The 140,250-nt window shown below is 49.8% G+C and overlaps 5 protein-coding genes, 1 long non-coding RNA gene, 1 other non-coding gene and 1 pseudogene across 13 annotated transcripts; 5 read left to right on the forward strand and 3 right to left on the reverse strand.

Annotated features, from left to right (window-relative positions):
- Nucleotides 1-16,922: 16,922 nt before the first annotated feature.
- LOC113880777 (vomeronasal type-1 receptor 90) lies at nt 16,923-18,758 on the reverse strand. The gene has a single exon (XM_027523339.1). The coding sequence runs from the start codon at nt 17,885-17,887 to the stop codon at nt 16,973-16,975; it is 915 nt and encodes a 304-aa protein (XP_027379140.1). The 5' UTR covers nt 17,888-18,758; the 3' UTR covers nt 16,923-16,972.
- Nucleotides 18,759-28,974: 10,216 nt separating this feature from the next.
- On the forward strand, nt 28,975-31,933 carry LOC113880969 (annotated as a pseudogene).
- Nucleotides 31,934-41,401: 9,468 nt separating this feature from the next.
- On the forward strand, nt 41,402-42,393 carry LOC113880555. The gene is made up of 2 exons (XR_003507767.1): nt 41,402-41,698; nt 42,064-42,393. It is a non-coding gene; the product is annotated as an uncharacterized LOC113880555 (long non-coding RNA).
- A 3,168-nt stretch (nt 42,394-45,561) lies between these two features.
- Nucleotides 45,562-52,219, reverse strand: CHCHD4 (coiled-coil-helix-coiled-coil-helix domain containing 4). Of its 2 annotated transcripts, none has more exons than XM_027522801.1 (3): nt 52,034-52,219; nt 47,305-47,403; nt 45,562-46,626 (listed from the first exon to the last, which is right to left on the reverse strand). In XM_027522801.1, exons 1-3 carry the CDS (start codon nt 52,053-52,055, stop codon nt 46,331-46,333), a joined length of 417 nt encoding a protein of 138 aa, XP_027378602.1. In that variant the 5' UTR covers nt 52,056-52,219; the 3' UTR covers nt 45,562-46,330. The 2 variants fall into 2 exon arrangements, with proteins under 2 accessions (XP_027378602.1, XP_027378603.1); XM_027522802.1 differs by lacking the exon at nt 52,034-52,219 and adding an exon at nt 51,146-51,625.
- A 131-nt stretch (nt 52,220-52,350) lies between these two features.
- Nucleotides 52,351-73,175, forward strand: TMEM43 (transmembrane protein 43). Of its 2 annotated transcripts, none has more exons than XM_027522799.1 (12): nt 52,351-52,580; nt 63,435-63,584; nt 64,494-64,628; nt 65,171-65,265; nt 65,631-65,680; nt 65,900-65,969; nt 66,656-66,726; nt 67,764-67,885; nt 68,169-68,243; nt 68,670-68,771; nt 69,353-69,470; nt 71,308-73,170. In XM_027522799.1, the coding sequence occupies exons 1-12, from the start codon at nt 52,569-52,571 to the stop codon at nt 71,508-71,510; spliced, it is 1,203 nt and encodes a 400-aa protein (XP_027378600.1). In that variant the 5' UTR covers nt 52,351-52,568; the 3' UTR covers nt 71,511-73,170. The 2 variants fall into 2 exon arrangements, with proteins under 2 accessions (XP_027378600.1, XP_027378601.1); XM_027522800.1 differs by lacking the exon at nt 52,351-52,580 and adding an exon at nt 54,865-55,019 and having other exon boundaries at nt 71,308-73,175.
- Nucleotides 73,176-74,493: 1,318 nt separating this feature from the next.
- On the reverse strand, nt 74,494-97,547 carry XPC (XPC complex subunit, DNA damage recognition and repair factor). 5 transcript variants are annotated; one of them, XM_027522795.1, is made up of 16 exons: nt 97,407-97,545; nt 91,201-91,384; nt 88,966-89,084; nt 86,073-86,196; nt 85,096-85,180; nt 84,142-84,299; nt 83,756-83,876; nt 81,995-82,084; nt 80,333-81,211; nt 79,638-79,798; nt 78,448-78,529; nt 77,492-77,626; nt 77,240-77,409; nt 76,673-76,766; nt 76,258-76,347; nt 74,494-75,237 (listed from the first exon to the last, which is right to left on the reverse strand). In XM_027522795.1, the coding sequence occupies exons 1-16, from the start codon at nt 97,492-97,494 to the stop codon at nt 75,031-75,033; spliced, it is 2,787 nt and encodes a 928-aa protein (XP_027378596.1). In that variant the 5' UTR covers nt 97,495-97,545; the 3' UTR covers nt 74,494-75,030. The 5 variants fall into 5 exon arrangements, with proteins under 5 accessions (XP_027378596.1, XP_027378595.1, XP_027378598.1 ...); XM_027522794.1 differs by having other exon boundaries at nt 91,201-91,396; XM_027522797.1 differs by lacking the exon at nt 76,673-76,766 and having other exon boundaries at nt 91,201-91,396; nt 97,407-97,547.
- Nucleotides 87,108-87,226, forward strand: LOC113881064. The gene has a single exon (XR_003507920.1). It is a non-coding gene; the product is annotated as a 5S ribosomal RNA (ribosomal RNA).
- A 155-nt stretch (nt 97,548-97,702) lies between the features above and the next one.
- Nucleotides 97,703-106,515, forward strand: LSM3 (LSM3 homolog, U6 small nuclear RNA and mRNA degradation associated). The gene is made up of 4 exons (XM_027522803.1): nt 97,703-97,808; nt 98,985-99,095; nt 101,872-101,967; nt 106,117-106,515. Exons 1-4 carry the CDS (start codon nt 97,788-97,790, stop codon nt 106,195-106,197), a joined length of 309 nt encoding a protein of 102 aa, XP_027378604.1. The 5' UTR covers nt 97,703-97,787; the 3' UTR covers nt 106,198-106,515.
- The last annotated feature ends 33,735 nt before the right edge of the window (nt 106,516-140,250 follow it).

Below are 140,250 nucleotides of genomic sequence, written 5' to 3' on the forward strand. Positions count from 1 at the left end.
CTCCAATGTGAAGAATTTCCTGACACATATGTCCCATTAATCAGATCCTCTACTCTGGACACAGTCCAAGCAGTGACAGCTCAGAGTCCCAGGGTTAATGTTCAGAGGTCTTGGGTACTGACTTCTACTGTTTTTTTGTCTTCAGGCCTCCCTTAATTCCCCAACCTTTCAGTATATCCTTTCAAACAATTATTTTCATTTAAATTCCTAAATCCAGTTTCTGCAGCTTGCAATTCAAGTACCCACCTGTTGCCCTGCCTCCCCAGCTTTGAGTTACAGGCTAGGAAAGGTTTGTGGATGAAACTCAGTGGAGGCTATGGGCTATCCTTCCCTCCACCCAACCTTCTGAAGGACACGGAATGGGACTGAGACGTGTGCAGCCTCATTCTTCCAGGTCCTGGGCAGGGGCGCCCAGAGTTCGTGCTTGTAAAGGAACTGGTCCTTTAATGAGGAAACCGGGCGACTTACTGGAAGACACACAGCTCTGGACGGACAGGCAGCGGGCCGGGTCTCCGTGCACGTCTCCGCACTCAGGGCCCGGGCTCTGGGGGCCCCGTCCCCGGCTCTCCCCTGCGTCCACCCTCCGTCTAGCTCACAGAGCGACACGCGCTCCCCGGCTCCTCAGCCCCGCCGCGAGCCCCGGGACCACGGGGCTATCAGCAGCTCCAGTCCGCAGATGCAGAGACCGAGACTCGGCGGGGACGGGTCGGCCCCAAGGTCCTCCGGTTGCGATGTGGGGGCCTGGACGCGAGCCGAGGCCGCGGCGGTCCGAAACCCAGGGGCTGCCCCTCAGCCCGCGTGGCCTCTGCGGGGTGGTGTACGACCGGCTCTCTCAGAGCGGCCCGGCCGCTGACGGGTGGACAGGGGCAGGGGGCTCCTCGGGTGACCGAAGAAGGCGACGAGGCTGCGGGTGGAGACGGCTGTGCGGGACACAAGCCGAAGGGAGGCCAAATAGGGCCGAGCTGGACCCAGCAAGGACCGTAGCGCCCAGCCAGGGAAGCGCGCGAATCGCGATTGTTCCACGGGTCGACAGCGGCAGAGCAGGTGGGCCGAGCGGAGCCGAGCGGGGCTGAGGAGAGCCGAGCGGAGCCGAGCAGGTGGACAGAACCTGTCGGGTAGAGCCGAGCGGAGCCGAGCGGAGCCGAGTGCGGCCGAGCGGGGCTGAGGAGAGCCGAGCGGAGCCGAGCAGGTGGACAGAGCCTGTCGGGTAGAGCCGGGCGGAGACGAGAGGAGCCGAGCGGGGCTGAGGAGAGCCGAGCGGAGCCGAGCAGGTGGACAGAGCCTGTCGGGTAGAGCCGAGCGAGGCCTAGCGGAGCCGAGCGGGGCTGAGGAGAGCCGAGCGGAGCCGAGCAGCTGGCCAGAGCCTGTCGGGTAGAGCCGAGCGGAGCCGAGTGGAGCCGAGTGGGGCCGAGCGGGGCTGAGGAGAGCCGAGCGGAGCCGAGCGGGGCCGAGCGGGGCTGAGGAGAGCCGAGCGGAGCCGAGCAGGCGGACAGAGCCTGTCGGGTAGAGCCGAGCGGAGCCGAGAGGAGCCGAGCGGGACTGAGGAGAGCCGAGTGGAGCCGAGCAGGTGGAGAGAGCCTGTCGGGTAGAGCCGAACGGAGCCGAGAGCAGCCGAGCGGGGCTGAGGAGAGCCGAGCGGAGCCGAGCAGGTGGACAGAGCCTGTCGGGTAGAGCCGAGCGAGGCCGAGAGGAGCCGAACGGGGCTGAGGAGAGCCGAGTGGAGCCGAGCAGGTGGACAGAGCCGGTCGGGTAGAGCCGGTCGGGGCCGAGCGGGGCCGAGCGGAGCTGAGAAGAGCGGAGCGGAGCCGAGCGGGGCCGAGCGGGGCCGAGCTAGTCCCCGGGAGGCGAGCGGGTGACCGCAAGGGTGACTGAGTGGGTCACGCCTAGTGGAGGCGGTGGCGGGACTTGATAGGGGTGAAGCTGCTCTGGAAGTCCTGCGATCCTTCGCGTTTAGACCCCACCTTTTCAGGCTAAACAGGGGAAGCGGGGCGCTTCGTTCGCTAGGCCCCTGAGGTAACGTCAGAGGAGTCTTTTCCTGTGGCGGCTTCGGTTTCCCGGTTTGCACAGCTCGGGCTGTGGATGGCGGAGACCTTGTGCCCTGTCTGCCGGGACTGGGTATCACCTCTCTGGGTTGGGGCCCTCGGGTCCGGTTAACCTGGGAGGGGTCCTGGGGGACAGGTCTCAGGCTGAAATTGCCCGTCAGGTTGTTCGGAGAAGCGCGTCCCCACCTCGTCGTCTGGTGGATGTGTCCCCGGTCCGGGGCGGGGGTGGGACGGACAAACGACCCCAGCCGAGCCTGGGCTGCGCCGGCGTTTGGACCTGATGTGGGAGGCGCTCCCTGGGCTCCGGGCGGTGAAGGAGTCGGGAGTCGGAGGACGGCCTTGGCCCGGGCGGGGGCGACCTCACCCGTGAGATGGGTGGACCCGCCCTCCTGTCGGAATGTTCAGAAAGAGGCTTGGGGGATGCTCGGGGTAAGGACTTCGGCAGTATTATCCTGTGGTCTGTATGTGGTAAGATGTCACCCCTTTTAATTCCTAATAAAAAGTGTTACGTGCCAGGCAGTGTTTAAGCCGGGGTGGGATGGGGGGCATAGACATGAACATATAACCGAGTAATCCCTGCTTGTATTCTGGTAGGAGGCAGCTATTCCTGTGATCTGGCCCCAAAATTCAGGCAGAAGCACAGCTTGGACCAGCTGTCCACGTGTCATCTGATCCCTTCTCACAGTCCGTGCCTGTATTCCTAGGATGGTTTGTTCTAAAACATACATTTGATCGTGTCACTTAGGTGCTAAGAGCCCTTCGGTGCCAATGAGATAAAGGCCTCCCTCAGAGCTGGCCCTGCCTGCCTTTTCAGGCGCATCTCCTTTCCCTCCCCAGATTTTCAGGAACGCTTGGCTACATCCCTCTGCTCTTTGCATTTTTTTCACCCGCTTTCTTGTTTAGAATATTTAGACGTGCTCGGCTCGGTGTTGACACGAGATGGCGCCAAAACTGTGCGCAAGGCTTTTTCTGCTGCTGCTGTTGCTGCTAAGTCGCTTCAGTCGTGTCCGACTCTCTGCGACCCCATAGACGGCAGCCCACCAGGCTCCCCGATCCCTGGGATTCTCCAGGCAAGAACACTGGAATGGGTTGCCATTTCCTTCTCCAATGCATGAAAGTGAAAAGTGAAAGTGAAGTCGCTCAGTCGTGTCCGACTCTTAGCGATCCCATGGACTGCAGCCCACCAGGCTCCTCCATCCATGGGATTCTCCAGGCAAGAGTACTGGAGTGGGGTGCCATTGCCTTCTCCTAAGTCTTTCTCTAGCGCCCACTGAACATGGGAACTGGCTCGGTTGTTGGGCCTTTTAGAAAGCCACTTAAAACTTGTTTTATTAGCAGTTTGTATCTTTTTAGCACACCTCTCAATGAATTTTATGTATCTAATTAATTTTCCAAATATGAACCTAAATGGGCTTCCCAGTTGGTGCTAGTGGTAAAGAACCTGCTTGCTGATGCAGAAGACTTAGGAGATGCGGGTTCGATTCCTGGGTCAGGACGATCCCCTGGAGGAGGAAATGGCAACCCACTCCAGTATTCTTGCTTGGAGAATCCCATGGACAGAGAAGCCTGGAGGGCTACAGTCCATGAGGTCACAAAGAGTCAGACACGAATGAATGGACGTACTGTTCATGCACACCTAGGCTTGAACACATATTAATTTATTCTCTCACAGTTCAGCAAATAAACCTGAAGCTGAAAAACAGGTGTAGTTGAGGTTAGTTCCTCGTGTCCCATGCCTCTTTCCCAGCCTTCCGGATCACCAGTAACCTTCAGCATCCTTCCTTGTGCTGTTCTTCCTTCATGCGTCTGTGTGTCCTCTTGCTTCTTATAAGGAAACCAGTCAGTGGAGTTAGGACCCACCCTGGTCTAGTACAACCTTGTCTTAAATAACTGTATCTTCAAAGACTTCATTTCCAAATAGGACAACCTTTTGAAGTTCTGGGTGAATTTTGAAGGTTGCTGTTTAACCAATTATAAAACTTCTAAATTTGAAGGGGACACCATTCAATCCATTAAACTCTTATGAATGTAGTAAATGTGGGAAATCCTTCAGCTATAGCTCAACTCTTTTCCAGCAGTTGTAAGAACTCCGTTGGGTGCAGACAGTGTAGGAAAGTCTTCAACTCTAAATGATCCTCGTTAGGAATTGGAGAATTCATCCTAGAGAGCACTCATCTATAACTGCAATTAATGGGGAAAAACTTTTCAAAATAACTTCTCTTTTATTCAATAAGAAAAATTCATAGTGTATATAAATCTTCTGAATGTAATCAATATTTAAAAGCTTTCAGATGCCTCATTAACCACAGAAACTGCACACTGGACAGAAATCCCAAGAGTATAATGTCAGCAAAACTTTAGCAGGAAAGTGGAGCCCATTTACCTCAAAGATTTCAAACTTATTAATATATTTTTATGTTTATACTGAGGTAAAATTGGCATATAATGTTATATTACTTTCAGGTGTACAACATAATGATCTGTTATCAGTATGTATTGCAAAATAAGTTTAGGTAACATCCATTACCATACATAGTTACAAATTCTTTGTTTTCTTGTGATAAGGACTTTTAAGATCTACTGTCTTAATGCAAATCAAAACCGCAATGAGGTACCATTTCATGCCAGTCAGAATGGCTGCGATCCAAAAGTCTACAAGCAATAAACGCTGGAGAGGGTGTGGAGAAAAGGGAACCCTCTTACACTGTTGGTGGGAATGCAAACTAGTACAGCCACTATGGAGAACAGTGTGGAGATTTCTTAAAAAACTGGAAATAGAACTGCCATATGACCCAGCAATCCCACTGCTGGGCATACACACCGAGGAAACCAGAATTGAAAGAGACATGTGTACCCCAATGTTCATTGCAGCACTGTTTATAATAGCCAGGACATGGAAGCAACCTAGATGTCCATCAGCAGACGAATGGATAAGAAACCTGTGGTACATATACACAATGGAATATTACATGGCCATTAAAAAGAATACATTTGAATCAATTCTAATGAAGTGGATGAAACTGGAGCCTATTATACAGAGTGAAGTAAACCAGAAAGAAAAACACCAATACAGTATACTAATGCATAATGCTTTATTGACTATGCCAAAGCCTTTGACTGTGTGGATCACAATAAACTGTGGAAAATTCTGAAAGAGATAGGAATACCAGACCACCTGACCTGCCTCTTGAGAAATCTGTATGCAGGTCAGGAAGCAACAGTTAGAACTGGACATGGAACAACAGACTGGTTCCAAATAGGGAAAGGAGTACATCAAGGCTGTATATTGTCACCCTGCTTATTTAACTTATATGCAGAGTATATCATGAGAAACGCTGGACTGGAAGAAACACAAGCTGGGATCAAGATTGCCGGAAGAAATATCAATAACCTCAGATATGCAGATGACACCACCCTTATGGCAGAAAGTGAAGAGGAACTAAAAAGCCTCTTGATGAAAGTGAAAGAGGAGAGTGAAAAAGTTGGCTTAAAGCTCAACATTCAGAAAACGAAGATCATGGCATCTGGTCCCATCACTTTATGGGAAATAGATGGGGAAACAGTGGAAACAGTGTCAGACTTTTTTTGGGGGGGCTCCAAAATCACTGCAGATGGTGATTGCAGCCATGAAATTAAAAGACGCTTACTCCTTGGAAGGAAAGTTATGACCAACCTAGATAGCATATTCAAAAGCAGAGACATTACTTTGCCAACAAAGGTCCGTCTAGTCAAGGCTATGGTTTTTCCAGTGGTCACGTATCGATGTGAGAGTTGGACTGTAAAGAAGGCTGAGCGCCAAAGAATTGATGCTTTTGAACTGTGGTGTTGGAGAAGACTCTTGAGAGTCCCTTGGACTGCAAGGAGATCCAACCAGTCCATTCTGAAGGAGATCAGCCCTGAGATTTCTTTGGGAGGAATGATGCTAAAGCTGAAACTCCAGTACTTTGGCCACCTCATGCGAAGAGTTGACTCATTGGAAAAGACTCTGATGCTGGGAGGGATTGGGAGCAGGAGGAGAAGGGGACAACAGAGGATGAGATGGCTGGATGGCATCACTGACTCGATGGACGTGAGTCTGAGTGAACTCTGGGAGTTGGTGATGGACAGGGAGGCCTGGCGTGCTGCGATTCATGGGGTCGCAAAGAGTCGAACACGACTGAGTGACTGAACTGAACTGAATGCGTGTATATGGAATTTAGAAAGATGGTAACGATAACCCTGTATGCAAGAGAGCAAAAGAGACACAGATGTATAGAACAGTCTTTTGGACTCTGTGGGAAAGGGTGAGGGTGGGATGATTTGGGAGAATGGCACTGAAACATGTATATTATCATATGTGAAATGAGTCGCCAGTCCAGGTTCGATGCATGATATAGGGTGCTCGGGGCTTGTGCACTGGGATGACCCAGAGGGATGGGATGGGGAGACAGGTGGGAGGGGGAGTTCAGGATGGGGAACACATGTACACCCATGGCGGATTTATGTCAATGTATGGCAAAAACCAATACAATATTGTAAAGTAAAATAAATAAAACTGAAAAAAAACAAAAAGAAAAAAAAGACTTACTGTCTTAACAGCAGTCAAATTGCAATATAGCATTATTAACTATAGTCACCATGCTCTACATTATATCCCCAGGACTTATTTGTTTTATAACTGGAAGTTTATGCCCTTTGACCCCCTTCACCCACTTTGTCCCCCAACCCTCACTTCTAGTAATCACGTCTGTTCTCTGTAGAGAGCTGAGGTGTTGGGGGTTTTTTTGTTTCTTTCATTTTTCTTTTTTGGTTCCACATATAAGTGAAACTACACAGCATTTGTACAATCCTTCTCTGACTTATTTTACTTAGCATAACGCCATCAATGTCCATCTATGGCACAAAGACTAGATTTCATTCCTTATTATGACTGGATAATATTTCATTGTATATATTTCATATATATATCACATTTTAAAAATCTATTCATCCATAGATGGATACAGGTTTTTTCCCCATATCTTGGCTATTGTAAATAATGCTGCAGTGGACATGGACGTACAGATATCTTTTAAAATTACTGTTTTTTGTTTTCTTTGAGTGAATACCCAGAAGTGGAATTGCTGGATCATATGGTAGTTCTGTTTTTAATTTTTTGAGGGACCTCCTTACTGTTTTCCATAATGGCTGAATTTTTTTTTACCACTTGAGCCACCTGGGAAGCCACACTACCCTTACTAATGTACGAAATTCATCAGAATGTGTGCAAGCCCCTAAGTTCCTTATCATGCAAGAACTCATGCATGTGAGTACAAAATAGGTGAGATACATTTAAGTGGAAAAACCAGTCTGGGAAAATCATCTGGAAATGAAACCTCTTTGTTCATCACTAAATTTCTGTTGTGTACAAACCTAATTATTTTATTAATTTGGAAAATGTGAAACTCATATAAACATATTCAAAAGTTGGTATTGTTTGATACCAAACTAAAGATAAAAACTTATAAGACCATAAGCCTTCAGGATAAAGTTTATAATTTTTTCCATGTTAAATAATTCGGGTAACAGTGTAAAAATTCCATATATTTGAATGGAATAGGAATATACTAGGATATAACTTCAGTTATATTTTTCAGTTATAACTGGAAGTTATAACTTTCAGTATCTTACTTCACTTTTAAACAACAAATTAAAAAATATGTATTTTTATGAGGGTCATGTACCACATATCAAACTAGAATTGTTACATATTTTAAGAAGTAACATTATTTTATGTATCACTGCTGCTGCTGCTGCTAAGTCGCTTCAGTCGTGTCTGACTCCGTGCGATCCCATAGATGGCAGCCCACCAGGCTCCCCCATCCCTGGGATTCTCTAGGCAAGAGTACTGGAGTGGGGTGCCATTTCCTTCTCCAATGCGTGAAAGTGAAAAGTGAAAGTGAAGTCGCTCAGCCATGTTGGACTCTTAACAGACCCCATGGACTGCAGCCTACCAGGCCCCTCCACCTATGGGATTCTCCAGGCAAGAGTACTGGAGTGGGGTGCCATTGCCAGAATTCTCCGTATGTATCATTAAGACTTTTTAAAAAAAGTTTCCCAATCAAGCTGTGTCAGTTCAATGTTTGTAAGATCCAACATGAATCAGAGATGTTGAGATGTGGGTCATAAGTGAGTTGTAGAGCTGCTCATCTACATGGCAATTCAGTAATATTTCCTTACGTATAGAGAGAAAGAGCATTGAATTTGAACCCTAAACAAAATGAAGTCTGTCTCATTCTACCAAAAATCTGAAATAATGCTGAAATATGAATTGGACTTCTTTCTGTAATTTTGTGCTTTTCATTAAATCCAATTTTGAAGTCTGATCTTCTGATGTAACAAATGTCTAATATTTTCAGCATCTGTGTGGTGAAGGTTTGGCATCCATTGATCCTGTTTATCCCTTAAAATTGGTCACATTATCCTGATTCTTTGTATAGTGAATAACTTTAAATTGTATTTGGACATTTTGAATGTTGTATTATGTTTCAGCCCTGTTCTCTCCCTTTTGAGATCTTTTGCTGTGGAAGGCCGTTAGCCTGGTGTGGTTCAGCCTGTGTGTCTAGATCCGCTTCCGTGTGTTGGACCCACGAGCTCTTCTTGTGGGTGTAAGCTGGGTGTGTTCGGGGTTAGGCTGAGACACCTGCAGGCACACACGTGGAATTAGGACCCCTCTGTAGGTTTTCCCCTCTGGAATTCCCTCCCACACTCTCTGGCCCTCAAAGGCATCTCTTCTGGATCCTCCATCCAGATGGCTACAGTTCCTATTACTACTGCCAGGCCAATTCATGGGTGAAAAAAAAATCCATGAGAGAGAAGAAATAGGAACCTTATTTTTTAAATGTATTTTTAAAGTCTTTAGACCTCTGCTCATGTTTAAATTCCCATACTTGCTTCTTTAATGTTTTTATGCTTATGTTACATACTTGATCGTTACAGGATCTGTATTTTTAGAGATACATAGTTCTTTCCTCTTTAATTTCAACAGATACTTGATTTTTCAGTGTATGAAAAATTTAGGGTTTTTTTTGCTCATATATAGCTCATCTTCCTCTGGAGAATGTTTTATGATTGAATTGTTATTTGCTTCTTTCTTGCTCTGGAGGACTAACAACTAGAGAATATATATTCTTTATCGCATATGTTTGTTAATCTGAAGTCAAAACTAACATGAAGGAAATTCATAATCTCATAATTCTAGAAATTAAATGAAAAAGTAAACTGAAGTGAAAATGCAGTGGAAATGTTTCAATTGTGCTATGGTGAGACCCATTGCTCTTGCTGATTGCACATAAAATCTTTGGACAAAGTATAAAAGACAACTCTGAAGATCTCTGAAAAGTAAACAAAAGTGGGCCAGTTATGGAAGGAGCATTTTGGAGATGGACACTGCATGAGGGTGAGTTTCCCGTTTCTTTTCTCAGAAACCGTGTTGTTTTGACAAAGAGCAAACAGGAGGAGGGGCCTCTGAGAGTCGGAAGGAAATTGTGATTCCTGCTGCAGTAAGGATGAGCCTTGAGGACATTGTGCTGAGTGACATAAGAACAAATACTGAATGATTCCACTTACATGAGGACCTAGAATAGTGAGTGTCATAGAGACAGGAAGCACTGATAGGATGGTGGGTGCCAGGAGTTGGGGAGTGGCTGGGAAGTTGTGTGTAATGGGGACAGAGCTTCAGTTATTCCAAGTGCAGAGAGTTCTTTCGATGGGTGGTGTGTATGCTTGCACAGCCTCTGTACTATACTATACATTTAAACATGGTGAACATGTTACATTTTTTGTTTTCTGTATTTTATCCCAGTTTTTAAAAAGTAAATGCATTGACCCTATGTTTATTTTACCTGACATTAAAGAGAAACTCCTCCTGCTCACTCTCTATGTGGTGTCTGTCTCACTCTGTATTAAGGTGTTCCTATCTTAGGATACAGCTAATATGGACTTCCAAAAATCATTCTCCATCTTTGCATTTATTTGGATGCTTTAGATGATTTTAACATTTTGGGATCTATCATGTTTTATGTTTTTTCTATTTTTCTCCTCTGTTTATTTTTCTCTCGCCTTTGCTTTCTTTTGAATTATTTGAATAATATATGCCTTTAATTTTTATTTTTTTGGGTGCACTGTGTGCATGTGGCATCTTAGTTCCCTGACCAGGAACCAAACCTCTGCCCCCTGCATGGAAAGCACAGAGTGCTAACCACTGGATCGCCAGGGAAGTCCCTATTTGAATAATATTAATATTCTGTTAACAAATGACATTTTGGCAATATGTCTTTGAACATTTTTATTTGCTGTAGCCCAGGGCATTACAATATGCATTTTTAATTTTTCCAGTCAGTTTAGAATTAACATAGTAGCACTTCGTGTAATTTCTCAGACCCTCAGTACCCTATAGGTTTATCACAGCACCATCGCTGTTACATTTATTACATATAATGAAACTCCCACTAGTCCATGTTACACGTTTTGCTTTAAACTGTTCTGTGTATTTGAATGAAAATCTGAGAAGAGATAAAAATAATCTTTCCTAGGCACCCAGCTGTTTACCATTTCTGGGCTCTCCTTTAATTTCTGAGGTACCGTGTTTCCCTTCGGCATTAAGTTGTTCAGCCTTCCTCCAGGAGCCAATTGGTTGGCAAATCCTCTCCAGTTGTACTTTGAGAATTAATTCATTTTACTGTTTTTCCTGAAATATATTGTTTCTGGGTATAAAACAGAGTTTTTGGTCTTCTTTTTTTCCCTTCTGGCTCTTAAAAATATCTTCCACTGTCTTTTGATGTCTGTTATTGCTGAGGAGAAATCTATGGTCATATGAATCATTGTTTCCCAATATGTATCTATGATTTTTATCTTTAGTTTAATCATGATCTGCCCAGGGATGGTTTTCTTTTAATTTTTCCTGTTTGAAGTTTGCTGAAATCCACGTTTGTAATCACATTTGGGTAGTTTTATGACGATCATCTATTTATTTTTTAAAATATAGTAAGTTATTTATTATGTTTACTCTTTACATTTTGGAAGTCTTCCAATATCTTTTCTTTTCTTTTGGTTTTATTGAGATATAATCAACACACAGCACTGTAAAAATTTAAGGTGTACAGCAAATGATTTCAGTTATATACATCATGAAATGATGACCACAGTAAGTTTAGTGAACATCCATCATTTCATACAGTACAAAGTTAAAGAAATGGAAAAAACGTTTCCCTTGTGATGGGAACTCTTCTTACTCTCTTAACAACTTTCCTATGTAACATGCAGCAGCTGCATCTCAGGTACTTCCCTGTCTTATAATTGAAATGTTGTACCTTTTAAGCACCATCACCCCGTTCACACTTCCTCTCCCCCCACTCTCCTCTGGGCACCACAGAGCTCCTCTCCTGTCCATGAGTCTGCTTGTTCAGTCCTGAAGTGCAGTCGGCCCGCAGCACTGTGTTAGTTCCAGACGCGCAGCACAAGGACTTGATATTCCCATACGTTTCAAAAGGATCACCACAGAAATCTCGTTACCATCTGTCAACATTCCAAGATGTCACGTAATTATTGACTATAATCCCTACACTGTGCATTTCATCCCTATGACTCATTTATTTTGTAACTGCAAGCTTGTACCTCTTATTTCCCTCACTATTTCTCTCTTTTCCCCCACCTCTTCCCCTCTGGCAAGCACCTGTTTGTTCCCTGTGTCTATGACTCTGCTTCTGTTTTGTTAGGTTTGTTCATCTGTTTTGTTTTTTAGGTTCCACGTATAACTAAAATCATACAGTATTTGATTTTCTCTGTCTGATTTATTTCACCTATACCCTCTTGGTACAACCATGCCTTGTAAATGGCAAGATTTCCACTGTTGTGTATATATAAACCACATGGACACTTAGGTTACTTCCATATCCATTATAAAAATAACTGCACTGAACATAAAGTGCATATGTCTTTTCTAATTAGTCTTTGTGTCTTCTTTGGATAAATGTCTCAGAGTAGAATTGCTGGGTCCTATGGCAGTTGTCTTTTTAGTTTTTTGAGGAACCTGCATACTGTTTTCCACAGTGGCTACAGCAATTTACGTTCCCACCATGAGGGTTCCCTTTTCTACACATCGTCACCAACACTTGTTTTTTGTGTTTTTCACAATAGCCAGGTGTGAGATGATATCTTATGGTTTTGATCTGCTTTTGTCTGACAATGAGGATGTTGAGCATCTTTCATTGTGCCTGTTGGCCATCTGTACATCTTCTTTGGGAAAATGTCTATTCAGTTCCTCTGCCCACTTTTTAACTGGGTTGTTTATTTTTTGATGTTGAGTTGTATGAGTTCTTTGTATATTTTGGGTATTAACCTCTTATCTGATATGGCACTGGCAAATATTTCATCCTATTCAATAAACGGTCTTTTTGCACAGGGTATTTTTAGTTTGTAGTCCTCTTTGTTTACTTTTGCTTTAGTTTCCCTTAACTGAGGAGAAATGTAATTTTTTTTTTCTGCTAAGGCCAATATCAAAGAGTATACTGCTTGTGTTTTCTTCTAGAAGTTTTGTGATTTCAGGTTTTATATTTAAGTCTATAATCCATTTTGAGTTTACTTTTGTATATGTTGTGAGAAAATGTTCCAGTTTCATTCTTTTACATGTAGCTGTCCAGTTTCCCCAGCACCATTTATTGAAGAGACTGTCTTTTCCCCATTGAGTATTCTTGCCTCCTTGTCCTAGGCTAATTGACTATAGGTATATGGGTTTATTTCTGAGCTCTCTACGATCTGTATGTCTGTTTTTCTACCTGTACCAGGCAGTTTTGATTACTACAGCTTTGTAGTATAGTCTGAAGTCAGGGGGCATGATATCTCCAGCTTTCTTCTTTTCCCCAAGTTTGCTTTGGCTATGTAGGGTCTTTTGTGGTTCAGTATACATTAAAATCCTAAAGGCTTACTTGTTTTAATTCTTCAAAAAATATCATGAGTATTTTGATAAGAATGGTATTAAATCTGTAGATTCTTTTGGGTAGTATGGACATTTTAACAATATTATTCCTTCCAATTTGTTAAGACAGAATATCTCTCCACTTCTTTGTATCATCTTCAGTTTCCTTCATCAGTGTTTTACAGTTGCCAAAGTATATGTGTTTCACCTCCTTAGTTAAGTTTATTCCTAGGTATTTTTTTCTTTTTGATGTAATTTTAAACAGCATTGTTTTCTTGCTTTCTCTTCCTATAGTTCATTATTGTGTATAGAAAAATAACAGATTTCTGTATGTTAATTTGTATCCTGCAACTTTACCAATTCTTTCATTAGTTGTAATAGTTTTTTGATGGAAACTCTAGTGTGTTCTCTAGATAGTATCACGTCATCAGAAAATAGTGGCTTTTTTCTTCTTCCCTTCTAATCTGAGCGCTTTTTATTTCTTGTCTGATTGCTGTGGCTAGGACTTCTAACACTATGTTAAATACAAGTGGCAGGTGTGGGCATCCTTGTCTTGTTTCTAATTTTAGAGAAAAAGATTTCAGCTTTTCACCATTGAGTATGCTGTTAACTATGGGTTTGTCATAACTTTTATTTTATTGACGTTTGTTCCCTCTATATCCAGTTTGATAGAGTTTATTATGAATGGATGTTGAATTTTGTCTACTGATTTTTCTGCATCTATTGAGATGATTGTGTGATTTGTTTTTCCTGTCCTTTTGTTAATATGGTGTCCTACATTGATTGATTTCTGGAATATTGAACCATCCTTACATCCCTGGGGAAAAAAATCCTACTTGATCATGGTGTGTGACTTTTTTTTTAATGTAATGTTGAATTTGGTTTGCTAATATTTTGTTGAGAATTTTTACGTCTATATTTACCAGAAATATTGGTCTATAATTTTCTTTCTTTTTTTTTAATCCCTTTGTCTGCTTTTGGTAACAAGGTAATAATCGTGGCCTCGTAGAATGAATTTGGGAGTGTTCCCTCCTCCCACATACTTTCGAATCATTTGAAAAGAATAGGTAGTAGCTCATTAAAAGTTCAGTGGAAGTTCCCTGTGAAGCATCCTGGTCTCAGACATTGTTAGTTTTTTGATTACTATAATTACTATCTAATATCAATCAGCCTTTTCAGATTGTCTATTTGTCCTGATTCAGTGTTGGGAGATTATCTGTTTCTAGGAATCTGTTTCTTTTTGGTTGTCCAACTTATTGTCATATGACTATTTATAGAGTTCTCTTATGACTCTTTGTGTCTCTGTGATATTAGTTATAACTTTTCCTTTATCATGTATTATTCCATTTATTTGTGTCCTCCCTCTTTTTTTTAAATGAAGGTGTCTAAAAACTTACCAATCCCAAAGAACAGCAATGCCAAAGAATGTTCAGACTACTGCACAATTACATTCATCTCACATACTAGTAAAGTAATGCTCAAAATTTTCCAAGCCAGGCTTCAGTAGAATGTGAACCATGAACTTCCAGATGTTCAAGCTGGTTTTAGAAAAGGCAGAGGAACCAGAGATCAAATTGCCAACATCTATTGGATCATCGAAAAAGCAAGAGAGTTCCAGAAAGACATCTGCTTCTGCTTTATTGATTATGCCAAAGCATTTGTCTGTGTAGATCACAACAAACTGTGGAAAATTCTTAAAGAGATGGTAATACCAGACCACCTTACCTGGCTCCTGAGAAATCTGTATGTAGGTCAAGAAGCAACAGTTAGAACTGGACATGGAACAACAGACTGGCTCCAAATCGGGAAAGGAAAACATCAAGGCTGTATACTGTCACCCTGCTTATTTAACTTATATGCAGAGCACATCATGTGAAATGCTGGGCTGAATGAAGCACAAGCTGGAATCAAGGTTGCCGGGAGAAATACCAATAACCTCAGATACACAGATGACACCACCTTTCTGGCAGAAAGTGAAGAGGAACTAAAGAGCTTCTTGATGAAAATGAAAGAAGAGAGTGAAAAAGCTGCCTTAAAGCTCAACATTCAAAAAACGAAGATCAGGGCATCCGGTCCTATTACTCCATGGCAAATAGATGGAGAGGCAATGGAAACAGTGACAGACTTTATTTTGGGGGGCTTCAAAATCACTGCAGGTGGTGACTGCGACCATGAAATTTAAAGATACTTGCTCCTTGTAAGAAGAGCTATGACCAACCTAAACAGCATATTGAAAAGCAGAGACATTACTTTGCCAACAAAGATTCATCTAGTCAAAGCTATGGTTTTTCCAGTAGTCATATATGGATGTGAGAGTTTGACTAAAAAGAAAGTTGAGCACCGAAGAATTGATGCTGTGGTGTTGGAGAAGACTCTTGAGAATCCCTTGGACAGCAAGGAGATCCAACCAGTCCATCCTAAAGGAAATCAGTCCTGAATATTCATTGGAAGGACTGATGCTGAAGCTGACTCTACAATATTTGGCGACCTGATATGAAGAACTGATTCATTAGAAAAGACCCCAGTGCTGGGAAAGATTGAAGGCAGGAGGAGAAGGGGATGATAGAGGATGAGAGGGTTGGATGGCATCACTGACTCAATGGACTTGAGTTTGAACAAGCTCTGGGAGTTGGTGATGAACAAGGAGGCTTGGTGTGCTGCAGTCCATGGGGTCACAAAGAGTCAGACATGACTGAGTGACTGAACTGAACTGAAAAGCTTACCAATTTTGTTTATCTTTTAAAAAAGAGCTTTTGGTTTCATTGAACTTTTCTCTCCTTTTTTTTTTCTGTCTCTATTTCTGCCTGATCTTTATGACTTCTTTCCTTGTGCTGTCTTTGGTCTTCTTTAACTTTGTTGTTTAACACCTTGTTTGATTTATCTGATATATAGTAAACTGTATGAATTTGAAGCATGCCAATGGATTCTATGGATGTGAGAATTGGACTGTGAAGAAAGCTGAACGCCGAAGAATTGATGTTTTTGAACTGTGGTGTTGGAGAAGACTCTTGAGAGTCCCTTGGACAGCAAGGAGATCCAACCAGTCCATCCTAAAGGAGACCAATCCTGGGTGTTCATTGGAAGGACTGATGCCGAGGCTGAAACTCCAATACTTTGGCCACCTCATACAAAGAGTTGACTCATTGGAAAAGACCCTGATGCTGGGAGGGATTGGGGGCAGGAGGAGAAGGGGACGACAGAGGATGAGACGGCTGGATGGCATCACCGACTCGATGCACATGAGTTTGCGTGAACTTCGGGAGTTGGTGATGGACAGGGCGGCCTGGCGTGCTGCGATTCATGGGGTCGCAAAGAGTTGGACACGACTGAGCGACTGAAATGAACTGAACTGAATGGATTCTTTTCAATGTGTATTAAACATGTAAAACAACTATCACAATCCCCCAAATTTTCTTCACGCCATTTGTAAATCTTACTCTGCTTTTCTTTTTTCCCCTCATGCATTCCCAGACAGTCATTGATATCCTTTCTATCCCTTTACAGTTTGTTACTGGGTAAGAGGTTTAGATCTTAAGACTGGGATTCGAGTGAAACTCATGAATTATCTCAAACAGATATGCTGTTAAATGACCTTCCATGTGTTTGTGAGCTACATGTATCAAAGTGAAGAGACTTAACAGACAAAGCCTAAGCCATATATTTCAGTTAACCCAGAGAGCACAGGCTGCACACTGTGATTAATAATTTTGAAGTCAGTACCTTACATCATCTTTTAAACGGCTCATTCATTGCAGAATGGGCTTCCCAGGTGGCACCAGTGGTAAAGAATCTGCCTTCAGTGCAGTAGATCCATGTTCAATCCCTTGGTTAGGAAGATCCTCTGGCGAAGGAAATGGGTACCACTCTAGTATTCTTGTCTGGAGAATCACATGGACAGAGGAGCCTGGTGGGCTACAGTCCATGGGGTTGTAACAAGTCGGATATGACTTAGCAACTCTCACTTCCGTTGCAGAATAATTACATATTTAATGCCATTTCACCATATGTATTTTAAGACCTTGATTATTCGTTTTTCAGCACTGATTAGCACCAAAGGACTGATGCTAGCATAGCCGTTTCCCACGAGCATCTGGACACACATATGCACAGAGTCAATATCCCACAACTTTCTTGAGAACCAAGAGACAGTTATGTCCAAAAAGTACATGACCACAAAGAAACTCATGAGCAACAGAATGGTCTGAGTGGCCCTTTCTTCTGGGGGTGCTTTTGGAGAAAGCTTGGTGCTCTGAAGATGCTGGGTCTGCCTCTTATGCCTGTACAAGAGAGTCACCATGTATCCACTTGAGAGGGCCATGAGCCCCAACAAGCAGACGTCTTGGAAGGTCCTCAGTACAAAGTGTACGTACCTAAGGAAGTGAATCACGGGGCAAAGTGAGCAGGATTCAGTGACATGTAGAAGATGGGCTGAGGTCACACTGGGGGTGGCGACAGTGGACACTAAGAAGTAACCACTGATGAACATGTTGAAGACCCACAGGAAGAGAGTGCAGTACAGGTTGTGATGGGATGAGTGAGGTTTGAACTTTGCCAGACGGGAGTTTCTGGGGCTGAGGGTGATGGCCCGGAGGACACTCAGCAGGCAGGTGGCGCAAATGGAGAGGCCCCTCATCGAACTGTACAGGTGGACAACCAACTTACATTGGATGTCATCCCAGGTTTTCTGAGACCCAAAGGTGTCTGTAGCCATAAATGCCACGGTTAGTAGCATGACTATGTGGATTAGGGCCAAGTGACCAATGGTCAGGTCAGTGGACTTGGGTCTGTGCTCAAGAAGGAAGTTGTGGGCATGGAAGAGAAGAAGGATGGTGTTGGCCAAGATCCCAATGGCAACTTCGGAGAAAAAGGCATTTCTTATGTCAATGAAACTGGAAAGTCTATTTTTATTCATCTTTGTGGAGGAAAATAAGCATGTAGTGAGTACCTGTGGAGAAACTCAAGGAAAACTCTTTATCTTTAACTCTTTATAATATGACCAATATCAACAACCTCAGCTGGCACTATTGCCACTGTCTGAATAGGTGGCTTGGACTCCCCTGGTGGTCCATTGGCTAAGACTCTGAGCTCCCAAGGCAGGGGGCCCGGGTTCTATCCCTGGTCGGGGAACTAGACCCCACGTGCCACAACTAAGGCCAGGTGCAGCTCCATAAATGAGTGGACACTAAAAAGGAGCAGGTGGGCTGACCCCAGTCTACGCTTCACCACTATTCAGTGCACAAGACTGCTTTACCTATCCCCTGCCCCAACACCATCCCCAGTATTCCTCTAGCCTGACTACTTCCCAGTCTTCACTGGCTTGTGTATGTCATTGCTGGACTTGCATAGTACCTGAGACTTCCTCTATAGTGAGAAATAGTTTGCCTTTCATCTGCAGAAACGTGATGTAAGGCTACATGTGTAAAAAGAGCTCTATCGCTTTTGTTGAATTAGAATGAGGAGAAATGCCTACGGGTGGACCGCAGGTCCTCTTAAACAAAGGGTGTCAACTAGATGGCCACGCACAGAGTTGTTTTATCTCGGTTCTCTCTTTCCTCTAGCTTATTGATTGTCAGACCAAATATACAAAGACTAAATGTTGACAGGCACAGTCCCTGAGAGGCAGCTTGAGATTAAATGTGTGAGTGGACACCGAGTGCAAGTGTGGCTCCAGCAGCCACTTTACGTCTGAGCCTCAACTGTTTATCTCTTGTGTAGAACACGGTAAACACATTACCTCTATGCTAAAGATATTATGAAAATAAACAGATTAAGCGTGCATAATATAACAGAAGAGTGTATGATGCATATAAGTCTCTATAGAATTATAGAATTTAGTATTATCTAGTTCCTCATACATGTGACTTGGGAGAGTTGGTGCAGTTCTCTTAATAATTCCTTAGCCCTGCTCCTGCCTCAGGTGAGAGGGGAATCACTACGAAAACTGGGGACCATTTAAAAAATCTCTGTACATCGTGCCCTGATGGAGTGTTGCTCTTTTCTTGGAATCCTCCAAGGTAACTTCACATCCTACATATATTTCATTATCTAACCTGAAAACACTACTTTATGACTCTGAGTTGTCAGTCATTAGCAGGAACAGATTTCTTTTCTCTCCGCCCCTTGACGTGTGGTACCAGGGTGGTAAATATAACAGCAGTTTAAATAGATTATGGATTGTTTTCTTTGCAGGTTTTAATTAGAAAACTGGTGTTCACCCCACCCTGAAGGAGGTTTCTTTCATAGGGCTTCAGTACAGGACTTCAAGCCGGCAGGTGTCCTTCAAGCAAGCACTGCTATCTCGCTAGTCAGGAGGACCGAGCACACAGTTCATACTCAAGAGTTTGGTGATAGCCTATTGGGATATCTTATCTGTGCGATGCATGTATTTACTTTAAGTCAAGCCTTATAAATATGAGGTACCTAGCATCATAAAATGGCTTTAGACATTTTCACAGATCTGTTATCTGTAAATCAAGAGTATAGGGCTATGATATTTTCACAGGTACTTAGCAAGAAGTTCTATTGCTTAGTTGCTCTGAACATGCTGTGCTGTGCGTAGTTGCTCAGTCATGTCCAGCTCTTTGCGACCCTGTGGATAGTCCACTAGACTCCACTGTCCGTGGGATTCTCCAGGCAAGAATACTGGAGTGGGTTGTCATTCCTTTCTTCAGGGGATCTTCCCGACGCCGGGATCAAACCCAGATATCCCATGTTGCAGACAGATTCTTTACCAGCTGAGCCACCAGGGAAGCCCATGAATACTGGAGTGGGTAGCCTATCGCTTCCCCTGAAGATCTTCCCGACTCAGGAATTGACCTGGAGTCTCCGGCATGGCAGGCAAATTCTTTACCAGCAGAGCTACCAGGGAAGCCCCAAATTATCTCTAGGTTACTTACAATACTTAAAACAATGTAATGCTGTGTAACTAGTTGCCAGCATGTGGCAAATTCAAGTGTTGGTTTTTGGAATTTTCTGGAATTACAAAAAATATTTTCCACCCTGGTTGGTTGACTCTGTGGATATGAAACCCACACATACAGAGAACTGACTGCATTATGAAGATATGTGGCCATTTCTGTGCTAACATAGTGTTTTTATTAGAAAACATCCTGGAGGATTTGAATATTTCATAGACACCAGGAGAAGAGAAGAAAGGACGTGTGCGCTTTTTCATCTGCAACAGGATCATAACAATGCACACTTATTAGGGTGGAGGTAATGTGTAAATAATGTTTAATGTCAGCACTTAGGAATTGGCCTGAGATGTGAAAGAGCATGTATATTGGTTTCTCATTATCTTATAGGTCAGCTTCATCTTTGCTGTTACATTTGTCATCCATAAATCAAGTTAAAATGGTCCAGAGGCATTTATAAGATGCAGTTGATCATGTACCACTCTAGTGGGTTTGGGGCTGCGGGTATATTGGGTATATTCTCCACCTACCTTGAAGCACAACTGTTGCTGGAAAACTGCGAAGAGAACTGCAGGGAACTGTCTAGCACTCTCAGGAAAGCCCAAGCATCAGCCAGATGTCAGTGCGGCGTGCAGAGCACTGGTGACGTGTGTAAACCCCAGAGGGACGAGGAAGACAAACATGGGGAGTATGTGAGTTGATGGATGGCAGCTATTTCCCAGAAAACATGGGCGAGAATTATCTATTGATTTTCCTAAGTGAAAGGATTGTGAAGTCCAATCTCAGGTGCTCATTTGAACCACAGTATTTATAGTGTAAATATGTTTTATCTATAGTGAGAAGAGTAATTATTTTTTCCAATTAAAGGAACAGTAAAACCCCAGAGGCTCTACATGTCACAAATATTAAGTTGTCAAACCTCGAGAATACAGAGTCCTGTGTGAGAGTTGGTTTCCCTAATCAACCAACGGCAAAATAAGAGCAGAAAGGCTTTCTTGCTAAACTGCTTTCACTTTCATTTATCATCACAGTCTTGGTATTTTAGTAACAAGAAGGGAGATTGGTTAACATCTATCTGTTTATTATTATAAATGCATGATAAGATATAGTTTGAAAAGTAAAATGTAGTTCTCACCACGGGAAAAAAAAATTCTGTAAACATTTACAGTGAGCATGTTAACGAGACTGATTGTGGTGGTCATTTTACCACACATACAACTATCAAATCATTATGTTGTGCATCTGAAATTACTGATATGATGTGTGTCAATTATGCCTCAACTGAAAAATCACAAAGAAAGGAAAAAGAAAATGCAAAACCCAAGCACAGAGATAAGGGTTATAATTTTCTTCCTAATGAAATTTGTTCTGGCATATCCATACCAATGGAAATCTTTTAATGAATATGAAATAATATATGGATTAAAGATAAACAAATGGACCCAAATAGTCTTTCTCCTCACAGATTTCTGGGAGATAATATCCTTAGACAAGCATAGGAAATCTCTATCATCATCATCACTTTATTTTCTTAATTTTTAATGTAATTGCAGCCTCATTTTCACTGTTCTGTGATTTGAGGTTTTGTAGCTGCTAAAACGTAGGTTTAAGTGCTGACACCATTAAAATTTGTGGTATTAAAACCAAGACAAAAAAGGTTTTCATGAAAAAATACTGTAGATATTTTATAGTTATGCAAAGTTAAAGTCTCTTTATGAAACAGTTTTTTGAACAAAGAACCTAATTTCCTCATAAGGAATCTAAATTTTTAAAACTATACCAACTACAGAAGACACAATAAATATAATAGTTTTAGTTGCTTTGTGGAGAGAACTAAATTGAGTATATTTAATTAAAAACCAGAGCTAAAATTTACCCTTTCATGATGAGTATACATATGAATTAGTAAAATTTCAGTCTAAAATGAGTAGATAATATAATCATATGTAACTTGAGAACTGATACAATTAATAAATGAAAGTAATTTTATTCAGAGAAATTGAATGGGTACCTAAAATTAATTGACTACTCATTTGAGAATCAAATAATTTTTATGAGTCATGAAATTAAATGATAAGCATATTTAGAATGTTCATATTGCCTTGTAGACAAAGCAGTCCTCTGAGCTATGGTAGATGGCTTAGCTGGATGCCTAATCTGAGGCTACCAAAAAGCCTCACCGTAGACCCCATTTCCTCCTTCCGTGCCCTGTCTAGACCCTACCCACGCACTATTCTGTGTGTGTGGAATAGAGAGGCACTTACCCAGATGGACGTGTGGGGTGACCTGTGCACGTGCGAAGGGCCCGCACAGTTTTAAGGCAAGGATGTCATTACCTCATCTCTCTGCAGGCCTGTAATTTTAGTGTCTGTAGAAATGTGACAAGATCTGGCTGGGGACAACAGAACCATCCTGTCCCCAGTGGAATGTTTTACTTGTCCCTTGACTTTATTTTCTCTTGGAAAATAACAAGCTGGGAAGATTTGAGCTCAAAACTTTTCCACCCATTCCCTTGCCATAGCTGTGTGGAGGGGCGAAAGGTCACAGTACCAAGTGCTCTCATTTTCGTCCTGAGATCACATTAGTGTTATCTCACTCCACACTCTGTCATGTCACTCTCGGGGGTGAAAGATTTCCGGTGCCTCACATGCGTTCACAGCGGCTGTGTGTGTGCTGTCCCCACAACATGTGATGGGCACCCTCTTCCTGGGGTTGGTTCTCAGGACAGCACGTGGTTTCTGGGTGTTATTGTCCTTCTATTCCATGATTCCTATCCTATCAGTTTCAGACTGAGTCGGTTGCTAAGTTGTGTCCAATTCTTGTGATCCCATGGACTGTAGTCCACCAGGGTCCTCTGTCCATGGAATTCTCCAGGCAAGAATATAGACTGGGTAGCTGTTTCCTTCTCCAGGGGATCTTCCCAACCCAGGCATCAAACTTGGGTCTCCTGCACTGCACGCAATTCTTTACCAACTGAGCCACCAGGGAAGCCCAGTTTCAGATTAAATAAGATATTAAAGTATCCCTATGGCCATAGGTGAAGACAGCAGACACCCCTTGGAGCCAATTTCTTTTCATTTTCCACAATTTCCTAAAGTAGCCCCGTAATGTGATATAAAGACTCATCCCCTATATGTTAATGGCCCTTTCTAAGATGGAATACACATTCTGAAAAGATCTGGGAATCTTTTGCATTCTGTGACCAAGGCACTGAGAAGCCCAGCTCCTGATTCTTCTAGGGCAACAAGCAAGAACTATATTGTTATGGCCCAGTGCGGAGCTGTCCGTAGATTCTGGCAGTAGAAGTGCCTCGGAATTCAGTGACATAGTTTGTAAAAGCAAAAATCCCACACAGTTGGATCTTGAGTGATTCTTAGCTTTTCTTTTCCAATTCATTAGAAAGGGAACCAGAAAAAAAGACCAGTTTCTGCCCATTCAAAGCAGTTAAAAAAGAAAATTAAAATGCTCAGGAAAAAAATTACTATATACCTACAGAATGTAGAGTCTGCCTGCAGTGTGCGAGACCCGGGTTCAATCCCTGGGTCGGGAAGATCCCCTGGAGAAGGAAATGGCACCCCACTCCAGTACTCTTGCCTGGAAAATCTCACGGATGGAGGAGCCTGGCAGGCTACAGTCCATGGGGTTGCAAAGAGTTGGGCATGACTGAGCGACTTCACTTTCACTTTACCTAGACTAAATACACACCACTGATATTTGATCAACTGAGTCTTCATAAAAAAGGACCCTAAACCATCTCATGTCTTCCAGTGCTATGGGCTAACCCACACCATGACGTGTGAGGTCCATCACATAGATCTGCACTTGCTGTCTCTGTTCAGAAATGTGGAAGCTTTATCTGTGGTTGCTAATCAGACATACTGAACAACAAGGAGAAACCATGAAAGGGAGTGGGAGTGGTAACCACACATACAAAAGCAGTGACGTTCTCTCCCCCAACCGTGTCAACCAGACACCACCTAGAAGACAGATCAGTCAGCTACGTTTGGCTTTTTCTTGTGCACCGTCAGTAAGGAAGTAATTAAAATCATGAGAAGCCTACTTTTTGCTTCTTTTCCAAAGTTTGAGCAAAAAAAAAAAAAAAGCTTGTCTCACTTTTTGACATTGACCAAGACAATTCCAAAGATCTGATCTAGAAATGAAAAAACTCATTCTCGGTTTTTTCTTTATTATTCTTGCGTTCCAGTGTTGATGTTATTTTAACAGTTTATCATACATGATTTAAAATGTAAAGCCTGCAGAATAATTCAATGAACGCTTATTAACAGCTTTGGTAGTTATGGTCTTTCTGTCATTCGCATCTTCGTCCACTGCACACCAGCCCATCATTCATCACCACTTACGGTTCATTTAGAGGTTTCAATTTATTGTTTAAATGTACAAACCTTACCCATACAATTTTGACAAATGGAGGCACTTGTGAAACCTCCAAGCAGACAATATAGAGTATCTCCACTTTCCCAGAAGACTTGCTCAGGTGCCTGCACAGTCAGCCCCTCCACATCCTACAGGCAACACCATGACCGTTTCATTTTCCCCTTAGGTCACCTCTGACTCCCTAGAACAGAGACATCAGGCAGTGTTTACTCGGAGAGTCTGGCTTCTTTTGTTTGGCATGACAATGCCTGAGGAAGTAGTTCTGTCACTTGGATTGTTGAGCAATATCCTGCTGAAGTGAAATAACAATTCACTTCTTCAAGGACACTTGGATTGTTTCCAACTGTTGTCTACTGTGAAATGCTGCCGTGAATGTACAAGTCTTTTTTTTTTTTCTTTTTGTGGATGTGTTTGCATTTTTTTCTGGGATAAATGCATATTAATATGTGGAATTGCTGAGCAAAAGGGTAGGTTTATGTTTGACTCAATAAGAAACTGCCGCAATCTTCCAGACTCATCGTATCATTTTACATTCCCACCAGCGATGCCTGAGACTCGCTGATTAACATCCTTGCCACATTTTTGGTTTTGGTCTATAATTTCATATATCCTACTGGATGCGTAAAAGAGTATTACTACCTTACCTTGTTTCTGATCTTAGAGGGAAGACCTCTTACCTTTAAGTATGATGTTAACGGTACATGTTTGGTAGCTGCTCTTTATCAGGAAAAGGAAATCCCCTTCTCATATTAGTTTATTGAGTTCTTTTTTTTTATTTTCCATCAAGACTGGGTGTTGGATTTTGTCAAATGTTTTTTCTGCATCTATTGATATAATTATTATATATGATGTTTTCTTTTTCTCAGTTGATATAATGGATTATGATCATTGATTTTTAAGTGTTGACCCACCCTAGGTGGGAATGAATCCACATAGTCCTGCGGTTTATATCTTTTTATGTGTTGGTGGATTTGACTTGCTAATATTTTGTTAAGGATTTTTGCATCTATACCCCTTCTCTATCCTTTGTCCTGTATTTTAGTTCTACAGTGTTATCAATCCCACAATGTATTGTTTCTTTTGCTTTAAACAGTCATTAGGTTTTTTTAAAATTAAGAGAAAAACAAGCATAGCTTTTTGTATTTTTTACATATTTGTCATTTTTATTCTTTATTTCTTCCTGTGGATCCATGTTTCAATCATTTATTTCTTAATTACATCCTCAAGAACCTTCTGTTGTATGTGTTTATATATCATTTATTTGTTTATGCTAGTGATTAGCTCTCTCAACTTTTATATTTCTAAAAAATATTGTTCTCATCTTCAAATATGATTTTCACTAGATATAGGAATCTGTAGGAAAACATTTTCATTGTCTTCTGATTGCACGATTTTTGATATGCTGATGTCTCTGATTTTTGTCTTTTTTCATCCATTTTAAAATGTCTCTCGTTTTGGCTACTTTAAGGTTTTTCTCTTTTATCTTTGTTTTTGAGCAGTTTCACTGTACTGTGCTGAGGTCTTGTTTTTTAATATTCATTATTTGTTTATTTATTTGGCTGCGTCGCGTCTCAGTCACGGCGTTCAGGGTCTTCACTGCATGCTTGTGGGCTCTCTAGTTGTGGCCTCGGAGTCAGTAGTTTTCCCATGTGGGCTTCGTTTTTCCACAGCATGCGGCATCCTGGCTCCCCAGCCAGATATCAAACCCGCGTCCCCTGCATTGCAAGGCAGATTCTTAACCACCGGACACCAGGGAAGTCCCTGAGGTCTTGTTTTCTTTCTGTTTTTCTTAGCATTTTTTCAGATTCTTGGTCTATGTCATATTTGGGAAGACTTTGACCTTTATTTTCTCCCAGTGTTTTCTTCTCATTTTCTTTTCTTTCAGAGACCCTGATAACACATATTAGAGAGTGCTTATTACCCTACTTAGGCTTATTTCATTAAAAAAGGCTTTTCCCTCCCTAAATGAGTTTGGATATCTGTTAATTGTTCTGAAGTTCCTTGAAGCTTTTCTCTGTGGTATCCAATCCTCCCATTTGAAATTCTAGATTGTAGACATTATATATTTATTTCTTACATTTCTATTTAGTTCCTTTTAGGTTTTAATGTCTCTACAGAAACAATCTTTTCATCTGTTATATCTGCTCTAACCTTCAAAGTATTGATAGTAGTTGTGTTAAAGAGTGTGTGTGCGTGCGTGCGTGCGCACTCAAGTTGCTTAGTCGTCTCCAACTCTGCGACCCCATGGACTGTAGCCTGCCAGGCTCCTCTGTCCGCAGAATTTTTCAGGCAAGAATACTGGACTGGGTTGCCATTTCCTACTCCAGGGACTCTTCCCAACCCAAGGATTGAACCCACATCTCTTACATCTCCTGCCTTGGCAGACAAATCTTTTACCACTGCGTCACCTGGGAAGCCCCACTTGTTTTAAAGCACTGTCTCCTAATTCTAATACCTAGAACATGGGTGGGTCTGCTTCCAGAGATTATGTTTTCTTTTGATTACAAGTTACGGGGCCCCATTTTGTCACATGTTTTATAGTTGTTTATATAATTCTGTGTAAACTACATTTGATATTGAAGCATAATTTGATATTGTGTACTTCAGAGAAAATGAAGGCTCTTGGCTGTCTCTGTTAGGAGGAGGCCCAGGTCATTCAGGTTCCTCATACAGTTGAGTTGAGGTGGGCGACACCTCAGCTTTAATTATGTTCAATATGCCTGTCATTACCTCAGCTCTCAACCTCTAGCTCTGCCTCTTTTATTCTATTTTTTCTTTTATTTCCTTTCAGTTCACTTTTAAGATTGACTCACAGCTTGGAACATAAACGAAGATTTTGAAATCACGAACTATATGAGTACTGATACTCAGAATCTGGTAATACATGCTCCACCTGAGAATTGACCTAAGGGTGAGGGTGTCCATCACATACTCTAGGTGGGGGACATGTAGAGCCACTGGAACTCGCTGGAGGGATCAGGTATCTCTCACCCCAGAGAAGGACATTACAGAGTTGAAATGGGATTATTTTAGTTTGATCTTGGCATCCAAATGGGAGAACTAGTATTTTCTACCATGACTGTTACCCTTCTGATCCTTCCACTCAGATGTGGCAAGGGAATTTACAGAAAAGTTTTGAGTACAGATCTTCCCAGATATTTATTTTCCTGGAGAGAATGAATTAAAATTAATAGACAAGTAAAATGTTCCATTGGGGACAGCATGGTTCTTTTGTCCCCAGCTGGATCTTGTCACCTTTCTAGACACTAAAATTACAGGCCTGCAGAGAGATGAGCTAATGACATCCTTGCCTTGAAATTGCTCCAGTCCATCTCACACACACAGATCACCCCACACGCCCATCTGAGCAAGTGCCTCTTTGTTCCACACACTTAGAACCAGTGCTGGATGCGCTTGTAGGCAGGCTGCAGAAAGAGGCAGATTTGGTCGAATAGAGATGTTTTTTCAGATGAGCCCTTCTACTCTAACCATCTCCCAGGTCAGAGGATGGCTTTCTCTTTAATGCAGTGGGGAAATGTTCCTGTCAGCGTAGTTAGTCCTTTAAGTTGGTGACTCATAAAAATAATGGGTCTTTTCATGTGAAATGCTAAATTAATTAATTGCTGATAGGTGTTTTTTCCCCGAATAAAATTACTTTTATTTAGTTGCTATTTCAGTTCTCAAGGAAGAGATTATACTGTTATGTTAGAGTATTACTAATATAATCATATTTTTCTTAAAGGAACAAATTTTTAGCTCTGACTGGGTTTTCATTAAATATGCTCAGTTTCATTTCTCTCATTTTCATAAATCAATTAGAGCTTTTAAAAATAAGTGCCCTCTGGGGTTTGGGTTATTTTTTTAAAAAAAGCAAACAAAAAACTAAGCATTTAGAAGAAAACCAGATTCTTTGTTTGAAACATCACTTTGTAAAGAGAGTTTAACCTCACATTCCTACAAAATATTTACCACTTTTTTCTCATGAAGATCTTTCTTGTCCCAGTTTTACCTTCATAAGTTTCAAATTAATGTAGATAGGACTATGCTCTAGCACTTAGGGAATTTCAAATCAGAGGACAGTGAAAATGAGGCTGGGATTACATGAAAAATAAAGAAAATATAGTGCTGATGGTAGGCATGTCCTCTGCTTGTCTACTGAAGACCTAAGTAGAGTCAACAGTATGTGGTGAGGAGAAAGACTTTGTGTCTACTTCTCTTTTCTTCATAGGTTATTCATTTTAAAAATATCTGTTCCCTTTCATTTCGGATATGCCAGAACCCATTTCATCAGAAGGAAAATTTGGAACAAAAACCATTTTCATCTGCCCTGACCTCTATGCTTGAGTTTTAGATTTTTTTTCCAAACTATGTCTTGTGAATTTATTATGAGAGAAATGGGAATTGATCTTTTTTTGTTACTGAAATACAAAGAAGAGGATGATAAAGTAAAAACTCTGAAGCAAGTAAACCAGACCCATTCTCATCTAGGGCTTTCTGGGTTTGTGATAAAGCACCTGTGGGGTTTTCCTTTGTGTTCGGGATAATGATTACTCTTGTTTTGCCTTTTCACAGAATAGATGTAAAAATATCGATGCTGTAAATACCCAAACAGCCATGGGTAAGCAACCACCCCGAGCTATACTTCACAATCCTTGAAATCTGTAAAAACAGTAGATAATTCTCACCTGTGTGTTTAGGAAACTGCTGCTGTTACACTCGACTGTACCTCAGGTTTCTGTTTTTCGCTCTCCTGAGGTTCATGTTTTCAGATGCTCTGTACCCATCACTGGCATCTGGACGGTGGTGATTGTGCTTCCTTGACTTTTCAGGCTCTTTCTCCATCGCTCTCTTCCCGGTTCTCCAGCTGAAAGGTGCCACAAGGTGGAACGTGTTTTCTAGCACACCCACAGTCCAAACCCACATACACGGCGTATGGTCACTCTCTCCTCCCAGATGCTTTCTGTTCATTCCTGCTTTATGACAGAGGATAGCAACGATGGGAGTGGAGGTCCTGCGTCACACAGCGGTACCAAGACGTGCTCTTTCGTGTGACTAGGGCACACTGCACATTGCTGAGCATAGACCATGCTGTTTATGCCTCATCGCCATCCCAAGCCATTACTCTGCTCGTGTAGAGCGAACAAGATGCTCTCTCCTTTCCTTCACCCTGTCGTCTGTCCACAAGGTCACCACAAGGTCACCACGCCCACGTTTACCTTGGGCTCTGGTGCGGGGTGTCCTCTTTCCACGCACACTCGTCACTTCTCTGACCCCTGGCTCGAGTGAAATGACCTTAACATTCTTCAGCAGTGTGTGGCCCGTTTTGATGGCACTGTGTACCACATGATTATCCATGATTCACATAATCGCACAGTGATACAATGTCTAAAGTGATTGCTTCCTTGACCGGGTGTTTGAAAGGCGCCTCAGCTATGAGCCCTGGTCTGCGCCATCAGTCACAGCAGCTCCTGGCGGTGATTTTCCCAGATGAAGCCGATGCTTCTCACTGACGTGCATCACTCCATGTATGTGTTGTTTTCTTTTCCTTGTTTTATCTTTCGTTTTTGTTTCCTAATTTTCCCACATAGCTTTTCTTTCCTCTTTCTCCGTGTAGCCTCTTAGAATATGACCTGTTTCCGAATTTTCGTTTATGTTATTGTGTGTGTGTGTGTGTGCCTGTGACTTAGGTCATTATGATCAAGCCCCTTTGAGGGCATCTCAGGTGTATAAATGAGATTTTTTGTGCTTGGTACATTAGTGAGCCAGATACCCTCTGAACATCAGTCACTGCTGAGAGCCTTACTTGAGGAGGGTCTCATGGATTATTACCCTACTGACGGGAAAAGTTTCCGCTCTGTCACTGCTCTCCTGAACAGTGATGTGCAGTTCAAGCAGTAAGCGTGATGAAGCATGGATGTGCGAGGACTCACACAGTAGGATTTATTTTAGCTTGTTTTAATGAAATATTCATATTTTCCAGAATATGTTTGCTAATGAAGCACAGAAATAGGCATATATCTTTCTTTTCTAAAAAAATGTTTATTTATTTGTCTGCGCTGGGTCTTAGCTGTGGCACTCGGGATCTTTCTTTATCATGTTCATGTAAAAATAAACAGATAAATGAATATTTGCAGTATGTTTCTCACTAATAGAGTTGTCTGTGAACCCTGAAGTCCGGGTGTAGTTGGATGATTAGAGTCATAATTCCCTTTGTCTCTCCTGGCACTCCATGCCAGCTAATGTAAATGGGTGCTTTTGATTGTGTTAATGTTTGTTACCTTCCTGGATCAATATTTTGGAGAAAGGAGATCAACTTTTCTGCTTCTACTATGGAATTTTCCTATAGAGAAATAAGATTTGCCAGTGGTTTTAATAGTGACTGTTGACTGTGAAAAGTAAAAAGTAAGGTAAAAATGAGCAACTGACGCCTATAAAGCATGACACTTAATTGTAGCGGTGCCGCTAGAGCCCAGCCCAGTAGTGGGGCACATTATCCACCGTGGATGGGCTGCGCAGGGGTGGGCTGGGGGAGAGAAACGGAACGGCATCCAGGTAGGCGCGAAGGCAGACTTGAGTATCAAGCCCATGGATGCGTGGACCCGAACACGGATGCATTTGGATCAGTCCACGTGTTTTCATGATGGTAATAGAGTTGGTTGAAAATGGTGAAGGTAATATTTGTGGTAAAGAGAATTTTTCTTGTTTTTCTCTTCAGATGTTTACTACAAATATATGTCCCCATAGAGATGGATAAAGGTAAACCCTCCAGTTCTTTTGCTGTAAGAAATGCATCCTTCTGCGAGGTTGGTATTGGGATCTCAGCCGACACCATCCTTCTTCTCTTGCACGTCTACACCTTCCTTCTCGAGCACAGACCCGAGCCCGCTGGATCTGACGATTAGTCACTTGGCCCTAATCCACATAGTCATGCTGGTAGCCATGGGGCTCATAGGTACAGACATCTTTGGGTCTCAGAACGCTAGGGATGACATAAAATGTAAATCAGTTTTCTACTCAAACAGGTTGACAAGGGGCCTCTCCATTTGTACCACCTGCCTGCTGAGCGTCTTCCAGGCTATCACCCTCAACCTCAGAAACTCCTGTTTGGCAAAATTCAAACTTGAAGCGTCAAATCACAACCTACATTGCTTTCTCCTCCTCTGGGTCTTTAACATGTCCGTTAGTAGTCGCTATTTAGTCTCAACCATTGCCACTCCCAATGTGACCTCGGGCAGTTTTCTGGTTATCACTGAATCCTGCTCACTTTGGACCTTGAGTTACGTTCTCAGGTACATACATTTCTCCCCAGCGACCTTCTGGGACGTCTCTCTCATAGGGCTCATTGCAGTCTCAAGTGGATGCATGGTGACTCTCTTATACAGGCATAAGAGGCAGTCACAGCACCTTCACAGCACCAAGCTTTCTCCAAAAACATCCCCAGAAGAAGGGGCCACTGAGACCATTCTGTTGCTCATGAGTAAGTCTTTGTCGTCTTGTACTTTCTGGACTGCATGATCACTTCCTTCTCAGGAATGTTGAGGAAGAGTAACCCAGGTCTTCTTTTTGTCCAGATGCTGGTGGGCAATGGCTATGCCACCATCAGTCCTTTTGTGCTAATCCACACTAAAAACAAAGGATCGAGTTCTTAAAATTCATGAAGGGAAGGACAGTAGATGTCTAATTATTCACTGATAGATAGCTTCTCTTAAGTGAGCCAATTCACTAGTTTTGGAATGATTAATGGTGGTGTAGAGGATTTGCTGTCTTGAATAATTTAAATATATGGAGTTATGCTTTTTCTCCTAAATGTATTTACTTGATATTTGTGGCTGACAAGTACCTAGTAGATAATGTAGCTCTACAACTATCTAAGAAGACACGAACTTCTAATCAGTCTCCTGAGACAGAGCTCTTAACACAGTTTCAAACTCTAAAGTGAGATGAAATAGAACAATTACTATCTGGAGATGGACAAAGGGCCAAGAGAAAACAAAAAGAAAACATAACAAAGGGGCTCAAAAAATTTGGGGGTTGATTGTGGTTGTAGATACCGGAATAACCACCAATCTAAAATAAACATGACACCTGTTAAATAAAAAACACTCATAAAAATTCTAGACATGAAATTTTTAGAAATTGAAATTAAAAAATACTGTCCAGTTCTAGACCAGTGGAACCCATTCCTCTTGCTAATTGTGGCTGATATATTTGGACACAATATTTTTTCAAGACTACCTGAGAACTCTGATACAGACACAAATACAAGCTGCTTGTGGAAGAAGTCATGTCTTGGAGACGCAGCCTACCTAGGCGTCAGTTTTCCACTTCTTTTCTCACATGGACTTCTAAAGAGCTCATGAATTGACACGACAATGATAACAGAAATAATATACTTCTGCCCAGAGGAAACAGGCCAAAGGGCCTGGGAGGGCCAGAGACGTGGAGGGAATGCCACAGGAGAGACAACCAGAGAAGGCCTTTCTAATTCTATGTATTCTTCAAGAGATGGGAATAGCATACCACCTTACCTGTCTCCTGACAAATCTGTATGCCAATCAAAAGCAACAGTTAGAACTGGACATGGAACAACAGACTGATTCCAAATCGGGAAAGGAGTACATCAAGGCTGTGTATTGTCACCCTTTTTATTTAGCTTATATGCAGAGTACATCATGCAAAATGCTGCGCTGGATGAAGCACAAGCTGGAATCAAGATTGACATGAGAAATACCAATAACCTCAGATATGCAGATGACACCACCCTTATGGCAAAAAGCGAAGATGAACTAGAGACTTTTGATAAAAATGAAAGAGGAGAGTGAAAAATCTGGCTTAAAACTCAACATTCGAAAGACGAAGATCATGGCATCAGCTCCCATCACTTCATAGCAAATAGATGAGGAAACAATGGAAACAGTGAGAGACTTCATTTTGGGGGGTTCCCAAATCACTGCAGCTGGTGATTGCAGCCATGAAATTAAAAGACAGTTGGTCTTTGAAGAAAAGCTATGACAAACCTAGACAGTGTATTAAAAAGCAGAGACATGACTTTGCTGACAAAGGTCCACCTCGTCAAAGCTATGGTTTTTCCAGTGGTCATGTATGGATGTGAAAGTTGGACCATAAAGAAAGCTGAGCATCGAAGAATTGATGCTTTTGAACTGTGGTGTTGAAGAAGACTCTTGAGAGTCCCTTGGACTGCAAGGAGATCCAACCAGTCCATCCTACAGGAAATCAGTCCTGAATATTCATTGGAAGGACCGATGCGGAAGCTGAAGCTCCAACACTTTGGCCACCTGATGCAAAAAACTGACTCATTAGAAAAGATGCTGATGCTGGGGAAGATTGAAGGCAGGAGAAGAAAGGGACGACAGAGGATGAGATGGTTGGATGGCATCACCAACTCAATATGAGTTTGAGTAAGCTCTGGGAGATGGTGAAGGACAGAGAAGCCTGGCGTGCTGCAGTCCATGGGGTTGCAAAGAGTTGGACACAACTGAGTGACTGAACTGAACTGAACTGAATGCTGTGTACACCCCTCACAAGTCTCGGAACAACTGGATACACACACTGGACAGACCTGAACCAACACAGCTGAGACTGGAATAGACCAAAAAGAAGATGAAGCAGAACTTTCAGTTTTCCTCTAAAAGAAAAGCATAAACATTCCCCAGAGGATTGTAACAGGACTGAAAACATAGTACAATATTCAGAAGTCCAAAATACAGTTCACAATTACTCACCATATAAAGAAATAGGAAAATGTGACCAATATACTAAGGCACCATAAATACGTAGATGCCAAACCCAAGATAGCACAGATATTGAAGTTATAGACTTAAAGAAGCTCTCAGGAGTTATAAGTAAAATAACACAATTTATTCATGCATTCACTTCTTAAAGGACACTGTAATTTGAATATTGGTTCCTGTACACAAAATGCATCGTTTTCTCCTGAGAGACTTCAAATATTTTCTTTGCCTTTAGTTTTAAGCAGTTTGTTGGTTAAGTATTCGTCCTGTATGGGATCCACTGAGCCTTCTAAACTGGCGCTCACTAAAGGCGAGGGTGTGGGTGGGCAAAATGGGTGAAGGGGATCAAAAGACACAAATTTCCAGTTATGAAGCAGAGCATGAGGTGTGATGTAGAGTGCGGTTGCCAGGGTCCTGCCCCGGCTGATCCAGGGTATTCGAAGCGGGGACGGTGTCGGCGACCTATTTATTTAAATATTTTATCAAAGATATAAAGAGTAATAGGATGAGGATAGCTCAGTAGGAAAATTCAGTGGAGAAAAGAGGCTGAGTAGCTTGGTTTACGCGGGAGACCAATAAAACTTCAAGACAAGAAGTTTGCACCACTTACGTAGGCCGCAGGCGTCCTTCCGTTCTCCCGAAGGAGAGGAGACACTGAGGCCTCTCCGGTTGGATCTTAGAAGCCCAGGCATAATTAGTAAGCATGGCGGGTTCCTCGCTCCAGATGGAGACTCAACCAGAGTGAGAGAGAGCGCGACACGGGGAGACCAGTATTTCGAGAAACTGATCCCAATTCTTTATTTTCCATGGTCTACTTTTATACACTGAGATGTTATGCAAAAGTCACGCGGGGTCAGCAGTCCTGACTTTTATCAAAGTCAGGTGCTTCATACAAATGTATACAGAGGTCTTAGGGGTGTTACATCATCTTCTGGCCGGGGGGCCTGCTGACAATTTACGACCCTCTCCTTGTGACAGCGGTCAGTCAACCAGGACACTTATTTCTCCAGGGCTGATTATTCTCAAAACAGACGCCACCCAAATAAAGTTACATTCCTACAGGGTGAGGGTGTAGTGGGTTTTAGTTAAGGAAAGAATTTACTTAGCCTAAGGTCTAACGTGATTAATATCAAAAGTTAATACTTATTTCTTCTATATATTCATTAATGTGTGTAAGGGCAGGGGATGTGGAGACTTAGCAACAAACATTGGCTCAACAAATGAAAAACCCTTCACCAATACAGTTTCTAATCAGCCCATTATACTTATAGTTTTCTAACTTTTCTAAGGAACCTGTTTTTAGAAGGTTTAAAGCATCTCGTGCCTCTCACGGTTGGGAGGCTGTGAGCAATCACATGTGGCCGGACAAGCCTGTCAGGCAGGCTAGAGAACCTTCAGAGGAGTTTGTAGGTTAAAACACTCTTATCATGCCCAGGAATTATTATTAACTGGAGCTCTAGGTTAACTCCTTCTCCGAAAGAGGTGGTGGGGGACAGCCCCCCGTAAAGTCAGAGATGTAGGTGAGAGCACAAAGTAGTAAAGTAGGCAGGCTCTGGTTATGGGGGTAGATGCTCGAGGAGTTCCAGGGGGACTCCTGAGGCTCGATCCCGCCTTTGCGTATGTTGAGCCTCCTTCCTCATGACCTTTGTCACGGGCGGAGTACCTCACTCTGGCCCCCAACATGCGGTGACTGTGGTTAATAATACTGTATTACGTGTTTGATGACAGTTGCTGAGAGTAGATCTTAAAACTTAAAATCACGAGAAAAAAATGTGTAACAATTATGGGTATGGGTGTTAACTTACTGTGGCGATCATTTCACAGTATATGCGTATCTCAAGTCCTTGTGTTGTACACCTGAAACGAACATAATGTTGCATGTATGCGTGCTCAGTCACTCAGTCGTGTCCAGCTCTTTGCGACCCCATGGACTGTAGCCCACCAGACTCCTCTCTCCATGGGATTCTTCAGGCAACAACACAGGAGTGTGTTGCCATGCCCTCCTCCTGGGGATTTTCCTGACCCAGGGATTGAACCTGTGTCTCCTGGACAGGAGACACACTTCACTGCTCCTTCACTGCAGGCATATTCTTAACCACTGAGCCACCAGGGAAGTGCAACCTAATGTTATATGTCAATTATATCTCAATAAAAGATAACATATATTAAATATAGCAGATTTAGGAGAATTCCCGGCTTGGTCACACACAACTTGAGGACCAGCTCTTGCCCAGTGAACACAGGTGACTGTATAGAGCCTTGGTTACCTGCACAAACTCTGCCTTCCTTTTAGTTTCCCTTTGAGGTCTTGCTGGTCCTTTCCAATCATCAAGTCAACCAAATCCATTTTTACAGTTTACACTCTAGTTTTAGTCTAAGTAGTGTCTGTCTGGCTTCCCTGGTGGCTCAGACAGTAAAGCGTCTGCCTCCAATGCAGGAGACCTGGGTTTGATTCCTGGGTCGGGAAGATCCCCTAGAGAAGGAAATGGCAATCCACTCCAGCACTCTTGCCTGGAAAATCCCATGGATGGAGGAGAGGAGCCTGGTAGGCTATAGTCCATGGGGTTGCAAAGAGTCAGACACGACTGAGTGACTTCACTTTCACTTTCAGTGTCTGTCTCTTTGCAGCCCCATGGACTGTATGTAGCTCGCCAGAATCCTCTGTCCATAGGATTTCCCAGGCAACAATACTGGAGTGGGTTGCCATTTCTTCCTCCAGGGGATCTTCCTGACCATGGAATGGAACCCGAGTCTCTGCATTGGCAGGAGGGCTCTTCACCGCTGCACTACCTGGGGAGGTGGACTAGCCACTAGCTTCCCTTACGTTTTTTTGCCAGTGTTAACAGGTAAGTGAAAGTCGCTCAGTCGTGTCCGACTCGTTGTGACCCCATGCACTATACAGTCCATGGACTTCTCCAGGCCAGAATACTGGACTGGGTAGCCTGTCCCTTCTCCAGGAAATCTTCCCAACCCAGGGATCGAACCCAGGTCTCCTGCATTGCAGGCGGATTCCTTACCAGCTGAGCCACCAGGGAAGTAAAGATGCTGTCTTATGCTGCGACTATGCTGGTAGGGAGAGTCTCGGGTGACTGGCATCCAGTGTTGTCATACCCACTGTGGGCTAATTTGGAGTCTCCAGGAGCTGGTGAATTTCTTTCAAAGAACAAAGTTGGCTGATGTAGTTTCTATAATGGTTTTTCTCTTTAATAATGAGAATATATCAGCTAATTACCATAATCAACCTCCTTTATCTTCTGGAAGAAGGTAAAACAATTAAAGCTCTAGCTAAACCCTTAATTGGATCAAGTTAAACCCTTTCAGCCGGAGAAGGCAATGGCACCCTACTCCAGTACTCTTGCCTGGAAAATCCCATGGATGGAGGAGCCTGGTAGGCTGCCGTCCATGGGGTCGCACAGAGTCGGACATGACTGAAGTGACTTAGCAGCAGCAAACCCTTTCAGCAACAATGCTTCATGGAGGCTGTGCCTCCGTGGAATCCGCCTGGAGTCTGGGGCTGGGATTGCTCTGCTGGGTGGTAGCAGCCAGCACTGCTCACTCCCTTTGCAGCTGTCCACGAACCTTGCGATGCCTCAGGGTCTAAAATCACTTACTGGAGAATATTCCATGATTGGCACCTGATAAAAAACCCAGATTCATATGGCCTTGGAAACTGAGAACTATACACAAAAAAGTTTTCATCCACATGTTACTTCTTTATCATTTTCTGAGGATAAAAGACGTCTTTTACTTTGGGGACTCCCTCTTTCCCTGTGACATGACAGGTACTGTCAGACTTTTGATGCAACAGCAAGATTACCGGTCTGTGAAGAGATGAGCTAAAGCCATCTTTCCATATAAGCACACCCGGCAGCCTCAACACAGAGAGATCCAGCTGAGTCTCTCTTGATTTTTCAGATTTGGAAAATCTAAATGGAAGAGGAAGCAGAGGAGGCATCCTGAATTCTGACTTTCACTGAATCAGAACCTGGACATAGGTGTTTATCTCTAAATGCACCACAGAATGTCTTTGAACTTTGATAGCATTAGTATTTAGTGAAGCTTGTCTTAGATGAGTGACTCTTCTTGAATAAAGGCTTACATAAGTAAAACCATCTCAAAAAGCCAGGAATTCCTAGGCTTACATTCATTTCTACGACTTAAAACTTTTCATATCCTGTTTTGGTAATTCACAAGTTCAGAGAGAAACCTGAATATTAAAAATGCTATTAATGTAATCTGATTTTCTGTATAGAATGTATTTCCATGAAACTGACATTGCATTCTCATAAAATGTTTTTGGCTACTCTATATTAGAATGATTTCACCTTCCTTTTCACTGGTTTAGTTGCTAAGTCATGTCCAACTCTTTGGAACCCCTTGGACTGTAGCCCACCAGGCTTTTCTGTCCATGAGATTTTCCAGGCAAGAATACTGGAGTGGGTTGCCATTGCCTTCTCCAGGGGATCTTCCTGACCATGGAATCAAACCTGGGTTTCCAGCACTGCAGGCAGATTCTTTACCGATTGAGTTACTGGGAAAGCCTTTTCACTACCACGTAGATATTTTTTTAAACTTAGGCCAGGTACATATTAAGCTTTTTTTAAACATCCCAGGATGTAAGGAGATGCTAAAATGGCAGATTAAGTTTAAATTTGTGGATAAAATAAAGCGTGGTGTTTTTCATGGCTCAGCATAGGGATATGATCATAGGTAAGTACAGGGGTCCATTTATCTAACTACACTTTATATGTCCTTGGGGAAATTTTTCCTTGATATCTGGGGCTTCCCAGCTGGTGCTAGTGGTAAAAAAATCCTCCTGCCAATGCAGGAGATGCAAGAGACTCAGGTTCGATCCCTGGGTTGGGAAGATTCCCTGGAGAAGAGAAGGGCACTCCACTCCAGTATTCTTGCCTGTAAAACCCCATGGACAGAGGAGCCTGGTGGGCTACAGTTCATGGGGTTGCAAAGAGTCAGACATGACTGGGTGACTGAGCATACATACATACAGCGTCTTCTCTTAGGTGATCTGTTAACTTTAGAGTTATTCTTTACTAACTTATAATCATGGAGGAGAGGATATTGAGTTTAACTCCAGATACTATTTTAAAAGATTTCATTACATTAAATTTATTAAAGCCTCTAGAAATAAGAAATTTCTTTGTTGTAGTCTCACTGAATTTTCTGTAATAAATAAGAAAATTTATCATAGTTTAGACAAGCTTATTTTATCTCTTGCTCAATAATAGTTTATCTTCTAAAGGATTTTTCACTGTTCCTTCCTCCCAAATTTTAAGTGATGATGTTCTCATTGAGAACTTTTATCCCAAAATATTAGTTAAGTAGAATTTTAATCCAGTCATTGAATGATCACAGATTTCAAATTTGGGGTATATAAATCGGCAAATTAAGCATATTTTCCATTAAGTGATTTTGAAGGAGAAGAAAATGACTCAGTAGTCCCAGTTTTAAGTGGGTGGGGAAAGATATATGCCAAGACCCCCAGTGGATGCCTCAAACCATGAATGGTACTATTCCCTACCTATACTATGCTTTTTCCTATACAAACATAACTATGAAGATGTTAAATTTATAAATTAGACATAGTAAGAGAATATCCAATTTGCCAGAGTATCAGTACTCTTGCACTTTGGGGACATTGTTAAGTATTATATAAGGGTAGCTGCTGCTGCTGCTGCTGCTGCTAAGTTGTTTCAGTCGTGTTTGACTCTGTGCGACCCCATAGACGGCAGCCCACCAGGCTCCCCCGTCCCTGGGATTCTTCAGGTAAGAACACTGGAGTGGGTTGCCATTTCCTTCTCCAATGCATGAAAGTGAAAAGTGAAAGTGAAGTCGCTCAGTCGTGTCCAACTCTTCGCGACCCCATGGACTGCAGCCTACCAGGCTCCTCCGTCCATGGGATTTTCCAGGGAAGAGGACTGGAGTGGGGTGCCGTCACCTTCTCTGATCTAAGGGTTACTTGAACACAAACATTGTGATACCGTGGATCTGATAATGGAGACTGCTAGGTAGCCAGCATGGATGTGCTGGGCAAAGGAATGATTCACGTTCTGGGCAGAAGGGAACAGGATGGTGCAAAATTTCATCATGCTATTCAGAACTGTGCACAACTTAAAACTTAAGAATGAGTTTTTTATTTCTGGAATTTTTTAATGTAATATTTTTGGACTGAGATTGACAGTGGTAACTAAAAGCAAAAAGTGAAATTTCAGATAAGGGGGAGTCACCATAATGGTGTCATCATAATGGAGACTCCTCCCTTCTTGGTTCCAAATATCTGACCATATAAATTGACAGAGCGACTTTATAGGGAAATTCAGAAAATCAAATAAAATGGGAGTGTGTCCATTCTACAACTGAGTAGTTCTGTCTCTGGAGAGGCATCTGTGCACAGAGAGGCTGTACAAAGGTGTCCCCACCAGCATGACCTTCAACAGGTCAGAAATAAGTTAGAAACCATCTAAAGCCATCGAGAGAATAAATGCATAAAAGTTTAAGAGATATATTAAGATTTTGATAAGATATACTTACCTTATGTTATAAGAATGCCATCAAAAGTCAGAGTGTTAGTCACTCAGCCATATTCCACTCTTTACGGCCCCACGGGCTGTAGCCCACCAGGCTACTCTGTCCATGGGATTTCCCAGGCCAGAATCCTGGAGCGGGTTGCCATATCCTTCCCAAGGGGATCTTCCCGACCCTGGAATTGAACCCAGGTCTCCTGCACTGCAGGCAGATTCTTTACCAACTGAGCCACCAGAGAAGACCCGAAGAATGCCATATGTTACTCAAAATGACCTAGCAGTACACACACTTTAGAAATAATGTGAATGACAAAAGTTGGCTATAAGACATTGATTGTGTCTAGTGTGTTAGTGTCAAATTTTTTAAAATGTAGTATTGGTGACAGATGTGTTAAAAATACATTGGAAGGTGTACAGCCATGTCACAGCACCACTATTCACAGAAGCCAAAAGGCGGGAGCAGCCCAAATGTCCATGCGACAATGTGGATGGACCTGGAGGACATCATGCCAAGTGAGATAAGCCAGTCACAGAAAGACAAACATTACGTTTGACCCCACTCATGTGAGGTCCCTAGAGGAGTCAAAGTCATAGTCACAGACAGTGGGAGGGGCAAGGAGAGGAGCTGGTGTTTAATGGGGACAGGGTTTCAGTTTGGGAAAATGAAACGGTCCTGGAGATGAATAATGATGTTGGCTACACAATGTGAATGGATTTAATGCCACAGGCTTGAAAAAGGTTAAAATGACAAACTTTATGTTATGTTTATTTTTCCACAGCTTTTTAGGGACTTCCCTGGTGGTCCAGTGGTTAAGAGCTGCTTGCCAATCGATCCCTGGTCTGGGAAGATCCCGCATACCACGGAGCAACTAAGCCCGTGTGTCACAACTACTGAGCCACCTCTCCAGAGCCCCGGCCCTGCAAACCACTGAGCCCACGCGCTGACCTGCCAGAGCCTGTGTGCCTTGAGCCTGTGCTCCGCAACGAGAGAAGCCTCCACGACAAGAAGCCCTCGCGCCACAGCAAAGAGTAGCCCCCGCTTGCCGCAGCTAGAGAAAGCCCATGTGCAGCGATGAAGACCCAGCACAGCCAAAAAAAATTCCAAACATATCATAAAAAGGTAGATTGGAAAGAGAGCCTAAATTATATCTGAAGACGCAGAGGGCAGGAATGGGGACTAAAGGGACGTCAACCCGATCAGTATCTTTTTAAACAACTTTCCCATCAGCCTTGATTTGAAGCTTGGAGTGTTAATTATAGCTGAGCTCAGGCAGCCACCGTGTGGGATGGAGCAATGTGGCCCTGAACCTGCACCAGCATGGTTAAACAGTGTTGCTTAGCCTATGCCTTTCTAACTTTTTCCATGGAAAGTTTCAGACGTGTAGGAAAGTAGAATGATTCAGGTACCAATTCATGGGGGCCCCGGCTCTGTTTTCTTCCTGCCCTGTTTCGATGAACTGAGTGTCCCCTTTCTCTGCTGTTCAGATGAGCAAAGGAGGAAGTCTGTCTGCTTAGCCCCCTGACAGCTGTCTTCCAGCAGCTCTTCACACCCAGCGGATCATGAAAGTTATTGGTGAAACCATCCAGGCACGCATGACTTTTCTTTGGTTCTTCCAGGTCAGTGAGGAACCTTTTATTTTACATGAGGTCTATAGTTTCTAATCATGTGAGACAATACGGGTTACTAAAATATTACTAAGTTAAGATGTGTGCAGTCACATAACTTCCTGAGGACTTAAAATCCAGTGTCCTGCTAAAAAGCCTGGCTGGGGTACTTGCCTATGTCACAAAATAAAACCGACACAAACCACTGGGCAACTGGCACCTCCAAGTGAGCTGGTCTTGAGCTGCCGTTCTCCAGAAACCAGTTGTTGTAAAGCTGGTTTGCTGTTGCTGAGTTCTCTTAGCTTTTGCTTTTCTGTATAAACTTTTGATTTCTCTATCAAATCTGAACAGGAGTTTTATTGGGTAGAGTATTCTTGGTTGTAGGTTTTTCCCTTTCATCACTTTAAATATATTATGCCACTCCCTTCTATTGGATTTCCCTGGTAGCTCAGCGGGAAAGAGGAGAAGGCAATGGCACCCCACTCCAGTCCTCTTGCCTGGAAAATCCCATGGACAGAGGAGCCTGGTGGGCTGCAGTCCATGGGGTCTCGAAGAGTCGGACACGACTGAGTGACTTCACTTTCACTTTTCACTTTCATGCATTGGAGAAAGAAATGGCAACCCACTCCAGTGTTCTTGCCTGGAGAGTCCCAGGGACAGGGGAGCCTGGTGGGCTGCTGTCTATGGGGTTGCACAGAGTCGGACACGACTGAAGCGGCTTAGCAGCAGCAGCAAAAAAGAATCTGCCTGCCAATGCAGGAGATGGGGTTTTGATCCCTGGGCCAGGAAGATCCCCTGGAGAAGGAAATGGCAACCCACTCCAGTATTCTTGCCTGGAGAATCCCATGGACAGAGGAGCCTGGCGGCTACAGTCCATGGGGTCACACAAAATTGGACACAACTGAGCAAGTAAACAACAACACTCCCTTCTATCCTGAGTTTCTGCTGAAAAACCAGTTGTTAACCTGATAAGTATTCTCTTGTATGTTCTTTCTCCTTTGTTGCTTTTAATATTTTTCTCTTTGTCGTTAATTTTTATTAATAGCAATTGATTACTATGTGTCTTGGAGTGTTCCTCCTTAGGTTTATCCTGCCTGGGATTATCTGTACTTCCTGGACTTGGGTGACTATTTCCTTCCCCTAATATTTCCTTTCCCAGTTAGGGAAGTTTCTAGCTATTATCTGTTTTGAGGTTTTTTTTTTGAGTTTTTTCTCAGGTTCTCTCTCTCTTCTTCTTCTGGGACCCCTATAATGTGAACACTGGTACGTTTAATGTTGTCCCAGAGGGCTCTTAAACTGTCATTTCATTTTTTTATTCTGTTCCGTAGCAGTGATTTCCATTATTGTCTTCCAGCTCACTTATCCATTCTGCTGCCTCATTAGTTCTATTGATTCCTGCTCCTGTATTTTTCATTGCAGTTATTGTTCAATTGTTTGTTCTTTAAATCTTCTAGCTCATTGTTAAACATTTCATGTATCTTCTTAGTCTGTGCTTCCATTCTTTTTGTGAGATCTTAGATCATCTTTACTATCATTACTCTGACTTCTCTTTCAGGTAGATTGCCTATCAGCCCTTTTTTAGCCGTTCTCCTGGGGTTTTATCTTGTTCTCACCTGACACCTATTCCTCCGCCGCCTTATCTGCGTTCTCCCTGCAGCAGCAGCAAGACAGTAGCTCCCCTTGCTCGTGTCTGCCCTCTGGTGGGTGAGGCTCGTCAGTGAGGCTTGTGCAGTCCTCCTGGTGGGAGGGACTGGTGCTTGCCCACTGGTGGGTAGAGCAGGGTCTTGACCCCCTGGTGGACAGGGTCACGTCAAGGATCGTTTAGAGGTGGCTGAGGGCTCAGGAAGACTTTAAGCATCTGTCTGCTGCCGGTTGCGGCTGCGATCCCACTCTGTTGGTTGTTTGGCCTGAGGCCACCCAGCACTTGAGCCTAAGGTCTGATGGTTGGGGTTAGGTCTCAGCGCCAAAATCTCCAGGGCAGCTCACACCAGTGAGTACTCCCCAATACCTGTGTCACTAATGTCCTTGTCCCTGCAGTGAGCCACACCACCTCCCACCTCCCAGAAGACCCTCCGGGACCAGCAGGTAGGTCTGGCCCAGGCTCCTACGAAGTCAGTTTTTTCCCCCAGGTCCCAGTGTGCACCAGATTTGTGTGTGCCCTCCAAGAGTGGCATCTGTTACCTCCAGTCCTATGGAGTTCCTGTGATCAAGCCCTGCTGCTGCTGCTAAGTCACTTCAGTCATGTCCGACTCTGTGCGACCCCATAGACTGCAGCCCACCAGGCTCCCCCGTCCCTGGGATCCTCCAGACAAGAACACTGGAGTGGGTTGCCATTTCCTTCTCCAATGCATGAAAGTGAAAAGTGAAAGTGAAGTCACTCAGTCGTGTCCGACCCTCAGCGACCCCATGGACTGCAGCCCATCAGGCTCCTCTGTCCATGGGATTTAGGGCCCTCAAAGCCAAATGTTCTTGGGGCTCCTCCTCCCACTGCCAGACCCCCAGGCTCTCAGAACTCTGACTCCTGTGGGAGAACCTCTGCAATATGTTCTTTGCGTCTGTAGGTCACCTACTCAGTGGGTGTGCTGCTCGATTATGTTGTGAGCGCACCCCTCCCTCGCGTCTCGTAGTGGCTCCGTTTTCTCTGGACATAGACCATCCTTTTTCGTCGAAGGTTGTTCAGCGGTTCTTTGTGATCTTGGTGTTTTCATGAGAGAAGGTGAGGTCAGGTCCGTCTACTGGCCATTTTGTCCTAGCCCCCGGGATCTGCCTTTCTCCTTACTTTTCTGCTTTTAAGTAAATGCTGACCCCTGGCTGGACTGTATCTTCATGCAGCTAGGGACAAGATGGGTCACCTTCCCATGTCCCTAGGACATGGACCGTAGAGGTTCCCTGAATGCATGGAATGCATGGGATCCAAGACATGGTCACAGATCAGTGACGTCTTGGTCAAAATGTTTCCGGTATGTCTGTTAAACGCGCAAGGCTCTGCCTGCAGTTCAAAGAAGTCCCAGGGCTTCTCCAGGTGTCAAGGCTTCCAAACCCGGCCATTCCAGCTTCCGTGCCCTCGCCCGGAGCTGGGCCTGCAGGCTTACTCTCTGGTGTCAGAGGCAGCCTCCTGTGCTGTGTCTCCATGTCCCTTGGGCACTGTGGGCTGTGACTTAGTTCTGACAAATACAACAGAAACGTTGACAGCAATGCCCATGTGACAGCATCTGCTCACAGACAAAATCACCTGAGCTTTGTTTGAGTGTAACACAGAAAACTTGACTCAAACTGATCTACCGGTATCTTCAGAGAATTTCAATTGAGTTTTTCACAATTCCTATTTCCTTGTATCAGAAATATTTTTAATTAGTAAAAACAGAGGACACACTCACAATCAGGTAAAAACCATGTTTTCCTTTTAATTGACACTGTGTCCTCTCTTGCCTCCCACTCTGGTAATGATTAGGTCCCCACCTCTCAGGAGCACTGCATCTGGACAGGCTGAGACAGAACCAGTGTGAACACGGTCCCAGAGCAGAGCTTTGGGAATAATAAGAACATCAAAAATCAGCCTTTCTTTTCACTTACAAAGGGATTCACTCAGAGGGTCCAAAGCTCTGCTTTCTAACTGCAGAAAACCTGGAGCTCAAGGCAAAACTGGAAACCAGAAGGAACCGGAAATGAAGCATAGCGCCTCCTCAAATACTCGAGGTCTGATCAACTCACCTCTGCTTACAAGGAATGGCCCCACCCCAGCATTTGAAGGGAAAACGTTTTGTTTCTATTTCACTTTCCAACTGGGTATAAAATCTACTAAAAGGAACACAAAGAGTCAAAACAAATCAGCTCACTCACAAGAGTCCCTCCCAGACAGAGACTTCTGGTTGCTGAGATGATTCAGCACGTTATTTCCAAGTGGCAAAATTCAGGACAATCTGCGAACTCAAAAGTGGCAGCTACATTCACCGACAGGTTCATGTGAGACACACATACACACAACCCCATCTTTCAGTGTAAATACGGCAAGGGGCCAAGACCCCTGATCAGCACAATAACTTATTTTGTACATTACAGTGCACAGAACAACGGAGGGAAAAGACACTTTCTTGGAGAGGTTCATCTGGGCTCTGAAGGCGGCTGGAGCCCAGGGCCCCGGCCGTCATTAGCTCGACGCCGCCGCCTCTTTGGTTGCGCTGGCCTCGGAGGCAGCTTCCGGTAAGGGGTCTGCTGGCTGCTCCTCCTCCTCCTCCTCCTCCTCCTGGGGGTACAGGTCTGGGTACTTCTGCATGCACTCCTGCATGGCCCGGAACTGGTCCACACAGTCCGACCCCTTGACATCCTCCTTGCTGTAGTGGAAGCAGGAAAAGGCCGCCTTGAACTGTTCCCCGCACGGGCCACTGGCCATCCCCCCAAGGCACGGGCAGTTCCAGTTGATGTCTCCGTTTGGCAGGATCAGTCCTGGGACGGAAGATGGGCAAGGAAGTGAGACAGGTTTCATAAAAAGCAAACCCAAGGCTGGGCCTCACAGGAATAATGGTAAGACAAACTGCTGCCTGGCTGGCACCGGCTGGTGGCCCTGCTTCCCCCTCGGGATGGGGTTTAAACTCCCGGCAGAAACCCACCGAGCGTTCTCGGCTCAGCTGAAGAGAAGTCACCATGGACGACTTTCTCCAGGTGCAGCTCCACTGGATGTGCTAAGCCACCCCTTAGGGCTGTGGCCGTGCCTGTGCTCAGGACTACACAGGGGAAATTGTTTAGTCCAAAGGCTTGAAGGAGGAGTCCTGGCCTCCCCCTTCCACATGGACGGTCAGGACCCCCCACGCCCTCCCTTCAAGCCCCTCCTGTTCCTCAGCTGCTCTCAGCACAGTGCGAGGACTGGAAAAAGCGAGGCTGGATGGTGTCCAAGGGGCGCTGGGCGTGTCAGAGCACTGAGGCTCCTCCATTTTGTCAAAGTGGAAAACTGTTCAAAACTCAGAAGCAACTCCTAGGTTTGGCCTGATGGCCTGGTCAGCGCACAGCCCCTCCCACCTGAGGGAGACGCACTCGTGTCCTGGGAGCAGTGCTGGCCGAGGTGAACACCCAGCTGCGGCCAGGAACATCGGACTACCACCCTCCGACCCCGGCCCCCACGCTCACCATGCTCCTCGTATGGATCATTGGGGTCGTCGGCCACCAGCTCTGCGTTGCTTGGAGTCTCATGGTCTTCTTTGGTCACAAATATGATTCGATCCTTCCCTAGAGTTTGGAGAACAGAGGGAGCCATGTTTCACCAGGAGCTGTGGCTCAGCCTGAACCCAAGCAGCCACGGAAGCCTTGTGTGAAGCTTGTCCCCTCTGAAACCCTGATGCGCTCCCCCGGGGACCCGCTGCCGACCTGGGGGACAGTCCAGCGGCACCAGCACACCGTGAGCCTGTGGCTGGAGTGGGGAGAGGGAGACAGCACGTCTTGGTGCCACTGCGCATCCTCGGTGGAGACGAGACGCCCCAACCCCTCAACTGCAGCTGCTCTCAGCCCCCGAGTCTGATGATGTCTAACAGGCGGTCTTGCCCTGCTCTGAACTCCCATGGCTCCACAGCTTTGTTCATTCCCGTGGCCTGGGAGCACCTCGTCCAGGCCCCGAGGGACCTGCCAGCAGGCGCCCTCAGATGACACTCCGCCCGCCAGGCTCCTCCGGCAGAGGCTTGCGAAGAGCGCCAGGGTGACCGTATGGAGCTCAGAGAGGCGTGCAGGAGAGGGCAGTGCGAAGACAGAGGGAAGGTGCGGGGCGGTACACCATTTCAGAGGCGGGTGACAGCAATGACGGCTGACACTCCACACACACAGGCCCACGGCCCGCTCCAGCACCCCACACTTGACCTCAGAGAAGACGGCTTGTCCCACACGGCCTGAGGCCAGGCAGCCAGGGCACGCTGAAGAACCTAAAGACCTCGGTCATTCCGGCCAGAGTTCAGAACACTCGAAAGCAGTCCACAGAAGTGCTGTGCTAAGCAGAAGACATGAGCTGACACGACTGCTCAGCTCCGCTCTGACAGTTTTGTTTACCAAGATCTCAGCCAGGCCCAGCCCAGTGCGGAGGCTGGTGTTAGGCCCAGAGCCAAGGGGTCCAAGCCTGGGCAGTGACTTATCTTATATCTCCAGCCCCGGTGCTCGATGGCCATGCTGGCTGAACAGACCAGTTGACAGTCAGGGCTCGACACCATCTGCAGGAAGAGCGCGAGCGCGGCCCTGCGCGGGAGAGGTAGGGCCAGTTTGGGAGGCTCTGGCTCCTGGTGCCATCAGCATCCCAGAGGCTCAAGACTGGGGTTCAAATCGGGGCATAAGCACACAACAGCTGTGTGCGCTCAGGCACCTCCCAGCTCAGCCCACTTCTCTCCCTGGTTCGGGCAAGGATCAAGAGACATCGGGAAAACAAGGAGGTGAACTGGGTTTCTACTTGCACCTGGAATTCTGCTCAAAACACAGTAACTCTTTCAGCGGCATCAAATGACAAACATCTCTGTGAAGAGCGAACGGGGCTGGAGATGTCAGTAAGGATTGGAAGTGGGAAAACGGGTAGAGCCGTGCTCTTCCCTGAAAGACTGAAGAAAGGTGCCCGCAGAGTCCCCAGAAGGGGCAGTCCCCAGCCAGAGCCTGGCAGGACTGGGAGTCAGGGCGCCGGAGGCTCTGAAAGCAGGAGCTCAGGGCTGGCTGAGGACAGAGGAAGCACAGAGCGGAGAGACACGCCGACGCCCGGATCCGCAGCTGTACTCTATGCAGTCACACTGACTGCCGTCCTTCTCTCCACCTCCCTCATCCGCCCGGCGGGCTCTGCCTTCAAGTCCATCCAGAAAGACCCGCATCCCTCACCTGTAGGACGCCACCCCCACCCCCGCTCCCTCCATTCAGCGTCTCCTTGCTTCTACCCGAAGACGCTGAGCACACGCCTACCTCGGGGACCTGCCAGGCCGTTCTGTCGTCCAGGAGCGTATTCAGATACCTCACAGCCACCTCTCCCTGACTTCAGACCTCCTGCTCAGATGGCATCTTCCTTCATCTCTCCCCATTGCCCTTAACCCGCCTTCTCTCACCCACAATTACATATCTGTTTACCATCCATCTCCCCGACTGAAATGTCAGCTCTCAGGGGCAAGGATGTATCTGTTCCATTCACTGCAGTACCTCAGAGCCTAGTACAGTGCCCGAGACATAGTGAGTAATCAGTATTTGTTGGAAAAGTGAATGGGGAAATGAACTCTGAATTCAGACATGAAGATCCCAGGCCCAGCTGAGTATGGAGGACAGATGGCTCTCACCATGAAGTAGGTTACAGGGAACAAAATCAAACCTTGTTTGGGTGGTCTCGTTTCCCCTAGAACACATCATCTCTTGCAACATCCAACCTGCCCCCTCCACTGCCTCCACCAGGCCACAAGGCAGACTACCCACCTGTGCCAGCTGCCTCTGCCATGTGATCAGGGCTGGCACATCACAGGTGCTCAGTAACTGTTTGCTGACGGAACAGGAAAGAGCAGCACCAGCATTAGAAAAGGGGGAACAAAGACAGGAGCAGTGTGGCCCTGGGCCAGGGAGCCAGCCTGAGTCCATGCTGCCTAACACCTTGAATGACCAGCTTCGGCCTCTGACCCCAAGGCAGGGGGCGGACCCCTGAAGTCAAGTGCATGGGCAAGTGATTCCCTTGTGTACCGGTTCACTGGGTAATGCTGCGGGGACACGGCCCATCTAATGCTCTCAGCCTGCTGCAACGCAAACAAGCCGAAAGAGGACAAAAATACACCAGGTATTTCAGAGAGTTTAGGATGTGGAAGACGCACAGGCCAAGGAAGACCTCACTGAGGAGGTGGCATCTGCATTGAATCTTAAAGGATGAGGAAGCAGCCGTGAGAAGAGCTGGGGGAGGGATGCACCAGGCAAAGGCAATAGCCAGAGGCCAGCCTGGCTGCACAGTGACTGGTGCGTAGAGACCAGCAGGAGCCAGGTCAGGCCTCAGTCACATAGGCCTTAATCAGGAAGGAGCTGGGATCAGTTCTCTAAGTCCCATGGGAAGCATAAAGAAGCCATGGATAGCAAAACAAGAAGTTCGGCACTGAGGGGACAGTGGCCTGGATAGATAAAAACTAGGCAAGGCCTAAAGTGAGTGCTTTTAATTCTTATCCCCAAAGAAAGAAAGAGATCTTTGATCCAGGAAAAGATATGGGTCTGAACACTTACCTCTGCTTCCCAGATAACATGTGACTCCTAGAAACCCACAAGAATGAGGATTATAGCCTCATTATACTCAAAAGACTAAAAAAAATCTGCTACATAAAGGAGTACATTAGACTCAGGACAATGAAATAAAAAACTAGAGACCTACTCTCTAACAAACTGGTGAGGGCAGAGGACTTCTGCTCATGGCAGAGTTCAATATCAGTCAATGGAAACTACTTCTCAGAGACATCACTGAGCATTATGGCTTTGCGACCCAGGGAAGGAGGGTTCCAGAGGCAGAATGGGGTACTGGGAAATTGTTGCGTGGTCGCTCAGTCGTGTCCAACTCTTTGTTTTGCAACCCCATGGACTGCTGCTCTGTCCATGGCATTTTCCAGGCAAGAACGCTGGAGTGGGTTGCCATTTATTAGAATTCCATGGACTGTATACTCCCTGGGGTCACAAAGAGTCAGATAGGACTGAGCCACTTTCACTTTCCTCTTCCAGGGGATCTTCCCCACCCAGGGATCGAACTCCAGTCTCCCGCATTGGCATCTGAACCACCAGGGAAGGCCACTGGCAAAAAGGCTTAGCATTTTAAATTGAGTTGTGAGCTGAAGCTTGACACGCTTCTCCTAATTGAAACATGACCTTGGGCAGGTCACCTCCATCTCTGGGCTCAGGATTTCCTGAAATAACTGAGGGAGCTGGAGTATTCACTAGAGAATTTCCAGGGAGTTCCACTTCTCTCTGTAACTTCATAGTCTCAGATATCCTCCCTCCCCCTCACCTGACATGGCGAAGGTGCTTCATGAATATCTGCGGAATGAATGAAGACTAACTTCTCATTTTACAAGACTGGACAACTGGGCCTGGAGGGTTTGGGTGTCAGCTCAGGGACAGTTCGTGGTTGCGCGGGGAGACACTCGGACCGCGGCCTGGAGACTTCCTAGGTGAGAGACCGCAAGCGGGGACCAACTTTTGGCAAGCGGGGACCAACTTTTGTTTTTCTCTGCGGGATGTCTTCCCAGCGGAGGGCTCCCTGGAGTCCACTGGGCACCAGACGGGGAAGCTCTGGAATCAGACCGCGGGGCTCCAACCCCAGCTCCGCGAGTAGCCGGCCGCGTGGCTCAAGCAAGTCACCTCTGGGGTCTTGGTTTACTTTGGGTTAAGAGCAGGGCTTGACTTAGTAAAGTCGCTGCGAGACAGGCCACTCAAGGCTCCTGGCGCAGGGCCTGGTCCGTGCCCGCCGGCGGCACTCCCACCGCCAGCGTCGCGCCCACCGAGGGGCGACCTTCCGGGACAGTTAGAGGCGGTGCAAACGGGAACACGTGGTGTGTGGCGAGCGGCGTAGCAACATAATTAGTAATCAGCACATTTCCCGTTACCAGCCTCAGGCAGCGCACTCGTGCCGCCCTAACCCCCGGGCCTAGTTTACGAGTCTCCCCACGTGCTGTTCCCTCCGAGGTCCAGGTTCGAGTCTCTCGGCGACCCGGGACGGCCTTGCTCCTCCGCGGGCCTCGGTTTTCTCATCCGAAAAGTGGGGCTGGCGACCCCGCCGCCAACCCGCACCCTCCTCCCGAGAACTTGTGCCCCGCGCCCTCAGTGGGGGCGCTGCACGGACCGCGTGTCCCCTGCAGGGCCTCGGAGGCCGTCTCCACGCAGCCCGCCCTCCTACCTTCCTGCCGGCAGTAGGCCATGATGCAGCCCGGCGCTCCGACCTCGCGGCGATCGCGGCGGCGGCCTCACGCCGTGACCTCTCCGCGGCGGGGAGGGCGGCTCGGAGGCCCGCACGGGCCCGCCCCCCAGGCCTGCCCGCCGCGCGCCTGCCTCGGCGCTTCCAGTTCGGCGCTCTCAGCCGATAACTACATTTCCCGGCAGGCTGCGCGCCTCGCGGCCACGCCCCAGGCAGTAGGAACTACATTTCCCAGAATAGCTTGCAGTGCGCGGGCTCGTCAGTGAGGAGTCAGTGGGTTGCAACTTTCGCAAAGCACCCGAAAGGACTACGTTTCCCAGGAGGCAGTGCGGCACGGCGAGCGGGAGCCAAAAAAGCCTGGGCTTTCTGGACGGTAGCTCTGTGGCGTGTCCCGGGCTCTGGGCTTGTGCCGCGCTCTGCTGCTCTTCGGCTGGCGAGAGGTCGCGGACTCAGTGCTGCTGGCGTAAACCCTACTCCACGTTGAGCCGAGCGAGGCGGGCGGCGACCGGGCCCCACCATGGCCGCGAACGTGAGTGTCTCCTGGTCCGCCGGCCACACCCAGGCCTCCCGGTCCTCCGGCCCCCTCTTCCCGCGGGCGTGTCGCGGCCCCCTGCCCGGTGGTCCCCTCCGTCCAGCCCGCCGGCCTCACTCTCACGCCCGTGTCCGCGCCTTCCGGCAGCTGTGCCGTCTGTCTTGCTCAGCGCGGGCCGACTCCTTGGGTCCCGCGGTGTTGGGGACCGGGCCTCTGGTCCGTGGCTCCGCCTCGGGGTCCTCTGGCGCGGGGCCCCTCCCCGCAGCCCTTCTCTTCGTTCCCGGTTCCCTCCTGGACCTTCGGGGTTGTCACATGTGCGGACTTGGAGGGCCGGACGGGGCCGCAGAGAGGTGGCCAGTCCACGGGGGCGGTGGGGAAGCCGATCCGCCCGGGTGGAGCTGTCCAGCGACGTGCTGTTACGGGGCGGGCGGTGAGCTCCGTGCCCAGAGGGATATGTAAGACCGGGGCTGTTATGATACAGGAGCGCAGGCCAGGTGGGGAGCAGAGACTTCAGGGCGGCGGGCAGAGGGGGGCATTTCCCTACGGCCGGGCGCTCGTCCTCCTAGCAGGGGTTTAGTTGCAGAGCCCCTCGCTGAATGTGGTGCCCCTGGAAAGGCTGCTGGCCTACTGCCAGCAGCCAGCCTTTCTCAGGAACCTTTCTATTTAAGCCAAACATTCATTCAACAAACCGAGGGGCACCTCCCACCAGGGTGTTGGGCGAAGAAGGAGCTGGTGACTCAGGCTCTGCTCCTCTGTGAAAGTGTCTGGAGCCAGCTCGGAGCCCTGCCAGCCTGGGCACTCCCTCCCTCTTGCTTTGGTTGAGTGTCCTAGCCACTCTCCGCTGCTCTGTTACACCCTTCCAGGCTCCTCCTCTGTCCCTAAGCGTCCTCTCTGCTTCCCACACCCCCTGAGAAGCCAGGGCTTTCGTCACCCACGGCCCCAGTACACCTTGCCTGGTTTAGAGTTGTTTGGGAGGCTGAGAAGCCTTAAGTGGTGCACCTAGAGGTGGTCCCCCAGATGCAGGGTCTGCCGGGGGAGGCCTGGGCTGTGTCAGGAGACAGGTGTGCCCCAGACCACCACCACGATACCTTACAGATGGGGACTTCCCAGCAGGGGGACGCGCTTGCCCAGGGCCCCACAGCCAGCTTGGCGGGTCATGGGAAGGTGTGGCAGGCTTTGGAGTCAGGCCCACCTGGGGAAAGATCCAGATTCTTTCTCAGTAGCTATGTGACCTTAATTTCTTGGGATTTTTGTTTCCTCATGGGCCCAGTTACTGTGAAGTTTAAGGAAGACTCTGCTTTTAGCACAGTGCCTGGTGCACCGTAGGTCCTTAATTACATTAAAAAACAGTTTATCTTCAGTCCTGATGGGCAGAGAATCTTGGATACGTAGGGTCCTGATCTTTGCCAAAGAGTGTAGATGAATTTGGGTATCCTCTGCCACCAAACCTTCGTTGACTCACCCTGTAGTGGGTGCACGTTTACAGGGACTGGGAGGCCCGGTGCCAAAGAAAGATCAGATGGTGGGCTGGGGCAGGAAGGACACAGGGTTCTTAATCACCGTAAACTCCATCGAGTAATGGAGTTACTGTTGACATCTGTGCTTTATAAATGAGTAAACAGGATCAGAGGGGTAGAGCAGCTGACTCTGGGTTGCACAGGAAGTGATTTTCAGGACCTGAAAATCCTGGTAGGTCAGCCCCTATCCCGCCACACACTGCTCATTGCTTCTAAGCCTGGAGTAGGGGAGCGGGCAGGGAGGAAATCTTCCCTGTCCTTGTTTACTGGGAATTTGGCCTAGAATGCGGGCCGAGTGTGTCATGCCAGCCTGAGGATCACCTTCTTTCTTCTCTTGAAGGCCATCTTTGAGCCGCTTATCTTGATGTTGGCTGTTAGGGGTGGCTGAGGGGAGGCCCAGGAGGAAGCCAGGCCTTCCAGGGCCCAAGTTGGGGACTGGCTTCTTTTCCTGTGCTGCGTGCCTACTCGGGCTCCCAGTGTTCAGCTCCTGTTGTGGCCCCAGGCGTGAGGAAGGCAGTCCGGAGTAGAGTGGCAGAGAGTGGCCCCCAGTTGCCCAGACAGGAGTCCTGAGTCCGCCTCTTAGAGGCTGTGTGGTGCGGACTGGTGCTGTAACGGCCGACCCCTGTTTTCCCACCTGTGACGTGCGGTCGTGACGGTGCCCACCTCCTCGGGCTTGTGCAGAACTGGCGTCTGATAGACTGGAGTGCTTGCCATTGCCATCATCATAATGGCTGGTGGTCACCTATCTGCCTGCAGCAAACTGCTCCACTGATGTTTCCAAATGGCCTGGAAAGTCAAGACCATCGGTGATGTTTGTGTTAGAGGAAACTGGGTATAGAAACAGGGGTCGAAGTCGAGGTGCCTTTTCAAAATGAGAGACTTGAATCCATGAATTAATGTTCAATTTGGCTGAGCAGAGGTAAGTTAACAACGGATAAAGCACTTGCTGTCTGTCGTGGTTGCAAAGAATCATTTATTTGATGTCCTTTTCAGTAGACAAAATTTCTGTTATAATCCGTGATCTGTAGGGTTTTCTGGAAGCTGTAAAAAAAAACTTATTACCAACTTTGTTTTTTTAAGTGTCTCAATAAGACCCTGACAATAATGTAATGTGTCCCTTGAGCCACCACAGGGGAAAGTTTCCAAAAATACTGTTTTCCCCATGACCCATTTTCTCGGGTGCACAGAGTTAAAGGAGATACTTGCTGGGGTGACGGCATCTGTGCTCCAGGTGTGAGCCTTGTGTGCTGTTTGTTTTTTAAATCAGGTCTAAACCGGATTTGGGTGGCGGGGTCAAAATTCCCCTTTTCGGGGCCGTGTCTGTCAGTGTCTTGACCCTGTGGAAGGAACGCTTGCGCTGGGTTAGGAGCGTTCCCTGAGAGCCGCGGATGTTCTGGAGGGTGGACAGCATGGGGGTTTAACCCTGCCTCAGCGCGCCAATGCCTTTAGCTTCCATGGCCTTGACCTTAGAACGCCCAGTGTTGTCAGCAGTAAACTGTTTTGGCAGTTGTAGAACGATAACTCTTCCGTTTTTTGTTTTTTTTTTTTATTAGGTTGTCCTGAAGAGGTTAAACACCTCACTGTTTCCATAGCATTCCAGAGTGGGGTGTCACTCCAGAGGCACAGCGACTGTCAATGTGAATATGTGTCACTGGGGTCGTTCGCTAGAGTTAAGGCAGTTCATTCAGCTTGTGCTTTGTTTCCTGTAAATAAAAGCTTTTAATGATGCCCACTGTGGGCGTTACTGCATATCCATCTTGGTAACGTCCCTGCTCCTCCCTTAAGTAGGACCAGCTGTAAATTAAATTAGAGATCAGCATTATCGATACGGGCTTCCTGGGAACAAGAAGGTGATCTAACCGGTTCACAAAATGCAGTCGTGGCTGTTTTCTAACTGTGGCACAGGCAGCAGAGCTGCAGGTCAGGGTTATTCCGTGGAACCCAGGTGGCACCAGGCAGTGACCCTCACGGGAAGCTGGGCAGCTCACCGCGCGGCGCTGCGGGTGGTGAGAGTGTGAAAGAAACTCAGCTGAGTGCGGCCGCGAACCGAGAGGGGAGCGCGTTCCTCGGGGCCTTCCAGGAGAGCTGTGGCCGAAATGGCCCTTGTACAGGAGGGAGTCCCTTGGCTGCCGAGTCTAGTTTGAGAGCCTAAAGCAAGTCATGAAACAGTTTTGTAAAAGCATCAGTTATGTAGAGACGTAACTGTGTATAAATGACAGAAGACTTAAAATCTTGGTTAAAGACCTGATTACAGTACAGTTGTCAAGGAAACTGGCTATTTATGTAGCATACAACATTTTAAGAGAGTAGCCAGAATCATGACTGACACATACCAGAAGATTTCAAATTTTAGGAACTTCCTACAAGTTCTAGAATGTTTATATTAATATATTTATCCACACAATATGACCTAAGAATTTATCATTACTCAGTGTTTCCCATGTAATGTAACATACCAAATGAGCCCAATTAGCTTAATATTTCTCTTTGAGATGTTCAGGGGTTTTCTGAAGCATCCCAGAGTTAGCTGGAGGTCAAAAGAGCTTCATTAAGAATTTGATTTGATAGAACAAATAATTTCACAATTTGTATGGAAATACAAAAAACCTCGAATAGCCAAAGCTATCTTGAGAAAGAAGAAGGGAACTGGAGGAATCAACCTACCTGACTTCAGGCTCTACTACAAAGCCACAGTTATCAAGACAGTATGGTACAGGCACAAAGACAGAAATATTGATCAATGGAACAAAATAGAAAGCCCAGAGATAAATCCACGCACATATGGACACCTTGTCTTTGACAAAGGAGGCAAGAATATACAATGGATTAAAGACAATCTCTTTAACAAGTGGTGCTGGGAAAACTGGTCAACCACTTGTAAAAGAATGAAACTAGAACACTTTCTAACACCATACACAAAAATAAACTCAAAATGGATTAAAGATCTCAACGTAAGACCAGAAACTATAAAACTCCTAGAGGAGAACATAGGCAAAACACTCTCCGACATACATCACAGCAGGATCCTCTATGACCCACCTCCCAGAATATTGGAAATAAAAGCAAAAATAAACAAATGGGACCTAATTAAACTTAAAAGCTTCTGCACAACAAAGGAAACTATTAGCAAGGTGAAAAGGCAGCCTTCAGAATGGGAGAAGATAATAGCAAATGAAGCAACGGACAAACGACTAATCTCAAAAATATACAAGCAACTCCTACAGCTCAACTCCAGAAAAATAAATGACCCAATCAAAAAATGGGCCAAAGAACTAAATAGACATTTCTCCAAGAAGACTTACAGATAGCTAACAGACACATGAAAAGATGCTCAACATCACTCATTATCAGAGAAATGCAAATCAAAACCACTATGAGGTACCATTTCACGCCAGTCAGAATGGCTGCAATCCATAAGTCTACAAGCAATAAATGCTGGAGAGAGTGTGGAGAAAAGGGAACTCTCTTACACTGTTGGTGGGAGTGCAAACTAGTACAGCCACTATGGAGAACAGTGTGGAGATTCCTTAAAAAACTGGAAATAGAACTGCCTTATGACCCAGCAATCCCACTGCTGGGCATACACACTGAGGAAACCAGAAGGGAAAGAGACACGTGTACCCCAATGTTCATCGCAGCACTGTTTATAATAGCCAGGACATGGAAGCAACCTAGATGTCCATCAGCAGATGAATGGATAAGAAAGCTGTGGAACATATACACAATGGAGTATTACTCAGCCATTAAAAAGAATACATTTGAATCAGTTCTAATGAGATGGATGAAACTGGAACCTATTATACAGAGTGAAGTAAGCCAGAAAGAAAAACACCAATACAGTATATTAACGCATATATATGGAATTTAGAAAGATGGTAACAATAACCCTGTGTATGAGACAGCAAAAGAGACACTGATGTATAGATCAGTCTTATGGACTGAGGGAGAGGGTGGGGAGATTTGGGAGAATAGCTTTGAAACATGTATAATATCATGTATGAAACAAGTTGCCAGTCCAGGTTCGATGCATGATACTGGATGCTTGGGGCTGGTGCACTGGGACGACCCAGAGGGAGGGTATGGGGAGGGAGGAGGGTTCAGGATGGGGAACACAGGTATACCTGTGGCGGATTCATTTTGATATTTGGCAAAACTAATACAATATTGTAAAGTTTAAAAAAAAAAATTTGATTTGAGGAAGTTTGTGAAAGATATGAAAAGGTTTTAAATGTTTGACTAAGTAGGATCATAAGTCACTGTGAAACTATTTATTCGCTTCAACCAAAGGGATAATAAAAAGATTTCAAAAGTAAATGACAGAGAGCTACATCAGATAAGTTAGAGGTGAAGAAACTCTCTAATCTTTACCAAAACCAGATCAGTGTTTCAAGAATGCTTTGTCCTCTTCACAGGTAAAAAAGTTGGTTTTCACCATTTTACCTTTATTATTAAAATTCATTCGTTTAATTAAATTTAATCTGATCTTAGTAAGTCCTGGCCATGTACAAAAACTTTTTTCAGGGTTCCGTTTTTAAAATATATGTTACTTTATAGTTCAGTCTTTGAGTGAAGCGCAGATTATATTTATTAATAGTCTCAAACACATTTAGTCTCTGTGTGTGTGTGTGTGTGTTGCTCAGTCATGTCTGACTCTGCTACCCCATGGGCTGTAGCCCGCCAGTCTCCTCTGTCCATGGGATTTTCCAGGCAAGAACACTGGAGTGGGTTGCCATAAAAGTAAGTAATTAAAGACTTATTTAGCAGTTAATCTTCCAGTATTTTCTTATTAAGAAAACAATCTAGACATTCAGTGAATTCCATCATTTGGGCACCCCACTCCAGTACTCTTGCCTGGAAAATCCCATGGACAGAGGAGCCTGGTAGCCTATAGTCCACGGGGTCGTGAAGAGTCAGACATGACTGAGTGACTTCACTTTCATGCATTGGAGAAGGAAATGGCAACCCACTCCAGTGTTCTTGCCTGGAGAATCCCAGGGACGGCGGAGCCTGGTGGGCTGCTGTCTATGGGGTCGCACAGAGTCGGACACGACTGAAGCGACTTAGCAGCAGTAGCAGCAGCAGAACTCTAAAATTTCAAATCCCCCCAAACTGGGAGAAACTGTTTTTACATGTGAAAGTGAAAGTCACTTGGTTGTGTCTGACTCTGCGACCCCATGGACTATACGTTCCATGGGATTCTCCAGGCAGAACACTGGAGTGAGCAGCCTTTCCCTTCTCCAGGGGATCTTCCCAACTCAGGAATCAAACCAGGGTCTCCTGTATTGCAGGTGGATTCTTTACCAACTGAGCTACCAGGGAAGCCCTGTTTTTGGGTACATATATCCTAAAACAAAATTATTCTTAAAAGAATTCACCCCAAAACGTATTCATTATTTATGAAAATATTACCATACCAAGTTAATTTTCTTGTTGACACATTTTATAATCACAATAACATGAGCATGTTAACTTTCAGGAAACCTGGGTACAGCTAAAATATTACACTTAATGATGAGTGTAAATCCATGTCTGTATTAATTAGACCATCAATTTTAACTTGTTTTCTTCCATTAAAGATTAATCCTAGATTATGTGACCCTTTGACAGTTTGGGCTAGTTTAAGTAAAATATTTGATTTGTAAACATTTACTTTTAAATTAATTAAGTAGAACTCTTTTACATTAACGTTGATAGTAACCTCTGAAGTTAGAGATGGATCATACTTGTGTATACAGACGTACATATATCCAGATACACACAGAAATAGCTGTTCTGCTTGAGTTTTACAAAGATCTGTTTTCACACACACATACACACCCCCTTTTTTTCTTTTGAGTCTACTAATTAAGCCAAGTAGACTCTAAAACTGGAAAGAAGAAAAAAGGTCGATCTTCATCCCAGTCCCCGAGAAGAAAAGTGCTAGAGAATGCTCAGACTGTCGGATGGTCGCGCTCACTCCCCACGCTAGTAGGCGTGTGCTCAGAATCCTCTGAGCCAGGCCTCAGCAGGACTTCAATTGAGAACTTCCAGATGTACCAGCTTAGAAAAGGCAGAAGAACCAGAGATCAAATTGCCAACATTCATTGGATCATAGAGAAAGCAAGGGAATTCCAGAAAAACACCGACTTCTGTTTCATTGACTACATTAAAGCCTTTGACTGTGTGGATCATAACAAACTGTGACAAACTCTGGAAAAAAATGGGAATAACAGGCCAGCTTACTCGTCTGTTGAGAAACTTGTACGCAGCTCAAGAAGCAACAGTTAGAACTTTATATGGAACAACTGACTGCTTCAAAATTGAGAAAGGAGTATGACAAGGCTGTTTACTGGTACCATGCCTATTTAACTTAGGCACAGAGTACACCACACAAAATGCCGTGTGGTGTACTGGATGAGGGCTGGATGAGTTACAAGCCGGAATCAAGATTGCCAGGAGAAATATCAACAACCTCAGATACACAGATGATACCACTCTAATGGCAGAAAGCAAAGAGGAACGAAAGAGCCTTTTGATGAGGGTGAAAGAGGAGAGTGAAAAAGCTGGCTTAATACTTTGGCCACCTAATGCGAAGAACTGACTCATTGTAAAAGACCCAGGTGCTGGGAAAGATTGAAGGCAGGAGGAGAAGGGGACGACAGAGGATGAGATGGCTGGATGGCATCACCGACTCAATGGACATGAGTTTGAGTAAACTCCGGGAGTTGGTGATGGGCAGGAAGGCCTGGCGTGCTGCGGTTCACGGGGTCGCAAAGAGTCTGACACGACTGAGCAACTAAACTGACTGAAAGCTCAGTATTAAAGAAACTAAGATCATGGCATCTGTCCCATCACTTCATGGCAAATAGAGGGTAGGAAAGGTGGAAGCCGTGACAGATTTCCTCTTCTTGGGCTCTAAAATCACTGTGGATGGTGACTGCAGCATGAAATTAGAAGACAATTTCTTCTTGGAAGGAAAGCTGTGACAAACCTAGACAGTGTTTTAAAAAGCGAAGACGTCACTTTGCTGACAAAGGTCCATCTAGTCAAAGCTATGGTCTTTCTAGTAGTTATGTACAGATATGAGAGTTGGACCATAAAGAAGGCAGAATGCCGAAGAATTGATGCCTTTGAAATGTGGTGCTGGAGAAAACTCTTTGAGAGTCCCTTGGACTGCAAGGAGATCAAACCAGTCAATCCGAAAGGAAATCAACCCTGAATACTCATTGGAAGGACTGATGTTGAAACGGAAACTCCAGTACTTTGGCCACCTGATGTGAAGAACTGACTCACTGGAAAAGACCCTGATGCTGGGAAAGATTGAAGGCGGGAGGAGAAGGGGGTGATAGAGAATGAGATGTCTAGATGGCATCACCGACTCAATGGAGATGAACTTGGGCAAACTCCAGGAGATGCTGAAGGACAGAGAGGCCTGGCATGCTAAGCCAAGACTGTAGTAGACTCAAGGCAGTGTGGGCTGTGTTCACATTTCAGGAACATGATAAGGATTATAACTTCAGGCTTTCTCCTAGGAATGCTTCTGTTCCCTCAAGGTCTGAATTTGGAACAGATGTTTTACCAAGCCAGCTTTCTCTACGGTGTTGGAACATCTAAGAAGCTCCCTCCTGGCCATTCAAGAGTCATGTGTTTGCAGGCATTGGTTTTGTCATGAAGCCAGCCAGGAGGCCTTTCGGCCTTTGAGGGATGGTTTCCCATTATTACTTTGGCAGCCCAGTTCAGATAGGATCTCGACAACTTTCTGAGGGCCCTGTGATGGAACGTTCCCCTGGGGTGGGCTTGGCTCTCCTGTGTCTCGGCTTCTCCCTCCAACAGTTGAGCGTGCTGCAGGGGCTGGGAGTGCCGGGTGGCCAGCCGCCACGGCGCTGCCCAGCGAGCAGAACTGACTTAGTGGCTGTAGTGGGCCCTGTGGGGCCGCTGCACATCTCAGGGACGGATGCTCAGGCACTTCTGCTGGGTCCTCCGCTGCCTGGGAGCTGCTCCTGGCTGAGGGAGCAAGTGTCCCTTAACTGTGGAGCTGCGCAGGCTCAATCTCTCATTCCACCAGCGGTTTGTTCACACCATATATGCAACAGTCTTTCCAATTTAAGTCAGTCTGTTAAGAAAGACCAGAGAGCCCCGTTCACTCCAAAGCACATCCCAGGTCTCTGCCTAGGAGACAGTCCAGTAACCCTTTTAAGACTCCAAGTCCCAAGAGGAACAGCTTGAGTAAAACTCAGAGTGGGATTTAAAGCGGTGATGTCCAGGTGTCAGGAGAACTCAGGAGAACTCTCGAAAGCACCGAAGGAACACAGAGAAGCTGGTGGTGCCCCAGGGGCCCGTGCTGGTACCAGGCCCCAGTTTGGGGTGGACTCCAAGTGTCCTCTGGTGGATGCGTCTGACAGCCCCCCAACTACGCCAATCAAAAGTGGATGAAAATTTAGTTAATCAAATCAAGAAGAAAAAGGCATTTTATTTGAGCCAAACAGGATTGTAACCCTGGACACAGCCTCCCAGAAGCTCTGAGAACTCTCACCTGCTGGAAGGTGAAGACACAGTTGTGCGCATTGCTGGGACAGGGTCACACACGAAAGGGGTACACTGATGGTTTACACACGGTTCACCAGGGACGCAGAGGCCAGGGAGGTACGCGTACAAAGCGAGCGGTCAGTCACCGTGGCCCCTTGCAGAGCTGCGAAAGAACGCTGCTCTTTTAAGAAGTTTCACTGCAGACGTCAGAAGAAAGGGGAGAAGGTCCTTATGGTTGAGCAGGCGCCCCCGTCTTTGATGCAGATGCAGACTGCGTGTTAGGGAGCGGGGAGACCCACACGGCACAGAGTTTTCTGTTCAGATTTTCATGTCCTGCCCTCAGATAGAAATTACGTGTCACCAGCTTGTAAATAAGTGTTCACAGAAGCATTGCTCATAATCGCTAGGAACCTGAAGTATCCAAGGTATCCATCGACTGGTGAGTAAATTGACAGATGTGGAATTCTACTCAGCCACAAGAAGGAGCGGACTCCTGATGCCATGACACAGGTGGCCCCAAGTGTTAGGCCAAGTCCGGGAATCTGGACAGAAGCAGCTCATGCTGTGTCACGATCCATTCGTACCGCGTTCGGGAAGAGGCAGGACTAAATCGCAGTGATACAGATTCAGATCGCTGTTACCTCTGGGCGGTGGAGAGACAGGGTACTGGCAGGGAGGGGGCACAGGGAGCTTTCAGGCGAGAGACATATTTTGTGTGTTGACGAACACGGCTCTGCACTTGTCAAAACTGAACCCTCAGTCTGTGCATTTGACTGAGTGTAAATGCAGTTTGTTTTTTGAAAACCAGTTTCCTTTTTGTGTTTTTCAGTATTCCAGTACGAGTAACAAGAAAGATCACGTCAGAATCACAAACAAGTCCCAGCCGGGCTTCTTGGAGCGGCTGAGCGAGACCTCGGGTGGAATGTTTGTGGGGCTCATGACCTTCCTGGTCTCCTTCTACTTAATCTTCACCAATGAGGTATGATGTTCGGGGTCCCTCTGTGCAGAGTGAGGGTCCCTGCAGCATCTCAGTGCAGAGGCTGGATATGGTAATAAGGGTCAAGATTTTATGGGGAGGAGGGTTGAATCAGTCAATTCATTGTGTTGTGCTCCACTTCACGACGAACAGAGGCAGGAGGGGAAATGGATCAATTCACGTACCTGAAATGGGGTGAAAGAAAAGGTGAAAAGTGAAGTCGCTCAGTCGTGTTTGACTCTTTGCAGCCCCATGGACTGTACAGTCCATGGGATTCTCCTGGCCAGAATACTGGAGTGGGGAGCCTATCCCTTCTCGAGCAGATCTTCCCAACCTGGGAATTGAACCAGGGTCTCCTGCTTTACAGGCGGATTCTTTACCAACTGAGCTATTTAAACTCTGAAATGGGGACAGTCTCAGCCGCAGGCGTGGCTGGATCCAGGCATTCATGCTGGGCCCCTAGGAGCCTCCGTTTCTCCGTCTGTTGCCCATTTTTCTCTGTTGTTCAGCGGGCTCTTCCCCTGTGGTGGCAAAGGTGGCCCGGCAACTCCTGTGTCACATCCCAGCAGCTTAGCAACCCCAGAGAAAAGAGGACGCGTCTCTGTTTCTAAGTCAGTTTAGCCAAAGGCCCAGGGAGACTTCTGAGTGTCCTCAGTCCTCTCTGAACCACTCTGTGGGGCCAGTGAACACAGGATGCGGTTGGTGAGGCCTGGGTCACATTGAACAGCTGTGCCATCAGCCCTAGTGAAGCACATGGATGGAGGGGTGCAGGGCAGAGGCAGCTGCTGTTCTTCCTGGCGCAGCTGGTGCTGCGTGGGTGCGGGGAGGCCTGGAGAGCGGGCGTCCTGGGTTCTCCTTGCCCCGGGCAGCAGGTGTCCAGCAGCTGAAATCCTCTCTCTCCGGCGTGCACAGGGCCACGCGTTGAAGACGGCGACCTCGCTGGCCGAGGGGCTGTCGCTGGTGGTGTCTCCCAGCAGCATCCACACTGTGGCTCCAGAGAACGAGGGGAGGCTGGTGCATGTCATCGGGGCCCTGCGGACGTCCAAGGTAGGCCAGTGGCACCCACTGACCGCGGGGGCTCGGGCACCTTGTGGGTGTCGTCTGGAGGCCTGGGCCTCAGAAACAGACTCCTGGTGTAAGTCGCGCTACACCACTCGGTGGCTGTGGACCCATCTCTCCAGAGTCTCAGAGTCTTCCTCTGTCAAATGGGGAGAAACCTTGTAACAGCCCGAGTGAGCTCTGCAGATCAGCCCAGATTCAGGGTCTCCCGTCCTGGCACGATGGCCCTTGGCCAGAGCCTCACACAGAGGCGCTTTAACAGTGATGATGGGCCCGCATGCCTGGGGCAGCGTCTCCTGTCTGAAGACCCTTCACGCTGCCCGGCCCTGCAACCCCGGGCTCGCACCCTGAGCCACGCATGCAGCTTGGGTCACAGGCTCAGCTCTTGGGGCGGTGGCTCTGCTTGGCGCCCCACGAGCAGCGCAGAGTTCTCCGGGCTGGCCTGCCCTCTAGGCCTGTCTCTCCCCAGCCTGGCCTCCCTGAGCTGAGCGTTCTTGTCCTTTGTCTTCCTGGTCTGTTCCTCTGTGAAGCTCCTGTCTGATCCTAACTACGGGGTCCACCTCCCGGCCGTGAAGCTGCGGCGGCACGTGGAGATGTATCAGTGGGTGGAGACCGAGGAGTCCAGGTGAGGGGCCGGCTGGGGCTGCGGGAGGCACGGGGTTAGGGGGATGGGCAGCCGGCCTTCACTGCGGCACTGCTGAAGGCTACCGTGGGAAGTCTTCCTTTCGGAGGAACATCAGATTGTCCCCCAGAGACTGGCCCGTGGTCTCGATTGGAGGCGGCAGGGGTCTCCTGCGGAGTGCCTGGGGGAAGAAAGTGGCTGGGCTAGCTCCCAGGGATCGCCGTGTGTCTGGGCTGGTGTGGACCAAGCCTGCGCCGTGTGGGGAGTCTGGCCTGGGAGCCCCGAGGCTGCTTCAGGCTGGATACGCCCAGAGCTGGGGCTGCCTCGGGGGTGGCGGGCTGACTCGGGCGCCTGTGTTTTCCCCGCAGGGAGTACACGGAGGACGGGCAGGTGAAGACGGAGAGGAAGTACTCCTACAGTGAGTCACGGGCCCTCCCTGCTCCCCGCAGCCTGTGTCTTTCCTTAGCCAGCATCAGGCTCCCCGCATGCTGGTCCTCGGAGCCCTGCTCCCCCGTCTATCCAGTGAGGCTCCAGGAGCTGCCAGGTGGTCCCAGGCTTGGATGAGAGGACGTGGGGCCGGCGGGCCTCAAACCTGAGGCTTACCGTGGTTTCCGCATGTTCTCTCTGCTCAAAACAGACACAGAATGGAGGTCAGAGATCGTCAACAGCAGAAACTTTGACCGAGAGATTGGCCACAAAAACCCCAGGTGAGAACCAGCCCCTGGCAGGTTCCCAGCCTCAGCGTCCTCATCTGAGTCATGGGGCTGAGTTACTTCTGTCTCGCGGGCTGATGAAATGTGGGCTAGAGTTCGGAGGCCCGCTCTGGCACTGTGAGCAGAGGCGGGGCCTGACCCCCCTGGCCCTAGGGGTGGTCAGTGGTGGGTGTGGGGAGACCATCCCCAGGGCTTTCAGGAGCGGCTGCATTTGACACCCTCGTTCAGGGGTCTGGCTGAGGACAGTTAGCTCAGGGGCAGGGGTCAGGGTGTTGAGACGGGCGTGACACTGGACAGGCCCCGTGTGGTCTGTGTGCTGTGACGAGCTGGGCAAGGCCAGGAAGGGCCTTGAACGTTCCCAGTGAGGCTTGGATGCTGGCGGGAAGGGTCTGGAGGGGAGGGTGTGAAGTCCATGGCAGGGCCGTCTGACGGCTGGGGGGCAGGGTGGGACAGGCTGGCAGGGGTCCAGGCAAGATCGTAAGAAGCTCTGGGCGACAGAAGCCAGCGGAAGCTGCCCTTCCTCGGCAGGGGACGGGGTCGGGGAAAGACAAGACTGCGGGGCCGGGCTGGGCTGGGCTGGCAGGAGCCCCCTGGGTGCGGACCCTGCCCAGCACCTCCCCGGGGACCCAGGCAGCTCCCCTGGCACCCCACATCGCCAACAGCTCCCCCTGTCTCCCCAGCGCGATGGCCGTGGAGTCGTTCACCGCAACAGCCCCCTTCGTCCAGATCGGCAGGTTTTTCCTCTCGGCGGGTAAGTCTAGGGCCATTAGATGAGCCACCGTGGACCCAGAACCCTGCACTTCCACCCGGTCGCCTCCTAGGAGCCGGGGCCCTGTACTCATTCCTTGGGTGGTTAAAGGGGTCTCCCGCTGCCCTGGGCAGGGGTCGGCCAGCACTTCTCCAGCGTCATACTTTTGGGCTGGGGCCAAAGGGCAGGTCTGTCCCCAGGAAGGGGGGTCTGTGTGGAACCCCCCGAAACCTGTTCAGGGAGCAGGTGTGGGTCCTTGCCGGGCTGAGCAGGCGGGGCTGAGAGCCCCTCCTCAGGCAGCCCTGGAGGGCAGCGCACACAAGGCCCCGCCTCCACTCCTGAGCCCCACGGGCCCCCGGCCCTGAGCCAGACCCCGGAGGGCCTCCCACAGAGAGGAGCTTGCGGGGGTCAGTGTGGCTGTGAGACTGCCACCGACACTCCTGGGGCTGCCCCCGGGCCAGACCCCGGAGGGCCTCCCACAGAGAGGGGCTTGCAGGGGTCAGTGTGGCTGTGAGACTGCCACCGACACTCCTGGGGCCCGCCCCCGGGCCAGACCTGACGAGGGAGAGAGGACCCCTGGGGCCAATGCGTCGAGGGGCAGTGCAGAGACCGCGTGAGCAGAGCCTGGCCTGTCGGTGGTGTGCTCTGGCCCCCAGTCGGTGCCAGCCATGTCAGGCAGCCCGGCCTCATGCTGCAGGGCAGCAGGGAGCCAGGCCGGGACGCAGGTGACGGGACCTGGGGAGCAGTGGACGCAGGGCTGAGGCCCTGCCGGGGCTGTGGTCACCGCCTGACGGGGTTGGCTTCCTGGAGGCGCTGGAGGCTGAAGGGGCTGGTCCTGTGGACGGACAGAGTTGGAGCAGGGACTCCGGGTGGGAGAGCGGGCATGCAGAGGCCCCGGGGGGACGAGCTGGCAGGTGGCCGCGCAGCCGGGCTTGTGGGGCGGGCTGGGAAGGCCATCAGGCTGCGGGTTTGCAGACGGGGCTGCGGGTTTGCAGACGGGGCTGCAGTGGACACACTGTTTCTAACCACTGGCCTCTCAGGGCTCATCGATAAAGTGGACAACTTCAAGACGCTGAGCCTGTCTAAGCTGGAGGACCCGCATGTGGACATCATTCGCCGGGGGGACTATTTCTACCACAGTGAAAACCCCAAGTACCCCGAGGTACCCAGTGGGTTCGGGCGCTCCGATGGCAGAGGTCGGGGCCCCTGAGTCCCGCCCCTCCACAGCGTGGGAGAGTCCGAGCCGCGCTTCAGCTCCCATCGGGTTCCATGACTCACGGCTGCACTCGGCCGGCCGGCGCTGGCGAGGGTAGAGGGAGGGGCTGTCTGCGCACTGGGGCTGCCTGGGTGCAGGTGGGGGTGGTGTGACCCCCTCGTGGGCAGGTGGGCGCCCTGGGCCCCAGCTTGGACTCCCACCTCCCTCACTCGCCTCTCTTCCACCCCAGGTTGGAGATCTGCGTGTCTCCTTCTCCTACGCGGGCCTGAGCAGCGACGACCCCGACCTGGGCCCAGCTCATGTGGTAAGCGGCTCCCCAGGCAGACAACGGGGGCCTTCCTGGGTGCAGACCCGGGCCCAAGTGCATGCTTAGGGCATACCCCTCCCCCTCGTGTGTGTGCATTTCCATGGGCCCCAGGCGGGGGAGTGGTGAGGGTCTCAGCGTGGTGCTTGAAGAGGTTCTTCCAGCCCTGTGCAGGCGCTTTCCCCGACCACTGACCTCTGCCCTGTAAATGCTCTGTCCTGCACTCCAGACCCTGTCACCCCAGCCCCGCCTCCACCCCCCGCCCCCGGGTCCTCCCCAGGGCTGTGAAGAGAGCAGGCCAGCGGGAGCGCCTCCCCCAGGCCCACGTGGCGGCAGGGGCTGGGGCGGCCTGTGGCTCCCCACTGCCTTGGCGCACAGCGAGGAGGGCGCTGGCCCCGCAGCTCTGAGGCGGAGTTCTCTGACCAGGTCACCGTGATTGCCCGGCAGCGGGGCGACCAGCTGGTCCCCTACTCCACCAAGTCGGGGGACACCCTGCTTCTCCTGCACCATGGGGACTTCTCGGCAGAGGTGAGCAGCCGCGGTGCGCCTGTGTGCCGCGCTTCAGTGCTCTGGTCACCAGCCTGCCCCCACGGTGGCAGAGCCAGGGCCGTGAGGCAGGAGAAGGCAATGGAAGGGGTGAGGGGTCCTTGTGTGTGCGGCCCGGCTGCCCTCCGAGAGAGGGAGCAGTGAGCAAAGCAGAGAATCCCCCGGACCCCCCAAGATGCTCGGAGGTAACAGACGTGGTAACAGGAGCCTCCTTCGGCAGTGGGTGGCGAGCGACGTCTTTGCTGAGTCCCAAGTGAAGAGCCGGTGGGTCAGTCATGTCGCAGCCCCGGGCCCCCTTGCCGGGGCCGGGACGCCGAGTGGCCCTGTGCAGAGCGGGAGGCGAGCTGGGGGTGAGCTGGGGTGAAGGGTGAGCTGTGCAGGACCAGGTGAGTGAGAGTGGGCGCCCCCAGGGAGACCTGCACCCCATCCGAAACAGGGTCAGCCCTCACCCACACCCCGAGGACAGGGCGCAGAGAGGGGCGTCTAGTCCAGCGCCTGCTGGCGGGGCGGCGTGGGACTCCTCGGTGGGCTGTGACCACCTCCCCTCCCTGCTTGTCCTGCAGGAGGTGTTTCGTCGGGAACAGAAGAGCAACTCGCTGAAGACGTGGGGCCTGAGGGCGGCTGGCTGGGCTGCCATGTTCATGGGCCTCAACCTCATGACGCGGATCCTCTACACGCTGGGTAGGTGGGCAGACAGGGCCTCTTTGGCCCCCACCACCCACTGGGTGTGCTCAGCCCCCGCTGTGACCTCAGGGCCTTGGGATGGGTGAGCCGGGGGTGGACGCTGGCCCCCAAGGCTGCGGTCTCCCTGCCCTGCCCACTGCGCATCCCCTCAGCCTTCACCCCTTCACCCACAGCTGTGGAGCCGTGCTTGGGGGTTGGCCGGCTGGGAGAGCTCCAGGTTCCTTTCCTGCCTAGCCTCAGGTTCCTCACACCTAACTTGCTGAGTTTAGTGAAGAGCTTGGCAAATAGGAAACACTCAAGAGCCGTCATCCTTCACGCCCCACCCCCCAAACCCTGAACTAGACTTGAGACAGCCGCAGCAGGTCTGGAACGCAGGGGAGGCTGTGCCAGGCTGCTCATGGCCCCAGGTTGGCCTGCTTGAGCCCAGGCGCTCGGCTCAGGACCCAACCCCAGGGTGGGTGACTGGCGCTGGGCCTGGGGGCTGTGCAGGAGGATGGGGCTTCTCAGGGGGCTGAGTCCCATCCAGTCAGGTGGTTATGGTTCCCAGAAACCCCTCCTCCGCTTAGCCTTTCCAGCTGGGAGAGTCTGGCTGCAGCCCCCAGACAATCAGCCCATTTTATAGGCGGGAAGACTGAGGAGCAGTGGGGGTGGGGGAGGCCGCTTCCCCCAGATGGCGGAACCGCACCCAGGAACGCAACCTGCATGGTCACTAGGCCCATCGTGGCCACGACCTCGGTTAGGCCCTTTCCTCTTGGGGCCCAGTCCCCCCTCATCAGGTCTGTCTCGGGGGCTGCCCTCTGACTGGTTCACTCCACGCCAGAGGCTGAGCCTCTAGGGTCAGGACCAAGTGAGCGCACAGAGGGACTCGGTGCAGGGGAGGGACGAGGGAAGCTGCTAGCGGGGCGCCCGTCCACCCCGCCCCACCCTCCGTTCCTGTGACAAGCACCTTCTGAGAGCCTGCTGCGTGACCATGGGCTGCGGGCCCTGGAGGCCATGCCGCCAGCAGGACGGGCAGGGTACCAGTCCTCCGGGCTGAGCGTGGTGGCCAAGAGCAGAGGCTCTGCACTCAGCCTGGGTTTAAACTGTGGTTCTGGCACCTTCTGGCTGTGACCTTAACCGCCAGGCCTCGGCGATCTTGTGGGTGAACCGAGGTTAGGAACGGCACCGGTGTCCAGGAGGGCAGGGTTGGATGAGGTTCGTGGTCCCCCAGCCAGCGCCCACACACGAGCCCTGCTTGTTGCGGGGGCTGTCGGGCCCACGTGGGGCTGGACCCAGATGGGCCCCAGGCGGCCTGCGGGCCCCTGCATCTCACAGGCACCAGACCCCGGCCTCCTGGGAACTGAGTGCAGGCCCCCGGTGCGTGCCGGCCACGGGAGGCCTGCCTCAGCAGTCCACAGGCAGGGACAGGGCGACTGCAGAAGGGCTGATGGAGCCCACGTTGGGTGGTGGCCTGTGGGGGTCTCCGGGTGGGCGGCTCCTCCGGTCCATTGAGCCCTCACAGGTCCTCCCTGGAGCTGGCACACAGGTGACCGGTCACAGCTTGGGTGAGCAACAGGCTCCTCCAGGAAGGGCTGGGCGCCGAAGAGGCCCGCGGGGGGTTCAGGCCTGCTGCTTTGTCGGGTAGCAGAGAGGTGCTCGCCAGCATCGCTCATCTGCCCCAGGGCACACCGGGCTGGGCTGAGCCAAGCCATGGCCGTGCGTGGGGCTCTTCCGCGTGTGTCCCACCGCTGCCTCTCCCTCCACACCTGGTCCAGAGACAGGCGGGCTGCCGGCAGGGGGAGGGAGGAGCCGAGCCGGGGGCCTGGGAACCCTGACTGCCGCTCTCTCCCCACAGTGGACTGGTTCCCTGTCTTCCGAGACCTGGTCAACATCGGCCTGAAGGCCTTTGCCTTCTGCGTGGCCACCTCACTGACCTTGCTGACCGTGGCCGCCGGCTGGCTCTTCTATCGGCCCCTGTGGGCGCTCGGGATCGCTGGCCTGGCCCTGGTGCCCATCATCATTGCTCGGACTCGGGTGCCGGCCAAGAAGCTGGAGTGAGCGGGCGCAGTGCCCGCAGACACCCCCGCACCTCAGACCCGGGCCGCCCTCCCCTGAGCTGCCTGGGTCTCGGATTCCACACACACCCTGCCCCGGCCGTGCACACAGGCAGCGGGTTGGTGTCCGTCAGTTAGCCCTTCATGCCCCTTCTTGCAGTGGGCAGCTTTGCTGGCAGGAGGCAGCTCCTGTCTGGCAGCGTGATCTCCGCCTTCCTGCTTGTCTCCTTTCCCTCTCTGGGCACCGCGTGGCCACCCGTGTCTCTTAGCTGATGTCTGTAAAGGTGGTGACACTCAGACCGGAGACGGTGCCAGGCCCCGCCACAGCCACCACCACACCAGGGTCCAGGACAAGGTGGCCCGGGCACCCCAAACCCACTCTGTGTGCGACTCAGCTGGGTGCTCAGAGGCCACGGGAGTCTGGATGAGGACCGTGGATGTCTGTCTGGCCTCCCACACATGTTGCAGTTTGGCAGAACCCTTTTGGTATGCAGGATCTTCGAAGGTCTGGTTACTTAGTTTCTTATCGCTTCCTGTCTCTGCATGAAACTCCCTGACAAGGGGATTGTTTGGGGCGTTGTTAAGTGGGGGTTGTTTCAAATAAGACTTAAAAAACAAAACTCCTCCTGAACGATTCATATCTCAGACTGTTACACAAAAGCCCTCTGTGTTCTGTCTGTTGAAGTCAGTTCAGAGCATGGGAAGTTCGGTGGGGCTGTGACTTACCTGGTTGAGGAAGTTACCCATCCGTATTCTGGGTCCCTGGGAAGGTTTTCAAAGCTTCAGGTGCTTTGAAACCAGTGTTAGCAGAAGGCTTGTTTTCCCTCTGAGACGAGACGGGTGTCTCTGCGTCTGAAAGGCATTTCCTTTCTTTGGCATCAAAACGCACTGTTTTCTTGAAGATGATTTTGTTATTCAGCTGTCCCAAGTGTGTTGCTTCACGTTGACCCCCTTGCGCACACACACAGCTCGACCACAGTCGGGCTTCACAGGCTGCGTGTCGGGAAGCTCTCGCCCAGCTCTGCTCACCACACGCGATGCCGTTAGCACCGGGCCCCACGTGGCTGCTCCTGGGGCCTTATGTGTTCAGTGTCCACAGCTTTATTCCTAACTCAAATCCACCCACACTTAGTTCACAGTTTCTAAGTTTCCTAACGGCTTTCACACCCTTCGAAAGATAAAGTGTGTGGTAACGTCGATGTCTTAAGAGATGGTACGTCCTTTGACTATTTGGAACTTGCTATGCCTTGCTGGGGTGGCTGCTTTAGTGAGTGAGTAATCTCTCTCAGTGTCCTGGGGGACTTGTGGTGTAAATTGAGATTTTTCATGTACAAAACAGCCAGCCCCAGGGATGAGTTATCTGGGTTTAAGGACTGAAATAGTGTTCACTATTGCTTGTTAAATCAATGGTTTATTCTATCAACTCCTAAAGGTGCGTTTGGAAAGCACAGCAACAAAATGATGGCCAAATACAAAATCCTTGACATCTGTGTGACTTTTTTCTAGTACAGATTTTAAGTTACTGCCAGTTTCAAGTGTTCTTAAAGAACAAAAGAATGTTAATAAATATTTTGAGCATTTGGAAAATCATAATGAAACTTGTATTACCTTTGTATTTTTGATAAAAATTCAAAATAAACTTCTAAACATCTTTTGATATAGAACTTGCCATATTCCCCTTTTTGCATTCTTTCTGAAATTTCTATCTCATAAGAATTCAGCCATAGAGTTTATTTAGAACCTATGAATTTTTGCAACTTATATATTGCTTTTAGTAGTTAAACTTGGTTTAAATTTTTTTAAACGGCACCTCGATATTTGTAGCACTTGAAAACCTTTGTTCTGTGTGGACCGAGTGTGGCTCCCGGCACCCGTCTGTAGATGGTTCTAGGAGGTGGGAGGGAGTGAGCGGGACCCAGCGCAGAAGGCGTCCCCCGCCTTGGCAGATGAGCTGTGTGGCACCTGCCATGACGGTGACCTGAGCCTCAGCCTCCTCCTCTGTGACGTGGGGGGTGTGTCTACCCCACGGGTGCTGGTGGGCATGGAGCGAGAGGAAGCCCACAAGCCCGTTCTGAAGCAGCAGACGGTTGCCAAGCGTCCATCCTGCAGTTTGAACGTCTTTTCCCCTTATTACAGGATTCGAGGCAGGTGAGTGCTAACTTTTCAGAACCCAAGGTTAGGCTCCATTTCCACAATGTGTCCCCAGGAGCTGCCTGCTGTCTGCCTGAAGAACAGGTTATTCCTGCAGAAAGCGGGCAGTGCTTGACTCCACTCCCAGAAAACAGGGCGCTCACCTGCAGGAGGGTGAGACCGAGCTCTGACTCAGAAAGTGCCACAGCTAGTGGTTTCCATGGCAACTCCCCGTGTTTCTCAACAAGAGCCTTCCTGCCAGTTCCTGCCACATGAGTCACACTCCAGAGGGTTTTGTTTGTTTCCCTTGGATAAAACAGACTCTGATTTTTAATGGCTACTATCAAGATTAAGTAATACCTCCTCAACTAAACAGAAAAATATTCCTCTGTAACGCTATGTTCTCAGCCTGCGGGAAAACAAACTCCGATCTTTAATGTAGTCCTGATCTGTGTACCTGCTTCATGGACCAGACTTGTGGAGCTGTGAGCCACGCCAGTCAGCCCTAAAGGAAATCAACCCTGACTATTCATTAGAAGGACTGAGGCTGAAGCTCCAAGACTCCGGCCACCTGCTGCGAAGAGCCAACTCACTGGATAAGACCCTGATGCTGGGGAAGATTGAAGTCAAAAGAAGGGGGCAACGGAGGATGAGATGGTTAGATGGCATCACTGACTCAATGGACAAGAGTTTGAACAAGCTCCGGGAGACAGTGAAGGACAGGGGAGCCTGGCGTGCTGCAGTCTGTGGGGTCACAGAGTCAGACGACTGAGCGACTGAACACAACCGACCTGTGTACACAGCACTGTCACCCAGGTGTCCTTAGCTGATGCAAAATCTGAAAGATGTAGAGCCAAGCCTTTTTAGATAAATGCTTTATTTTTTTCTCAAAATGTTACAAAAGTTATTTCTCCTAAACATCTACAGTGTTCAGGGCTTTATACATGGATCCAATAATGAATAAAATCTGGTTAAACACTGATCCATTCTTCCTAACTTTTAAGTCACGCCCTCCTCCGGGGATCTTCTTGACCCGAGGACCAAACACGTGTCTCTCTCGTCTCTGCACTGCCAGGCGGGTTCTTTGCCACCAGTGCCACCGGGGAAGCCTCTTAGTAACATGCAAGTCTCGTTGTTTTTCCTGTTGTGGCTCTTCGTTCTAGTCCTCTGCTGCCCTGAAGTGTTCCTGGCAAAGCAGGCAGCAGTATCGCCTGAGGGGGCCTGCGCTGACCCGCTCCGCCTGCACACAGCGTCAGGGAGCTGCCTGAGGAGCAAGGGGGCCCCCGAGGCCGGGCCTGAGCCGTCTGCAGCGGCTCGAGTGTGGACGCAGGAGGACTCTGCCCGGGAGCAGAGTCTGGGGCAGAGCCGAGCCGCCAAGGAGGTGACTGGTCGCGTCACAGCTTCTCAAACGGGAACAGGTGGGCAGCCGCTTCCTTCTTCTCTCTCCTGGTCTTCCTGGGGCACTTTGGCTTCTCAGCCTCTCGGTTTTGGGGCCAGGAGGCCGCTAGGATCCTGGCCGCTTCTGCTTGAGAGCTGGTCCCCTCCTCCTCATCTGATGAGAGCCCGCCTCCCACATCCGTGTGGGGAGCGGCCGCCTCACTCTGGGGGGCCGGGCCAGGGCGGGGGAGACAGGAGAAGCGGTGGCGTCAGGAAGCCCACGCGTCCAGGAGCGTGGCCGTGGGATGCGGGGCCAAGGGACTGCCCGCAGAGCTGCCAAGGCCAAGGGACTGCCCGCGGAGCTGCGACCAAGGCCAAGGGACTGCCCGCAGGGAGCTGCGACCAAGGCCAAGGGACTGCCCGCAGGGAGCTGCCAAGGCCAAGGGACTGCCCGCAGGGAGCTGCGACCAAGGCCAAGGGACTGCCCGCGGGGCTGCCAAGGCCAAGGGACTGCCCGCAGGGAGCTGCGACCAAGGCCAAGGGACTGCCCGCGGGGCTGCCAAGGCCAAGGGACTGCCCGCACGGAGCTGCGACCAAAGCCAAGGGACTGCCCGCACGGAGCTGCGACCAGCCCAGCAGCTGACTGCCAGTGGCGCTCTGCACTGATTGCCTGGGTTTTGAACCAAAAAAGTGCCCAAATACTTAAAGCACTAACAGTCGGTGTCGGATGTTCCGAGGGAGCAGCCCTGGAGGCCTCGAGTCTGGGGAGGCAGGGGCAGAAAGCTCGGGCAGGAGGAAGGAGCCCATGGGAACACAGAGCTGGGAGAGGGGGCATCAGGGATCTGAGGAGGGAGCAGATGCAGGTGGGGCGGGGGGGTGGTCAGATGCTGCCAGAGCACGTCTCCACGTCTGACCCGGCACTGACGCACCACTCCGTGTGACTGTGCCCCCACGGGAGCCCTTAGGGGCCACAGTGCTGCAGAAGGGCCTGAATGAGCACTGGGGGCGGGCGGGCCTGCAGGGGTGGTTGCAGCCCCAGGGGCAGTATGAGGCCAGGTGCAGACACCTGTCCGCCCAAGTGGGCTCAGCACCGGGTCCAGCCCATGGCAGGCACCCTGTGTAGACGGGGCAGGGCCCACGGCCTGACTCCAGGACACCTTTCTCAACACGGACAGGACACGGCCCAGGAGACACAGGTCTGCGGCCCTCCCCCGGGCACGTCAGCCTCCGGGGACCACACTGACCTGGGCCCCGTAGCGAAGCTTCAGCCGCTCCCGGATCAGCAGCCCTTTGACCAGCAGCTTCCAGTTCCCCAGAGCCCGCTTCTCCCTCTTCTGCAGAGGCGGACAGAGAATGGGAGATGCTAAGCACGGCCATTCAGGAACAGATACAGGGGACACAGCGGGTCGGCAGGGCCGCTTGGTCTATGTCTCATGAAGCAATACACAGGAGAGGCACCAAAGCCAAACCCCTCTCCTTAACCGGTACCAGTTCTGAGGTGTTTTGGGGAGAATGGGGGGGCCCTGGACCACAGCAGATCCCTTTAGGAGGCAGTCGGAAGCGGAAAGCATGCGAGGCCCGGCTCCCCGCTCCTCACAGCCGTGGTGCACGCGGCCCGGGGGGCAGCCCCGCCTTGTGTGCCCCCGGCCACCCGCTCACCTCCTTCTCCTTCTTCTCTATGAGCGCCTGCTCGTTCTCCCAGGCGGTCAGGAGCACGTCTCTGTACTCCTCGCAGACCACGTAGCCGTCGGTTCTGCGGGGTCAGCACACGTGGTCCTTGAGCCCGCGCCTGCTCTGGCCTCTCTGCTCCCCGCCGTGGGGACAGCCGGCCAGCCCTAAGCACTCGGGCCCTGAAGGACTTCCTGGCCGGTGGCCCACCGTCCTGGCCAGGGCTGTTGGCAGACACCACCCGGGCGGAAGGCGGGCCGATGGACCCTCCCCTCTCCTCCTCCACCGCGGGAACAGGCCGAGGCCACCAGCCAGGAAGCATGCTGCTCGGTCACCCTGAGCGCCCTCGGAACAGTGTTTAACCTGGCACCTCAGGGTGCTGGTTTCACCGGCTTTGCAGCCTCTGGACAGAAGCCCCAGAGGGAAAGTGTGAAAAGGTCAAGGATCAAGGCTGATCCTGCAAATCCAGAGGAAAACCCTGAAAGTAAGGGCTGGGGCCTCGCCCCCACGCGGCCTGCCGCCCTGCCTCCCCGCCGCGGTGGCGCGCCCCTCACACACATGGGATGGCAGTAGCCTTTGTGGAAGTCGAAGCCGGTGACGGCCTGCGCGCAGTCGATGTTCAGCTTCCGGGCCACGCGGTGCAGGTTGGGCAGGTTCAACTGGACGCAGCCCACGGGCATCATGCTGGGCAGGAACAGGTACACGTTCCCAAACTCGTTCCGGGGCACCTGCGGAGGGAGGCGCCCAGGTCCAGCCAGCCGCAGAGGGAGGCGGCCTGGTCCCGGCCCCCGCGGACACGGCCCTCCTTACCTTCCCGTCCACGGCCACCGGCGGCTGGTACTCCTCGGTCTGCCATCTGCCAAACAGGCCCAGGTCGTTGTAGTCGTGCAGCTGCGGCTCGGCCTGGCGGGCTCTCCGGGCCCGGTTGGAGTAGCCTTTCACCATCTACACCAGAGGGAGTAGCCACCGCTCACACCACGCGCTCCCAGCGCACTGGGTACTGAGCTCAGTACACCCTTTCCCGCAGGCCCAGAGGTGGGTGCGTCATTAGCATCACCCCGTATTAAGAGGTGAGCAATCTAGGAGGTGTGAGTAGTTCACCCCCCGTCACGGCCTTAAACTGTGTCCTGTGTCCATCACTGAAGGGGACAGTGGACTCGAGATGTTTCCACGGCTGGTGAGCGACAGGCCTGCTTTGGGCCGTGACCCGCTCCCTGTGCCTCAGTCCCTTCCCACGAACCAGAGGCCCCCTACCCGGCCCAGCTCCCCAGGTCTCAACAACCCAAAGGGCTCCTCCCAGGGATCTCTCAGAAGCGCCCGTGGCTCACGACTGCCCACACTGTCCTCTGCTGGCTGAACTGGGCCCCGTGTCCCATCCCAGCCTTGCGATCTGTGCTGAATTCACAGGTCTCTGGGCAGTCGACCGACCCAGTGTAGCACTGAGGCCAGGGCAGGGCCCTGGGGCCGCTGTCTCACTAGCCCAGGCCTCGGACAAGCTGCCCTTTCTCAGCTCCTGCTTTCCTGTCTGTAAAATTCATGTGTGATGCCAACTCCAAGGCTCAGCAGAGACCACAGAGAGCTGGTGTGGGCGTGTCCACACTAAGCGGGGCTATGGCCTCTCTGAACACGCAGGGGACACAGATCTGACCCCAGGGCCTCAGGCACACGCCAGGGGTCGGAGGGCTGCTTTCCTGCCCCGCTCTCCCGCGTGCCCACGGTCTTCCCCTGCCCCGGGGCGCGGCCGCCTCCCGTCCCGCGGCTCTCACCTTGTAGGGCACTTCTCCGAGCCGCACCACACGCGCCTGTTTCAGCCACGTGTCCCTGGAGTGCAGCGTGTGCACACAGTCCCTGAGGAGCGGGCGGGAGACAGAGGACCGCTCACACCCACTGAAGCACCGAGCGCCCCGCTGCCTCGCCCAGGGCCCTGGGGAGGCCCACGGCCTGCCATCTTGTGGGGGACGTGTCCACTCAGACCCCAACCCCAACGGCCGCACACAGCACCTCCTTCCACGGGGAGGTCCCGGCAGCTGGGTTGGGGGGGGCAGAGAGCCCCAGCCGTGCAGGTCAGGTGTGTCCCCCCTGCCTTAGGGTTTAGTCGGCTGCTCAACCCCAGATAGAGAAAGAGAGGAACAAGTGTCTAGGTGGCGGCAGGGGCCCCTGACCAGGCAGGGGACAGGGAGCTCCCACACAGACCCTAACCCCTCAGGATTCACCCGCAGGAGGTAGCTCCCAGGCAGGGCACTTGAATCACCTACTCCTGTGCATTTCCCGAAGTTTCCTTTTTTGCCTTTCTTTTCCCATTTACCAAGAACATCGTCTATTTTTTTGTCTTGTAGGTCAATGTTCTTAAAAAGTCACTTATTTCCTATTACCATTTCTTAAATGTCTTCTTCTGGTTGTTATGTTTTACTCATGTTATTAAAACTTTGTTCAGTTATAACTACATGTATTTTACGCTCATTTTCCATGTTTATTTCTCCTTCCTCTTTGGCAATTTCTCTTTACTGCAGAAAAGACACACGTAACATACAATTTACCACCTGAACCATCTTCAGGCCTGTAGCTGTGGCACTGTTACGTAACCATCACCACCATCGTCGCCTGAACTTCTCATCCTCCCAGGCTGAAACTCTATACCTTTTAAAATATCCAGTGATTTTAATTTTCACTATAAACCCTTTACTCCTTCCTTTTATGTGTTCGTTTGACTTCAGTTTTGGGGTGTTTTTTTTTTTTTTTTAATTGCCCATATAAACCTTACCCGCCCTACTTATTTTTCCTCCTGTAAGATCGGCCTGCCCCCGATCTTTTAATCCCTGCGGTTTTAACTTTCAGGCTTTAAGCTGTTACACACTCCCCCACGTCCCACCCCCGCCGCTGCACACGGCACGCATGCGCAGTCAAACTCATCTCCCGGCCCTCGGAAGGCCGCGAGCCGCACTGGGCGGCTCCGCACCTGGAGTAGACGGCCTCCCCGCGGCAGTACCCGAGAACAGCGGCCGTCTCAGGGTAAATGGCCTCGTACTTGAGGAGGTGCCTCTTGAGAGCGTAGAGAGGGTGGTTCTTATACGTGCCGATGACGGTGGGCAGAGGCTGGTCCAGGTGCTTCGCCTGAAACTGCAAAGGCCAGAGAGAGTCTGCCGAGTGTGCTACATGCGTGCTTAGTCCTGTCTGACTCTTGCGACCCCACAGACTGTATGTAGCCCGACAGGGTCCTCTGTCCATGGGATTCTCCAGGCAAGAGCGAGCTCTGGGCGCGCCCCGCAACCGACAAGGCACCTCCTCAGCCCTCCGCACTCCTCCTGGGAGCTGAGTCCTGGGTCGCGGCAGGGATGCTGTGCGCGGGCGCACGCTGAGCGGGGGCTACACTGAGTGTCTTCCTCTTTTACTTGGGACGACTTACCTGACTTACATCAAGCTTCACATTTCTAACCGGGCAATGACTGCAAGAACACAGGCTTTGGAGCCAGAGCAACCTGGGTTCCAATACCAAGTCCGCTCCTTTCTCAGAGCCTCAATATGCAGCTGGTGAAATCAAGGCTGCAATTACCCCAGCTTGATTTAATCAGAGCGACCCAGCCGCTCTGACCATTAACTGAGGCAACACTCCGAACCCCTCAGCGCGGGCCCGGCGCTACGCCCGGTCCTTACCTCCTGATCCTCCCGCTGCTCCCTGTCCACCAGCGGGCTCCGGTAGGGGCGCAGGGTCTCCGCCCACCAGGCAGCGTCCACGCGGCTCTTGCGGGTCGCTGTCAGCCAGGCGGGGTCGTACCTCTGCGTGACGTCGCGCACGCAGCCGGCGCCGTCGATGCCCACGACGTAGGTCACGGGCTTGGTGGCGTACTGGTAGCAGGTCAGGGGCTGGCCCACCACGCCGTGCACGCAGTCCACACACACCCACTTCTCCTCGCGCTCCAAGAACACCTCCAGCCACTGGTCCACGCCGGCCGCTCCCTGTCTGCCTGCCTTCCCGCCGTCCCCCGACGGCTTCTTGCCTCCCTTCCGCTTACTGCCCGCAGCGCTCGCCGATGCTTCTACGAAGCCAGGGCGCAGACCGCGGCTTCCCTGCTGGGACTTGGACCTGCTCTTGGACCCCGCCTTCGTCCTCTGAGGGGCGGGGGCCCTCCGCGGCCTCGGCAGGCCGGGCTCGGAATCCTCGTCGGACGGGCGGCAGCTGTCCTCGCTGGAAGGCTCAAAGTCAGAGCCACTGCTGGCTGCGTCACTCCCGCTCTCCTCCTTGTAGGACACCTTGGCGGCCACCCGCCGCCTCCGGGCCTGCGCTCGCCTCTGGGTCCCCCGCCTCTGCCCCCGAGCCTGGCCCGCGTCCTCCCCGCTGGACGGGGACTCCCCCCGCGGCCTCCTGCCTGCGGCCGCCTTGGCCCCCTTCCCTCTGGCACGGGCCCCACCAGCGCCCCCAGAAGACGCGTGCTCTCCTCCGCTTCCTCCGCTGGGCTTTCCAGGAGCGTGGCTGGCAGCTTCTGAGGAGCCCCCAGGGGCCTCTGTGGATCTTTCCTTGCAAGGTTTCTTTCCCTTAAACAGAACAGGAAATTTCTGCTTTTTATCTTTAGCTAATGATACGATAAAGATTCTGCCATCTAACAGGCCTAAGTCCCGCTGGAGCGCCAGCATACACGAGAGGTCCCCAGCTCAGTGACGGGCTGGCTGCCCTCCAGCGGGGGTGAGAAAGCGTTTACTAAATTCTACAGCACCCGAAAGGAGCCCACAGTCTGATTCTTCTCACTGTAAAGTGAGCACAGGATGTGGGAACAGACAAACTCGGGTTCACATTCCACTTCTGCATCTTAGTTTTATGTGATTTGGATAAATCATGTCACCGCTGAGTTTCAGTTTCCTCAGCAGGAGTACCCATCTTACACATAAGGCACTTTTCAAGGAAAATCGCATTATTAAGAATTCAGAAATTATTAAAACTTGACTTCTGGACCAAATTTCAGACAGTGCCAGCACCCCCAAGGAGCAGCGTTCACCCCCCTTCCTGGGTGACGGCAGAGTTCAGAGGCTCCCCATCCTCACCCCACACCACTGAGGAGGACGAGGACCTCTTTACTGTACCATCCACAGACGAGAAACGAGAGCACCAAGTAGCCCGGCCCGCAGGCCCCTCTGCACATGCAAAGCCCAGGCTGCTGGATGCCCGCCCTGCACACAGCTTCCCTGCACAGCGCCTGAGCCAGGCCCACTCGGAGGAAGCCTTTAAAAGCAGTCTCAGGAGCAGGTCTGTTTAAGTCTCAGGTAATTTCTCACTCCTCCCTGACCACCCAGCCTTTCCTCTGGAAGGCCCAGGAACGTCACCTTCTCTGCTGATAACTTCAGAGGAACTGGCTGCAGAGACAGTACGAGGCGGGTAGGGAGATGCAGGGCCCGGAGAAGCAGCAGAAATATCTACAATGAGAAAGAACAACATGCTCGTCCTTGGGAGGAAGGACTGGAGAAATCCCGTGTGGTGAGTGAACCCTGACGCGGGTAGGGAGGTGCAGGGCCCGGAGAAGCAGCAGAGGTATCTACAATGAGAAAGAGCAACATGCTTGTCCTCAGGAGAAGTAAGGACTGGAGTGATCCCGTGTGGTGAGTGACCCCTGAAGACACGGCAAGTCAAAGGAGCCGGACATGGAAGGTCGCACGGAGCTGTCCCTCGGCTACCTGCAAGGACCGCTCCCAGGACCCGCTTGCGCTCCAGAGCCTATGATGCCGCCCCACAGCAGGGTACAGCAGCCGGCCCTCTGTACCCTCAGGTCCCGCCTCTGCGGGCTCAACCCTGTAGGGAGACGTCTGATCGGCAGTCAGTGAGTCTGTGAACGCAGAGGTGGCAGATATGAGCCTGACTGTACATGTGAAGTATCCAAACTATGAATCCACAGAGACAGACCCAGGCCAGCGGCTGCCAGCTACCGGGGAGCTGGGAGGCCGGGGAACGGAGTGGCTGTGCGGTGGGCACGGGGCCCCCTTCCGACAGGGAATGGAGTTGCTGTGCGGTGGGCACGGGGCTCCCTTCCGGGGCAGCAGACGGGATTTGGGAATAGGCAGTGGTTATACAGCACTGTGAACGGAACTGCTCACTTCTTTTTCTTAAAAAACAGAACAAAACAACTATTGTTTTTGCTTAATAAAACTTCAGGAAGAAAAGGTGTACAGAGATACACAGGAACAGAGTCTGGGAGGATGATACTGAAATACCACTGTTCTCCTCTGGCTGGTGGTTAAACAGCACAATTCCTGGCCAGATACTCAGACGTTTTCAAGCCACATCAGAAGAGAAAGTAAAGATGCTGGTCATATGGTCTCTAAAGATACAAAATGTCTGTCTCTTTCCCTGAACAGAATCTGAGGCTCCGACACAAACATAGGGCATACGCACTGACAGGAATCTTCGAGGATAAAACCACGTTTCTACGTGTTTCGCTGAGACGGAGCTCTACCTGAGGGGATTGTGAGCGTGTGACAAAGCCTGTGTGCACAGAAGCTCTTCGCCATGGCTCCTGGACAGAACCTCCTCGCCGCACAGCCGTCTGCCAGGTCACTGCCCGAGGTGGATGGTGAGGAAACCCCCTTGAAGGACTTCTGCAGCCAACATTACGCCTTTTTGTTTTTTTTTTTAATGTTTATTTATTATGGCTGCACTGGTCTTACTTGTGGCATCTGGGATCTAGTTCCCAGACCAGGGTTCGAACCCAAGCCCCCTTCACTGGGAGCATGCAAGTCTTAGCCACTGGACCACCAGGGAAGTCCCTCCTTGGGACTTTTAGACACTACTTTCGAATACTGTACACAGCTGTAGGGCACCTGACCACGAACGAAGTGCTTTACCCCAGGACGCCGAGGGGAGACGGGAGAGGGGCAGCTTTCAGCGCTCAGGATGGCCCCAGTCCTGACTCCAGTGCTCAGACTGGCCCTAAGGAAGTGATTCCGCTTCTCTGAGCTCGGGTACCTGTTTTTATCTTATGAGAACTGAGCAAGGAAGTGTTTGTAAAACAGCCTGACTGGTGCGTGGCACGTGACCGCCGCTGTCGTTGGCTCACAGACCTACAGAGCACTGCTGCCAGGGGCGCCACTCACATGGACCAGCTCCTCGTCGTCTCTTGCCGAGTAAATAGCAAATCTCCGCTCCAGCGTCGTCTGCAGGCCGTCCTGCTCGTTGGTTGAGAGTTCCGCGTTCACTGTAAACGTTCCGATGAACCTGGAGAGAAACCAGGTACTTCTCTGTGTGAGAGGCCAGGGCAAAGAGAAACCTCGTTCTCCTACGGCCAGAACCCACAGTGGGGAGCCTCAAGAGGGGCTCAGGAGCCCCCCTCCCCGTGCTCCTCTTCCCAGCCTGTCTGGCCAACGTCTGAAGACCCAGCCCAGACCTTCCCCTCGAGGAGGGTCTGTGGGACTGACCTGCACCCAGCCTCTGAGACCCAAATCCTGCCCTATGCTCTGCAGGACAGGCCGCAGGGCCCTACCATTTCACCAGGTTGGACAGGTAGGAGACATCCACGTCTCGGGGTGGCACTTTGGTGAAGCGCGTTGGGATGATGGAGAGGCCAATGGCTTGCAGGTCTGGCTGGTTGCAGATGCTGTTTCGGTAGAAGCCGTTTGCCAGCAGACACAGCAGGTGAACCTGAGAAGAGGGAAATGGGAAGCCTGAAGACCAGAGGGAGTTTGGCTGCCAAATTCAGTGACGTTTCGAGGACAGGAAATACCTGCCGTCATTTCTATATACAAAAACGTAGAACTCCTAACACTGCCGTTTCCCAAGGCTCTGTCTTTCACCCCCTCTTCTCTCTAGATGCTCCTTCCCTCAGAGAGACAAATCTCAAAGCTGCAAAATACAAACTTCCTTTCTAAGAGGTCTTGTCTTTTGGAGATGCATCCTGAAGGATCTGAGGATGAAACGTTAGGAAGCCTGGGGTCTAAAGGACCGTCAGCACGGCCTCTCCCTGCGCCATCCTCCCCTGACCCACCCCGACCCCTCTCTTAAATGAGGCCTTCCTCAGCTGCTGGGGCCCACACTGATCTCCCCTCGCTCTGCATCCTAGGTCTCCCTGTTCTGAGGTCTGTCCTGTTCCATCTGTGAGACAGAAAGCCTTGAACAGTAGAGGACAAGCTCTGTGCAAGTCTCTCTCCCCACAACGCCAGGCTCCTCTCAAGGCCTCAGTGTGTGTCCAGTAAGTACCAGCTGAAGTCAGGAGCCGCCGCGCCTTCAGCTGAGGCCAGACCCAGTGTTACCGGTCGGCTGAGCGGAGTGCTGAGCTGACACCTCATGTGCCCTCCCGGGCAGAGGTCACTGTCACCCCCTTATCACCCCACCTCGCTTCAGGAGAGCCGGAGGCGTGGCTGATGGAGCGCCAGTGCCCCACACACCACCCCTTCGTCGGAGCGGCCCGTCTGCCTGCCCACCGCCTGCCCCTCCTTACCTTGTGCGTGTCCTCGTGAACCTCCTTACTGAAACGTTTCATCATTCTCCGAAGATACGTCTCAAACTCCATTTTGATCTTTTCACTGCAACGCACATTGAACAATCCTGAAGTGGAGGGGGAGGCCTGACCCCACTCGCCCGTCCCCGCTGACACCTTTTGGGGGCAATGACTCAGGCCGCGCTACCCAGCAGACCTGCCGCTGGCCCGTCCTGCGCCTCCTCACCTGCAAACCCTGGCCCAGGTCATTCCCTCCCCTGACCCGCACCTGCCAGGCCTCCAGAGCGGCTGCCCCAGGACCTCCCTTCTGCCCACCCCCCGACTGCCCACTTCCTGGGGCCACTGCCTTGGCGTTAAGTCAGCACACGTCGCTTGTCTGGGCAACGCTGTTCTGCTGTAAGATCCCTCTCGTCTCTGTCCCAAGCCCTTTTAAGAAAACCTCTTGAACAACTTCTTTTATCTACCTCCTTGACACCTGATAAAGTGCCTATCACGTGGGAGACTCAGGACCAGTTAACTACCAGGAGATGCACTGCATACAGCCAGGCCACCAGGGGCTGCAGAGGGACCGGAGACCCCTGGAAGGAGTGGGGGAGGCCCCCAACCACGGCGGGCACTGCCACAGGCCCTGCTGCGATGCCGCGGGACACGAGCCGGGGTGTCCCATCAGCCTGACAGACACAGATGGGGCTCCTCCACTCACAGCTGAAACGTTCCTCAGCCCTCACTCACACGCTGTCCTGAAGAGTCAGTACGGTAACAGGCGCCCTGCACGGCCCCTGGCATGTCTGCGCTCGCCTGGACACAAAGGTTTCGCCTTCAAGTCCTCGAGGTGAGCCCAGGGCTCTCTCGCCTAAGGCTCCTGACAACCTGGACACTCAGCCCGCGTCTCCTATGTGCTTTCCAAAAGCTTTCCTGGGGAGCAGCTGCCGATGGTGAGACGTGACGGAAATCTAGAAGCAAGTGCTTGATCGTACCTTCTTTCTCTGGCCTTCACCTGCTCCGGTGTCTCAATCTCTATCTCCACTGGCTTCACGGGCAGAGCAGATGCAGAGAAGGCTGCGCTTTCCCCCACGTCACCCGGCACGGGCTCACTAACTTCTAGCAACAGTAATTTTTTAGATCAATGATAACAATTATTGTTATAAGAGGCAGTGTACTGAACAACAACAAGGTTCTGCTGGGGTGGAGGAAGTGAGGCAGGAAACTGTCGAGACCCCTGCTCCGAGTTCCTAGGAGAGGCCCTGAGCGCGCACGTCCAGGTGTCTCACTAACCTGCATGAGCGCCCAGAGCAACAGCCCTGGGGGAAGATCCACAGACACAGGGACGGGGGGTGAGTCAGACACAGACCCTGGGGCCATGACGCCGGGGCGTGGGAGCCGTGCCTTGCTCTCCGTATTACTACAGTAAAGTCCGCCCACAGCTCACTTTGTAGAGGTATGACTTCAGACTCGACTGTAAACGTGTACATGGTGAGGCATGCATCTTTTTCATCTCCTTCTCCGCTACACTGCTTGTAAACACTGCTGCTGCTGCTGCTAAGGCGCATCAGTTGTGTCCAACTCTTTTGTGACCCCACAGACAGCGGCCCACCAGGCTCCGCCGTCCCTGGGATTCTCCAGGCAAGAACACTGGAGTGGGGTGCCAATTCCTTCTCCAGTGCAGGAAAGTGAAAAGTGAAAGTGAAGCCGCTCAGTCGTGTCTGACTCTCTGCGACCCCATGGACTGCAGCCTACCAGGCTCCTCCGTCCGTGGGATTTTCCAGGCAAGAGTACTAGAGTCGGTCACCAGCCGAACTTAACTCTGCTGAACTGAATGTAACAGTGAACTTCATTAGCTAAGCCTTTCAAAGCAGCTCTGGACCTAGAAGCAGTGAGCACACCCGGTGTTGGGACCCTGGCTCCTGTGTGCCAGCTCCTACTAAAATGAACAGGGCCGATTCCACCTCTGCCGCAGGGAGACCCTGGAACGCCCGTATATCTATTGTGCCAGAGAACAAAAACATTCTCAGGTCTACGGCCATACCACCCTGAACGCGCCCGATCTCGTCTGATCTCGGAAGCTAAGCAGGGTCGGGCCTGGTTAGTACTTGGATGGGAGACCGCCTGGGAATACCGGGTGCTAAAAAAAAAAAAAAAACAACATTCTCAGAAACTACTGAGGCCACGTTAGACACCACAGCGCGGCTGCTTAAAGGGGCTCCTGCTAGCCAAATGTGGGGGCAATCTGAAAGTCAAAAGGCTAAAGAGGATAACTGCTGACGTAGTTGAATTTTAACGTCCACAGTGATACCCGAAAGAAATGACTAAATAAAAAGTCCTTAAAACGGACACCTCTGCTTTACAAATCAGTCAGCTAATAATTATTTGCGAAACGACAATCAAAACATTGCCACCTTGCAATGCTCACTATAATAATCTTTGATTCAGTCAAGATCACACCGACACCATTAAGTAGAAAAGGACTGGTGCACAGGATCTTCACAGAGACTCAGAAGGAAAATGAGCCTTTACACTGGCACAGCCAGGCAGGGCCACAGACACGGTCGAGCTTAGCATCGCCCGCAGGACCACCCAACGCCAGGTGCCTGTTAGTGGACGCGCTACGAGGCGCAGAGCTCGGTGATGATACGGAGCATTATCATCGGCAGTATTCCTGCCAAAGAACGTTTACTCTAAAGGCAACCAGGTCTTTGGACTCACGGTTCATAGCACAGGCAGGAGGGCATTCAAACAAGCTAACCATCATGATAAACCAGAACATGAGACAGAACAAGAGGCCAGGACTCTGCCAAAATGAAAAAAAAAAAAAAGACAGTGCTATGAATTGGAGCAAACTCCAGGAGATACTCGAGGACATGAGACCCTGGCGAGCTGCTGTCCATGGGGTCACAGAGTCGGCAGGACTTAATGACTAAGAACAAAGAAAAGCAGAGCAGTGGGGCGGGGGCGGGGGGCTTCCCTGGTGTCCCAGTGGTTAGAGCTCCTCACTCCCATGCAGGGGGCACGGTTCAGTTCCTGGGCAGGGGACTAAGATCCTGCTGCTGTGGTGGGTGGAGCCTCTGCTCTAGATTAGAGAAACCAAATACCTTGATTAGATCCTGCACTGGGCGTGGGCAGGGCGGAAACAAGAAAAAAAGGCAGCTATAATGGATCATCTCACAGTAATCAGGGCCTTGATTAGGTGATGACAGTATTTCATCAGGTGGGACAATGCCTTACTCTCAGGAGATAAACGCTGAAGTATTACACATGAAGAGTCAGGATGTCTGTGACTTACTTTCGCGTAGTCCCACCAGCAGAGTTACAGAAAGAGAGACACGGTCCCTACGGCCCAACAGTCAAGTCAGGGCGTCGAGGCGAAGAGAGCCTGGACTCCAGGCTGCATTTCTTTGTAGGTTTGAACACTTTCAAAAGGAAAAGCTAGGAAAAGCCCTGCCAGGAAGGGGGGCTCAAGGACGGTGAGCCTGGCCGCTGTTTACGCGAGTACGGGATGCGCCAGGCCCGTCACGCTCTCCCACAGCCACCCGGCTCACGGGCTGCGCAGGGCTCACCGACCGTCCCGAGAGCAAGCTCAGCTCGCACCGCTGGACGCACTCGCGCACACCGCTGCGCGAGGGGCCAAGCTGGACCCGAGGCACGCGTGAGCACGCGCCTCTCTCACTGAGTGCCCCGCAGGGAGAGAAGGCACAACCCTCTGGGACGCCCTGGTCGTGAACTGTTCCTTACACCAAAGCAAGTCCCTACTGCGACCTTATCTTTGTCTTCCTCGTTTTCCAAGAAAAGGACAGGGCTGCCGTGACATGACCCCGAACAGAACCAAGCAGGCAAACAGGATGAACCGTTCTGGGAGCAGAGGGGGTCATTTACCTTCCACTTCTTCCCAGTCCTCCTCACTGTCTTCCTCGTCGTCCCCCTCGCAGCTGCCTTTGTCCGCAGCGGCCTCTCTCTCCGGGGGCTGGCCCTTCCTGCGGGCGCTCGGCAAGTCCCTGCGCAGAGATCACAGAGGAAGGTGAAGAAAGCGCGCACGTCCCGGTGCCGTGGGGAAGCTAAGCTCCCCTTTCAAGGCTCCTGTTTACTGTGAATCTGCTGCCGTTAGTTGAAGATGGTTTGGGAGCTCTGAGCCTCACACCCTGCATTATCCTGGGCCTCGGGTTCCCAGCAGGATGGGCTCTGATCGGGGGTCTAATACTAGACGTGTCTTCGGAAACAGGAGGAGCGTGATGAACCCGCACCCTGAGGCTGTGTGAAGGGGAACAGCTGTCTGCAAACAGACAGGAAAGGGAGACGAGACCACGAAGAGAATGCAGGGCCCAGAAGGAGAAGCCATGATGCCCGAGCGCACGTGTGCAGCCAGACGCCAGCAAGAAAGAGGGAAGGATTACACTCGCTGCCGCTCGCCGCCTCTGAGGGGCAAGATGAAAGGCGACTGAGGCTGGCAGAATTTAACTCCTAGGCACGTGGGGGTGTGTCATGAGGAACACGGACGGCGGGAGCGGAGGCACAGAACTCTGCAGATGCGCAGCTGGCTACACCCCGGCTCAGGACTCAGTGCTTGTTCACACGCAACATGTTAGTATTCCTGCAAGTTCACACATAAAACATCTTTAGAGCCCCGAGTTACTTTTAGTTTTTGTAAGATTTGACACATGGTGTCCAGTGAGGATATTACCCAAGATTTTAGCACAAATACTTAAATTAACAAGCTTCAGACTGCAGCTCTAAAAAGACAAGGCATTCCCTTTGTAGCCTGCCGCTTCCTTTCAAAAGCACAGAAACAAAAATATCCCCTTAAGAGTAAACGTGGGAGAAATGTCACTTCCCAGCCTAGAGGCAAAAAGGGGAGCCGGGCTCTCCCTGGCAGCGTCCTGGCTGATCTGTACGTGGACTTCTCTGCAGAAAGAATCCAGCAGGTGGGAGCGGGAAGCGGGAAGCTCAGTGGCATTGCAAGGAAGAGTCTTAGGGAAGAGGAGGCGAATGACGGTGGTGAGTCCACGTGCCCCCGTGCTCCTTCCCACAGCTGCCCTGTCCTGGGCTACCTCCCAGCCGGGACTGGGGGACGCCAGGAGAGCCGACACCGAGAGGGCTGGTCTCTGACGCAAAGCGGGAACTGCGGCCTCTCCGTTGGTCCTCCAGCCTGCACCCCCACCCCTCCCCCAGCATTCCCCGGAGGCAGATGATCAAGTGATCACGAGGTCTACACGCATGGTTCACCACATTATCAATACGCTCAGTCACTGTAAGAGGCCCTGCCCTAGATGCCAAGGGGCATACAGAGATGAGCCGGCGTGGTTCCGGCCGCCTGAGAGCTCACAGGCGTGTGCGGCATGGACACAAGCAAGTGTAACAGGCGTCTGTGCACTCACAGGAGGGTATGATGGAGACACAAGTAAGTGTAACAGCTGTCTGAGAGCTCACAGGGGTGTGTGGCTTGGACACAAGCAAGTGTAACAGCCGTCTGTGCACTCACAGGAAGGTATGATGGAGACACAAGTAAATATAACGGACGTCTGAGAGCTCACAGGGGTGTGTGGCTTGGACACAAGCAAGTGTAACACAAGGCAGGTGAGTTACACTCTTCAGAGATGCAGCAAGAAGCCAGAGGAGGAGAGGGAGCCGAGGGGCAGGTGAGTTCTGTTCTGCATCGTCAAGGTTGCAGAACGCTTCCAGGCTGCAGGCAGACTGTGAGCATGTGTCGAGTGAAGGGGGGCGTCCAGCTGGGCAAGAGCAGCGCGAACCCAAGGGGAGCAGGACAGGACGCAGCTGGGACGTCGGGGCAACGCCTCAAGTACCTAATGTCTGTGTGGTAGAAACAGCACCGGGCCAGGAGCTGAAGACCTGCGTCTCATCCTGGCTCCTGCCACCATCTAGCTGTGTAGCCACGAGTAACGCACTCTCTGCAAGCTGTGGTCCTCATCTGCAGAGGCTGGGAGGTGACCTACAGAGTCACCACGACTCTTCCAGTCTTACCAGCGGCCCGAGCGCTACCTAGATGTGTTTAAAGATCCCACCTTTTCCACAGACCCCAGAGACGAGCAACAAGACCAGGTTTCCTTGGTCATACTTCCCTGATGGACCCGGTCAAGACGTTTTCTGCCATCTCACCTGAAATCTTCCCCATCGCTGAGGGCTTCATCCTTTATAACCTGGGGCTCTTCAGATTTCACGGAAACCTTGGCCGCCTTCCTTCTCACTGGACCATCTGCTGAGCCCCCAGCATCACCACAGCCTCTCTTCCGCTTTCCTCGGGAAACTTTTGTGGGAGGGCTCTTCTTTAGCGGTTTCTCATCTTCGAAGACATCTAGATGACCACACGGAACACGAGAGGAGGGACATAGGAAAAGCGGAGACATTGCAGGTTCGTGTGCAGGGTCACAGAAGTCCTCCCTGGTAACCTCTCTCCAGACACCCATCAACATCCCACATTTGGCCAACAAGCAGCGTTCGGCCCCTTCCGCCTCCAGCTGGTCTGCACACTACACGCTTCCTTCATCAGTTACTCTGTTCTACCTCCTAAGGCTATAGAGACAGCAGCACACGACCCATAAAACCTAAACTGCAAACCTGAAATTTTACCTAATGTCCAGCAAGGAAAACGCATCAGTCCACTAATTACCACTTTGCTCGTTACTTCCTGCTGAGACTAATTATTTTAGGGATAATCCACTCCTACTAAGTGCAGAGCTTCAAGTTTATACACGTCTGAGTGTGAAGGACAGGGAAGCCTGGTGTGCTGCAGTCCATGGGGCCGCAAAGAGTCAGACACGACTGAGCAACTGAACAACAATGATTTCCCCTAATCTAAGCTTCTGCTGTCTTTTAAAACCAAACGCTACTCAAAACACATACTTTATGAAATCTATCCAATCTAACCCAAATGTCACTCACACAAGCTTGTGTGTATAAGTCATTTCAGTCGTGTCCAACTCTGTGCAACCCCATGGACTATAGCTTGCCAGGCTCCTCTGTCCATGGCATTTTCCAAGCAAGAATACTGGAGTAGGTTGCCATGCCCTCCTCCAGGGGATCTTTTGAACCAGAAATTGAACCTGTGTCTCTTATGTCTCCTGCATTGGCAGGTGGGTTCTCTACCACTGGCTCCACCTGGGAAGCCCCTCAGCAGCCTTAAGGTTGGAATAAGTTAGCAGTAATTGAAAAACAACTGTTTTTAATAACTAACCATTATTAATAATTAATAAATAAAATAATAACATGTTGTTAAAAGGAAATATAAAAAATCCATACACTATTCGTTTTAGTTCAACTAGGGTATGGTCTCTTAACATATAACTATATTACATATGTTATAATATATTAATACAACAGGGAAAAATATTTTTCTATTATAGTCAGGCAAATTCTCTTAAATCTGAAATAAATCATCTTTTCTCCTCTGCACAACTCTGCTTCAGTTAATATTGCAAAACAAAAATACTCTAACCTTTTTTGAGGTTCCAAAAGGAGCTGTGATATTAACCTAAAGTGTCAAATTAATTCATTCCTTTCATTTATGGTTTGAACTGCTGACTCCCTGGATACGTATTTTTAGTCCCCAAGAATACAATTTTGCATGGAAGAAAAAGACTCTCCCTTTTTGAGCTAAAAAAGAAACAACTAAATTTTAATACATTTCACCTTATTTAGCAGCGTTTGTTTTAATGCTGGCTAAAATCACTGATTCAGTTCTGTTTCTTCAGATTTCTTATTTCAAGGCCAAAAGTTTATTTATGACCTGACAATTTGGTAGGGCATACTGAAAACCAGGATTTCTAGATCTTACAATGGTTTTTAGCCCTCTGTTAATAAGATGCTAAATACTTTCTAGTCTAAACATGCAGGTGGGAAGTTGCTTCAGAAGTACTGTTTCTTCCTCTCTAAACTTGGTTGGTTAAAAGGCAGAGGTGTGCGTTTCTGTGCTTTGAATAGAGAAATAGAGAAGTTGAAAGTGAGAACAAGGGGAACAAACTGTGAATCAAAAGACAGCTTATAGTATCAGTAGTCAAAGTATCCAAAAGTTTTAAAGTCTGGACGCCCATCCATTAAATGGACAGTAATTAAACGATTAATCACGGTACGGTCACACAGTGATATAACCTGGTCATCTTTTAAGACAGAGGAAAAAGACACTCGAGGCAACGCTAAGGGTGCAGTTGTTTGCAGAGTTTCTACCACAGACTAGAAAGAAACACGGGATTGTCTAGGGGCGGTGGTTTCTGGACGGTAGACACATGGTAACGTTCTTTTCCTAAATTCTTTGTGTGTTTTGTGTATGCGCCAGGGTATCAAGGAAGCTATTATCTAGACATTCCATGCAAATGGAAGCTAAAATATAGCTCAGACAGCAACAATCGTATCAGGCAAGATAGACCATAAAACAAAGTCTATAATAATAGACAAAGGCATTATATAACGATAAAGGGCTCAATACAAGAAAACGATACCACTGATAAACATATATGCACCTAACATAGAAGCATCTGAATATATGCAGAAAATATTAACACAAATAAAGGGAGAAGTTGACAGTAATACAATAATTGTAGGCGACTTCAACACCCCACCTACCGGACAGATCATTCAGAAAGAAAAATCAATAAGGTTAACGGTGCCTTAAATGACACATTGGACCAGATGAACTTAATAGGTAATTTCAAGACACTGTGTCCAAAACAGCAGAACACAGTCTTTTCAAGTGCGCATGGAACCTTTTCCAGGATCGATCGACCGCATGCTAGCCACAAAACGAGTCCCAACAAATCCAAGACTGAAAAGGTATTAAGGATCTTTTCCGATGACAGCAGCATGAAACCAGAAATCAATTACAGGAGAAAAATGAAGCACAAATCCACGAGACTAAACAGGATGCTACACAAAGCAACCAGCCAACGATGACTCATGATACCGTAGAGAAAATCAGGAAATGCCGCAGGACGGCGAAAATAAAAACACAAGTTTACAAAATCCACAGGACACAGCGAAAGCAGTTTTAAGAGGGAAGCTTAGAGCAATACAGCCCCACCTCCAGAAACAGGAGAAGTCTCCAACAACCTAACCTACCATCTAAAGGAACCAGAAGTATCAGTCATAAAAAAGAAATGCTGCCATTCGCAACAACATGGAGGATATTATGCTTGGTGATAAAGAGAAAGACAAACACCATGTTTTCCCTTGTATACAGAATCTAAAAAATAAATGAACAAATAAAACAAAAACAGACTCACAGATACAGAGAACAAATTAGTGGCCGCCAGTGGGGAAAGGGGTAGGGGAGAGGCAAGATAGGGGAAGACGATTAAGAGGCACCAAGTGGCAGGCATACAGTCAGTAAATTACCAGGATGTCATGTGTAACACAGGGATATGGTAGATCCTTTGTAATAACTTTATATGGAGTATTAAGTGTGAAAGTGTTGGTCGCTCAGTCAGGTCCGATTTGTGACCCCATGGACTGTAGCCTGTCAGGCTTCTCTGTCCGTAGAATTCTCCAGGCAAGAATACTGGAGTGGGTGGCCATTGCATTCTCCAGGGGATCTTCCTGACCCAGGGATTGAACCCAGGTCTCCTGCATTGCAGGTGAACTCTTTACTGTTTGAGCCACCAGGGGAGCCCTTATATGGAATATAATCCAATATCCAATCATTGTTGTACATCTGAACTAATGCTATAATAACTCAACTATAATTTAAAAAGAGGCCATGTTCCAAGACTCTCCAAGATCTAGAGCTGTCTGCTAGAGCCAGCCGTCCGTTCTGGATCCCCTGGTTCCAAATCTGTGGATTTAACTAACCTCGGATTGAACTTTGCTTGAATCCACAGATGTGCAACCTGTGGAGGGCTGACTGAACTACACTGTTATATAACCTGGTTATTTGAGCAGGGCAGGAATTAACCACTGGGCTTGCTCAGCCAGCTACTAATTTAACAACAACCAAAAAACCCCACCTGCTTAGAACTGCCGGCAGCACCTCACAGCAGTAAGAATAAAATACAAACTCCTTAGTCTGGTCTCCAACCTAAGGGTCCCAGTTATTTCTCTCACCTCAATTCTAAAACATTCCTTTCTAAGAGTTTTAAACTTACTGATTCCTCTGCCCACATCCTACAAAAGGCCCCTCATTACAGTCAGTAATTGGCTGAAAGCACCGTGTCCTCGGACAGGACTTTTTGGCCACTGATCCTGACTCTGCGGCATCTTCCCTGTGCCCATGCCAGTTTTATTACAGAGACCTACTCTGCCTTCTTCATGGCTCCTGGCACCATGGGAATTTGCTTTTTAACTTGTTTGTCCAACCTCCCCTTCCCCAAAGATTACAAGCATCATGAGAGCAGAACCTTGCCTGTCCTGTTGACTGCTACCCTTCCAGTGCCGATAACTGGGCCTGAAAATAGCCAGGTGCTCAGTAAGTATCTGCTGAAGGAGCTAATGATGAAGGAGTAAATCAACGAAGGAATGTTGAGATCGAACATGTAGAAACTACAGGGGCCCTAATAGAAACAAAGCTATAATGGGAAGCCAAAGAGATGGCTGTTGAAAGCAGCGAAGCATCAGCTTTATTTGCATGCACTGTGGTGCTGTTATACACTACGCTGACCAGTCACCAAAGACGAGTCACCAAAGACGAGTCACCGAATCAATTTCAGCTGCAGCCAAAACCACAGCTCTTCCCGGAAGCTGCCTTGGAAACTTACTGCAGCACTCTGGCTCGCAGAGGGCAAATGCGGCTTGAGTGCCCCCCTTGCCTACACGTGGGCTGAGTGATAGAGTTAGCCCATCTGATCACCTCACCCAGACCAAGCCCGGAGCCTGATGTGCCATCTCACTGAAAACTCACAGCCACCCTGCAGAATCACAGAATTACGCAATCTAGAGTCATAGGGGGCCTTACTAGTGATTCGGCCCAATCGTCTACTCAGGTATATGAGGTACCCCAGAAATTCCTTCTACTGCATGCATTACAAAGTTATTTGCACTTAGTATATGCAGAGAAGTGGAGAGGACAAGATGAGATACAGCAAAAAGACAGACATGTTTTCATAAGCTTATCTGGTTAAGACAGGTCAAAAAGGAAGCAACTAAATCACCAAGATCCTCTGTGATGAGGTGTACCTGGGAAAGACCACCTTAGGCAAGACACTCAAGGAGTGCCTGGGTTGAGACCTGCAGGAAAAGAAGGCAGCCATGGCAAAAGCCGCGAAGAACATTCAAGGGAGAAGGAACATCAAAGGCAAAGGCTCAGGTGAGAAATAACGCGGGGTGCCTGAGGAACCCAAAGGAGGCCAAAAAGGAGATTGTCTGGGAGAGGAGAGAGCAGCAGCGAAATCATGTAGGGTCTTGTAGGCCGTTTGAGGAATCTAGATTTTATGCCAAGAGCAGTGGAAGCCAGAGCGTTTGAAGTAGGAGCGTGGCAAGATCTCATTTATTTTTTTCTTAAGATCACTTGCTGCTGCATGGAGAACTCTAACCCTAACCCTAGGGTTAACGTTAGTAAACAGACGATTGCAGTCGTTCAACTGAAAAGTGAAGGTGGCTTGGGCAGGAGGTGTGGCCAGGAAAATAAAGAGAAGTGGAGAGATTTGAGACAGGGTTCTGAGGTGGAAATGACAGAGCTTGCTGAAGGCCTGGAGGTGTGCAGTGTAAAGAAGAGGGGTTTGTTCTAACAAGTGATGAAGTGATCAATGAGGGGGGGATAAGTGGGGAAGGGGCAGGTTTAGTTTGCCCAGGACAAATATAAGAAACCTATTCGATATGCACGTGGAGAAGTCGGCTGGGATCCGAAATCTGGGGGTCTAGGGGTGGGATTTAGCTGAAGGTACCGTTAAGGAAGCCTGGCGTGCTGCAGGCCGTGGGGTCGCAAAGTGTCGGGCAGGACGTAGCGACTGAACAACTACTGTTCAGGAGATCAGCACACTCCCGCACTCTTAAGTACGGGTCCGCTGGTCTCGTGGGGGCACAAAACCAGCGCCTTTTGCCTATTCGCCCTCTGCATCTGCCAGGAGACCGGACTTGACCCTGCGGGCGGCAGGGCGCAGGAAGAGACTGCGCAGGGGAGCTCGCGGTCCGGCCAGGATTGGCGGAACCGCTCAGTGCGCATCCTGCACGGAGGGCAAAGGCGCAGCGACGTCGGAGTGGCCCGGGGCGGGCGCACGCCGCCTGCCTCCCGCGGTCACCGGGACCCGGTCTCCTCCGCGCAGGTGGGCGCAGGATTGCCTACCCGCACCCGCGGGAGGCCGGCCTTGCCCTCCCCGCGCCCGGCCTGCCTCCTGCCCTCCTCCAGCCTCTCCCCTTCAAGCCCGGCTCGGCCTTGCTCTCACCCGCCTCCTCCTCCTTGCGCCGGGCTTTGGTTTCGCCCTTGGCCGTCTGGCCGCGGGGACCCCGGCCAGCCGCGCGTTTCCGCGCCATCTCTGCCCGGGCAAGACTCGCCTGGGAAGGGACGCACCGCGCCGGCGCCGGACGCTGCCCGCGAGCTGGCTCCGCCCCGAGGCGGGGCGACAGCGGCCCCGCCCCCTCGCGTAGGCCACACCCCACTCCGCCCCAGCCCCGGAGTACCAATGCCAGCTGCCGGAAGCGAGAAGCCGCAAGACCGATTCCTTTCTACTTCCGGTGCGTTGCGTTCTCGCGTTTCCAGAGACCTGAGGCGGGGGTGGGGTTCTCATATTCTCGCGAGAGGCGGGAAAGAGCGCAGGGTTTGAAAGATGGCGGACGACGTGGACCAGGTGAGTGTCTTCTGAAGCGCCGTCTCCGAAGCAGCTTACTTGTTCCCGGGCCTGGTTCTGCGCGGGTTTGCCTACCAGGGTTGCGTTTTCCAGTCTCACAGAAAGGTGGCCAGTTGTGCCGCCTCTTTCTGGGTCTTCACGGCCTCAAATCTGCCTTTTGGCTAACCGCGCCCCCTCCGAATTTTACGTCGGGCCTTGAGATCTTTTACTGTTCGAAACCAGCTGAAAACTAATTATTCCTCACTCTCGCCACTTCCTTTCTCTTGAGTATATTTCTGTTTGCCAGATACTATTTAAAATGCATCAAATTAATACGTTGGCCCTTTTTTACTCCTCGCAATAATCATGAAGGGAGGATGCTGCTAAGTCGTGTCCGACTCCTGCGAGCCCGTGGACTGCAGCCCGCCAGGCTCTTCTATCCGCGGGGTTTCTCAGGCAAGAGCACTGGAGTGGGTTGCCGTTTCCTCCTCCAAGGGGTTCTTCCGGACCCCGGGATCGAATCCGCGTCTCCTGAATTGCCAGGCGGATTCTTTACCCGTCATTTGTAAACAGGGAAACTGAGAATTAGAGATGGCACGGTTTTTAATCCCAGTTTCCAAGTGTCAGAATCGGGAGTTGAGCCCACACGCCCAGAGTCACAGGCAGTGCCTTCACCCATTATTCTATACTGGATGCTAAATACTGATATATTCATCTTACGGGCCAAATGGCGCCCTAAACTCAGCCTGCCCTGCGCTGCATTCATAATCCTCCTTCAAACATTGATCTCTGCTTAGCATTCTCTCGTATGTGGTAGTCATTAAGTGTATGGTCTTCAGTCTACTAAATGATACTTGAAATAAATGTGAAGTCCCTGAGAGAGTGACTCCCTCCACCCTGAGATGGGGTCAGACAGTTCGGATTTTGAGGGAACAGAGTCATGTTATTTTGTCCTAACTCCTCTCTGTCTTCTTCGTAATCCAGCACTTAGTGTTGGGCACTGCTCTGCACCTTCATACACTGTCCTTCAAGCCTCACAACAGCGGTGTTAGGTAGGCGCTGTTGGTACACGCGTTGTGCAGATTAGGGGACTGGGGCGCCGGGGGGCTAAGCGCTCGCCCGCTGCCACACAGGGCGCGGGGGTCCCGATCCTTCACTCTAGTCCTGTAGCGCCACTCAGCCTGTTTCTTTCATCAGCAACAAACGACCAACACTGTGGAAGAGCCCTTGGATCTCATCCGGCTCAGCCTGGACGAGCGCATCTACGTGAAGATGAGGAACGACAGAGAGCTCCGAGGCAGGTTGCATGTGAGTGAACTGACCCCTGGAGACAGTGTCCCTCTCCCTCCTCCTCTAAAAGGTGGAAACTGTCTGCTCTGGAAGAGTGTGCTGACTGTTGACCGGAAGGAGGTGGAGAGTCACCCATATTTCTAAAGGCCAAATGCGGTGGTATTTTATTCATATTTTTAACATTTTTTCCTCTTAATGGAAATGGTGTATTTATTAAAGAACACTTTCATTTCTTTCATTTTTTCCTTTCTATTTTTTTGTCAATAACATTTACTTGCTCTCCATTCTTATTTAAGTGTTCTTTAAACTACTGACATATATATACATATTAACTTGTGTTTTGTTGTGAAAAATTTTAGATAGCACAGACACACGTAGAGTAAAAGTAGAATGCTATTTCTTCTACCAGTAGCCGTTCCTTCTGTTGGGTCTGTAATCTTCCAGGTCTTTTCTCTGTATTTACGTACATGAGCATGTGTCTGTGTGCAAATACTTGCACTGTATACACTGATGACTTTTCAGGATTCTTGACGCGGCAGTAGTGACACCAGAATCGTTTTCCATTTCTTGCTGCTAAAAGTAACGCTGCTTTTTATACGTAGACCTTTGTTTACATCTGCACATATAAATATTTCTGTAGGGTTGGTCCTTTGAGGTGGTTCCATTTATTCATAAAGAGAGTGTATTAAAAGATTTTGTCTCTTCTTGGTAACTTATTTCTTTGCTGAGTGTGTTCTTTTTATCATTGCCATTCTACCCTAAAGTACTAGTTTTTATCCAGCACTAAACCAGGTGCTGTTATTCTGAGTGTTTTGCCTGTAATATCTCATTTAATCTCTATAACAACTCTGTGAGTGCAGATACTCATTATCCCCATTTTGCATTTGAAGAAGCTCAGGCTCAGAAAGGTAAAGTTACTTGATTAAGGTGACAGCCAGTAGAAAGGAGGGCCAAACTAGGAACCTAAGCCATCTGACTTCCACTGTCTCTTCAGTACCATGATTCTACCTAATATGAAACCTAAAGGTAAAGAACCTCCTGTGCTAAATCTTAAATTGCAGAAAGGAAGATGAGCCCCAGGACATGGAATAGTGGCAACTTTGCAGAGAAAAATAGAACTGAGCTTTTTTACCTGGGCCAGTGGCACATAGACAGGCCCTCCCGGACGGACATGTTGCCTTAACTCTTGGAGGCTTCTTCAGCCCCTGTGTGGACTCGCTCCCCTCTGCACTGGATGCCCCCTCCCCGCCCCGCTTCTTCAGCCCCTGTGTGGACTCACTCCCCTCTGCACTGGATGCCCCTTCCCCGCCCCGCTTCTTCAGCCCCTGTGTGGACTCGCTCCCTCTGCACTGGATGCCCCCTCCCCACCCCGCTTCTTCAGCCCCTGTGTGGACTCATTCCCCTCTGCACTGGATGCCCCCTCCCCGCCCCGCTTCTTCAGCCCCTGTGTGGACTCACTCCCCTCTGCACTGGATGCCCCCTCCCCGCCCCGCTTCTTCAGCCCCTGTGTGGACTCACTCCCCCCTGCACTGGATGCCCCCTCCCCGCCCCGCTTCTTCAGCCCCTGTGTGGACTCGCTCCCCTCTGCACTGGATGCCCCCTCCCCGCCCCGCTTCTTCAGCCCCTGTGTGGACTCGCTCCCCCCTGCACTGGATGCCCCCTCCCCGCCCCGCTTCTTCAGCCCCTGTGTGGACTCACTCCCCCCTGCACTGGATGCCCCCTCCCCGCCCCGCTTCTTCAGCCCCTGTGTGGACTCACTCCCCCCTGCACTGGATGCCCCCTCCCCGCCCCGCTTCTTCAGCCCCTGTGTGGACTCGCTCCCCTCTGCACTGGATGCCCCCTCCCTGCCCCGCTTCTTCAGCCCCTGTGTGGACTCGCTCCCCTCTGCACTGGATGCCCCCTCCCTGCCCCGCTTCTTCAGCCCCTGTGTGGACTCGCTCCCCTCTGCACTGGATGCCCCCTCCCCGCCCCGCTTCTTCAGCCCCTGTGTGGACTCACTCCCCTCTGCACTGGATGCCCCCTCCCCGCCCCGCTTCTTCAGCCCCTGTGTGGACTCGCTCCCCCTGCACTGGATGCCCCCTCCCCGCCCCACCCCGCCTTCTGTTTTGGGGCCTCGTCTGTGGATCTTTGCCCTTGTTGGTGTGCTTTGCCTGGCACTTCCCTGTGTTGCTAATTGGCTGCTCTTATTTTGATGTGAGCTGGTGAACCATTTAACACTTGACTAGAAGTAACTGAAGTGGGTTCTAAACAAGACCCTCTGCCCCCGCTCTGGAGGTTCACCATTTGGTCAGATGCCTGAGCTTTGGAGCGTAGATTGAGGGCATCCCTGAGTATCCGAGCTGCACTGTTTGCTGACTGTGCTGAGCAGTTAGTTCTGGTGAGGCTGTGAGATGCGCAGGTGCTGCTCCACGCGAGTTTACTCTGTGGTGTTGTCTGGGACAGGGAGGTTTGAGTGACAGCATCTTGTGCCTTTATGAAACCAGTGCTGTCATCTTAGCAGTTACAGAATTTGTTTTCCTTTACTATACAAAACTTCAAATTATTTTGAGTAAATTCATCTTTGACCATAAACAGTTTTATATTTGTGTTAGGTCAATTAAGTAATCGTGGGAGATGGTCTGCAAAGAAACAGTGTATTAGCACAGCAGGGTTATTTTTTATTTGCATGTAAAGTTTGTGGTGTAAGTTAATGTTATGTGTTACTTGTAATTGATCCATTTGCATATTGTAAGCCCTGTTTATTTTTTCCTAATTTGCTTATTAAATTTCTTGGTCCCTCACCTTCCCACTTCAGGCTTATGATCAGCATTTAAATATGATATTGGGAGATGTGGAAGAAACTGTGACAACTATAGAAATTGATGAAGAAACATATGAAGAGATATATAAAGTAAGTCATGCAGTTCTAGTCAACACGTTCAAAATGTCAATTCTCAGAATTCAACAACTTAATACTTATTTATGGAAAGCCTTTCATGTTTTGATACCTATTCATGGGCTCAGTAGAATGTAACAATTAAAAGCAAAGGCTTTGGAGTTGGACAGACCTGGGTTTCCAGTGTTGGCTTGGCCGCTTCCTACCTGGGATATGTTGGGCAGGAAGTACCTTTGCGACGTGACTTCCTCACTGCTGGGCAGGAACACTGGTTACTTCTGTTTGGCTTGCCAGGATGCATTGAGATACGGCTGTGAGTAACGTTAATACAGGACGATGTTTTGTTTGATGTGAATTTATCTATCAGTACTTGTTGGAAACTAAAACTGAGAAATTAAAAAATATTAACTCATTAAAACAATAAATCTATTGCATGTTGACATAAGTAACATTCTCATGAATACTGACTATATTTTCTGAAACAAAACATTTAGTGAGGAGTGTCTTTGTTTTATGTTTTGCAAATGCTTGTCTTAATAGACAACATTTAATTGCATCTTTTCTTCTGCATTTAATCTGTTGTGCTACGCTGTGGTTGAACATCACACAGATAGGTTAACTGGGATCGACAGAGTGTTTTTGTGGATGCTTGCCTTTGATGCTACACCCAAACTCAACGAGCAGTAGTTTCTTAAAGGTTAGTTGTAGTGTGGAATCTAAGACTACATCGGTGAACCTCCGTACTCTTGTTATATGTAGGTTCATTGGTACCTTGCACTTGGAATGGATCTTGTATATATGCATAATTTTGTTACATCAAACTCTGGTCATTTGGAAAGTATTAGTTCACTGAATTATGCAGATCTTCCATATATTGGCACATTTTATTCTTCAGTCTTGTAAGTATTGAGAAGCCATCTCTGACCCTCCTCTAGTATCGTGCTTTCCTGTGTAGGCTCAGGCCACAGGGCCGCTGGGATTCATGTCTTGACTCTGTTGCTTACCAGCTCTATAATTTTATCAGTTACCCAACTTGTCTGTGACTGAGTTTCCATGCCTGTAAAATAGGGATGGTAATACCGACTCATTTCATACTACGGTTGAGGATTCATTGAGAGATTCCGTGAAAAGCCTTTAGACGGCGACAGGCACATAGTAAGTGCTCCGATGTTAGCCTTTGTTGGTTTTTGTGCTTCTGCTTTATCCCGGCTCTCCTCTTTTCAGGCACTCTTGACTCCTTGGCTAGTGTTCTTTTTCCTTCTGAACATGGATGGATTTTTTTGTTTTAATGTGTGTTTTTCCCTCACACGTGTTAACTGGTAGTCACTGTCTGCTATAAGCATCAGTCTGTGATGACAGTACAGCATAAAAGCTTGAGCTCTGGGTGAGCAGATCTTTGTTCACATCTTGGCTGCTGCTGATGAGTTTTGTAACCGTGGGCAAATTCTAGAAATTCTCTAAGCCTCGAGGACCTGCTCAGTAAAATGCCAGTACAGTAATTGTGCCTTCCAAGATGCACTGCATTTGGTGCTTGCGAAGCTGGCAGCAGGTGATGGGTGGTGGCCATTATGATTATGGATAAATCTGTGTCTTTTCTGAGCATCTCTCTTTTCTAATATTCTTACTGCATAAATACCCACTTTGGATGTTATCTTAAACTCAGTACATCTAAAACTAGACTCCTGGTGTTCTTCACCTTCAAAATGAGGTCATTCTCAATTCCTTGTTTCTGATCGTGACTTTCTTAGTTATTTGGACCCTTTATCTCAGAGTTTTGTATAACAAGTCAGCCCAAACCTTAGTGTCTTAAAAGCACATCCACTTACCAGCTTGCAGTTTCTGGGGGTCAGGTGTTCAGACTCAGCTGGGTCTTCTGTGTTAGGGTCTCTCATGAGGTTGCACAGGGTCTGGGGTCTCATCTGAAGACTACAGTTGGGAAGGTTCCGCTGCTAAGCTCACTTTGATGGTTGTTGGGAGGATTAATTTCCTCAAGAGTTTTGAAATATGGGCAGACCCAGAGCTTGTTAGAAATGCAGGTTCACAGGCTCCACCCTGGCCTATGGAGTAAGGATCTCTGGGCATGGAGCCAGAAAATGGCCTTAAAAGCTGTTAAACAGGTGACCTTATGCACAGTAAAACTTGAGAACGCTGAGAGATACAAAGAGTTAGATCCATTCATGGCTGACAGATAGGTATACTTGATTTAACATACTAAATTTATAGGTATTACTTGAATTTACTGTTCAGGGTTCTCTTTTTATGTTCCAGTACCTAGGAAGCTCATAAAACATAGTTTTTACATGTTAAAAAAAGTTCTGGAACCCTAGCTATTACCAGTACTTTCTGCCTGGCACAGAAACAGTTCTGTCAGAGCTACATGGAGTCAGCTGTACAGATTCCTGTTAGCTAAGAAGGACAGGTTGTCACTGTCCCTCCCGCCTGCACTGCAGGAGAGCAGGGACAGGATGTCCGCCACCATAAACACTCGCTTTCAGAAAAGGGGAGGACCCTGAGCAGTCACTGGTCCTTCAGTGATGATCCCCTGGGAGGCGTGAGTAGTGAAAGTATGACCTGTGCGATATTTGGGACATACTTATACTAAAAAAACCTTACTCTTTCTTTGTTTAGAACTCTTTATTGGTTACCTGTATTTTTATTGTTAAATATGGGAGCTGCAGAGTGTTGACAGAAACACTGAAGTATGCTGGGATATTCAGTTTGTCAGAGGCTTTTGTTAGCCAATCACCGGATCCTTTGTGAGTGCCATTTCTTTAGAACTTAGGACTTCTTGTGTTTCCCGTCTGTTTCTTTCCAGCCAGCTCTTTGGGCCCGTAACCCCGAAACCCTTCTCTCGGTGAAACTCGCAGAGGCCTTTGTGTCTCTAGTTACCCACCTCTAACGTGGGCTCCTCTACAAAGTAGTGTTGGCTGCCCCAGGTCACCTGCTAATGTAAACTTGGATGGGGAGGCAGCACCCTTATCTCGTCTTCCCCTTAGGGCTGAGTTTGTTTAACTGAGAGCATGGACAGGGCTGCTTTGTGCCTCGGAGCTGTTTTTCTTGCTTTTTGTCCACAGTTTGGAGTCTAAAAACAGTTGGCTTTTCTGACCTTATGAATTCTGTTTCTTATCATCGCTGCTTGAAAACCTGCTAGTTATCGCCTGAGCTCATCTCTTCCTTACACTGCCCTGCCCAGCGCATCAGATTAACAGCAACACTACCAATGTTTGGCTTTTTCCAACCTTTTCCCCAGAACCTAGGTTTGGGACGTCTTTAGGCTACTTTTTAGCTACTTTCTAGGCAACAGTTTTGGGACTGCCCTGGTGGCTCAGACGGTAAAGCGTCTGCCTACAGTGTGGGAGACCTGGGTTCGATCCCTGGGTCATGAAGATCCTTTGGAGAAGGAAATAGCAACCCACTCCAGTACTCTTGCCTGAAAAACCCCGTGGACAGAGGAGCGTAGTAGGCTACAGTCCATGGGGTCGCAAAGAGTTGGACACAGCTGAGCCACTTCACTTCAGTTCACTTGAGGCAACAGTTTACTGAGGCGTGAGAAGATTTCAGACCTTCCTTGTCTGTTTCCTTACTGCCTAGGGCTCGTCCCCTGGCTCACACAAAAGATACCCATTCCATACGTGAGTGGATCAGCGCCACAGTGAAGCAGCAGGGGAGGGTTTTATTTGTGCCCACAGTCTCTAGCGAGGCTTTAGCTCGGTGCACCAGCCCTGCTCGTGCTCAGTCAGGGACCCCGGCTTACTGGCTCTGCCGCCCCCAGCGTTCTCCGTAGTCTGAGTCCATGTCGGGGAGAGACCCCAGAGGGGCCTTTGTGGGAGGCTTAGGGTCAGCCGTCACTCCTGCTCACTTCTCACTGGTTAGAACCCGGGAGTGTGAGGAATGTCGAGCTGTGTGAGCTGTGTGCCGGGAAGAGGGGGGACGGGCTGCCTGGATGGCTGCAGCCCCTCCCCCGGCTGTGTTCCAGGAAAAGAAACACTCCGGAGATGGTTCTTTGTGTCACAAAGGTAAGTGGCCAGGGTTTTAAAGCCATCTGTTTGTGTTACGATGAATCTGTGGGTTTTTGTTTCCAAATTTCTATCTCAGAAAATGAATACCACTACTACAAATTTGTACAAATGGGTTCTGTGTTTTGTTTTTTTTTCCCTCTTCCAGTCAACAAAACGGAATATTCCGATGCTCTTTGTACGGGGAGACGGTGTTGTGCTAGTTGCCCCGCCACTGAGAGTTGGCTGAAATGGAGAATTTATCCTGTGTGGAAGATGGCTATACTGTGATTGCCTCTTTGAATGTGGAAGATATTCAGGAGAGACCAATGTACATCTTGATACTAAGAAATAACCAAGAATTCTTCCACTCCTGAAATAAGTTGGTTTGTAGATAACTCACAAATTCTTCAGCTAAACGGCATTTTTATTTTTATCCAACCCTTCCAATAAATGCGATCATCAAGATACAGAGCTTTTTCAGGAATTGATTTGCTCCACTGTTTTTTTGCACAATTTTTGGGTTTCTTCTTTAAATTAAATGTGTCGTTTCCACTTTGGTTTTTAACGTGGTCTCCTGTCTTGTGAATTCTTTAAAAGAAGCACGTCTTCCGTTCAGTTGTCCACTTGTTCTGCGTCTGCTGTATTTGCAGCACCAAGTTGAGTCCCGGGAACTGCAGTTTTGTGGATCTGTGTCCCTCCCTGGACCCTTCGGAAAGGCACTTGTTGAGGCGCAGTGACTGCCAGGCAGTGAGGGCTGTGCTGGTGGTGGCATACGTGTATGGGATGCCGTGAGCACGCAGGGACCAGCGCCCGAGCCAGAACCACCTGGCTGGGCAGGTGTGGTGGTGATGCCGTCTCATCGGAAACACTAGCACTGCGGTGAACGGTGAAGCCCGGTGCTGTTCCTTCTGTCTGGCCTGATTTTCTAAGGTCGGGCTTCAGTGGTGGTTGATCCATTATCTAGCGCACTGTGCCAACATGCAGGGTTTTAAGCCATGTGCGAGAAAGATGCTTTCGTTAGACATTGTATAAAGTGGTTTCATTTTCTTTATTGTGCCTGTTCCTACAAGTTAATGGAGACGAGGAAAACAAGTGTGGGCAAGCCGACAGAGGCTTATCTATGTCAGAAGACAGGAGAAAACCTTCTGCATCCGCACACTTGGTCCAGGCTTCAGGGAGTCCCAAGAGGGAGCCTGCTTCCAGCAGCCTCTTCACTGTTGAAGAAGTGGGACTGTGTTTGTGATGGTGGCGAGCGGTCGATCCTCTGGATCATCCTTCCTGAACAGAACACTGTTTCGGAGCCGCTGTCGTCGGTCCGTGTGATAATTGCCATCTCTTGTCAGAGTGCACCGAGCAGAGGCATTTTGTGCCTGTCTTCTCTGGCATCCCCTGTGGCACGTCCTGCAGGACGTGACGAGAAGCTGAAGTTCCGTGAGCTCTCAGTTCTTGCCTGTGGGTCCCAGGCAGTTCCCGGGGGAGCGTGCGGGCAGCCCTGGCTCCTGATGTCCACCACAGGCTGGTGATGGCCACTCCGATTCTCTCCCTGTAGCATCTGGTATCTGTGCTTAATTCTTGAATGCTTTCTCTATTCTTTGCTTGGTCATCTTTCTGTGTTTTCTCCTAGAGTTGATAGGTTACATAGAACTGTTTTTGGCTGTGAGGACTACGTTCTGCACACACTATGTTTCTAAAAACCATGGACCTTACCATCTGACCCAGGTGCCATCGTGTGCACATAAAACCCAGCTGCTCTATACAAACGTCTGCTTAGTCCTGGCTGCTAAGATACAGGGGATAGGACTTCCTGGTGGTCCAGTGGCTGGGACTGCGATCTCAACGCAAGGGCTGTGGGTTCCATCCCTGATAGGGAGCTAGGTCCCACATCCCACAACTAAAGATCCTGCACACCACAGCGGAGACTGGAGATCTGAGTGCTCAACCAAGACCTGGCACAGCCAAGTAAATATTAAACAAGTGTATCTGCAGGATAACCCTCTGCATGTCCCCAGACGGGTTTTGCGAGCCCTTACGGAGCTCAGGCTGCCTGCCTGGAGGGTTGGAGCTGGGGCCCAAGCCACAGTAGGGGCCATTCAAGCAGCTTCCTGCCAGGCTGCTTCTCCAGGCCTAAAGGGGTGCTGCCCTCAGAGGGTGCAGTCAGAGGGCCCCAGAGCCGTGCCTTGGATTTCCAGGGCTGCACGGCACCCTGAGCTCCAGCCAGCTGGACGGCCCAATGTCACCGGAGCTGGTGACTGGTAGTTTCTGTAACGTGGTATCACATCACTCAAGGGGGAGCCTCTCAAGCAGATGCCATACCTGGATCCCCGTGTTGGTGGCTTATGGTCCCGACTTGTGGTTCCCCACGAACAAGGATGGACAGACAAAATGTGCGGGTACATACTCAGCATTGAGGTGACACGTGCCCCAATTGAAACCTGAGTAACTTGAGCTTCCCAAGTAAGACTAAAAGCATCAGCTGCAAATAGGCACTTTTCATACATTTTAAATAGTGGTTTTTAAAGGTCTGCCCAAACTAGGCTGTTTTCACACATCCTTCTGTGACAGATGTAGGCACATTGTGGAGCTATTGCAGGTTTGGTTCCAGACCCCCACGATAAAGCGAGTATCACTGATGACAGATTACCATGACAGTGAAAAAGTTTGAACTGGTGCAGGAATTATGAAAATGTGACACAGAGACATGAAGTGAGCAAATGCTGTTGGAAAAAACGCTCCAGGAAACTTAATGCAGGGTTGCGCAAACATTCAATTTGTTAAAAAAAAAAAGCAATAAAGTGAAACACGATCAGCAAGGAATGCCTGTAATACATACCTACGCTTTAGCCTGCAGTCGGAGGGGAGGACTGTTCCACTGGGCGAGCGGTTGCCAGCTGTGAGCAGTGCTCACCTGCACTGGGTGGCAAGTCACTGGCAATGCCGGGAGTCACCCCGGCAGGCTCCAGAGGCTCGGTGATGCTTGTGTCCCTCGGCTCTGGTGAGCTGCGTGGATTTCATTCTTGGGCAGGCCCTTCCCAGTAGCAGATCCAGGATTACAGCCAGCTGCTTGCCAGCTGCTGAGCTTTCGTTTTCGACTGGCTCACGTGCTGGTCCCTGCCTAGCCTTCTTGGCGAGGAGAACCCAATATATGTTAGGATCAGAAGAGCAATGGTCCCTGAATCGCTCACTCAACTATTACGTGATCTCACAGTTACAAGTGTTTTGCAAAAAAGCAGGAAAAAGAGAAAAGATAACGTGTAAAGGGCTTCCCCGGTGGCTCACCATCGAAGAATCTGCCTGCAGTGCAGGAGCCACAGGGGACTTGGGTTCCATCCCTGGGTTGGGAAGATCCCCTGGAAGAGGGCGTGGCAACCCGATCCAGTATTGTTGCCTGGAGAATCCCATGGACAGGAGCCTGGGGGGCTGCAGGCCATGGGGTCACACAGAGCCGTCCCAGCTGCAGTGAGTTGGCACGCGTGCACCATGTGCAGAGGCCTTCATGCTATTGCATCCGGGGAAAAGGGGGTCAGAGGACTGCCGTTCAGCACAGAGATCTGAGAGGAAACCCAGCGGGGTAGCTGAACCAAACTTAAGATTCCTGAGGGGAAAACCAACTGAAGGGCCATTGGTTTCTAGAAAGGATTTATCAAGTTTGCAGGTGCTACACAGATAGAGAGCCTGAGGGCCCTGAGAATGTAAGGATAACAAATACGACCTTCGTCAGGCAAAGTGCCCCAGAGGTTACAAAATTAGAAGTTAGATGGTGTATGTGAGATGGACGCTTCTCAATTAGACGTTGTTTTTAACGTGTTCAACAACAGGGACGAGGGCAGAAGCATGGAGGTGAGAGGATGCAGCTCTTCCGGCAGCAGCGCTGAAAGCGAGGAACCTAGAGGACGGCTTCCCAGGTGACTCAGCGGCAGAGAATCTCCCCGCCAGTGTAGGAGATGCGGCTTCGGTCCCAAAGTCGGGAAGATCCCCTGGAGAAAGGTGGCAGCCCACTCCAGTGTTCTTGCCTGGAAAATCCCATGGATGGAGGAGCCTCTTGGGCTACAGTCCGTGGGGTGCCAAGGAGTCGGACACGACTGAGTGAGCACACTGATTGGTTGGGCCTGAGCCACGTGCCCATCATAGAACTAAGGGTCAGATTATCCACCTAGGGATAATCTGGTCTGAGTGAGGAGAGGGGTACTTCTCTGAAAGGAACCAGGGGAAAGAGTGGGTGGGAGCTGGAGACAGAGTGCCTGTTATATAAGAATAACTTGCCATCTCCCCTAACTTACACAAAAATAGAGCCTTTGATTATTAATGAATTATTAGTGGCAAAGTTTTTGGAACAGACTTCATAGCAGAGATGTTATGATTGGAAGTCACTGCTCTGGAATCTATTAACAGGCCCTCGAGTACCCTGGGGGGGTCAGTGTGCATGCAGCTTAGGTGTTTCATGACTGGCTGGAGAAGGAAATGGCAGCCCACTCCAGTGTTCTTGCCTGGAGAATCCCAGGGACGGGGGAGCCTGGTGGGCTGCCGTCTGTGGGGTCGCACAGAGTCGGACACGACTGAAGCGACTCAGCAGCAGCAGCAGTGACAGTAGCTGGAGCCCTCTTCGGGGGCTGAGCTGGGGGCCTGCAACATGAGTGTATTCAGCTGAGAGTAAGCACTGGGGTCCTTGGAGCTCTGAGGAAGGCGGGTTATTTGCATGATGTGAGTGAGAATGAGTCCCACCCAACAAGCGGCTTGTTAGCAGGTACCGTCGTCTCAACCCCTGGGCCCAGGGCCTGGCCAAAAGCGTGTCCCCAGGAAATGCTGAATGACTGAGCAGTTAAACTATAAGAAAGCCAGTGACAACCCTACCATTGGAAAGAGTAAATGGTACTTTTTTTTCAGCTTTATTGAAGTGAAATTGATATAATTGTGAGGTATTTCAAGTGGGCATTGTAATGATTGGACGAATGTATACATTGTGAAGGGATCCCCACCTTCTGGTTATGAATGCATCCATCACCTCATGTTCGTCTGTGTGTGCGTGTGGGTGAGCACTTTCTCAGCAGATTTCAGTGTGGTCGGCTTAGTCACCATGGTTCACACTGAACTGTCAGATTCACTCATACCTGAGAGTCTACCCCTTCTCTGCCATCTGTGTCTCCCCACCCTCCAAACCTAGAGACCATTTTTCTAAGAGTTTGACCTTTTCCTTTTTTTTAGATTTCACATATGGTACATGCAATGTCTGGCTTATTCCACTTAGCATAATGCCCTCAAGGTCTGTGTTGTTGCAAATGGCAGAATTTCTTCTTTCCTTGTGGCTGAGTAACAGTCCATCATATGCACATATGCGTGTTATCACTACTGCTTTATCCATTCAGGGCAAAGGGTTCCTTCACAGGTGAGCTTTGTGTACTGCTTTCCAGACACTTGTGATGTCCTGCCCACAAGTGGACAGTTGCCCTTCTAGCCATCTTGGCCCATTGCCATTTACCTGAGAACCACAGTAGACACCTCAGTTCAGTTCAGTTCAGTCGCTCAGTCATGTCCGACTCTTTGCGACCCCATGAATCACAGCACGCCAGGCCTCCCTGTCCATCACCAACTCCCGGACTTCACTCAGACTCACGTCCATCGAGTCAGTGATGCCATCCAGCCATCTCATCCTCTGTCGTCCCCTTCTCCTCCTGCCCCCAATCCCTCCCAGCATCAGGGTCTTTTCCAATGAGTCAACTCTTCACATGAGGTGGCCAAAGTATTGGAGTTTCAGCTTCAGCATCATTCCCTCCAAAGAAATCCCAGGGCTGATCTCCTTCAGAATGGACTGGTTGGATCTCCTTGCAGTCCAAGGGACTCTCAAGAGTCTTCTCCAACACCACAGTTTAAAAGCATCAATTCTTGGGCGCTCAGCCTTCTTCACAGTCCAACTCTCACATCCATACATGACCCCTGGAAAAACCATAGCCTTGACTAGACGGACCTTTCCTCACTAGTTACCAATTTACACAGAAAACTAACACCAAGAAAATAAAGAAGCCAAGTGTTTTAAATTCATTTTTAGATCCATTGCCCAAGTTTAGTACCTGGAACATGTAAATTTATTTTCTGGACTGCTTCTAGAGGTCTTCTGGATGTGGAAGTAGCATGCCCCACTGTAGTTTCTGACATTGATTGTTGTTGAGCCCCCAAGTCGTGTCCAATTCTTTTGAGACCCCAGGCTCCTCTGTCCATGGGATTTCCCAAGCAAGAATACTGGAGTGGGTTGCCATTTCCTTCTCCAGGGGATCTTCCCACCCCAGGGACTGAACCCACGGCTCCTGCACTAGGAGGATAGGCAGTAGGCGGATTCTTTACTGCTGAGCCACCAGGGAAGCCCCAAGTCAGATAAACCCGGCTTCAAATCCCAGTTGTGCCACAGACCAGCTGGGCCAGTTACTCACACCGTAACGTCAGCCTGTAAGGGCTGGAAAGCATTTCTGTAGGAAGCCGGGACAGAGCCTAGAATGTCACTGACACATCACGGACCTTGGGTTTGGATGTCCTGAAGGGGAGGCAGTCCTGGGAGGCCCATTCAGTTTCCTCAGGTCACTCACTCACTCTCTTCCAACTATCCCCACTTTCTTTTTTCCTCCCCAGATAGATTTCAGGAGGACCATGAATGTGAAAAAATTTAACTCAATTAAAATTTATCCTCAAATGAGTTCTCAGTGCCAGGCTTTGTCAGTGGCGGTCTGACCACAAACTGCCCAGTGCCGGTGCTGTGCAGGACGTGGCGACGAGGTGCGGGGCTGAGCACACGGTGGCGGAAGTGGGTCCGGTCTGAGCTGTCTTCTGAGCAGCAGGAAGGGGCCTGAGTCCAGGGCCCTGGGAGCCCCGCCGAGCTCCCAGGCGGGAGCCGTTTCTGCCCGGTCAGGGGTCTGCAGGGAGGCCAGTGACTGGAGAAGGAGCGAGGCCGCACAGGGGCCCTGGCGTTAGTGACGAGGAGTCTGCACGGGCCCTCCTGGTCGCACGCCGACTCTTTTTCCTCCTTTTCGCTCCCCTTTCCCTGGTGCTCAGCACGTGTTTGTCGGTGGCTCCCCACGCATCCTGGCTCAGCGTGGTTTCGGTGGTCCGTAAGCCCGGCTATCCCGCCGTGCCCCGGTGAGGGCAGGGGAGCGGCCCGCGTGCAAAACCGGCGCGTGCCCGGCCCCAGTCCGTGACTGCACGGTGGCTCTGGGCATCTCACACCCGCGGGTGAGGCAGGCCCCGGGGCTGTGCCCCTGGCGTCGCCTCCACAAAGCGCCCACCCTGCTCAGAGGGCGAGGGGCTCCCCCTGGGCCGGGGTCCTCCCCCTGGGGCGGGGTCGGCTCTCGCGTGCGAGTTCCGGCGACAGCGTCTCGGCGTCCAGCTTCCGGCCTCAGCGCCTCGCCTGGAGGGAGGGGCGAGGAGGGCCGCAGCCTGGGCTCGCGCTCCGCCCGGCTGCCGGCCCCGCGCTCGCCTCACGGCCGCCTCCGCTGTCGGCAGCAGGTGGCGCTGCGCTCCGTGCCTTTCTGCCACCGCGGTCCTTGGTTCGCACCCAGCATCTTTTGGAATTGGCCAGCCACGGCTGCCATTCATTTCCTTAAACCCAGACAGCGTGTGGAGCTCCAGCCTAACAGTATCTGTCGCTACCAGGAGCAAAGAAGGAAGGAAAATCGCGAGCTATTAAGGCGCCAGGGAGCAAATCGTCGGGTAAAATGCCCTGCGTGCCCACATACTGCTGAGTTAAAACGAGACCCATCGTCGGCCCGGCCGCATCCCTGACAAGATGCCTCGGGTCAGCACTCTGTCCTGTGCGCGTCTGTAGTCGGCGGGCGGGCGAGGCGCCCTCGTCGGGGTTTGAGTCAGGAGGCTGCCACCGTTGAGAGGATGTTTTCACCTCGCGGCCTCGGGGCCTTCAGCTGTGCACTGTCCTTTCAGCTTAAGCCCTGTGTGTTGCGGGAAGGCCTGCGGTCATTCTGTTATTGATTAACAGAGCCTCGGCTTGGAGTTCTTGAAAAAACTCTCGGTGATGGTATTTGCAAGCCAGCAGTGTGTGCTCCGCGAAGAGGAGAGATTTGGAGCCCCGAGGTCTTGTTTACCAGCGTGACTGCCTAGTGGCCCAGCCTCTGAGCCTCAGTTTGCTCCTCCCTGACCTGAGGGTGGGAGCTGTGCTCACCTCACGAGGAGGCTGAGCCTTCAGCGACGTCCACGCAGGATCTGGCTCAGGGCCGGCCTGCAGTCGGAGCTCAGAGTATCTCGTTTCCCTAATTAAACCAGTGGTTCTATGCCGTGTGCTCCCTGACTCCTGACTGTCTTTCAGGCCTCTGTACTCGTCCAGAGTACAAAAGACCACTTGTAAACACTTCTCTTATAATAAGGATCAGAGCTCTTCTTTATGAGGTCATAGTTTCTACCTGGCTGACTCTACTACAACATTATTTAAAAAGTAATCATCACATTGATACCTGCCATGGTTTTTCCTTTAAGACTTTCCCAGGCTGAGGACTGCTAGCAAGTGGGTTGGATAAAAGTGCATCATGATGAGGATTTGGAAGTCAGATGAAGGGCAGGGGGCTTCCCCTGTGCAGAGTTTCGACCCCCCCCCACCCTTGGCTCTCGGCGGTGTTTTTCTCATACAGCTTTAGGATCCAGGGGAAACGACTGGAACCAGCTCTTTGAACAAGGTCACCCAACAGCATCACGAGGTGATGACGTCACTGTCAGCTCTTGCCCAGGAAAAACCTAGGGCTCAAATAACTGAAGGAGAGGACAGGTCATCTCCATGGCAGGTTGGCAGAGCTGGTTGCAGGCCACCATCAAACATCAGGCCCGGAGTTAAAATGACCCGGGGCCACGCCTGCCTCTGCTCAGTCTGCCTTGGGTGGCCTCGCTGCCCTTGCTTCCTCAGGACAACTGAATATCACCAACGGGTGGCTTTTTTGGTTGTTCCATTTCCTAGAAGAAAGGTTACCAAGTGCCAGAATCAAAATAGAATGTGGATGGTGTCCCAGGAATCCTGTGCAATCCAAGCACACTCATATTGTCCCCTCCGGCCTGGAGGGGACGGAGCAGATAAGCGAAATCGCAAAGTTATTATCGCTCTGTTGGAAGTGACATCACGGAAGGCCTCTGGGCAGCCTCTCTCTCCCAGCTGGTCATGTTTCCGCCAGGCTGTGTGTCAAGTGAATCCTAGTTTTAGCCCTAGAGGGACGCTGGTGCAAAGTCCCTTACCTAAGGAATCCTTTTGTTAAAATGAGCGGTTATGCCCAACTTTATCCATTTCCCAATTCATGATTTTTACATTTTTTTTTCTCCTTGGCTTAAATTTTTTATTATTATTAATGGTATAATAGAGTTTTCCAAATGGTAGTAAAATACCCATGATAGCTTGCCTGAAGAACAAAAAACAAAAATTGAAGAATTCAGAGCTTTGTAGATTTGTCTTTCACATATATGGTGGATATTATCTCTTTTTTAACTGTAAAAACCCAGTGTAAAATTTACTCTCTTTAACCACTTATAAGCGCACGGTTCAGCAGTGTTAGGTGTGTTCACAGTGTGCCACACACACCACGTTTCTTAAAGCAAGCACTCCTGAACGTCTCTATCAACAATTAGAGACATCCCCTCTCTGTAACGTTTTTCTCCCCTGACATAATGCCTAAGTTATAATCCTTTCCCAGGATCTCAAAGCCTCAAAAACTAGTTCTAGACAAAGTCCATGGGCAGCACTTAAAGTGTAGGGAGCACTGAGAGAGGGCTGTGGAGCTGCATCCTCGGTGCATCACAGTCCAGACGCACTTGCGTAGAAAGCCTCTGGACCTGCATAAGGAGAGCTGGCCTCGGGACTGGCCGGTGAGGCTCATGGTCAGGGCATTCAGGCCACAGCATCCTTGCCTAAAGCCTCCGGTGCCTTCCCATCTCACCAGAGTAACCTTTCGTGCCCAACCTGTCTCATCCCCTCCCCACCCCAGCCTGGCCCACCTCTCTGATCTCATTTCCTTCTGGCCTCCTCACTGGCCTCCTCGCTGGCCCTTGAAAATGGCAAGCTCATTCCCTCTCAAAGGCCTTTTCATTTACTCCTACCTCTTTCTAGAATAATCTCAACTTGTGCTGAGCAATAGAAACCCTTATGAAACTCATAGCATTCTCAATGCCCAAGCCACATTCTGTACCAATTAAATCATCATCTCTGGGGTGTAAAAAAAAAAAAATTCCACAAAAATTCCAATATAACCACGTTCCAAAAGCAGCGTCTTGGTCCAGTGGTTCTAAAGCAGAAATAGTAGCATCACCTGGGAAGCCCAACCCTAGACTTACTGCCTTGGAAACTTTAAAAGTAGCCCCTGGGAATATGTGGTGCCTGCCGAAGCCTGAGAACCACTGCCCCACATGCTCCTGCTCGAGAGGTGGCCTGCGGGCCAGCAGCGCCAGCAGCCCTTGCAGGCTTGTTAGAACAGCAAAATCTGACACAAGCTGGTGAACCCAACCCACTGAACCGGAAGCTGCACCCAACATCCCAGCGCCTCCTGCACGTTCCCATTGGAGAAGCTGTCTAGCTCCGCGCCACGGGAGACCGAAGAGCGGTAACGCCCCGGGAGACCCAAAGAGCGGTAACGCCCCGGGAGACCCGAAGAGCGGTAACGCCCCGGGAGCAGGAGCCCCCCAGCATCTAGAGCTCAACTTCTGAATTTAATACCCAGAGACTTGGAGGAAAGGCTGCTCTGGCAGTAGTGGGTTGTAACCGGCTGGATAAAATCAAAGCCGATGAATTTGTTGTACTGTAAGGAAATAACAGGGTGAGATGGTTGGATGGCATCATGACTCAATGGACATGAGCTTGACAAACGCCAAGAGATAGTGAAGGACAGGGAAGCTTGGCATGCTGTAATTCGTGGGGTCGCAGAGTCAGATACGACCGAGTGACTGTACAACAAAGGAAATACATGGTTGTATAAATATGAAAGAGAAGGGAAAACTCTTCCTTGTAGTCGAATGCCAGCTAATAAGCATAGAAGGAAAGATGGAGTAAGAAAATCACCCACAAGTGCTAAAACTCATGGTGAAAATTTGAGGAACAGGATGCTTCTAGTCCAAAAGTGCCTCCCCACACATGATTTATTAATCGCAAAGTGGACAGTATAACTTTTTAGTGGAGAAACCTGTCAGCGACCCCCTTCATCGGGCAATCTTAGTTAGCATCGCCCACCCTGGGACAGCCCGGCACCACCCGCCTCCTGCTGCGAGGTGCCGAGGAGGGCGCAGTGTCCCTCCCATGGCAGTCTTTCCTCAGGAAGCATCAGGAAATCCAAATAAAGCAACAGGTCACAGAGTAACCAGCCTGCATGCTTAAAAAATGCCAAGGTCAAGAGACAAAGGATGGCCAGAGAACTGTTCCAGACTGAAGGAGACTAAAGACACGTCAGGGCCCCATGCAGTATGAGATCCCGGCCCCGGAAAAACGTATGTCGTTTTAAAAGAAGCAACTGACAAAACTTAAGTATGGACTGTGGTTGTGTAAGCGGGTGTTTTTATCTTAGAAACTGTAGGGTAATGGGGCAGGATATTACAGTATTTACTCTCAAATGGTCCGAAGAAAGTGTGTGTGCATGAGCGAGTGTGTATATGTGTGTAATGTGTGCTATATAGAGAGAGACAGAAGAGAGAGAAGAGGGCGAAACACGAACAGCTGGTGGTGACTCTGAAGACGGGAGCTCCTTGTACTGTTTCAGAACTTTTCTGTATGTTTAAAACTATATCAGAATAAAAGTCACATCCCCTGCCCTCAGGAAAAGACCCATGAGAACAAACAGAATAGAGCAAGGACGCAGCAGTGATCGGAGCGCCCAGGCTTCCGAGTCCAGCCTGCCGGCCTCCTCCATGGATCACTCCGTCCAGTGCAGCCCAGCCACCACTCTGTCAGTCAGACCCTCTCTACTGTTTCACTGCACTCCTACCCTCATAGCACTTCGTGGGCATGTAGAATTATCCTTGTTCACACGCCTGTCTACTCGTGTACTGTCTCTCCCCTCAGATGTGAGCTGCGTCAGCACAGAGACTGTATCTGCCTTGATATACCCCCAGCACAGAGCCTAACAGCTCAGAGGCACCTCCTGTGTGTGTTAAGTGAATGAACAGACACCAGACCTCAGTCCCCTCGACCTGAGAACGAGCGAGGCGCTGCTGTACAATGCAACAGCAGACCCTTTCCCAGCCCAGACACTGGCAGGAGTCTGACAACATGTGAACTGCTGTCTAAAGATAAAGAGCGTCTGAACTCTCCTAGGCTTGTAGTTGCAGGCCGTGTGTGCTAAGTCACATCAGTCCTGTCCGACTCTCTGCGACCCCGTGGGCTGTAGCCCTCCAGGCTCCTCTGTCCGTGGGATTGTCCAGGCAAGAATACTGGAGCGGGTTGCCATGCCCTCCTCCAGGGGATCTTCCCGACCTGGGGATCGAACCTGCGTCTCTTACGTCTCCCGCATTGGCTGACAGGTTCTTTACCATTAGCGCCACCTGGGAAGCCCTTTTATTTACAATCTCTCATTTAATCTTCACAATGACCCTTTTCCGTTCACCTGTTTAGCAGACAACATATCGAATGCCTGTTCCTCACTAGGCACTAAGGAAACACTGATTATGACAGGCACAACCCTTACCCCGATGGAGCTAGCCTGATTAGCCAGAGCTGCTGAGAAAGCCAGGACCCAGAGAGGCTGCCCAGCTCGCTGAAGCCACACAGCAGGCTCAGGGCGGAGCTGGGAGGCGACCAGTGTCTCGCCCCAAGCCCATCTGCTCAGGCTCAAGGCGGAGCTGGGAAGGTAACCAGCGTCTCACCCCAAGCCCATCTGCTCTGCAGTGCTGGGACTTGGCCGCCCCCAAGGAGCTCCTGCTGCTGCGAGCCGGCCTCAGACGCCCCCAGGGCTCCCCCAGCCCCCCATCTCCCGTGACCTCGACTCTCACCCTCACGGTGCCCCTTTGCTCGGAAAGGAATAGAACGTGCTGTATCTCAGCCATCCTGATCGTGTGTTTGATTACTCCACGGCTTCTCGGTGCCGTTTGCTTCAGATAAGCTAGAGTCTGTTCTGCCTCACTGGGCAAAGGCTAAGTTCAGTGTAACCTAAGAAACAATCTAAGCAGGAGACACAATCAAACAAGCTTACCAGAAAAAATAACTGAAAAAGCAAAAACCAAGAAACCAAATAAAAACCCACCTCAGAAATGTTTAATGCAGAGACCAAGCATGAAGAATTAAAACAATGTAAGGGAGTGGGGAAACTTCCTAAAAGATGTTTGATTTTTCTTCAACCCATTGATCTTTCCCCTCCTTGAAAGCGTTCTCCACCAATTAATCACTCAACTTATTACCCGGCTCTGTTTCCCTGTTTATAATTTTGAGCCTCAGGAATCCCTGTGAAAAGACCACAATAAATCTCGCTGGTCAGCAAGACAAACATTTATCTTAAAGGATCAATTACTGCACTGGGAGGTCTCGGATTCCTGGGGTCTGGTGCATGCCTCCACCCTTGATTTGTTGGGTGACCTTCGCCTCTCTGTAACTGGGTTTCTGGAGCCGCACAAGGAAAGCTGTTACCCCCCTGAGTTGTGTTCTGAAATTTCCCTGGGTCCCCTGTTGGAGAACAGAAGAGGGTATTTGGCCAAGGACATGATTTATCTGTGCCCATGAATGCCTCTCCTCCTTCTGGAAGCCAGCTAATTATGTTCAGAGTTGGAATGCATTCTCTGTGGGCACCTAAAGTAGATTCCTTGCGGGAATGTCTGGCGAGTGGGTGCATAGAAGAGACGCATTAACAGAGTCTTGTCATTCTAGAGAAAAATGTCTGATCTCCTTTTCAGTGGCCACACAGTTCAGAGTTAGGGAGGGGGGTGAACAGGAAAACAGTGTTATTTTTTGGAACCACAATTTCACAGATGATTTACCCACAAGAAGCTTTTTGTCACCAAGGGGTGGCACTTATTTTTTTCAAGCAAGCCAGGCAGCTAACTGGCAACCAGGTGGGTGATGAGACGACCACCTCTGTGTTTAGTGAGTTCTCCATCACTGGAGGTAACTAAGGATAGGAGCCCTCCGCAGAGGGTGGAGCAGAGAAGGTTCAAGCACCAGAAGAGAGTTTCAGCTCAATGCCATTCATCCCCTCTAACCCTGAGATTTGGGAATTCTAGTCCCTTTCCGTGTCCCGTGCTCTTCTGAACAGACAGTCTGAGCTCCGCAGCCACATGTGGGACAAAGGGTGGTGAAGGGTAAGATCACAGGAAAATTTGAGATTCAAATCTCACAAAGAAAGATGACTTTATATCTGCTACAAACCATGAACCAGAACTAGGACTCCAGAAGGAGAGGGTGAGTAGGGCGTTGTGTGCTTGAGAGCACACCTTTCAGTAGAAAGTGTTTCCTGGACCGTGGACTGTGCAGCCTAAAAGGGACTCGAGGCAGCCTCTGGGATACCTCTGGATGTAGCTTTCAGCCATAGAAGCCCCATCTCTGATTACAGACAGAAGGCACCCCAGCCTCCAAGACCCAGAGATGGTGAGCACGGTGGTGGAGGCTGGGGATGGTGTCAGCTTTTAATCAGGCACTTATTTTAGAGTAAATAACAGCCACAATAATAACAGGAGCTGCCAGTTCTCTGCATCTCCTCTGATCATCTACCATGTGCAGGTATGAGGCATAATCTGCCTCACTTAGCTCTACAGTTCTTCGAGGTAGATGCCATATGCCTATTTCACAGATGAAGAAACACAGGCTTCCAGAGAGCAGAAGTGACTTGTCTCGCAAATGGTGATGCCAGTGTTCACGATCAAGTCTGTCCGACTCAGCATTCATGTTCTCTCCACTGTGTCAACAGTCTTGATTGAAGAGTAGGGATTATTAACCCCAATTTTGCAGATAGAAAAACTGAGCTCTGAAAGTGGAAATATCAGGGAAACTGAGTTTTGACTAATTCCCAATTTCTGCCAGATGTCCTGTGAGAAGAACCTTGTAGAGCCGTAGAGCCAGGCAGCACCCGCAGGGCGGTTGGGATGATCCCTTCAGTCTGCAGAGGAGAACCCGGCTTGGACTGGGGTGGGGGCGAGCAACTCGAGGGCATGAGGCAGGATGGTGGCTGGCCAGGCAGGACGTGAGGGTGAATGGCCTTCGGGTGGAGTGGGATGGGCCTGCGCTGACCACCTCCTAGGTGCCTTTGGGCTGGCAGGGATGCCTGGCTTTGAGGCTGCGAGAGGTCTGTCTGTGACCTTGAAGAGCATCCATGGGGCGGGGGCCGTGGGGGCTGAACTTCTGGCAGGAAAGCTGGGTCCCTGTGTGAGGACATGGACCCGCAGACCGGGCCCCAGGGTCAAAGTGTCACCAGCCCGGTAGCTGTCCATGTTGCAAACCTGAGGAAAGGCAGGGGGCACGAGTGGGGCTTTCTTTGAGGAGGCAGGTCTTTATTTGCAGGTGCCCCTGCTCATTCTGCAGCTTCTTCAGAGGCTCTGGGGTAGTGTGAGTATTCCCCGCATCCACCTGAGCTCCCTTCTCCCCCTCTGGCTGCAAGGCCATGATCTGACTGCCCTCTTTAGAAGCCTTTCAGGTGCCAGGCCCTAGGCTTGCCACTCCACATGCAAAATCTGACACAGAGCTTTCCCAGCAATCCCGTGGCTGTGCCCTAGTGAGCTACGGCTCAGAGACAGTGAGTGACTTGGCCAAGCTCACACAGCTGATGTCACAGAGCCAGGACGGCAGCTCTGTCAGGATAGGGATTTCCGACTCTTTCGATTCACTGCTGTATCCCTGGTGTGTGGCACAGAGCAGCCACCCGATGCATATTCCTTGAGTCAATGTCTGACTTCAGGGCGGTCCTGTTGCGCCATACCTCGCTGCCTCTCGAAAACACCATGATGAGAGAGTTCATTTGAGTGAAAGCAGATTTAAAGGCCGTCAGTCAAGAATGAATCCGTGAAGTCCGTTCCTTTGTGTCTTTTTTATACTCGGTAAATATGACAGTGAAGAAAGCTCCCTGGAGAGAGTGTAAGTTGCACTGTGTGTTTATAATTAGTAATCAGGGCTCTGAAGAATTCATCTCTTCCCCAAGCAGGCTCAGCAAGGTGCTTGTTGGTCCATTTTGCTTTTTGCTTCCCTGCAGACAACACGCGCGCCGACAGGCGGTTGCTTTTCCTCTCTGAGATGGTTCAAAGTCCTTTGATTTTATAGCTCAGAGTCTCTAAGTCACTTTCTTCAAGCCACAAATTTGTGACTTTCTATATTCCCAGACTCTGGTAGCGCAGAAAGGGTAGCCTATATATTCTCAAATTTCCAAAGAGGAAACTTGTAGCAAGGTCGGCTTACAATATAGTTCCCTCTGTTGACTGGCATGGTCCAAGTTCATTGAATGTTTTGTTTATTGGATCATAACCCTCCATTCACTCTGGGGCTCTCTCATTTTCAGCAACTAGAATTCTATAAATTACAACTGAGCTCCACCTAAACTTTCAGTTCAGTTCAGTTCACTCGCTCTGTGACCCCATGAATCGCAGCATGCCAGGCCTCCCTGTCCATCACCAACTCCCGGACTTCACTCAGACTCACGTCCATCGAGTCAGTGATGCCATCCAGCCATCTCATCCTCTGTCGTCCCCTTCTCCTCCTGCCCCCAATCCCTCCCAGCATCAGAGTCTTTTCCAATGAGTTAACTCTTTGCATGAGGTGGCCAAAGTACTGGAGTTTCAGCTTTAGCATCATTCCTTTCAAAGAAATCCCAGGGCTGATCTCTTTCAGAATGGACTGGTTGGATCTCCTTGCAGTCCAAGGGACTCTCAAGAGTCTTCTCCAACACCACAGTTCAAAAGCATCAATTCTTTGGCGCTCAGCCTTCTTCACAGTCCAACTTTCACATCCATACATGACCACTGGAAAAACCATAGCCTTGACTAGACGAACCTTTGTTGGCCAAGTAATGTCTCTGCTTTTGAATATGCTATCTAGGTTGGTCATAACTTTCCTTTCAAGGAGTAAGCGTCTTTTAATTTCATGGCTGCAGTCACCATCTGCAGTGATTTTGGAGCCCCCCCAAAATAAAGTCTGATACTGTTTCCACTGTTTCCCCATCTATTTCCCATGAAGTGATGGGACCAGATGCCATGATCTTCATTTTCTGAATGTTGAGCTTTAAGCCAACTTTTTCACTCTCCACTTTCATCATGAGGCTTTTTAGTTCCTCTTCACTTTCTGCCATAAGGGTAGTGTCATCTGCATATCTGAGGTTGCTGACTACTAATTATTTCTCTTCTTTCATGCTTCAGCATGTCATTTAGCATATGACAGAGCCCTATGCCAAAACAGTGAATTTTGAATGAAAACCTCTCAGAGTTGAAAGGGATCCTGCACATCCCCTAATCTGATTTTTCCCAAATTCTGTTTCACAAAGCAACTTCCCCATAAGATAGCGTAGCCAGAAACATTTCCTCTGTCAAGTAAGGTTGGCAACTGCTGTGTCCTCTGCCCTCCTGCCCGAGAGTCACAATGTGTAGGGGCAGCTGAAGCTCCCAAGAAGACCAGCGGCACACACATTGCTGTTTAACTCTGTCCCGCCCGGCGTCCCCAGAATTACTGGACCGGGGCAGAGGGAAGGCTAGGGGGATTTTTTTTTTTTAACTTCTGAAAACTGCCTACTAGAAAACCCTTTGGGAAATGTCAGACTCTAGTTAGACCACACACACACACACACACACACACTCCTGCAACCTTACAGATGTGGAAAGTGAGGTTCAGAGGAAGGAAGTGGCCTGAAGCTGGGCATGGTTGATGGCAGAGCTAGGCCTGGGACCCACATGCCTTAACTCCCAGGTTCATAGTTCATATCACTTATAATGCCCGGTAAGATTGGTGGAACAGAGATCGCCAGGTAATAATGTATGGATCGGCCCAGCTTTTATTGTACTAAATAAGCAAGTTTTAAAATGCTGTTGAAGGATGGTTGACTCACAGCACTGTGTCAGTTTCAGGAATACAGCAACGTGGTTGAGCCGTGTTGTATGGACACGTATGTTCGGGTTTCCCAGGCAGCACTGGTGGTAAAGAAACCACCTGCCCGTGCAGGACACGTAAGATCGCGGTTCCGTCCCTGGTCGGGAAGATCCCCTGGGGGTGGGCGTGGCACCCCCTCCAGCACTCTTGGCTGAAGAATCCCATGGACAGAGGAGCCTGGCGGGCTGCAGTCCACAGGGTTGCAGAGTCAGACACGATTGAGGTGATTGAGCACACACACACGCGCGTGTTCCTTCTTTCCCAGACTCTTTCCCCACGCAGGCCATCACACAGCACTGAGTAGAGCTCCCTGTGCTCTACACTAGGACCTTGTCTGTTGTCTCCCGGGTAGAGTAGTGTGTGTGTGTGAATCCCAAATTCCCAACTCACCCCTCCCCGCCTCTCCCCTTTGGTAAATGCAGGTTTTTGGTATCTGTAAGTCTGTTTCTACTTTGTAAATAAGTTCATTTGTATTATTTTTTAGAAGTTAGATTATACATATGAGTGATATTGTGTGGCATTTGTCTTTCTCTGACTTACTTCCCTCAGTACGATAATCTCTAGGCCCATCCAAGTTGCTGCAGATGGCATTATTTCCTTCTTCTTATGGCTGAGTAATATTCCATTGTGTATATACATACATACATATATATACACCACATCTTCTTTATCCATTCCACTCTCGATGAACATGTCACTTGCTTCTGGGTCTCAGCTATTATAAATAGTGCTGCTCTGATAATTGGGGTGCGTGTGTCTTTTTGAATCATGGTTTTCTCTGAATACATGCCCAGATAAACTGGCTTTTTCAAGCTTATCATATTGAAAAAGATAGCTGTGGAACAAGGAAACTCTGTGTCCACCCCAGGTGACTTTCTTCCTTCTGGAGTACAGGTCCTCACATGGCTACTTTACCTCTTATCCAGCAGTAGATTATTTCTCATAAAGCAAACTGGAGTAGGGGGAAGATGGAGCGGGGCCAGCAGCCAGGCCATCGCGTGGCAGCGCCCGATTGTCATTGTTAGTGACAAGCATCACAGCCACTTACTGACCGGGGACAGGGCGCTTCGGCGTGAACCGAGCTCGGGAGCCACACACCCTAGGTATGAGTCCTGGCCCCGTCATGAAATGACTGAGTGATCTTGGGCAAGAAATTTAATCTCCCAGGGCCCTTGTTCCCCATATGAAAATGTGGATAATAATAGCACCTATATTTTCCTGGCACTGCAGTCTCAGAGGATTTTGTGTCACGGTTTCTTCACTGGGAACACTGAGTAACAAACACAGTAGTTCCTGTCTTAGAAGAAGGAGGGTTTCCAAAAGACGCACAGAGGCTCACGAGGCAGCTGTGTCATAAAGCCCGAGGCGCTGAGCAGGGAGCCCAGGAAGGGCCTGTAGGTTGGCGTGCAGCAGTCACAGGGAGGCGGGGTAGTGATCCCGGCAAAGACGAGAGGAGAGATGCTCCCTATGTGCAGGAGATAAAGGCATATTTTCTAACAATAATTGAGGCAAAGGACAGCTTTGGAAGACAAATAGATCATCTTAACCAGAATGTTTTCACTGACAGTTGACAAATAAACAGCTCCAACTGGCTCAGGAAATGGACAGGAGCAGGAGAGCTGACCAGACACGGCTGGTCCAGGGGCCAGAGCCGTGTCGGCAGGAGCCTGTCTCGCTCCATCCCTTGGCTCCGCGTCACTTCTGCTGACTCAGCTCTCAGCCCGGCCCGCCCTTCATGCTGGCTGGATGGCCGCGGCAGCACCAAGGGGACATTCCATGGCCTAGCCGTCCTGCCTCCTTCCCAAATTTTCACGCCAAGTTCCAGGACTCGTTATGCTGGGCCTGGCCCAGAGCACATGCCCGTTTCAGTCGCTGGGTCTCATTGCCCGAGTCGCTTGTTTCCTCCTGGAAGTGAAGCAGACGTGGGGCTGGGACCCTCGCCTTCCCCCTTTATTTCCTCCCATTTCTTTCCGTTTCCTGACCCTTGTCTGTGTCTTCAGTTGACCGACTGCTTCCCAGGCTTCACGACCACACCTCATCTGGCCCCAGAAAAGAAGTGGCCACCCTCCTAGAGGAGTCTTCTGGGTTGAGCTGGGCCTTTCTGTTGGCTGGAAGTAGATTTGGGGGACGCCAGTTCAGATAAACAGAGGCAGTGTGGTGTGTGACGCTAGCCCAGCAGAGGAGTTTTCCTCCTAGGTGCCCACTATGATTTAGCGTGGCTGCCTCGCAGAGGATGGTAGAGCTGAGCGCAGACTCAGAGGGGAAGGAAGCGTGACTGATTAACGTCTGCAGGGGCACTGGCGTGGGTGACGGCGGCAGACCTGCCGTGTGTGTCCCAAGCCTCTTAAAGACACAGCACGGGCCACGGAGCGTGACAGCCGTGTTCATGGTCGCCGCCTCCTCTCAGTCTTGTGGTCACAGGGCAGTGACTCAGCCTCACAGGCGACAGTTCCCCGATTTGCACAGTGAGGACACTCACCCTCAAGAGCATCTAAAAGAATCCATGGAGAGTGTACACAGGTGATGCCATGTTGCACCATAAATGGAGCTTTGCTTTTTGATAGAAATGGAAAGCTACCTCATTTTTCCAGGGGTCCCCTCCCCGAAGTGCTAACGTTGCCTTGCCTAGGATACCTCAGGCAGGAAGATTTTCACGGGTTAGAACTTCTCTTTTGATAAATGCACTGTTGGTTCCTCACCCTCATCCCATCAGACCTTTATGGTACCTTGAATCCAGAGCCAGCTTCCGGCAGGGCAGCCAGCGTCTGCCTCTCATCCCCTCTCCTCCAGCAGGGCCACAGCCAGCACCACCACCTGAGCACTCACAGAGGGTCTGCCTGATCTCCACAAGACCCACACCACCAAAGAAAGCCAAGTGGCAGTCTCACAGTCGTGTCCGACTCTGCAACCCTGTGGACTGTAGCCCGCCAGGCTCCTCTGTCCATGGAACTCTCCAGGCAAGAATACTGGAGTGGGTTGCCATTTCCTTATCCAGGTGATCTTTCTGACTCAGGGATTGAACCCAGGTCTCCCACATTGCAGGCAGATTCTTTACCACTGAGCCACCAGGGAAGTCCCACATCACCAAGGGACCCCCATAATGACAAAGGGTGTGTGACAATGGGCACATGATCCAGGACCCCCTGATCTCCGCAGGAAGGCATCACCAGAAGCTGCCCTGGGCCCTCTAGAATGTTGGAAGAGCCTCCTAGAAGCAAAGTTAAGACGCCAGCCTAGGGTGCTAGATCACAAGATTGGAGTGCAACCTAACAAAAGTGCTCTTTTATCATTATGTGATGTCTTTACCTCTTGTTATAATTTATGTCTTAACATCTATTTTGTCTGCTTCAGTATCTGGTTTCAGGTCAGTTCAGTTCAGTTCAGTCGCTCAGTCGTGTCCGACTCTTTGCGACCCCATGAATCGCAGCACGCCAGGCCTCCCTGTCCATCGCATGCAAGAGTCGTCTCTGACTCGTGCAACCCCATGGGCTCCTCCATCCATGGGATTCTCCAGGCAAGAATACTGGAGTGGGTTGCCATTTCCTTCTCCAGGGGATCTTCCTGACCCAGGAATCAAACCTGAGTCTCCTGCATTGCAGGCAGATTCTTTACCAACTGAGCTACGAGGGAAGCCCATATCAACATAGCCACTCCGATTCTTCAAGTTACCGTTTACATGGAATATCTTTTTCCATCCTTTCACTTTCAACCTATTTGTGTCTTTGGATCCAAAGTAGGTCTCTGTAGACAGCATGTAGATATTGTTATTGTCACAAATTACATCTTTATACACTGTGCGCCCATTAATATATTTAAAATTGTTGTTTTATGTAGTTGTGTTTTAAATTATACAGGAAATAAAGAGGAGTTACAGACCACAAATGCTTTAAAATTGACTTTTACATTTACTTATGAGATTACTTTTACTGCTGTTCTTTTTTTCTTCTGCAGATTCAAGTCACCATTTATTGTTCTTTCACTTAGCCTGAAGGATCTCCTTTAACATTTCTTGTAGGGTACGTCTACAGGCAATAAACTCTCTGTCTGTTTATCTGAAAGTCTTAATTTCTCTTTCATTTTTGAAGGGTAGTTCCCATGGGTATAGAAATCTTGCTTGACCATTTTATTCTTTCAGCACTTTGAATACATCTTCCCACTACCTTCTGGCCTTAATGATTCCTCAAGTGAAATTAGCAATTAATCTTATTTAGAATTTTGTACGTATTGACTCATCTCTTACTGCTGCCTTTAGGATTCTGCCCTTGGCTTTCAACAGTTTGGTTACAGTGTGTCTCAGTGAGGATCTTGAGATTCATTGAGATTCTTGGATGTTTATGAAACATATATTGGATGTATGTGAAACATGTATTCGTATGTTTCATCAAATCTGCAGCATTTTTGGCTGTTATTATTTCAGATATTCTTTCTGCTCCTTTCTCTCTCTGCTCTCCTTCTGGGATTTACATACATATGTCTGTATGCTTAATGCTGTACTGTAAGTCTCTTAGGCTCTCTTCATTTTTCTTTCTTTTTTTTTTTTTCTGCTGCTCAGACTAGGTAATCTCATTCAATCACCCTATATCTCTAAGTTTGCTGAATCTTGCTTCTGCCTGCTCCAACATGCTATTTATCTCTGTAATAAAATTTCCATTGTAGTTATTGTACTTTTCAACTTCAGAATTTCTCTCTAGTTTCTTATATAGCTTCTGTCTCTGTATTGATAGCTTCTATTTATTGACACATTATTCTCAGTGTTTCCTTTAGTTTTTCTGAACATATTTTTAAATACTTGACTTACAGTCTTTTTTTAAGTGAGTTCAATGTCTTGGCTTCCTGATGGAACATCTCTATTCATTTCTTTATTCCTGTGTATGAAGCATACTTTCTTGCATCTTTGCATGGCACCTAATTTTTTGTTGAAAAATGGACATTTTATAGATCGGTTGGTTCGTTTATGGCTGCACTGGATCCTGATTGTGTGTGAGTGCCTCTCTGGTCGCAGTGAGCAGGGGCTGGGCTCTAGATGTGATGCGCAGGCCTCTGGTTGCGGAGCGTGGGCTCCGTGGCGTGCAGGCTTCAGTAACTGTGGCACACGGGCTTAGTTGTCCCGTGGCGTGTGGGATCTTCCTGGACTGGGAATCAAACCCATGTCCCCTGCGTTAGCAGGTGGATTCTTCACCACTGAGCCACCAGAGAAGTCCCGAAAACTGGACATTTTTAGTGTAATGTGGCAACTCTAGGAATCGTACTCTCCTCCCTCTCTAGGGTTCACTGTTGCTGTTGTCGTCGTTGTTTGTGAGCTTGGCCCTCTTTTCTGACTAAGTTTGTAAAGTCTAGATCCCTTGTTTATACAGCCACTGAAGCCTCTGTTCTGCTAGACAATGCTCAGTAACGATTTGACAAATTTCAATAGCCCTACATGACAAAAAACATAAATTTGTATTTGTTGCTTATAACAACAAAATCTCCCAGTTTATGCAAGTAGACCTCATGCATGCGTTGGGCCCGTCTTCGATCTCAGCAGGTATTTCACAGTTGCGCCTTACGCTTCGCCTCCTGCTTGTGGGGGCTTCAGAGTCAGCCAGAGGTGAGGGGGAAAGAGGAGAGTGAAAGAGCTGAGGTAAAACTCAACACTCCAATAGCTAAGATCATGGCATCTGGTCCCATTCCTTCATGGCAAATAGATGGGGGAAAAGTGGAAACAGTGACAGATTTTATATTCTTGGGCTACAAAATCGCTACAGACAATGAGGAGAGCCATGAAAATAAAAGATGCTTGCTCCTTGGAAGAAAAGCTATGACCAACCTTGACAGCCTATTAAAAAGCAGAGACATCACTTTGCCAACAAAGGTGAGTATAGTGAGAGCTCTGGTTTCCCAGTAGTCATGTGTGGATGTGAGAGTTGGACCATGAAGAAGGCTGAGCACCGAAGAACTGATGCTTTTTGGAAATGTGGTGCTGAAGAAGATGCTTGAGAGTCCCTTGGACAGCAAGGAGATCCAACCAGTCAATCCTAAAGGAAATCAACCCTGAATATTCATTGGAAGGACTGATGCTGAAGCTCCGATAATTTGGCCACCTGATGTGCAGAGCTGAATCATTGGAAAAGAGCTTGATTCTGGGAAATATTGAGGGCAGGAGGAGAAGGGTGACAGAGGATGAGATGGTTGGATGGCATTATCGACTCCATGACCGTGAGTTTGAGCAAACTCCGGAAGATAGTGAAAGACAGGGAAGCCTGCTGTGCTACAGTCTGTGAGGTCACAAAGAGGTGGACATGACTTGAGACTGAACAGCAGCAATGACAGTTCTCTCCTGAGCTTGCATCCATTCCTGGGCAGGCAGGTGACCTTCTAGATTCCCAGCTTTTAAAACCCTTCCCTAAAATGTCTCCGTCTGTAGTCTTTCCTCCTAAGCTTTTTGATTTGTCTATAGTTTGTCCCAAGTATTATCCTTTGCCTAAAGTGGCAGCAGTTAATACATTTACCTTTAAATGTTTTTGACAAATGCCCTGTGGATAACTGCCTCAGTCCTTGGAGAGTTTAGTGGTAGCTGGAATAAAGAATTGGTCCTTTAGGGAGCCACAAGACAGGTCAAAGCGAACAACCACAATTCTTTGGGAATTAGATTTATTCTGTTCCATTATATACTAGACACTATCCCAGGAACGAAGGTTGTTGTTTTCAAGGCCACTGCTGAGTCAGGGTAAGTCAGAACACTACAAGGCTCTATTATCAAGATTCTGGCGTTTTTTTTTCCCTTGATTAAGCATTCTCCTGGTTGCTGTGAACTTTTCATTAGTTTCTCAAGTTCCAATACGTTTGGTTCTCTTGCCAATTTATTTGCTCCTTGTGTGGAATAATGAAATTTTATAGTTCCCTACTCTACCATTTTCACTCTGGAGTGCTGTCTTTTAAGATGCAGTGTGCAAAAAAAAAAAAAAGGTTCAGTGTGCACTTTGAAACCGTGGCCAGTATATGAGAACCAAGTATTAGGAGTAGAAGAGGCCCTGTCTGTCCCCATTTCCTCAAGGAAGCTTCATGTCTTGCTTCTGACTGTTTTCCTTTCTTTTCAAGCATAAAATAGTGAGTGCTTGGATGGACATACTGGTTTGCTCATTGAGTGGCTGCCCATTGTACTTGGAATGAAAAATAAAACCCAAAGCCTTCTCTAACAGTCTGCAGGACCCTGCAAAACCTGGCCCCAGCCTCCCTCCAGCCTCTCAGAGGCCCCGTCCTCCCAGTCTTCCGCCAGTTTTCCACCAGTTTTGTAGCTTCCATGCTGCATCTCACCTCAGAGCCTTTGCACGTGCGTTTCCACTGCAGTGGTCTTCCCACCGTTTGTTGCATGGTGGATTCTTACTTATATTTTAGCTTTAAAGCCACTTCCTGAGAAAGGCTTTCTCCAAGACTTCTAATATAATCGTTTTCCTCCATTATTCTCTTTCAGAGTACACTTTGTCTATTTTGTGCTTACAGTAAGTTGTCTTGGTACCTTTACTGTATATTATGCATATGATTAATATCTCTCTTTTGACAACCACACAGCAATGTTGCGATGGGCCCTGACTGTCTCCAGAGCAGATGGGTGGCAGTGGGGAGGGTCTGAGGGTTGTGTGGGAGTGAGGAGGCCTTGCTAGGAGCACTCTGAGCTGGAGCCTGGCTTCTCTCCTGGCCATGGGGGTGTGGGATCCGGGGGGCGGGGGAGCCGTATTTCTAGGAACTTTGAGAGCTGTTCTCTGTCTTGACCCGGTACCCTAGTGCTAACCCTAGATAGCAAGAGTCTATCCTGTCTCCAGGTGGTAGGGACCTCCGCTCCTCCTGACCTCAGAGCCAGGCCTCTGTACCTGTTACTTCACTGAGACCGTCCACCAGGGCCAGCAGGGGCTTCTGAGTCGCTGACTCCCATGGCCGATGGTCCCTCATTCTTTCCTGACCGCTCCGCAGCAGCGGACACGGCTTAGACTCTCTCCTTGAGGCATTCTCTCCCCTAGCTCCTCTGCTCCAGCCACACTCACTCCCTTGGTCATGTCATCACATCTCCTTTTAGAAGGTTTTGTTGTATCTCGTAGAAGGTTTTAAAGGCCTCCTGCAGGTCAGCAACCCCAAATCAACATTATCAGCTTGGGCCTCCTCTGCACGCTGTATTCAGGCTCACTCCCGCCTCAGGCCCTTGGCAGTGTTTCTGTCCTGCCTGCGCAACTCCCCACAGTGCCCCCAAAGCTTGCTCCTTTACTTCTTCAGATTTCTGCTCAAACGTCAGCTTCTCTGCAGTACCTCCCTTGGCTACCCTGTATCAACAACAACCCACGTCCTCTGAACTTGTTCCTTTAATCTGCTTTATTATTTTTTTTCAAAGCACCTATCATCATCTAAAATTCTATTTTCTCTACATTCTCTGTTCTTATTTGCTTATTACCCACCATCCCCGTGTGTTCTGTGAGAGTGGGCCCTGGACTTCTGGTTCGCCTCCACAGCTCCTCTGCCCAGAGCAGGACTGCTGCAGGAATGGGTGGGCGCACTCAGCACGCAGTTATAGATGGACCAGTGGGCACAGATAGGTGTCTTCCTTCCCCATGGGTCTCACAGATACACACTTGAGCAACTCATCTAGTCATTAGAGTTGTGAACTGGGAGTTTTTTGTTTTTGTTTTCACCATTTATCATGAAGATACTCCAACATAGTTACTCTAAGTATGGGGCTATACAATCGTTAGCTTCATATCATTAATATTGCAGCTTATTTGGAGACAACTATGAAGTCTGTGTATACCATGATTAATTTTACTCATTAGAATAGAGGGCTTCACTGATAGCTCAGTTGGTAAAGAATCCACCTGCAATGCAATTCTATTTAGTACAACATTGTTTTATCATGATTATGCTGCTGCTGCTGCTGCTAAGTCGCTTCAGTCATGTCTGACTCTGTGCAACCCCATAGATGGCAGCTCATCAGGCTCCTCCGTCCCTGGGATTCTCCAGGCAAGAACACTGGAGTGGGTTGCCATTTCCTTCTCCAATGCATGAAACTGGAAAGTGAAAGGGAAGTCGCTCAGTCGAGTCTGACTCTTAGAGACCCCATGGACTGCAGCCTACCAGGTTGCTCCGTCCATGGGAGTTTCCAAGCAAGAGTACTGGAGTGGGTTGCCAGTGCCTTCTCTGATCATGATTATATGTACCAATAAAATTTTTACACGTGTTACCACCTCAGAAACAGATGATTTTTTTTTCTCTAGCGTTGCACTTTAAATTTACAGTAGCCTTCACAATACTGTCACACATATCCCCTTTGGCTGAATGAACATCAATGAATTGGATTGGATTTTTTAAAAAAATGAACATCAGAGGAAGTAACCAGTTTTCCGTTTGAATCATGCAGTGCCATTGACATAAAAACTATCGTCACTTAATAGTTCTCAGTGTGCTTCTTTTAAAGTCATTTTATTTTTATATGTACACAAGAAAACCTGAAAACGAGTGAAGTTATAACTTTTTAAAAATGAGGTCTGCATCTGTTTACTCCTTCATCTTTGGCCGCGCTGGGTCTCCGTTGCCGCGCGGGCTTCTCTCTGGCTGCCGAGCGTCCAGGCTCCTGCTCGTTGCGGTGCCCAGGCTCTCATTGCGGTGGCTTCTCTTGCGCGGAGCACGGGCCCCGGTGCGCAAGCGCGGTGGTTGTGGCCCGCGGCCTTGGTTGCTCCAAGGCGTGTGGGATCTTCCCGGACTGGTGGTCAGAGCCCTGTTCCTGCACTGGCGGGCGGGTTCTTTACCACTGAACCACCAGGGAAGTCCTGAATGAAATTATTTTTAAAATACAGACGCTTGATGGGAATGAAAAGTCCTGCTTCGAGTGGGGTTCTAGAGAAACAGCTCGCTCCTGACTTCCTGCTGACCTCTTTATGTTTTTAAAGGCAGAAAAGCAAGGCATTCACACCCTCAAACCTCCTGCTCCTCCTTGGAAGCCTGACACTGCTTGCAGAGGGCAGCGGGGCTCTTCTTCTGTGGACCCGAGTCTCTGACCTGACCTCGCTGCAGGACCTTGGACAAGACCTGTCCTCACGCTGGGTCTCCTCCCTCCGTGAAGCCTCCCTGGGCGTCCGGCTCTGGCCTTCTGTGGTTTGTTTCCACCAGGGGAGACGGCGTGGCGCTGGTGTCTGACCTCACTGGGAAAGCACGCCAGATAAGCAGGCCGGCTGTCTCCACAGCCTTCATCTGCACCTCTGCTCCTTCACATGAGCCACGCCAGAGCTCCTGGCACAGCGGCCCTCATTGATAAAGTGTCCCGAAAGTTCTCAATGAGCCCACACACTGTAACCGCAGCGATAACAGGCTATATCTGGCTCGCTCGGAACCCTGCCCGTGTTCCACACGGGGCCGTGGCCGCGGTTATCTGCTGAGCATGAATGGCCAGAGGCAGAACAAGCACGGGAGCCTGTGCCGGTGAGAAGGGGAAGTGATGAACTTAAGTGGCAGGCTCCAGCGCTGGTCCCAGCAAGGGAGAGGCAGAATGGATGTTGACAGCCGCCTCGGGGCTCACACCCGGCGTCAGCACCCTGCAGGAAACAGATGGCTTCAGGGCCGCTCTCAAGCCTTTCGACAGCTCGTGTTCTCTGAGAGTGTTGTCAGAGAGCGACAAGAACAGGCCCAGGAAGTCAGTGTTTCCTGGCCTTGGGGGTGCTCTGGTGGAGGAGGGTAACGGAGGGATGGTGCTTGTGGAAGAGGTGCAGGCGCCCGGGGTGGGGACACCACATCTGTCCCATTAGTGCTGCCTGCCGCCTCCTCCCTGCTCCGGGGGCTCGGGGCGCGGCTTACCCACCAGCAGTGAGGGGTGAGCAAGCGAGGCCAAGCCCGAGAAGGAGAGCCAGGACCCCAGAGTCAGGACGGGCCAAATCTGGAGACCGTCGGAAAGGGGGAGCTGCTCGGGGCAGGAGATTAGAATTCACAATAGGGCAGGAGAGGTCAAGTGAAAGCAAGTGGGAACCAAATAGGCGCAGCGGTCAGAGACGGGAAGTAGTTGCTCATAAGCCTGGCGGGCGTGATGCCCCGTACAGCGGCCCGGCTTTAATAACGCCCCAGAGTGGGCGCTCTGTTGACGCTGCGTGATGAGCATCAGTTCAGAAGAGCAGACGCGTCAGGGTCGTTCCCCAGCACACACCTGAAACGGAAGCGCCTCCGTCGTCTTCTCACACTGAGTACCTGTGTTGTGCAGCATCCGTGAGCCAGTCGGTGCTACCTTCAGCCACTTGATGTTACTCTCTAGGCCGACTGGAGAAGAAGCACTGAAGCGCAGCTCTCTAGTCTCTCACCTCAGTGCAGACAAGCATGTGCTACACCCAGCCTGTGAGGGCCGCCCCCACGGCCTCGTCTCTGCGCTCCAGTGTCGCTGAGCGAAGCAGCAGAGGACACGGTGAGGTCAGCACAGTGAGGTCTCACAGTGAGGTCTACACGGTGAGGTCTACACGGTGAGGTCTACACAGTGAGGTCAGCACAGTGAGGTCTCACAGTGAGGTCTACACAGTGAGGTCTACACAGTGAGGTCAGCACAGTGAGGTCTCACAGTGAGGTCTACACGGTGAGGTCTACACAGTGAGGTCTACACGGTGATGTCTACACAGTGAGGTCTACACGGTGCGGTCAACACAGTGAGGTCAGCACAGTGCGGTCTACACGGTGAGGTCTACACGGTGAGGTCAGCACAGTGAGGTCTCACAGTGAGGTCTACACAGTGAGGTCTACACGGTGCGGTCAACACAGTGAGGTCTACACAGTGAGGTCTACACGGTGAGGTCTACACAGTGAGGTCTACGCAGTGAGGTCAGCATGGTGAGGTCAACACGGTGAGGTCTACACGGTGAGGTCTACACGGTGATGTCTACACGATGAGGTCTACACGGTGAGGTCAGCACGGTGAGGTCTACACGGTGCGGTCAACACAGTGAGGTCTATGCAGTGTGGCTACACGGTGCCATCTGCACGGTGCCATCTACACAGCTACACAGGTGCTCACAGCGCCAGGCTGCCACTCTGCGTCCCCACTCCACCGCCAGGCCACACCGAGCGCTGAAAGCAGTGCGTTCCACACCCCACCCGCCTCCACTGCCAACCCCACTGGGCTTTGGCGTCAGTCTGAAGAGATCACATTCTCTCTTTCTGCCCGGAGTGCGTCACTGCGAGAGCCTGATCTGGGCCGGGTGACTGGAGGAAACTGGATGGGTTCCCAGCCTCTCATGAATCAGGTGTTCATAGCCTTGTCCTTTTGTTCAAAGTGAATTCCTGGAACATAACCTGTCTTCTGATCATGCAAAAACACCTCCACGGACACATGGTGTCCTTTGGGATCACGTCCGTGGACCCTCAGGGCAGCCTGTCTTCAGAACGAGAGTCGGGCAGGGAGAGGCAGGCAGCTGTCCGCTTGGGCGGGGCCTCGGGCAGCAGAGGAGCCTGGACTTTGAACAATGGGGGTCACTAGGGGGCTTCGAGCAGTGGCAGGGGGCGATCAGATAGTCGCTGTGGAAGACAGCGGTCAGCAGAGGGCTGTGGGGTCCGGGAAGGGAAGGGTGGGGGAAGCGGCCTGGGAGGCTGCTGGGCTCCCTGTCCATCCACTCACTCCTTCGTTCTCCACAGAGCGCTGCCCTCCAACTCTGTGTGCAGACCCACTGGGTTCCCTCCCCTCCCCCAGCTTATGGGAGAGGGACTACGGGAAGGTGAACAGAGGGAAGAGATCATCCCAGAGTTCCCGGACGGCCCAGTGGCCCAGGGCCTGAGCTCAGCCACAGCCTGAGCTCAGTCTTTGGTCAGGGAACATCCTGCAAGCCATGAAGTGCAGCCAAAAAATTAAATAAACAGATAAATAAAAATTAATTTGAAACAGAGAAGAGATTCATTCAGATGGTGGTGCCTGCTATGCAGAAAATAAGACAAGGTGTTCCGATAAAGAGCTAGCAGGGGGCTTCCGTGGTGGCTCAGTGGTAAAGAATCTGCCTGCGCATGCAGGAGACACGGGTTCGATCCCCGGTCTGGGAAGATCCCATGTGCCACCGAGCAGCTCAGCCCATGCGGCACAACCACTGAGCCTGTGCTCCAGAACCCGGGAGCCACAGCTGCTGAAGCCCTGCTCCACAAGAGAAGCCTGCTCAGTGAGAAGCCCATGCGCTGCAGCTAGAGAAAAGCCCACACAACAGCAGAGACCCAGCGCGACCAACAATAAATACACGTTTTAAAAAGCGAGTAGGGAGGGAGCTGAGGTCACTTCGGAGGGCTGAAAGAATGGTCTTTGTGAGACCTCAGTAACGGGAATGGTGAGTCATGTAACAGTGGGAGGTGGGCCCGGGAGCGCTCTAGGCGGAGGAAGCAGCCAGCGCAAAGGCCTTGAGGCCGGGAGGTGCTTCGTGTGGTGCTGGGGGACCCACCTGCCCCGCAGCTCCTTGCCGCCCACGGCGGGAGCTGGGTTTGACTCTGCGGGGATGTGGAGCCGTTACAGGGTTTTGAACAGAGGCACCAATGAGCCGCCGACCACAGCTTGAGGTCCAGGTGTCGCCTCTTTTTTGAAAATAAAGTTTTATTGGAACCCAGTCTCGCCCGTTCGTTTCCGTGGCGTCTGTGGCTGCTCGCAGGTTGCATCAGCAGAGCCGCACGGTGGTTGGGACAGGCCGCCTGGCCCCAAGCCTTTGGGTGTTTCTCACACTTGGTCTCTGGCCTTCAAGGGTGACATGCCTTCTGCTGGTGCAGCTGATGCAGGCAGAGGCTGTTCTGGCCGCTGAGGGGGGTCGTGTCTTGGAGGAGAGCTACAAGCTGCCGCAGGGCTGAGGACGGTGAGGCCTTCCCCCAGCGCCTGTGGGTGCACACGGCTCTAGCACGGAGACCGTGTGTGTGTGCAGGGCGAGCTGACTGGCGCACGGCGGCCAGCCGAGCCGGCCCTGCCTCACCAGGGAAGCTCGGCTGCTCGGGGCCCTCCGCCCAAACCACAGCTGCCTGTCTCTTGTCTGTGGCACCTCGTCAGCAATCTGGGGCTTCAAGCCGTGTGCGGGCCAAGCAGCTGCTCCCATTGCCTGCTCGCCCCCTCTCAGCAGCCCGTGGCGACTGCCAAATGTGCCCACACCACTCCCGACGACAGAAGAGACGCTGTGGGAATGGGGTCGCATTCCCAGACTGCAGGGCAGATTGGCTTTGTTTGGTTTCTGGAGAAAAACATCAAATAAGGAAAATAGTTGAATATCGTGTTAGAAACCTAAACAGCAGGGGTTTTTCATACCATGGGATCTTATTTTCATTCCTTTAGTTGTAACTGATAAATATTCACTGAATAATTGAGTTAGTACTTTTTTCAGAAGGAAAATCTTTTGTGTGAAAAAATTGATGCTGCGGGCAGGGACAAGAAGAGAAGACTTGAGGTGACGGATCAGCTGTCCCCAAGCAGCTGTCCATTGTGGGGGCGGGGGGGGGGGTCAGAATGTACTTCAGATTTATCTAAACAAGCATTTATTGGGGTGGAGCTAGTGGTAAAGAACCCGCCTGCCAATGCAGGAGACGTAAGAGATGTGGGTTCGATCCCTGGGTCAGGAAGGTCCCCTGGGGGAGGGCAGGGAAACCCGCTCCAGTGTTCTTGCCCAGAGAATCCCCATGGACAGAGGAGCCTGGTGGTCTATGGTCCATGGGGTCGCAGAGAGTCAGATATGACTGAGGTGACTGGGCACACAGGCCCACTGTGCCAACAACCGTGGCTGGGCACTGGGGAGCCCGAGGTCCCTGCTGTCTGGGGCCTCAGTCTGGTACCTTTTGACAGTGGCGATGTGACAGGCTGGCAGGGGTCGCACTGGCAGTAGCTCTTGCGTGCCCACAGCGTCCTCCTGCACGGCTCTATTTCCAGTTTTCATCGAGACTTGACAAGGAAATGTCAGCATCGGGTTATGAAACCAGATCCGCTTGCCCTGAGAGCCTTCTGCCACCCCTTGGACTGGAAAGACTAAACCAGTCAATGAAAGCTGCAGCAAGGTCTCGTTTCAGCTCAAGAACAACAGGGGCTACTCGGGGACGTAAGAGCTGTATGTCGTGCAGTGCAAACAGGCACTTACAGAGCCTTAGAGGATACGGTCAGCATCAATCTCTCTCTGTGCCTTGGCTCCGCTTCCCTCGAGCGCGGCTTCCCTGGCAGGTGGGTGGACGGGTGGCTAAGGTGTCCCCACGGCTCCAGGCTAATGTCCTGTCTGCCTGGTAACCTCAACAGCAAGAGGGCCCCTGTTCTCAGTCGTTCTGGCAGCAGCCCAGGATTAGCTCTGACCAGCCGGGCATGGCCGAGCCAGTCCCTGGGCGCGGATGTGGACTCGCGCTGAATCAGCTGCCCCGGCCTGGAGGACTGGGGCCGGCCGGCCCTGGTCCCCATCTCCTGAGTGCCCCCAGTGCTGCTCTTCCCACTGACACAGAGGCGCAGGCTCCTGGAGGTGTGTGGAAGGAAGGTCACGGCGGCCAGCAGAGCGGGAGGAGGGTGGAACCGGGGCTCAGCCACCCGGGTCGGTCACGCGCGTGAGCGCACACGCCCCTCCGTCTGAGCCCCATCGGTGAACTGGAGGCTCACAGCCTCTCCCTTGCTGGCGGGATGAAACTGGTGCTCATAAGGTGCCTGGCCCCGGAACCGAAGCCCCCCTCCCCAGGGAGGGATTTATGTGAGAGGGGGTTGGGAGAGCCAGGGCTAGTCTCGGGACCAGGATGCAGGATGAGGAAGGTGTAGGGGGGTGGCTAGTGATTCAGCCAGGCTGACAGCCACAAAGCCACGTCTGGCTGCACAACAGACATGGGGTCCCCACAGGCTCTGGGATGGGGCTGCTCGGATGGCTGCTCGTGAAGGCCCAGCCAAGCCTGTTTCCCTCTCTAGCTTCTCACGCTGCAGCCAGATCACCAGCAAGCACCCTTCCCAGAACCACCTGGATGAGCTGCTTGCAGAAATGCCTCCAGGAAAGGACAGTCAGCTCCGGCCCCTGGGCTTTGGTAAGGGTCTGCATTAGACCCGGCTGACCGGGAGGAAACGCATTCAGGGTCTTCTCTGCGGTGCCATCAGAAGGAAGGCCTGGCTGCCTGCAGGTGAGCCCAGCTGTGCCCACCGCCAGCCGCCTGACCAGAGGCAGGACGGCCTTTTCGTATCTGCGGAGCGGGGCGGCAGCGGTGAACACGGCGTCTGCCTCAAAGGTCGGCGGTAAGGATCATGCGGGTCCTTTTTGGCTCCGGCCGGTGTCGGTCAGCAGCTGGTCACTCAGCTGTTTTACCCAGTGTGGGCTGAAGGTCTTGTCACCGAGCGGGCAACCATGACGGGCA

This window comes from Bos indicus x Bos taurus, chromosome 22 (genome assembly GCF_003369695.1).
Source record: "Bos indicus x Bos taurus breed Angus x Brahman F1 hybrid chromosome 22, Bos_hybrid_MaternalHap_v2.0, whole genome shotgun sequence".
Taxonomy (NCBI): Eukaryota; Metazoa; Chordata; class Mammalia; order Artiodactyla; family Bovidae; genus Bos; species Bos indicus x Bos taurus.

Coding starts and splice junctions, on each gene's coding strand:
- LOC113880777 (XM_027523339.1), bottom strand. CDS start 17,887: ATGAATAAAAATAGACTTTCCAGTTTCATTGACATAAGAAATGCCTTT.
- CHCHD4 (XM_027522801.1), bottom strand. CDS start 52,055: ATGGCCTACTGCCGGCAGGAAG. Junction 47,404..52,033: donor GGCCTACTGCCGGCAGGAAG/GTAGGAGGGCGG, acceptor TCCAAACTCTAG/GGAAGGATCGAATCATATTT. Junction 46,627..47,304: donor TGATCCATACGAGGAGCATG/GTGAGCGTGGGG, acceptor CTTCCGTCCCAG/GACTGATCCTGCCAAACGGA.
- TMEM43 (XM_027522799.1), top strand. Junction 66,727..67,763: donor CAGGTTTTTCCTCTCGGCGG/GTAAGTCTAGGG, acceptor CTGGCCTCTCAG/GGCTCATCGATAAAGTGGAC. Junction 67,886..68,168: donor AAAACCCCAAGTACCCCGAG/GTACCCAGTGGG, acceptor CTTCCACCCCAG/GTTGGAGATCTGCGTGTCTC.
- XPC (XM_027522794.1), bottom strand. CDS start 97,494: ATGGCGCGGAAACGCGCGGCTGGCCGGGGTCCCCGCGGCCAGACGGCC. Junction 89,085..91,200: donor AGCGATGGGGAAGATTTCAG/GTGAGATGGCAG, acceptor ATCTCTGCGCAG/GGACTTGCCGAGCGCCCGCA. Junction 79,799..80,332: donor AGCAGCGGGAGGATCAGGAG/GTAAGGACCGGG, acceptor TGGCCTTTGCAG/TTTCAGGCGAAGCACCTGGA.
- LSM3 (XM_027522803.1), top strand. CDS start 97,788: ATGGCGGACGACGTGGACCAG. Junction 99,096..101,871: donor AGCTCCGAGGCAGGTTGCAT/GTGAGTGAACTG, acceptor TTCCCACTTCAG/GCTTATGATCAGCATTTAAA. Junction 101,968..106,116: donor CATATGAAGAGATATATAAA/GTAAGTCATGCA, acceptor TCCCTCTTCCAG/TCAACAAAACGGAATATTCC.